The sequence below is a fragment of the Aricia agestis genome, chromosome 15, assembly GCF_905147365.1.
Source record: "Aricia agestis chromosome 15, ilAriAges1.1, whole genome shotgun sequence".
Taxonomy (NCBI): domain Eukaryota; kingdom Metazoa; phylum Arthropoda; class Insecta; order Lepidoptera; family Lycaenidae; genus Aricia; species Aricia agestis.
This window is the reverse complement of record NC_056420.1, coordinates 4956117-5099001: the sequence shown is the minus strand read 5'-3', so window position 1 is coordinate 5099001 and position 142885 is coordinate 4956117. Positions and strand designations below refer to the sequence as shown.

The window sequence follows — 142885 nt, the reverse complement described above, 5'->3', positions numbered from 1 at the left end:
TTTATAATTTTAGTATAGTATCATTATGTACATGAACTTCACAAAGAAAATCCATATTCTTATATTAAAAAGGCGAAAGGTTGAACCGATACGGATTAAAGGATATAAGTTTTTATCCCGCAATAAAAATCCCAAGCGTTGAACGAATTTAGAAGCAACGCACTACAGTACAAAAAGTTTCAAGCAACATTTGCAGGCACTTCTTCCAAAATTGGCTACCGTACAAAACACGTTTCTATCATAACTACATTCTATTTCCAAGCTGAGGACAGTCTGTGATTTACCGCGTAGCTTCCAAGTTTTAAACGTAACATATTTACGATACTCGCGCACCGAAATTGATATATCGCATGTCAGCTGACCTAGATTATTTATAGGAATCTAGGATTAAGGTACAAGTTGGAAGCCGGCTACATGAAGTTGCAGCAGACGACGTATCGTCGCGACACGTCATTTCTATGTATTTCTTACTCAAATGTGTCGCTAGCTTCGTGTCGCTAGCTGCACAGTGTATTTCATAGAAATACATACAAACCAGTAGTGTCGCGACGACACGTCATCTGCGGTTGCTTCATGTCGTCCACTGCCAACCGGCACTTTTATGCGAAGAAATATCTACAACTTTATGTGCAACCATCTTTCTTTTCAGTATAATTCACTAGATTTTGCCCGCAACTTCGATGCACCGGGATTCTTTTTGCGTCTATGTCCTTTATTGGGACTCTAAAGTATTTCCAAACCAAACATCATCAAAAACAGTTCAGCAGAGTAAGCGTGAAGAGATATTATTATAGCATGGATTGAAAAAGTAGTTCAGTAAATAAGAATGCACACTGGCGCATTTTGGTATCTACCGTAAAATACTTTATCAAGTAACCACCTTTTATTTCCCAAAAACAGATCCAGTAAATTACAAGACCAATCAATTTACCACTCAGATTTTTTTATATCGGTTAACTTAACATATTTCAATGAATTGTACAATATAACTTCTATATAATATCTCTTCCTTCCAACTTTTTCGAGATAAAAAATTTCCAGCATACTCTCATAATAAAAATGTTCACAAGTCTCGGCGATACTCGGAGAATATTCCACGCAATAACCACGTTCCGGCCTGATGATACTGTAATAAATCATAAAGCGAAAAGTTTCTTCATTTTGTTAGCGCAGAGAAATTGATGGGTACTTATCTGTGGATTTTTGTCCGTCAGTGTAACCCATTCGATCGATCACTGTCCGAAACAACGCCAAAGTGCAGTTTAATGTTATGTGACATGGGAATGTAGCATGACATGCCGGAATTCGTTGACGTAGAGCACTCGTCGGCATCCATAATAGTATTATAAATGCGAAAGTGTGTCTGTCTGTCTGTTACAACTTCACGCCCAAACTGCTGAACCGATTTTGCTGAAATTTGGCATAGAGGTACTTTGAGTCTCGGGAAAGGACATAGGATACTTTTTATTCCACAAAAATGTACAGTTGGTGTTTTGGCGCAACGGAGTTGCGAGGATCATCGGAGGAGGAGTATTTTATAAATGTCATCTTTAATTGAAGTAAAAGCTTGGCATCATCTGCATATTTTATATTGACTATGGTCATCTTAATTCTTAAATTTTTTGTTATTATGCTGGTTCAAGTATATACTTAATATACTTGAACCAGCATAATAACAAAAAATACCGTAATTTTACAAAAATACCCATTCGCGCGGAGGCATTTTAAACTAGCCTTAGGGTTTCCGTCTTAAACTTGCTGCTTACTTCTTGATCTGACAGGCCCTGCGAAAGTCATTTCGAGTTTAGCATAACAATTCGTGCAGATCATTTAAGCATGCGCTCATTAAGTCGGCATATTCGCGCAGAACGGGCTAATTTATGTGAGGTGTTGCCAAATTACTATCATCTAATTTTCTCAGCGCACTCTGCACATATTAATGAGCATGCTAATTTTGGATTGAGTAATAAACTTGGACGTGTTGTTTCTAGGGAATAATTAGGATTTTCAGATGTTTCTTAACTTGTGACGATATTATGGCAAATTAGTTCAACTAACTAACTAGGGCCGGGCGGTGCCACCGGTGCCCAGGCACAGGGCGTAGATTCTGAATGGCGCAAGAATGGCCATACCAAGCAACGCCCCAGAGATGTTTGCCAATGTAGTAAAAAAATCCACAGCCGAAAATATAACCTCCTCCTTTTTGGAAGTCGGTTAAAAAACAAAGGTGCAGTTATAATATAAGCTCGCACAAGGCGCAAGAAAGACTATTTACGGCACTGCATCATCATTCGTTGAAAGGTTAGCTAACAATTTAGCTACATATAGATTTTATAGATGATTCATCAAAAAGCTGCAACTTTTATTGACGCCCCTTGTTTATCCATTAAAAAGTTAATTTTTCAACCTGTCACGGCGTCCCAGGCCGGCCATCTCGCAATAAAACTTGACGTCAGTCTTCATAACTGTCGACGGGAGACGCTAAATTCTATTTTATTGTCCAATACTGCAGGCATAAGCTTCTTTATGCATATTGACGGTTCTGTTATGAGAGTTCGACGATTTACGGTTATCGGCTCTCTTATTTGTTTATTTCAATTTTTGTGGCGGATTCGCAAGATTGCGCTTACCAGATTGCTTTTCGAAACTTACTACCGTAGTTCCATGTTTCCATACTTCTATACTGATATTATTAATATGAAAATCTGTTCGTCGCTTACCATATGCCGGAAAGGTAGAAAATCATAGCAGAAGACCTCTATGATATGTATTTGGTATGGAAGTACTCTGAGTCCCAGGTAAAAGGCATGGGAAAGTTTTATATTCTGGAAAACTTTACAGTTAAAAAGTTTAACACAAAAAAACACCCTTTTTATTATACAGTGTGTAACAAAAATAAGTGATAATACTTTAGGGTGTGTACGTGTTCCTTGTAGAGAGTTCACCTTGAAAGTAGCAGCTCTGAAAGACGAATTTTTTTTTTCACTTTTGTATGGGCAAGGGCCCAAGCGTCACGAGTTTCACCATACAAAAGTGAATAAATTTTTTGGTCTTTAAGCGCTGCTACTTTCACAGTGAACTCTCTACAAGAAACACGTACATACCCTAAAGTATTATCACTTATTTTTGTTACACCCTGTATATTTTTTTTTTTATTTTAACAAATTATTGCATCGTCATTGGCTCTTAATAAGTATGCAAAGTTTCGAAGTAATTAGACTGCTGGAGATTATGCTTATACTTGGGAGAGCCATGCTTCGGCACGAATGGGCTGGCTCGACCGGAGAAATACCACGTTCTCACAGAAAACCGGCGTGAAACAGCGCTTGCGCTGTGTTTCGCCGAGTGAGTGAGTTTACCGGAGGCCCAATCCCCTACCCTATTCCCTTCCCTACCCTCCCCTATTCCCTTCCCTTCTCTACCCTCCCCTATTACCCTATTCCCTCTTAAAAGGGCCGGCAACGCACCTGCAGCTCTTCTGATGCTGCGAGTGTCCATGGGCGACGGAAGTTGCTTTCCATCAGGTGACCCATTTGCTCGTTTGCCCCCTTATTTCATAAAAAAAAGATAGTTAATAATCGTGCTCAGTTTCCGTTACGTATACAGCCCAAGATAATAATAAAAGCTAAAAAGAATAGATGCAGATGAAGCGAGAAGTGCCGTGTGGATAAAATCAATGGCCTAACTAATAGAGTCGGAAGTGCTGGTTCTATTTGAGATCGGATAAAAACGATGACGCCGCTCTCCGCAAGATATGCTGGTACTTCCAATTACCGATTATACAGTTCAAATGTTTGAGTTCCACAACTATTGTCGGCGGGATGGCGAGAAATCTAGAACTTTCAACTTTTTCCCGATTCTTGTGGCAAAAACGTTGAAATTTCTAGAATTAAAGAATCCTTTTTTAAAAGAAATAAATCTGTTTAAATAAACTAAACTAAGTTGGCTTGTTAATATACAGATCCAAATTGGTCGTAAAATTAATAAATCAGAAATAAAATTAATTGTTATTGTTAAGGACACACAGAGCCATCTAGCGGCAAACTAGCGAAACTGATCAGGGGACACACTACACATAAATCCCCTACTCGAAACTAGATGGCGCTAGGTGGTACATGCTCGAGCCTCCTAGAAATTTCCCATACTTGTTTACTTGTTTACGTGAATCGAGAACTTTCTGGAATTCGTCTCGCCATATAAAAAGCCGCAGGTGGACGGCCCGGCAGTTCAGTTCGAATCGAACTATCATCAAGCGATCTTCGGAGTGAAAACAAGTGATCAATAGTGAGTGAACCAGTGAAACCTGCGACTTGGCTACGACCTAGGACGGTGATAGTGCTTAGTGATTGGACCTAGTGATTAGTGTTTGGACTTAGTGCTAAGTGTTGTGACCTAGTGTGTGCTTGTGTGACCTAAACTTAGTGAATAAAGTCTTGAAGAGAGTCACCAGGTCTTTCTCTCCAAATCCTCGAACCCTAGCACGTAACATTATTATATTTTGTAGAGCTATTTATATGAATGCCACATCGCCTGAAAGTACCCTAACAGGCGACGTGGCATTCATGCATCGGTGTTAAATTTAAAAACATTTTAATTTTTAATGTACGAGTGTCTAATTATTATTATAAATAAACGAAATAATAATCTACCTTGCTATCTTCATACATCTTAGACTTGAAAATCTGTAAAGCAGTCACGTATGTCATGACCTACGACAATTGATTACATCAGCATTTCAATTAGTCTGCTCTTAATTACCAAGATATTAGTGTTTACGTGTAGACAAGTAAATTGAGATTTAGGTTATAGTCAAGCAAATCAACAGGGTGTAACAAAACTATGTGATAATACTTTACACTGTGTATGTAACCCTTATGTAGAGTTCACTGTAAAAGTAACAGCGCTAAAAGAGTATTTTTTTATATGGGAGAGCAAATTTGACGCATTTCTCACAGATAGTCAAAAGTAACTCCTTTAGCGCTGCCACTTTCACAGTGAACTCTATATAAAGAATCCACACCCTGAAATATTATCACTTTGTTTTGGTTCACTCTGTACAGTGGTCTGTACTCTGGTTACAGCCATGTCAAAAGAATAAATTATTACCAGCGTCAGAAGTATTCACTTCTGACTATCATTCTGTCTACTCTGCTTCTGACATGTCATTTTCAAGCTGCTTTTTAAATAAGTACCCAAATTCTGCAACTTCAAATCAACATCAATAAAGCTTCGAAGTAGTTCCCATTCTGTAACATTAAAAAAACGTTAAAGTGATAAGTCGGTCAAACGACTTATAATTTTCTCATATTATATGAGAATACTACTTTGATAGGTTTCTACAATGATATTCTATGTTACTAATGTAACTAGATTGGCAGTTTACGGCAGCAACGCGTTGCCACTTCGAAGATGCCTGCAGGCATATCTGACTTACATACTGACATAATGACTTGACTTCAATTTTTGTCATCTTCCTTCATTAAACTTTCATTTTGGCGCATTCAATAATTGAATGCGTCAACAAACGCAACGCCAACATTATCATGTGATAGTTTTAGATACGATCAGTCGCAGGCATGCCTCACGTGCGCTGTTGACTGCGCTATAACGCATGCCCTTGATGAACAAAAAAGGCACAGTGTGGACATAGCTAGTGAACTATAAAGTGGTTACGCATTTCTGAGAATCGTTTGTAAGACGTTAATACTCTAGTATTTTAGAAACTCATTGGGATTTTACCTAGATCGAAGCTAGATTAAATTACTGAATGGGAGTACTGGCCTATATTCAAAATTGAAAATTCACGTTCATTAATATAAACACTAAACATTTGACCGCCCAACATAATGCTATTACAGTTGAAAAATTGAAAATGGAATTATGACACATCATGTAGCCAGAATGCCAGCGAACGCCAACTTGAATTCACGTATAAAGTTATAATCATTTTATTCTATTATGGCGCTACAATAATGCTCTTTAGATATGATGCAGTGCGCAATTCCTCGGAGCTTTCTAGGTATCTTGCGCCATTTTGATTTTTCAGACGAACATTAATTTCACTCTGCAATTTGCTGGATGAAGTTGAAAATGTTTATTGTTTAAGATGTTGCCCGCAAATTTGCGGCTCCGAAATTTATTTATCGCAAAACGGTAATTTTTATTTCAGAAAAATATCATAAACAAGTAATAAAAGTAAGTCCCAATTATAACTTCTTTTTTCAAACAACTGTTTAGCGGCTCAAATATTTCAAGCAATCACACAGAAAAAGTCAATTAGTACGTCTTACATAATCCTAGCATATTTTTACCGTCATTCGTTCATAGATATGACATGCAGCATCTAAGTAGTACCTAATAACGTACATAAGGGCACAGTAATATTTTACTCTGAACAATGTCACGGCATTCGATACCGTAGGTACTCGATGTTTGTTCTCGGTAACTCGGATTTATGTTCAAATTTATCGCTTTTCTTCTCGATTTTCCACGCGGCTGGAGCTCCGATAGTGAGATATTATGTACCGTATCAACTCTTTTTTACGTTAAATTGATTTTTATCGCACACATTTAATCGACTAGGGCTCTTTGTGTGCAAAAATCGTAAAATAAAATCGATATTCATTTTGAGCTTGTTCATATTGGCCCATGATGCACAAATAAAGGCGATTATAAAACATGCGAATGGGCATACCGCATAATATTATGAATGAAGCGCGTTTAAATAACTCATAATATTTAACTAATTTCTTCAGAAAAATAAACGGTATATATTCGTAGGGTATATAATTATAATTATTATATGCGAAATTAATAACTTTCGCATAAAATATAATTTCTCTCTCTATTATAACTAGACTATAATTCTAAGACTCTAGTAATAACTAGACCTATAATTTAGCCTTTTCTAGAAGCCCTTGAATGCCTTTAATGCGTTCGTATGATAGAGTTACAAATAAATGACTAAAGTTTCGCAACGATCGTCCGCAGATGTTGGCTTTGTTTTTTATGTTGCTAACTTCACAACGTGCCGAGAACTTAGTAACACTAATACCGAATTATACAAAATGTTATTGAACCGTGGAATTTGTATTACAAAACTTGGAGGGAAAACTTCGTACTATTAATGATGAGGAAAATATTGTTTGTATCGAGAGTACGGTCGTCTAAAACTATGAAATCTGGCGCTGCTATGGCGTAAATCAGGGAGAGGGATAGGCATTTTCTCAACACTCCAAAAATGCAGAGCCGGTAATGTTTGTACGTGATTAAGATGCTCTTTTTAAAGTCTTCTAAACAGCTTCTCCGTCAATGAGCACCATATTATTTTATACGGATTATTATCGATGAGACAATATTAAGGACGATTATCTTATATATAAAATTCTCGTGTCACAATGTTAGGCCGCGTACTCCTCCGAAACGGCTTTACTGATTTTAACCAAATTTTATATGCATATTCAGTGGGTCTGAGAATCGGCTACTGGGTACTTATTATATTGATATGTGCATTTGTTGAATAAATAATAGTAAATTATTACAACTCGAGACTGACGGCGACCATTGTTTGTGCGACGGGATAGCGATGGATGTTGCCATGGTGACATACTATTATTTAGTCACTTCAATAAAATAATACGGGCGAAATACTTTATATGGCAAAGAAACGTTTGCCGGAATGCCGGAACAGCTAGTATGAGTATATATTAGACAACTACGGTATATAGAATAGTTGCAGATCCTGTCACTTCGTAAGTTTTGCTCACTTGATTTAGACACGTACCTCAACCAGTATAAAGACGACCTAAGATTTCCTTGAGTATTGAATTTACCAAACGCCAAATTAAAAACAGCCACCTTTATAATAATTCCACAAAGCGAATTCCCGTCCAAGCCCGACAATTGGCTTTACCCGAAAATGGCTTTTTTCCTCACGGGTGGAACTTCGCTACATTTTTGTCAAAGGGGTTTTAAATCACATGGTAGCGATGCCGTAATTAAATTTCATGCCGTAATGCATGTGCCGTCAAAGGGATGACCACGATAGGCTCTTTGCGGATAAGCGGTATTATGATATTAGGTGATAACTGACACGACGGGATATGGAGACTTCCGTTCCCCATATTCGGTGTATATTTTGTGGTAAATGCTATAAAATAGGCGTTAGGGGATTTAAAAGATACGCAGCTCGGAACGGTAGCGTGATTAGTAAACAACAAACTTTAGGAAAGGTTTTACAACCCTTGAAACCATATTATGCATGTAACTCTCTGGACAAGTGTTATTAATGTCTTTAAATGATTTGACTTCTCGTTATCTCTTTATTTCCGATTTAATACGTAAAATAGAAAGCATTGGTTACACATGAGATTTTGTTATAAGAAAAAGTAGTAGTGTAGCACTAAATTTAGTCATTTTTCCTGTCATCAAAGTTCACCGCGCAAATTCAGAACAAAAAACAAACCTCTTTAAATTAGTACCGAATTATTCGACAAATTCAGGGATCGAGAAATTCTGTAACGTACATAAACCTAACCCTCCACTCCGACCGGCACAGCGGTGCGGCGTTGCCATGCATAGTCTAACGTCGTTTCAGTTCTGCAAACTTCGTTCGGCACGGTGTTTGTGTGCGTGCGACTAGACGTAAGCAAATTATGAAACATAAGTTTATAAAAAATGCTATGCAATTTTTACCGCGGCAGTCCCCGAGTGCCACACGTTATTTTTCTTCCTTTCTAAACCGGTGGTCACATCAATTGTCCATCCGTCAGGGCTTTATTTTAAAAACAATAGATTTTACATTGTCAGCGTTGAAAAATCGATGGGTGCCGGTGCCCCCAGTTAGATCCGTCCCTGATCGATAATAAAGCTCGCGGTAATTTATTATGGACATCGGAATTGGGATGCTTCAATTTGTTTTTACGGCAATCAGTGATAGGCCAAGTGTTATTTATGTTTTTGGTCAACTTTTTCGTGACCAGAGTGCGCATTTTCTAGGTGCAAGCTTTGGTCAGAACTATGAGACTAATTATTTTCATACGTATATTAAACTAGATGACGCCCGCAACTCCGTTGCGCCAAAATTCGTTTATCGCGTGGAAACCGTACATTTTACCGGGACGAAAAGTATCCTATGTAAAGGACATAGGATACTTTTCGTCCCGGAACTCAAAGGATCTCCATGCCAAATTTCAGCAAAATCGGTTCAGATAGATATAAACAGATAGATACAGACAAACAGACACACTTTCGCATTTATAATATTAGTATGGATAGTATAAAATATAGTATATTAGGTGATATTAGTATGGATTTTAATACATTAATCATTCCAGATCAGGCGCAGCACTTTTTACATGCCCATCCGACGCCAAATTATCGAGGCGTCGCCTTGATTTGCCACGTTTGGCAACCAAATTAGATAACTGTGATTGTCACCACGATAGTAAAAGCCAGCATACGATACACGATGATCATTTTTTTTTTTTTTTATGAAACAAGGGGGCAAACGAGCAAACGGGTCACCTGATGGAAAGCAACTTCCGTCGCCCATGGACACTCGCAGCATCAGAAGAGTTGCAAGTGCGTTGCCGGCCTTTTAAGAGGGAATAGGGTAATAGGGGAGGGTAGGGAAGGGAAGGGAAGGGAATAGTTGAGGGTAGGGAAGGGAATAGGGTAGGGGTAAGGGGATTGGGCCTCCGGTAAACTCACTCACTCGGCGAAACACAGCGCAAGCGCTGTTTCACGCCGGTTTTCTGTGAGAACGTGGTATTTATCCGGTCGAGCCGGCCCATTCGTGCCGAAGCATGGCTCTCCCATAAAATAAATAAACGATACAAGAGCACTCTCTATTCCTTTCACGCTCATAACCCAGTGGGACGGAAGACCGACACAACTGGCGAGAGACCAGGCGCAGGACCCGCGACTTTTTACATGGCCACCCGACGCATGGATCATCTTACTTGTCAGACAATCAGGTGATCAGCCTGCATTGTCCTAACCAAAATTGGAAATAACATGTTTCCAATACGGGATTCGAACCCACGACCTCCGGAATCGAGAGCCACGCTCTAACCACTAGACCACGGAGGTATTAGTGTGTAGTATTAGTATGGAAAGCCATGTGGGGTCCTAAATTTTTCGGAAGAAAACCAAAAGTTTAAATAGTCTTCGGTATGCACTCTGTTATGTTCCTGTTAAAAAACTGTAACATACAATGTTGTGGAACAAAAACATTCACTTAAGTATTTTCTGCTAGTTTTAATAAAATCGGAACCACGTTTAGCGGTTTTCGAGCAGAGACCGCCAAGACTGAATGAACCCTGATTCTCTCACTTACGAATGCAACAATAATGCAGCTTCTTTTGCTGTATGATAGGAAGTTGCTGATTGATAGGAAAAGGACTACATAGCATCTAAGTTCAGACTGAAACTGATTTTCAGAGTCATTTAAACAACAACGCGACTAACTAACATACGCGCGCGATAGCATTTCTAAATTTGTATTGAATTGACAGACTTGCATCACGTCACACGCAATTGAAGTCTGTCAATTTAATACAAATTTAGAAATGGATCTACGCGTCGCATTGCGGTTTGAATCGACCCTTAGATTTATGAATGAGAACGCATTTGACGTTGGTTTGACATTTCAAAAGAATACGTCGCAGGATGATTACAGCTCGACAAAAAGAGTGCGCTTTTCTTTTATTAGAGGCGACCCTACGCTACGCTTGAACCATAAAGTTAATATACGTTAATATATTCCGCTATGTATATTAACTTTATGGCTTGAACGCACTTTTGACACAATATTATGTACTAGAGTTGACAAGTAATGTAATGTTGCCATAAATAAAAACTTTTAATTCCTGTACATATCTTGATATATTGTGTATCTAAACAGCAAATATTGTGCAATATTTTATTTACCTGTCGCATAATACTCATTCTGCCGTCTTGTTGTTTCATTACGAATTATACTGTATTCAAAATAGTAGATTCGAGGTACATGTTCGAGATCTCATGTGCTTAACATTGGCGTTGCTATTTAAAAAAAGAAAATACATTTTAGGGTTCCGTATCAAATTGTAATTTCCAAATCAACCAATTGAGCCTTCACGAAGGGAGCGTATTCCCTCTTGGCAGCAACGCACCATCGACTGTTACGATGATGCGAATTTTCATAGGCTACTACCTATAATAACTTTCTATCAGGTAATCAATGAGTTCATACTTCGAAAAAACATCCATACTTCCATACTAATATTATAAATGCGAAAGTGTGTCTGTCTGTCTGTCCGTCTGTCAGTCTGTCTGTCTGTTACCTCTTCACGCCCAAACCGCTGAACCGATTTTGCTGAAATTTGGCATGGAGATACTTTGAGTCCCGGGAAAGGACATAGGATACTTTTTGTCCTGGAAAAATGTACGGTTCCACGTGATAAACGAGTTTTAGCGCAATGGAGTTGCGGGCGTCATCTAGTCTTTAATAAGACCAGTCATGTGTCGTATTAAAGATGTTTTTAACTACTTAGTACACATAATTTTTACTAATTATTGAGTAAAATTTCCCTGTCTGTCCGTCTGCTTGTTGGCATTAATTGGTTTCACTGTGTTAAGACACAGTGAAACCACGAACTTAACTGTGTTAAGACACAGTTTTAAAACGAGGCTAAGTTTTCATTTCATAGTATAGACTAAGGTCTATACTATGAAATGAAAACTTAGCCTCGTTTTAAAATCAAAATTTTTACAGATGATGTATTTCTGTTTCTGCTATAAAACAAAAAGTATACTGAATATCTTCTGTTCCGAACATCTAATGTAGTAAGTTTATACAAAACCATCATAGTGCGAGTCCGACTCGCACTTGGCGGGTTTTTCTTGTCTGTAATGCGCCAGTAAATGCGAATTCAGAGAGTTCTAGAACAAAAGACTTGTAGTACATTAAAGAAACTTTTAACATTCCAATATCGTGATGTAATTTTCTTTAGTCTTCTATTGTTCCGTTTTGTTCGTTCATTTAAAAGAAGTGAAATATATTATTTTAAAATATATTTTATAGACTTGAAATTTAAAATTTCGAATTTGCAAATAAAATTGTGGCATACTAAAATAGTTATATATTTTGATTCAGTGTGGGATATCAAGCAAATAAAATTGGAATTGAACAAAAAAGTTATATTAAAAAAGAAATTATTTATTTTTAAAACGAGCTTTTTCCCGCGGCTTCGCTCGTGTTACCAAGTATTATTATATACAAACTTTCATTCCCTATTTTGACCCCTTGGGAGTAGAATTGATCAAAATCCTTTATTGGCGGATGCCTACGTCATACCATCTACCTACATGCCAAATTTCAGCCCGATCGGTCCAGTGGTTTGAGCTGTGCGTTGATAGATCACCATGTCAGTCAGTCACCTTTGACACTACTAGAGACTACACAAATAAAAACTCTTTTTGCCTTGTAAAATAACTCTCCAGTGAATGAAAGAAATAAAATTAATCATCTAAAATGTTCCTGAACGTTTGAGAAACAATTGGAGTGGCGTAATCTACAAAGTGTAGCGCTAATTTCAGAATAAGTTGGTGCATGATGCTCTACAATGTCCCTAGTTATCCGGTTAGGGTCGGTTCACACTGGGATGCAATGCGATTTGCGAAATTAATATTATGTATAATTATTCATTATTGCTATTGGTCGAATTAGCACTAATAGAGAGTTAATCCTAATTTACCACGTTCGGCAACCAAATTAGATAACTGTGATTGTCACCACGAAAGAAAGAAAAGTGTAAGTTAGAGCGTCCGTGGCCTAATGGTAGACCTTTGGTTCGCACTTTGGTGCAGGTTTGAACCCGGGTGGAGGCGTGTACCTATGAGACATTTTCTGATCTCAAGTACATAATACGGACGCTCGTACGGTGAAGGAAAACATCGTGAGGAAACCCGCACGTAGTTGGTCCCAGACGTATTGACTAGTTCTTTCCTCTGGACTAGGCCGACTATGATGCGAGAATGCCGTATGCGCTTGGGCAACCATACGGACATTTAAAAATCTCGTCCCTGGAGGCACTACAGTATTTAAGGAGTGGTTACTTCGCTCTGAAAAATACTGTATAAATCATCCACAACGAATGTAAAGTCCTAGTTTTTTTTTCACCACGATAGTAAAAGCTAGCATACGGTACACGATGATCATAAAATAATAAATAAATAAGGACACAAGAGCACTCTCTATTCCTTTCACTCTCATAACCCAGTGAGATGGAAGACCGACACGACTGGCGAGCGATGCCCATCCGACGCATGAACCATCTTAATTGTCAGACAATTAGGTGATCATCCTGGATAGTCCCAGCCAAACTTGGAAATAACAATATGTTTCCAACGCAGTAATCGAACCCATGACGTCGATTAATTATAGACAATAATTCAGCATAGTGATGTGGCAGTACTAAGTGCGTCGGTATACAACTACAACAACAAAATACTCGGTACTCGATTCTCATTATAATTATGTAGTAAAATTAGGTACTTTGACCAAATTTCCTTTTAGATAAATGAATCATGGAGTGTCCATAATTCAAGTAAATGACGCGGCTAGGCAAGTAGGCATACTATGCGGCCGGCGCGGCGGCGTGCGCCATCCAAGAAACACCGCGCCGCTACGATCCCGCGCGCGATGTCCATGCGTTGGGTAAAGAATTATTTAACTTTAAGCTTACTCAGTGATCAATTGATATTATTTTTATATCTTTTTTTTCATCTATTATATTAGCTAAATATCACGTCCTCGAGTATTGAACATGTATCACCAGTCATGCTGTCTATAGACTACAGCTGAAATAAATCTAGTCTTTGTTCTGACCAAGCATACCACCTCGCTCGATCGAAAGATTTTTCTTTGCGGCTACCAAGCATATTCCTATATGAATTGATCCTTAGTTAAAAACTATCCCAACATTATATTCCCAGTTTCATCCCGACTTAATCCCTATGGACGTCGCGGGCAACCGATCCGTTCAAAAACTTCGCCGCTAAAAACTTTCAAGACAGCTCCGGATTTTAAAGAAAAGTTCCATTTGTAAAGTAGCATTTTTAAGTGCTCAGCTTTGACCAGAGTTCGGTTAATCAGTATTACAAATTTTTTACTGGAAAAATAAATTTTTACACATGCTGAAATGCTTTCTTGTCTCGCGCATATAAGTTATCTACCTACGTCTTGTTTTTACCTAGATATCTGTTTTAAATAAAATATATATTGTCTATTCGGCTGTTATTAAGTCTAGCCCTAAGTAGGTTGAGATTAGACCGAGTCCCGAGTCGTCCCGAGAATTTCGGATAGAAATAATAAGTCTCAGAAAAAAAATCGTGGCAAAAGAAGAAACTTGATTAACCACTAAAAAGTCTTTATATTTTTCTGAAATGTTAGCTGTGAGTCTTTATTTTTAAATTCTAACCGATACAAACTCTTTTTTTACAATGGAATATCTTATTTTAATGAGTCTTTCTGGTCAATGAATATTTCCAGTAAGTAGTTCTATTGAAATATTTAAAACATCGGGGGTATTATAGGTTCACCAGTTTCACTAACAATTTTGGAACGTAGACGTCCAAAATAGTTTAATTAAATTTATTTGGAAACGTTTGGACGCCTGACTAGACGTCGTAATTGGCTATTAGTTGCTGATTTTATTTGAAAAAAGCAATTGATATAATTCTATTTCTAACTTTACTGACTCAGGGAACAATTTGTTGATAATTTGAAGCATTGTTGTCTGGGATCCTTAATTGAGAAACCCTTAAGATATTACCTTCAGCCAATCTATTTGACTCACGAATTCATTTAAGTAAAATTTTCGATAGAACGCTAACTCACAAAATTGTGTGTCAGAAACACGTTTTATTCATAGTTTACTCTGCTACAAATAAATAAATAAAAAAAACTCAGCCCTTAACATCCATAACTATCTAATTTTGTCTAAAAATTAACCTATATTTATACAAGAGCTACTAAACCGAGCAGATACGATACCATGCAAGATTTCAATAAAATACGTAAAATTATTATTTTCGTAAAAGAGTATTAGTAGACTTACTATTCACCATCATCATCACAATATTCTGTCGATGGATAAAGCAATGAATGATCCCAGTTTATTGTTTGGACTTTGGGACCATTCTAACATTTTAGGTATTGAATTTATGTACAGCTTTTCTTTATATTACAAAATTTTCGTAATACATTATTACAAAAAAATATATGCAAGGTTTATTTAGTAACTAACTTCTTAACGCCGTAGTAATAAAATCTTCTCATGTAACAAATCCTTAGCTAAGTTTCAACATCTCCATTTACAAAGAGACACTTCACAGTTATTTGTAGTGCTTAGAAATCTTAGGATACTTCACCACATTTGAACTCTATTACCTACGTCATAAAGGCGATGTGGTGAAATGTGACAATTCAGGTTCGCGCAGGCTATGCCGAGCCGCAGCGTGTCAAAGCGGAGCGCAAAAAATGTTTGAAATCGCTTGAATGCAATTTGTATTATGTATTATATTACGCACGGTGTCATTGGCTGATTTTGAGTATAGTTTACTACCATAATCCGTGTTACTACCATAATAGTGCTATGGCACATTATTGAAAGCGGGGAGGCCCCATTACCTTTACCCCAAAATAATGGAGATCGCCGCAGCCCGATACAGTGTACGGTGTGTAATTAAAATCCGTGTACATTTTGCGTCGATCCCTTTAACCTTAAATAACAAATAGTGAAAATCTTATTTATTATATTATAGTTTAATTTATCATGATTCGAACATATTGCATTCAAGCAATTTGGGCGGATTTTCGTGCGCCTGCGCACGCTGCGGCTCGGCATAACATGCGCATACATTACCTACTTGCTGTTGCCTTGCGCCAATTCATAGAAATTGCATTACTTGAGTGAATTTTTGCGCGTCCCTACTGCGACTCGATATAATATGCGCATACTGGTGTTGCCGATTTGTTGTGTTTTAGTTTCCCAGTTAAGCGTGAGATATGAGCTTGCCAACGCCGTAAGCTTATTAGCAACCAGATGTCTCCGTCTGGAGGCGGAGTTACAGGGGAATAACTTACGTTTATCGCACCTACAGTTGCCAAGTCTTATAGCTATAGCAATCATCTCATCTAGAAAGTTCTTTTGGAGTGTTATGGATATCTTCATTTGATCACTGTCTAAAAGAGTATGGGTCAGTAATAATAACTCCCACACCGGTTTCGGTGACGGTGGCCGGTTTCATTGAAACCAGGCCAGTTACGCAAGAGTAATTTTATAGTGCCCAAGTGTGTGCGCGGTACACAAGAACTCTCTCTATTCCTTTTACTCTCATAACCCAGTGGGACGGAAGACCGACACAACTGGCGAGGGACTAGGCGCAGGATCGACTTTGTACATGCCCATACGACGCATGGATCATCTTACAAGTTATCAACTTGTCAGACAATCAGGTGATCAGCCCGCATTGTGGGTCAGTACAACACTATTATATTATAGCTATTAAGAAAATCGCGTCCCGCTGTCTATCCCTATAATATGCTTATATTTGATAGTTATATACAGTAGATGACGGGAAAAGATGTAGGCTTATTTTTATAGTGCACAATTCTAGCTTTTTTTTTTATAATATAAAGAGGCAAACGAGCAAACGGGTCACCTGATGGAAAGCAACTTCCGTCGCCCATGACACTCGCAGCATCAGAAGAGCTGCAGGTGCGTTGCCGGCCTCTTAAGAGGAATAGGGTAATAGGGGAGGGTAGGGATGGGCAGGCAAGGGAATAGGGGAGGGTAGGGAAGGGAATAGGGTAGGGGATTGGGCCTCCGGTAAACTCACTCACTCGGCGAAGCACAGCGCAATCGCTGTTTCACGCCGGTTTTCTGTGAGAACGTGGTATTTCTCCGGTCGAGCCGGCCCATTCGTGCCGAAGCATGGCTCTCCCACGTATAAAAAAAGCGTGATAAATTTTAAATAGTTAATGGAATCAAGCGTTACTTTGCGGAAATCCATAGTTTAAATTTAGTTTGTTATTATTTTTAGCAATATTCCGCGAAAACAACTTCCACCTTTAAGTAAATGAGTGAGAACTTAACGGACGTTGTTCGTAGAGTCCACATCCTGAGGATGCTCCGGTGTTAGGGCGAAACGCGCGTCGAGGTTTTCAACCTGCATGGTGGTGAGGGGCCTTGCACGGATTTGCCAACATTATTGCTTGTGTGGTGGTGGTGTTTGCAAGTTCTTGCATGCGAGTGTACGCATAGGCAGTGTGGGAGGAGGGAGGTGCTGTACGCATGCCTATGCGTACACTCACTCATTTACTTAAAGGTGGAAGTTGTTTTCGCGGAATATTGCTAAAAATAATAACAAACTAATTTTTTTTTTTTTTGTGATAAATTTTAGCATTTTTTGGAAGCGGTGCCACATTTTATCATCATTTCATGTAAATAATTTGTGGATATTCGTTTATAGCACCTAGAAAACAAAACTTAAACAAAAAATGTAAATGATAACAGCACGGACGTAAAAAAAATATTTACGTCCGTGGATAACAGCTGTATAAGAAAACTAGACTCCATACTTGTAAAAACTTCATTTTTGTGCCAATAACATAATAGTCTTCCAAAAACAAACTGATTTGCGCCTACGGAAGAGTATTCGATTGAAATTGAAGCTATCGAATCCATAAAAACAATTTCCTTGTTGATATAAGGGCGAGGGTAGTCGGATATTTTTCGGCGCCATTCCGTTCCGAATTGTATGAAAGTACGTGACTGCGTATAGAGTGAGATCAAACGCAGAAACGTTTGCGACCTAAACTTAATTTGAATATAATTCGGTGCTATAAATAGCTGCTAAGGGTAAATAGGCATTGCTTACTAAATCCCGTAGATAATATTATATACTAGATGACGCCCGCAACTCCGTTACGCCAAAATTCGTTTATCGCGCGGAAACCGTAAATTTTTCCGGAACAAAAAGTATCCTATGTCCTTTCCCGGGACTCAAAGTATTTCCATACCAAATTTCAGCAAAATCGGTTCAGCGGTTTGGGCGTGAAGAGGTAACAGACAGACAGACAGACTTCGCATTTATAATATTAGTATGGAAGTATGGATTGGAAAATGTACATGTCTGACTGTTACCTTCACGCCCAAACACCTGAACCGATTTGCTGTTTGGCATGAAGATACTTTGAGTCCTGGAAAAGAATAGTGGTCATCCCGGAAAAATGTACGAATCCCGGATGATAAACTCGTTATGCGGAGGTCCATGGTCTTCGATACAATGCAAATAAAAGCGAATTTATGATTTGTATGTCGGGTAATAAAATGTATGGACATAAAGAACCTCTATCGCTGTGTACCGCACCACTGAATATGGTTACGAAGTTTAAAAGCACATTGATGAATTATTATTTTTTGAATATCTTTAAGAAGGAAAAAAAGGGACCCTATTCCTAAGAATTCGATGTCTTATTGTCTGTCTCGGCTGTATATCTCAATAACCGCTACTCTTCTGAAATTTTCACAGATTGTGTATGTCTGTTACGTATAAAATAACAGATACTAAAACAAATTAAATTTAATATTTAAGGGGGGCTCCCACACAACAAACGTGATTTTTTGAACTATTTTTTTCTCGATATCAATAATGGCAACAGGTTAGGGTAGGCACTTGAAAAGTACAAAATACTACATTGTATTTATACTTTAACAATTAACAGTAACATTAAAATAAACTAACTAATTATGGATTCGTACAAAAACATTATTTGCCTAATTTTGCTCTATTATGATAGGGAACCTTTCGTGCGCGAGACCAACTCGCACTTGGCCGATTTTTTTCATCCATTTCTCTTTGAATTTTGCGTCTTTGGGAAAACTGAAATAGGACTAAAAGCGATGAAGGTTAATCATTCTTCAAAGATGCACTAATTATTGTAAGTTATTATATGAGTAAGCATTAAGCACCACTTCTTTCGACTATAAAATAAAACTTCCGCATATTTACAATAAATTTAGACCTTCCGCGCGGCTTCACCCACGTAAATTAGGAATTCCAAAGACAAATGAGCCCACAAAAATAGCCTATGACATCATGTGGTCTACTTTTTATTTATGCCAAACAACATAGAAATTGATGGATGGTGCGTGAAATAAGTCCTTTCAAATAATTTTCCCCGTTTATTCCACACTAGCTGTTGCCCGCGACTTCATCCGCATGGACTTCAGTTTATAGCGCGCGGTGTCAACAAAATTGGTGTCAAAAGCTTTTTAAATCAAAATACCCAAAACAGCCGTGTAGAGTTCGACAAGGCTGTTTATGAACGTGGCGAGAAAAGGAAGTAACGCTTGTATCATACAAAAACGTCATTTTTGACAGTTCTCCTTTACCAGCAGCGCACATTGACTGACATTGACACATTCAATTAAAGCCTTGTCGAACTGTAGTGTGCACATAATATTATTATTTTTTAAATTAAACTTTTTTACTTTACACAACTTAGCTGCATTACACAACTTTAGCTTTACCCATAAACTATTTAGTATTTATTATTGGTATGTTGTTGTTTATCTATGTTGGTAGGTGAGTTATTTGATAACGTGCATAACAATCGAAAGACTTGAAAAACGTAGTCCAACATGGCACCACCTATTATATATATAGAAATATATATGAGCAAGCGATAGCGTGATCTAGGCGACTCTTTGCGCCATCTGTTATGAGTTTTGGAACTAACTCAATTTGAACAAATTTACGCATAAACACCCCCTTACAAACCCTTTACCAGTAAAAAAGTAGCCTATGTCCTTTCTCAGACTTTAGACTATCTGTGTACAAAATTTCATTACAATCGGTTCAGTAGTTTTGGCGTGAAAGCGAGACAGACAGACAGACAGAGATACTTTCGCATTTATAATATTAGTATAGATTTTCCTCTGTTTCTTGGCTATGAGCTATCTAACTCTAAAAGAATACTTCAAAATTTCAAATCGGACTAGTAGTTCCTGAGATTAGCGCGTTCAAACAAACAAACTCTTCAGCTTTATAATATTAATGTAGATAATAACGCAACCGCATAAAAAATGTCGATAAAAATATCGATACCAAAATCTGCATCACACCACATCACTAGTGCCTTAGTTTGATAGTTCACGAAACATTTTTCGTGAAGAATAATTGATTTTTAAATTAAAAAGTCTAAAAAAAGTCTAGTATAAATTACAGTTGGCTGTGATAGGTGATCCCGCTATTTTTGAAATTCACAGTATCGCTGCAATTTTTGTAAGTAATTATAGCACAAGTCAGCATTTTGTTCGCAATTTACGGGGTAGTGAAAACGTGTTTGCCGTGGAGTGATTGACATACGACTGACAATTTGTGCCCATATGGGCAGGATTTGGCGACATGTGACAAGCTCTATAACATATCTCTTACATCTAAAATCTGTGATTACGTTACTCCAAGCATAACTTCTACAAACTATGTCCATCAAAAGTAATAGCTGTTCTAAAAGTAAAGACTTTTTAGTTTACTAATAGAGTTCGAAGTTTAAAACCCGCTGACCACAGCTAAAACCTTCATCGTACACATGTTTTATTGTAACAGCCCATTCAAAGTTATTTTACTTCGGCCTACACGAAAATGATTCCTATTTCCTCGGCATAAAGTTCACGTCAGAGAAATCGAACGATCTGTACCGCTCGGTTGCAATCAATTTCGACTTCTCACTTCTTCATGAATATGGATTTGGTCTCAGGGCTTGGGATGAAGGACCTATCTGCAATCGATATTTTGACAGTTCATGTTCTTTGTGTTGAAGTACAGTACTTACTTTAAAACAAAAATGCCTGCTATAAGTAAAGTATTTAGCCTTGTTTTGAATATTTCCTACACAAGATTTTCTACGGATGTTCCTGTTTAGAAGATCCTTAATCGAAACCTTATCAACATAAAAATAGATAAGTGACACAAAACTTTTGTAGTGTAAAATATAAACAATAAACAAATCTTTATTTCGCTTAAAGAAACTTACACGCTAATCTTACACAAACTCTGATCTCCACACTAGGATTCCCTGTGTCGTGGAGACCAACGGGGCTAAAATGGTCGCTTTGAAGAATCATGATATGAATCATAATATGATTCATTTTTCTAAAATCGCAAAATGCAACTCTGCTTGCAATTAATTTCTGTATTTTTGTACTGATTTGACATTTGTCATTTTGACAGTTTTGACAATTCATTTGCCGAATTGATTAAAGAGGAATTGCTAAATGTGACCATTTTAGCCCCGCAGAGTATAATATTTTCTTAAACTTTTCTCCGCGTAAAATCTTTATTAACCAGATGTTATTCTAAATCCAGTGGATGTGAAATAAGAAAATAAAGTATGCATCGACCTTACGAATATTCTAGTAGTGGAATCTAAAACTAAATGCATTTTTCATGTAGTGAGAGAAGTTCGCTCGTAGTTTGTCCCCCGCTTCGATACACCAATGTATGGTTTCAATTGTAGTTTCCTTTTGTTTATTAGCCTTCTTTTTAGTGTACAACAGAAAAGTTTTGTACATATAACATACATAATATATAAAGACGTACGACGACGACGACGTAACGACGACTGGAAGAACCAGATAACTGACATTTTATAACTTAAGGACTATTACAAATTATTTTTTCTCTTTTAATTTGAGCTATTACCTACTTAATCATCTGGCTATACAATATACATTAAATCCATTTTTAGGGTTCCGTAGCCAAATGGCAAAAAACGGAACTACTTATAGATTCGTCATGTCTGTCTGTCTGTCTGTCTGTCCGTCCGTATGTCACAGCCACTTTTCTCCGAAACTATACTATTGAAACTTGGTAAGTAGATGTAGTCTGTGAACCGCACATTCGCATAAATCAACTGAGATATAAAAATAAATGAAAAATCTTTTAATTTCATAAAAATAAACCTTATTGCTGCTGCGGAACCCTTCATGAGCGAGTCCAACTCGCACTTGGCCGGTTATTTTTTTTTTTATATTTCAAATCATTATCCCGATTCTAAGGCCTCCATTTATGCAAAAAAATAAACTTTCAAATTGTTAGCTTCTTCATCCACAGCCTTCAATTGTGTAGACCAAGTCTTATATAATAAAAACAACGATGACAATACGACATTTCCAACCCCAACGATTTGCAGTTCACTTTTCAACCACGCCACTTTCCATACAGTTTTCACGTAGCGCACTTTTAATTGAGGGCCCGAACCGCGTGCCAAGTTCTGTTGGCAGACCACAATCTTAAGCCGGCGATACCGCACCGGAATATTACAATTTCATTAAGGGAATCTGATCAGGCGAGTAAGCGTTTCCAGATGATTCTGATGTAACGGGATTTGTTACGAACTTTTATTTGGAAGGAATTGCTGACGGTGAAAAGCTTGGAAAGGAAACCATATTAAGGTGTAAATAGAAATGATTTTTGAGCTTTTTGAGTTGAGTTGAATGCTGGAGTTATTTTGATGTTATAAGTTGGAACAGACATAAAGTTAACTACGTGGATCCTCCAAGGATAGAGGTTACTTTTAACCCGTCGATCGTGGAAAAACGAGACACAATAGAATTTCTATTGTGTCTCGGTCACCGGTGACCGTATGGGGCTTGATGATTGATGAATTAACTGAGAAAAGATAATATACAGTTCGTACGGGTTTATAACTACTTTGCGCTTGAGGCACTGGCAATATCTAGCAAAACATTACATCCAATTTCTTAACTTCTACGGCAAATAATAGAGTTTTAGCGAGACTAACAAAATTTAAATCTAACATTCAAAATCCTCGTGTCTCAGTGTTTGCGCGAACTCCCCCAAAACGGCTCAACCGATTTTAAGGAAATTTGTATGTACAGTCGTTACAAAATTTAAATCTAACATAAAAATTCTCGTGTCACAGTGTTTGCGCGAACTCCTCCAAAACGGCTCAACCGATTTTAATGAAATTTTGTATATACAGTCGTTAGGCCTGAGAATAGGTTTTTATCTACTTTTTATATTGATACTAGAAATAATTTATATGGCAAATTTATTGCCGGGTCAGCTAGTCCTATATATAAATGCTACAACAAAGCTACAATAACAAATCCCCCGTATGCATTTCATTTTAAACTCATCACTTTAGGCGCAATTTGAATGGAATCCGCGTAATAGGCTCGTAATGAACGTTTTAATATTTGGGCAGTATCCCCTGGGCGGGCGGCCTGGGCGGCACACGAGCTGAATTTAATTTTTATTGCGCCTATCATTCGACTCAGTCGAATGGATCTTTTGGGAAATATCATTTTTATTGTTAAAATTTTGTTCAGCGTACGTACCTACACTAAAAGACTTTGTCACTTGGTAATTAATTATAACATTCATTGTCGCACTCAAAAAGAGGTCTACTGGTACTCGTAGTTCTCTACCGTAATTGACATACGCCGGGGTAGCTTTTATGCTCTCATGCTAGGCGGTACCACCGTATAGCAATATGACATAATATTGCTATACTGTGGCGGTACGGTACGACAAAAGGAAGAGCGGTATATACTTGTCCCAATCCTTTTGTTTGTCATCTACCAATTTCGCCAAATGCCTCTCGAGGGTCTGGTTAAATCTCTCAACCATTCCATCAGACTGTGGATGGTACGCGGTGGTTCTCGTTTTATGCATTCCCAAAATTCTGCACACTTCCTGGAAGACCTGCGATTCGAAATTCCTGCCCTGATCGGAATGGATTTCTAGAGGCACAACAAAGCGAGATACGACTAACTTAGAAGCGACTGTTGTACCTCGAAACCAGAGAAAACCAGAGAGGGCGACCGCCCACACCGCCCACGCCTTACGCCGCCTCTGGTCTCGAGTTTTAGAGAGACTAACAAAATTGAAATCTAATACGTATACAATTCTCGTGTCACAGTGTTTGTGCGCGAACTCCTTTAAAACGGCTCGATTTCAATGAAATTTTGTGTGTAAGTACATATTTTGTTAGGCCTGAGAATAAGGTTTGATCTACTTTTTGTATTGATACTAGAAATAATTTACATGGCCAAACAAAGTTTGTCGTGTCAGCTAGTTCGTTTATATTTATATCGATTTAATTTTATGGATTCATAATTAAATTAAATGGATATTTTACTCGTCACTCGGGCCGGGTTTTAATAAAGTAGCCTTTATCAAGAGTCGTCAACTGGTTCGGCATTTCAATTAAATATTGTTACGAAGCTGTAAGGTATTTTATTAAAATTCGACACGACTTGATTTTATTTTACTGGTACATCATTTTTATACTTAACTGACTTCTAAAGTAGGGATGATGTTTTTGAGTCGTATAACAAAAGTGCTATGTATTTCTATGTCTTATTGGGAACATGTTGGCAATGAAAACCTTTTTAAGTTCCTTTTATCAACTGAAATAAGTGAAGTGTAATATAGTCAAAAATCAATATCAGAACCAGCTGCCTTACTCCCGACAGAATCAGAATCGAATCGAGAATCGAATCAGATCGATCTCAAGTCTCAACTTGTCATTATGTGTTCTCAACTTGTCCATATGTGCGTCACTGCTGTGCCATATTTAACGGTATGGAGCAGAGGTGATGCACAATGTAGTCAAAATATGTATTATTATTTATTTAAACATAAAAGATAATGTTACTAACATAATTTATAACTTATAAGCCTTTACTAACAAATGAGTCTATGTAACTTGATTTAATAAACTATTTCATTTCAACAGCGGTTGGCGCAAAATCGTGCTGAGCCGCAGCTAATTCGATCTCGAGATTTGGAACTAATTCAATCTTAACGGCTTTTCCCACTCCTGACAGCTGTACTAGCGCACGATAGTGCTGCGGCTCAATTTTGAACTAATCAGACTGGTGAATCAAAATCGCATCAGTTTCGGGGGTAAATCTGCTGAATATCTATGGCAAAACTATATGTATTTATTTACGTCTATACCTATTCATACTAATAGTCATATTATACATTCGAAAGTGTGTCTGTCTGTCTGTCTCTCTGTCTGTCTGTCTGTTACCTCTTCACGCCTAGACCGCTGAACCGATTTAGCTGAAATTTACTATTGAGATTCCTTGCGTCCCGGGAAAGGACATAGGATACTTTTAATCCCGGAAAAATGCACGGTTCCCGCGCGATAAACAAATTTTGGCGCAACGGAGTTGCGGGCGTCATCTAGTAAATAAACATACACGTTAAAAATAACCAAAACGTAATATAATTGACCGGTCACCTAAATTATCCTCGAAAATATCCATTTCTCGCATTTCTCCTATTGAATGGGTCTGATTAATCAAAACAAATATTGATTGGCAACCTTTTCGTCCTTTTCGCGTCTACGGACGCGATCGAATTAGGCTTATTTAAAATTATTTCATCAAACAGCTCTGATATGATTCGCTTTGATCGAATCAGGCCTTGTTAGCGTTTTATCTGTTGATTTCTGATGAAGCGAAAATTTAAAATTTTGTTTAAACCGGTGTTCATACGCGTTGGCGGTCTCACAGGCTCGCTATACTGTAAGCCCTTCTCTTAACAATTTTCTAGTATAGACATAATAATATGCCATTAAGTATGTACAGCCTTAGGGAGATCGCAGACTCGATCGCACAAAAAGTCTGTCGTCTGCGATCTCCCTAAGGCTCAGTTCACATTGTAATGTGGCGAGGCGTATCTCATGTCCTTACTCGGGACCTTTGGGTTTGGGTGTTAAGAGATAACAGACAGACAGACAGGCACACTTTTGCATTTATAATATAACTATAAATTATGATAGAAGACGAAAAGCCAATAAGTAAATCTATAAAGCACATTTTGTATAAAAGCAAGTCTATCATAAAAAGTGGGAAGCCTCAAGCAATATTCAAGCCCGGGTAAAGATGGTTATAAAAACCTTTGCTGCTACGCTTGAAAATTTAATTACATCCTGTCTTGTAGCCTAAGGCCGTTATATTACATCGTATAATAGATGTGTGCTTGTTTGGGAAGGTGTTGCTAGACAGGGGTAATTAATTTACCCATTACACTGCTTGCTTGCCTAAATATCGTGTAGGGTTGCCAGTTCAAGAGGTATGTGCTACACGTAATTAAAAGCTTAAGTGGTTGATAGGTCACTCCGAGGCATGATAATATCAGGCTCTATTATCTTGATTTTGCTATTTTAATACAACATTATCGTTCTTTAGACGTGGGAGAGCCATGCTTCGGCATGAATGGACCGGCTCGATCGGAGAAATACCACGTTCTCACAGAAAACAGGCGTGAAACAGCGCTTGCGCTGTGTTTCGCCGAGTGAGTGAGTTTACCGGAGGCCCAATCCCCTACCCTATTCTCTTCCCTACCCTCCCCTATTACCCTATTCCCTCTTAAAAGGCCGGCAACGCACCTGCAGCTCTTCTGATGCTGCGAGTGTCCATGGGCGACGGAAGTTGCTTTCCATCAGGTGACCCGTTTGCTCGTTTGCCCCTTATTTCATTTTAAAAAATATGGTAGCTTCGTTCCACTCCGTCTCTTTTACAAAACAGCAAAATAATGTTTTCAAATGAACTCCAATCGGGATTTAACAAAAAACTTGTTCAATCCAGTCTTTTGATTGTTACACTTTAGTTTGGGTAAACGTATACATTTCTCGATAGAAAAGGTTAAGATGCAAAAAAACAAACTTTTCCTCTATTAGATTATGAATAGTAAAATCATATTCATATTAGACGTAATATTGTTCAATTTTGTTTGTAATACCTAATGCATTTTCAAAAGTTTCATCTCACCTAGATTCTCGCTCGCTTATATTTAAATTGTAAAGCACAGTTTTGGCAATCGACTAGCCATTTATTATTCACTAGATGTTTCACGCAGCTTTACCGGCGTTTGCTTTACAAGTTTACCGAACGGGCCGAAATCCTCTCCGCTTGCTTTCATGTTACAGATTTTTTGAGCAAAATTGCGTTTTTAAATTTAATTTTTAACAAAAATTTGCCAACAGGCAACCAACAAATTTTTTGCACAATTTCGCAGTACGTCAAGTCTCATCCATACTAATAATGTAAAGTCCGTCTGTTACGTCTTCACTCTTAAGAGGAAACGCTAACACTGTTTTTCCATACAAACGTATTCCCCAATTTACTCCCTGGACAATGCGCCTAGACAAATGATTTTTATACAATATTGGGATCTGTTAAATCTATGCCTCTACGTTCGATTTCTTTTACTAATAAATAAAAAATATGACCCTTCAAAAATCACAAAAAATGAATGTCCCGTACCCCGCCAATCCACCGATCATAAAACAAATTTGAAAGATCTTTAAGATAAAATAAAAATATAGAGGCATAGACTCACTCTTCTTGAAGATATTTAAAAAAATTAAAATTAGATAGGCTTTACTTTGAAAGAGGAATCAGAGGACTACGTTACCTCGATTACTGTATCTGTCTCTATCACAATACACGTGCCGGCGCAGGGTGAAGTGTGATGGCAATAGTTTCTTCGTTTAAATTCTACTGCACCCGCGTTCCCTCTTAAGCTTTTCACTTTCAGACTTTCAACACCGAATAAAGACACAGGATATATATATTTTTTTCTAATGCACTGCGCTAAGTTGCTGCGATATCAAGCATTTTTTTTTTGTTATAATTTCTTCAAATACTTAATGAAAATAAATAATATAACATTTCGTTGTTTTAACATTTTATTTATGAGAATTCCGGTTTGTAGTTTTATAGGTTACAAACTATACGCGTAAGCAACAAAGCTGCATTAAAATAGTAGAAACATTTTACAGTTTTCATTCATTATAAAATGCATATTTTTTGTACCAGCAACAATTTTCATTTCAACAATGACGTCACAAGATGGCGGGTGGTTATAAACAGTCATCGCATTCACAAGGTAATCTGTTGTTTATGGTACAAGTGGTCGAATCGCCGCGAGCTCGTGATCCCCTCAGTACTCTGCTCACGTCTGTCCACCTGTGAGCTTGATTGGCGTGGTACACACGTAAGCAGAAGCGGAGTGAAGCGGAGTTAGGAAAATTGAGCTAGGATTTTTCGGAAACAAACATAAGCCGGGGCGCATTTAACAAAAATTAAGTTACGATTTATGTGTAGCAACTAGCAAGTATGAGACAGCATACGTCTGTCCATCTGTGAGCTAGATTTCTGTGTTACAAGAGTAAGCGGAGGCGTATTTAGAAAAATTAATTTGGGATTTGTCTGGCATAAGCCGAGGCGAAATTAGCAAAATTGAGCTAAGTTTTTGTGTGCAGCAAGTTTAATCGGCGAAGTACATTTATAACTGCAGCACGGTAAAAACTGTAAGCTAGATTAATGTGGTACAAGCGTAAGCGGAGGCGGAATAAGATAAAATAGTGCGAATCATAATATGTGTGGACTGTGAAACGAATGAAGAAAAAATTTTAAGAAATTCATTTACAATATCTGTCTTGCAAATAGCCGAATCGAGCAAGGAATTAAGTCGCAAGAATACATTAAAATAATAACAGAATCAGAGTAAAATAATAAATAAAATACTCGTAATAGAATAATGTAAATCTGAAATTAAGTATTACTAGCTAAAAGCCGAGCTTTGTGAGAGCTCGCGTCGTCACACCTTGACTGACTGGTGATAAGTGATAAGTTGATAACACATCTACATTAAAAAAAATACTGACTAATGAGAACACAATATCTACATATAAATAAAAATTACTAAGTTAAAGCACAAATCAATAGGCGTGATAGTTTTTCCGTAAAGTGTACCACAAAATGTAAAGGTTGTGGGATATACTAGAGCTGGCTTCGGTCGCCCTGATGAATTAAGTATGTAATATAATATTATTTTGTATTTACCGTTAATAACTAATATTATTAGTTATTAATAACTTAAATATAATAGTAGTATAGTATAATCTTGCACCACATTCCACACTCTGGTTACACAATAAATATTAATGTTTTCGGCTACATAGGCCACGTTCTTTTCTCGGCCCATTACTCTGAAACTAAGATTTCAAAACTGACTTAATTTCTGTTACAATGTCGACTTAAGAGCCCATAACATTTAACAGCCTTGTTGGCTTTTTATGAGTGAGTAATTAGGTAGGTAATGATTTTGTAGACGCGGCCATCTTGGAAAATAAAGAGCTTCGTTATTAAGTACTAACCCTGTCTTCTCTTATTAAAACAAGGTATTGAGCTGAACAGTTTAACCCTTAACTGTTACCTTAACCCTTAAAAGCTACAACGACGTTCGACAAATTGTTTCACACATCCAAAATGTATAGTTACATTAATACGTTTGTGTGTGTGTGTGTGTAATATTATTCCAGGATAGTTCTCTCTATTCCCGCCGAAAACGCAGTAAAAACTTTATTAAATCCCGCTCTACAAAGTTATACACAGGGTGTTCAATTTTGGCCACGACTAAGCATAACATCGTAACTCGATTTTTTAAAAATAGCGTTATAGTAGAGTAGGGGAGGGTGCTATTTTTGCAGTCACTCGAGCGTCATGGAGACTTAGGCCCACTTGCGCCAAAACTTTGAGTTAAATAAATCACCCGGGGCTTAATAACTCAGTGTTAACGTTTTTAATTTTTAACTCATACTACATATTGCACCAGAAGAATTTATCCCAGAGTCAACTAACCCGGGCTTATGTCATGTTCATTCATTCTTTTTACACCCAGCCAAATATGATAGAGCGAATGCTGATTAATTTAAGTGTACTGCTCTCACAGTACTTTAAATAAGGCTATCTCCTTATGTCAGATTTGAAATGACACGTGGTTCTATGTCGCATTGTGCGTGCGTGTTATGATATTTGTGCAAATAAATTAGGCGGAAAATGATAAAAATTGGGAAGAAACACTTGTGTCCAATGTTTATCTAGTCTACCTATTTATAAAGGAGTTCACTAAAGACGCACTTATCCAATAATATTATTGTTAAACTTTGTTAGGGACTTACTTTTTATGCTTGTTTGTTCATTGCAATTATTTTCAATTTTATTTAATGAATAAGAGAACAGTTTCTTTTTCTAGGCGAAATCTTCGATGGAAATCTTTGTCTCTTTGTGAGTAAATACGGGACCCTAAACAGATCGGTCCGTTCTACAATCCTTCTGTAATACGAGTCCGAGTATTCGATAATTTCTTCATCATCATCAGATAAACAACCACTGATCACTTATCATGGTTAAACACAAAATAAAACCGGTATCTATTACTGAACACAACAAAATAAGTCATAACCGAAAAATCTCAGTTTTGATATTACTAACCCAGAGTTAGTTGATTTAACCCTCCGACATCGGTGGGTTAAAAATTTAAAAAAATACCACGAGGTTAACTCCTAACTCTTGGTGGTGCAAAAGTGCATCATGTGATGTAATTGTAAGGCCTACTTGCGCCAGACTGGGTTAACACGCTTAACTCAGTGTTAAGCGTGTTAACCCAGTCTGGCGCAAGTAGGCCTTAGTAGGTTTTGTACATTAGATAAAACTGATTAATAAAAAATAATAAGAGGTTTTTTATTTTAGTGGTGGGTTCGGAAACTGCAGCCATTTTAAAGTTTTGAAAAAGAAAATATATCCAGAAAATTGCTTATTTAAGTCAGTTATAAATATATTTTAGACAGGAAGGACTTTAATCATTTAGTTTAGTGCAAAATAAAATATCTGCGAAGCTTAGTTAGAAAAATATGAAGCTTTACTTTTTTATATTTTAAAATGATTCAAAGGATTGGTAAGCCTGTAGGCTTACCAATCCTTTGAATCGTCAGTGCTTTATATGGAAGATTCTTTGGGGTATACTAAACATTCAGTATCTTAATCTGACAGATCCGATGACATTTCAATGTAAAAAATAATAATTAACCCACCACATGAGAAGTCTGACTTCTATACCATGATAACTAGACACATTTCGGAAGCCTATACAAGCTTAATCTGACACGCTGAAAATTTTTCTTAAACCATTAAGTTTTACACCATACAACGATATTTATTAAATTATTTTAATTGATCAAGCCCCACACGGTCACCGGTGACCGAGACACAATACAAATTCTATTGTCTCGTTTTTCCACGATCGACGGGTTAAATTATAATTCACGAAAGATAATAAGAAATAGCCGGTGTCTCTGTGTTTCAGTATTACTGCGAACACAGTGCTACAATATACATTACGAACAGCAAAAACTCACTCTCCAGCAAAATTTTTCGGAGTTACGACGCTATACGTAGCTGCTGTCAATATTACCTATAAATTGAGTGTCGGAAATCAAAAAGTGTCGGGGGAGTGACGCGACTAATGACATTCAGCGACGGGACTACCTGAGTCCGTCGCTAATAGGTAGGATAGGGCAGGTACGATGGGTCCGGCCCCCAGAAATTAAATTACAACACCCTATATTTCAATCTAAACGCTATACCTAATTTCGTCCCTTTCTCCCCTTAATTATAGTTTATGAACAGCTTTGTCGTGTAACCCAAGAGCCATCGACAACCAGACTTTTATCATTTTACAAAAGCTGAACATTTCCCTATAGAGGTAAGAAGGACACCCTTAAACTTTCTTATAGTATAAGACTTTTAGGTGGTCTGCCAGTAGGAAGAAACTGTCAAAAATGTCCGGCAGTGGAAGACGAAATTCCTACAGTTATCCTTAAGAAAATAAAATAAAAAAATCGGGCTTAACTCTTTATTGAAGGTTTGGAAAAATTTTAGAACTGGATACCTCCTAACGTAACCGCGACCAAAACTCCATAGTTGCTGGTCGTTCTTACCTCTATAGTGGTCACAAATAGGTAAACTTTCAGGTTTTATAAAATGACAAAAGTCTGGCTGTCGCTGGCTCTTGGGCTAGTAGAGGGGAGGTAAAGATTTAAGTGACAAATACAAATTCAAACTTTTGTTTTAGTGTTCATTAAAAGTGAATTTGGGTTTGTGACGTTGTTCCACAGTTATTACCGCTACGTTTCAACAAGCTCTAATTTGAGGGGTCGTGTTGTAAATTGCATATTGTTGCGAAGTTATAGCCCACTAAACGTTTCCCACAACTTTGCGCAGAAATTCATTTATCATATTTTTCGCGCAAACTGCCTCAATTTTTTTTTAATGCTAAATGTATGTTCACCAATGAAACATTCGTATTAATCAAGATGACCGTCCATCAATCCAACATCAATCCAAATAGCGTGTTCGCAGTCCTATGCCGTTTTGAAAATAAATAATTAAACAAACACCGTACTTTGTAATTATATCAAAATATTTTAAAGTGCATGGAGTGGGCCATTCTAAATGGACGGCTCGTGTGTTGCTAATTTTAGATTTTAATTAACCGACTTCCAAAAAGGAGAAGGTTACTCAATTCGACCGTATATATGTTCTTTTTTTATGTTTGTTCGCAGATATCTCCGCCGTTTGTGGACCGATTTTCAATTTTTTTTGTTGTTGCACAAGATACCACCCTGATTTGGTACCATGGTCACCAAAGTGGTGATCTGATGATGCAATCCATGAGGAATCGAGAGGACTCCTTGAAATTTATATGGAAACATCTAGTAATTTTAACTTTTTTGAAGGATTATGAGCATACGCTTCCAAAAAGTAGCATTTTGCACCAGTGTATACCCTGGTTCCAAAGGTGCTGTACAGAACCCTTGAATCCATATAGATACAAGTTCGGGGGGTTCGGCGTTGTTTTAAAAACGGGAAGCAGATACTGCAATGCAAATTACTTTCATCATCATCATCGTCATCATCATAGCTGGGGGGCATTAACTCGTTAATCCGTTAATCGTTAATTAACGAAGTTAACATTTTGATTAACGGATTAACTTTTAAGTTAAATTTAGAAAATGTTAAGGGACACGTTAACTTCCGTTAATTTGTAGAAGTCCATTCATCGTTAATCCAATGCCAACTATTTACCGCACAGCACCGCGGCGTGGCGCAAAAAACAGTTTCTAACACACAGTCTGTCAAGAAAGAGTAGATGCAGTACAAAATTTTCTAAACGTAATCACGCTCAAAAGTTGTTTTTTACCCGACTGCCAGGAGGGTTATTTCTGTTTGTTTTTCCACAGAGAACGCTTATACACTTTAAATATATCTTGCACATTTTATCTCAATTTAAAAATGCATATTATCTTTTTTTCCATGGGTAAAGACATTTTAACACCAAAACGAGCCTCGCTGTACAGACGAGAATTTCAACTTCATAAAGGGGAATATGCACCTTATGCCCGAATATTAAATAACACATTAGAATTATATGAATATTTTGTTTGTTTCTAACCTGTTAACTTCCAGAACCTAAACCAACAGGTTTATGAATAAGTTCACTAACGCAACGATATAAAAATGAAATTTTACATAAATTAACGGATTAACGTTAACTTGCGTTAATACTTTCGAAATGTAACGCTTTAACGTTTAACGAAGCTAACTTTTTTTGTAGCGGATTAACGATTAACGATGTTAACTATTTGATTAACGGTGCCCAGCTATGGTCATCATTATCATCGTCAACAGTACTTTACTAAGTTATTAATTAAAAGTGAATATTATAACGAAATTATTGTAACCTCAACTAAACATACAGATTTCGAGTATCATTTGATTAATATGCGGGGAGTTTTGCCCCCACCCCCTACCTGGGGGCCATGTCGTTCATTGACCTTGCCCCCGGCCTTTATTTAGTGTCGATTTTTAATTCTCCTTTTTAGGAACAAACTAAGTTATTAATTAAAAGTGAATATTTTATTCTAACATAAACTAAACATTCACTTTTTGAGTGTCATTAAATTACTTCGCTTCGCCCCAGGCTGAACCCCCCCACCTCCTGTAAATGCTGTCATGTCGTTAGTGTTGACCTTGCCCCCGGTCCTTATTTAGTGTCGACTTTTAATTCTCCTTTTTTAGGAACAAACTAAGTCATTAATTAAAAGTGAATATTTAATTCTAACATAAACTAAACATTCACTTTTTGAGTGTCATTTAATTACTTCGCTTCGCCCCAGGCTGAACTAGGGACCCCGGGACAGCTAGTAATATATAAAATACAATCCACCAGTGACTACGTAATAATATGCTTAATGGAGATAGCTAAAAAGAGAAAAATAATTATTTTTAAACAAAAAATTTAAACCGACTTCCATAGTAAACTGCCTCTAAAAAGTATGAAATAATAATTCTTACTCTATTTAAGTGCCCTTTATAGGACTGGCCTAAGCCTCAACTATATCTTTACTCAATCTTTATAATTTTGAAGTCGGTACCAGCTCCTAAAATTTCTGCGATTCTTGACATATCTATAACTTACGTCAGCTGGTACCGACTTCAAAGTGATAAAGATTGAGTAAAGATATAGTTGAGGCTTAGGCCAATCCTATAAAGGGCACTTAAATAGAGTAAGAATTATTATTTCATACTTTTAGAGGCAGTTTACTATGGAAGTCGGTTAAAATTTTTTGTTTTATTCCTAAATTTAATATCCCTACAAATTTTTGATTTTGTAAAATCGTCTTTTATATTACGCAGTAACGTATAAAAGACGATTTTACAAAATACGTCTGAATTATTATTTAATGACGTTGTAATGTTGTCGCATTGTAACGTATCCAAAAGGCATCATTAAAGCGAACATGGCATTTGCAAAGGAATAATAAATATTTATTCACATAATTGAAATAATTTTATGATAAATTACGATGTAAGCAGAAACATTTTTTCGATAAAATCAGACAAATGTCTGACGAAACTATTGTTATTTACAAAAAAAAGTAATATTTAATGATTATATACGAAGCTACCACGCACAATAGGGATGATGACAAGGTCAAAGATTAGCGAATTTCGTTAATAAAATAAAGAAATCACGGTAAAAAATAAGTGTTCCCTAAATTTCAGCTCGATAGCATTAGTATTTTTTTTGTTATACGCCTTCAAAGTTGGATAATCAAGTTGATATTTTTTTTCAATTATATTTCTTAATATTTGTATACCATTCGATAACTTATGCAATTAAAAGCAACTTTTGTTATAAACCACTTTCATAAACGCAATATTTAATATACCTATCGAACAAAATTCTCTCCCGATGCATACAAACTACGAAAGAGTGACGTCAGTCTTTCGTAGCACTTTGTATGGAGCGTTTCGGGCAGGTCTATTTTATGAGATGTTTGAATTGTCATATCTTGGTGAATTTTTAAGCTATCGGAGTCATTCTTTCAGCGATGTTTCTATTTTTTAAGGATCATTCAATTACCAATAAGAAAAAAAAATAGTCATCAAGCAAATTCATCATGGGCAATAAACATGGCATGGCATAATAAACGAATATGTCTCTCTAGACTCTGATGCCCGTTTCCACCAACTGCTTCCTAACTCTAAAGTTTTTTTTTAAACCAGCTGCGGTTTCCCTTCAGCCGTATACGAAGGATGTCCTGGATCTAACACAGGACTCCCTCCACGACCGGCCGGTCTACCTCAAGGACCGGACTTCCACCAAAGTTAGGGAACGCTTAGGCAAACTAAAGCGTTCCCCTCGGCGCCGGGACTAGCTAAGCCGGGCAGGTTCCCATCCTGACCCGGAACCCCGTGGGACGGAAGTTATTGGAGGTTCGCATAGCGACGCCTCCGCACTCCCGTCCTACGCCGGCGGAGCGGAACGGAGGAAGGGTCCTCTCTGAACCGCTCCGCGGCCTCTTTCTGCCAAAGGACGGTTCTGCCAAGCCTCATCACTCTCGAGCATGCAGCGCACCATACTCGAGAGTGAGAGGTCTCCACCTAGCACGGCCCAACGATCGCACACCTCGAGGATGTGCTGGGCCGTGTCCTCCGGAGCGCCACAGTCGTGGCAGTGGCTCTCTCCTGGCGACCTTACCGAAACAACCGTGTCCGGTGAGTACCTGTGTAAGGCGGAAGGTGGTGACCCGACTTGACTACTCCTATATTGTATATAGGCAGCCAATTTCATAAGAAGTTCAGAAATTGTTTTTGTAAGAACTTGCATATTCCATATTCAGGAAGAGTGTGTCAAGACTCGCCGATGCCGTGCTGCCCGCCCGCCTAGTTAAAGTCGTGTCTGAACTCCGCCTTAGTCTTGCTAGCTACGCGGGAACTACGTGGTAGAACTCAAAGCTGTATCGTGGAAACGTGCCACTTCTCTGGCTTTTTCCTTTGTAATAAATGTGTTTATAATCCTGATATTGCTATTTTGCGATATTTAAAAAAATAGCAAGTTTCATGGATTACTATTGTGGGGGGGGGGGGGGGGGGGTTGTAACATGGGGTCCGCAGTAAATTGTAAATTTGTTGTGATCATGATAAAATCAACAATATCGTTTCATACGAAAATTTATATACTTAAATCTATATATTACTTTTAGGTCGTCTGTGTCCAGAAAGTCTGGATACACTCACAATATTCAATAACTCTTGACTGTCACTTTGACTTTAATGGATTATGAAATAGCAAATGAAACAAAGTTGGGTACAAAATGGCAAATATATTTACAGTTTAATGTTTATAAATGTATTTTGGAATGTATACTATTTAAGTCTTTACTTAAAATACCCCACATTTTAGCACAATTTTGACATTTATTCACTTAAAATTGACGAAGACGACATAGCTTTTCCTTGTTAAATATTTTTTGTAGCAAATGTACGTTACGGTCCATCCTTATTTCAAAATCATCGATCCACCGTCTCCCCAGCTCCAGCTAATGGCGAGTAATCCAATTGCGCCTCACTACTCGGCAGTTCCTATAATGAACCCCGGAGTATCGCCAACAACGGATTTATAACTTTTTCTTTTGGCCGTTTATTTCATATAAGAGCATTTTTTGCGACGGAAGAATGTTTTTCTCGTTTTTTAAGAGAAAACGCGGGTGCAGTAATTTTTAAACGAATAAACTATTGGCATCACGCTTAGCCCTGCGCCGGCACGTGTATTGTGATAGAGACAGATGTACAATAAATCGAGGTAATGTAGTCCTCTGATTCCTCCTTTAAAATAGAGTCTGTCTAATTTTTTTTTAATATATTCAGGAAGAGTGAGTCTATATGCCTCTACGTTTTTGTTTTATCTTAAAGATCTTTCAAATTAATTTCAAAGTTTTATGGTCGGTGGATTGGCGGAGTATTTAGATTAGATTACGGAATCCTTCGTACGCGAGTCCGACTCGCACTTGGCCGATTTTTTAACTTCCGCCATACCTGTAACCAATGCTGCCCTACCTCAAATTTGACTCTAGCTACAGCCCTTATGGCTACCTGAAAACTTATATGAACATTGCCTATATTATACCAATTTCAATACGGCACACTTAAACAATAAAGCCTTTGTATAGATTCCTAAATTCCTTTGTATAGACCAGGGGTTCCCAAACTGTGCGCCTGGTGCGCCGCGACGTGGTAAGACAAGAGGGGCGCCGTGAGTCGATCCTCCATCATTATCCGAAACCACAAATATTATAAAATAAAATTATAATATGAATTATACAAAGCAGGCAGATGATTAAATATTTGTTTATTATTATTTACCTGCTTTTACATGCTTTTACCTAACTATAATAAGCATTAAAGGTGTTTACTGTTTATTTATGCAATCTTTTTGTAATAGCTAGGTAAAGCGTAGCGCCGTGATAAAATATTGAACCTGTAACTGCGCCTCAGGCTGAAAAAGATTGGGAACCCCTGGTATAGACTATAGATCACTCATAATTCGGTAAAACCGCATCCAGAGTATACATATAACATTTGCATAATACAATTTAGGCGTTATGTATTCTATGGGCGCGTGGCATTTGTCCGATGGTTTTTGTTATGAAAATCTCGTACAAATGTCTGGTCATAGCTTCACAGCATTTAACCCTCAGATCAATCCGCTTTTAAAACTACAGCAGCCGTACTGCGAAATGCCTATGTTCTTTATCGTACTCTAGATAATATGACTACGAGTATGTGGCTTGACTTCCAAAATCGGTATATTTTTTTTACAAGAAAGACACAAAGGGTCTGGTAACAACTAGTCGTAGTACAAGTAGCTCTCTGCGTGTTATGGTAATATATACTTCCTAATGTTGGTGACAATAGTAATTGCCTATTATATTATTATCTTACTAGCGTCGAGGCGTACCTCGTAAAATCCTAAGTAACTACATTATTTCAAAAAATATATATAATATATACTATGTTTCCGTTACACTATTAAATGAAAATGGTGATTGAATTTGGAAGTGTATAAAATTAGCTGGAGGCCATATTTTATGGTGATTTATTATAATGGCTGTACACGCATAAACAATATTGTTACACCCAATAATCGCATTATTGTCATGTCAACTCGTTTACGCTACAAAATATATAATGCTGAGTTTGTGAGTACCAGGAACAGGCCAAATTACATATAACATAGGTCGGTCATCTGCCTATAAATCAATGTCTCTGATAGAAGTTAGAATAATAATAGTCGGTTTTTCTAGTAATAAAAAATACTTTCCCCTCGGCTAAATACGAATAATTTGTTACCATACCACGCCAACGTCAAATTAAATAAGGCTTCAGATCCAGACCTAATAAATATTAAACAGAAAATCAATTTCTTAGGCGAATTTGTGTATCATTACAGCGAATTTTATTGCTCACAACAAGAAAGCCACTTAGGAAATTCCTTTCGAGAACGATCGTTTTAAAAGTGGGTTTTTCAAGTTTTAAGAACTTTTTTCATTACACTTAGCAACCGAGTATATTTTCTTTGTTGTGCAAACGACCGCGGAGCAAATTGTAATTAAAGAAGTACAGTAATAAGTGCTGCCCCACAAAATTCATTAAAAAATACATTGTATTAAACATTTATGGATTTTTTAAACAAAGTTGTGTTAGTGTAGTCAGTTTATGCGCAATTTGGATAATGATCGTAACAGAGCTTAATTTTACGGCGGCTACAAACAACAAAGACGTTTTTAGTTCTGTAGAAATGAATAGGTGACTGTAGTCTGTATACTAGTTGACATTTTATAGTGTACGTTCCACATCATAAAGTTAATATACCTAGCGGAATAGAGCAACAATCTCGAGCTGTCAAACGAAATCGCAATTGGTTTCATCTGTGTGTAAAAATATGTGTACGTATACACTTACTCAAGCATAATTGAACATGATTTCTATGAGATTAAATTGTCAACGTGCGGCACGTACCGACTGGACGTCAAAAACAGAGTGCTGCTGTTATGTATCACACGTCTCTTTTTACCACGCAGTGTTACTGATAGTGTCATTTCTCTTGCTCAGGCCTTTGTTTCTCTATTCCGCTAGGTATATTAACTTTATGTTCCACATTGACCCATGAGCGTATACAAACAGGAGAAAGAGCTTTTTTCGATGATTGACGTTGATTGATGTTATAAGCAACGCATTTAAAATCGAATATCTTCTACTCCTCCTACTTTTCTTCTGATTAATTTCGTTGCGGGTCAGATTTAACTTGTCTCTCACTACTGAGATCATATCAAAGGGTTTTCGTGGTTGGTTACTACTGTTGATCCTGGCGACACAGGAGTTACAGTGGTGGACCATTTGCCCATTTTAAAAACGCATTTAAAATGGCAATCATGGCTGTAATCCAATGGTCCAACTTGAAGAGGGATTTTAATACCAGCTAACTTATTAATTTATGAAAGCTGAATCTAATAATTTCATAGGTTTCACTCATCGCGATAGAAATGTTTAGAATATTAACACTTAAAGAGCTAGTTAAAAGTTAATTTCGCTCTGCAACTTAATATCGCAAAACGCCGTTTAAATTCTAAAAGCACTTATTACTTTTTATATGAATACTAATACTTTATCTCGTCACATTTTCTTTATTGCTTTCGGGCCATTACTCCAACCTTTATAAAGCTGTTTAAGCGTCTAATATTGTTATTTTATTACTTCGGCCGGCACTGAGCATAGAATCAATTCTGAAGGCGATGTTTTATGAAGGAAAGCTGAAAGGGGCGTGTGCACTGACGACGTGACTACGTTTGAAATGCTGTTGATATTATACCGGACTAGGGAATGCAACACCGGGATACCGGGATCCCGTAGTACCGGGATCCCGCATGCATTTTGCGGGACTAATCCCGGTCGAAAATTTAGCGGGATCCCGCGGGACTGGCGGGATTACAAAATAGCGTAATTCCTATGTGTAACGCTGCGCTCGGGAGTGCGTGAACTGGCTACAGGCAGCCCACTAAGCAATTTACCATCAATTCACCTATAATTCACTTTAAATGACAATTGTACCAACCAGCGTGGAAGCTGAGCAAACTTTTTCAGCTGCTGACTACCTTGCGTTGAATATCAGGAGCCGTTTGGCAGACGACACAATTAATACCTTAACATTTTTAACATACTTTTATATTTATATAAGTTTGTTAAATGTGTTTTTTAGTTTTTGTGTTTTTTATCTTTTTTTTTTTACGTAGCCATATTCAAAAAAAGTTTAGTTATTTACTATTAAATATTTTTATATCTAAAGTCTAAAGTATTAATAAACCCTTGTAAAAAAGTGTCCGACAATGTTTGTTTTATTTATGTTTCTAAGAATAAAAGGAGTTCTATCAAGTAAAGTCATTATAACGATTTATTTTAAAAGTTTAAGTCCACCCTGCGGGATCCCGCAAATACCGGGATCCCGCGGGATTGTGATGGTTCAGTCCCGCAAATACCGGGATTGAAATTATCCTGCGGGATTACATTCCCTACACCGGACCAAACAGAGCACAACGGGGCTAATGGTCGCTTTGAAGAATCATTATATGAATCATAACATGATTCATTTTTCTAAAATCGCAAAATGCAACTCTGCTTGCAATTCAATTCTGTATTTTTGTACTGATTTGACATTTGTTGGTTTGACAGTTTTGACAATTTATTTGCTGAATTGATTGAGAGGAATTGCTAAATGTGACCATTTTAGCTCCACAGATCTGAATCGCGCTATCGGTGTTTCAGAGAACTGCTCGACATACCTAATATTAATAACTCCCACACCGGTTTCATTGAAACCAGGCCAGATACGCAGGCGTAATTTTATAGTGCCTAAGTGTGCGCGCAGTACACAAGAGCACTCTCTATTCCTTTTTCTCTCATAACCCAGTGGGACGGAAGACCGACACGACTGGCGAGAGATCAGGCGCAGGACCAACTTTTTACATGCCCATCCGACACATGGATCATCTGACTTGTCAGACAATCAGGTGATCAGCCTGCATTGTCCTAATCAAACTTGGAAATAACATGTTTTCAACGCGGGAATCGAACCCACGACCTCCGAGTCAAGAGCCACGCTCTTAACCACTGGGCCACGGAGGCGTTAAAACATACAACACTCGACATAATAATATACAACATCTGAAATGACAACACCGACTGAACACTGAGCATCGGTCTGATCTACTGCGCTTTGTTGGAAGGTCTTCATTTGTTGGATGTGGCCACACAGATTCATACAACAATAATTTTAATCATTTAAAAGCTTACACGTTTTTCTAATAAGCTAATTCACTATCTGCTTTTGCCTTACCCCCGAATCAGATACTATTTTGATTTACGAGTCTGATTAGTTTCAAATTAAGCCGCTGCAAGATTAGCTGTCAGAAGTGGGAAAAGCCGTTAAGGTCGAATTGGTTCCAAACTGAGCCACAGCACGATTTTGCGCTACAATCTTTGAGATCGATTCGATATCATTCGATCTGATTCGATTCTGTTTTAGGCATTAGGGAGTAAGGCAGCTTTTGACTCATAAGTTGTATAGTCGATAGTGTAAACGAGGCTTATTCCTAGTAAGCCTACGATATTGCTTATGCTAATAAAGTGACCCCCTGTAATTGAATTCACTGACCTTTACAACTACTTTTATGATCACGGCTTCTTTCATAACTTGTTTGGGTTGCCACTTGCCATGAATTTTATAAAAGTGACCGAATTAGAAGCTACGAAGCCAAATAACATTTTAACGAAAAGTCACCAACTTTGTGATCGCTTATGAAAATTAGGTTTATCGAAATTTGTTGATTCAGGCTTCAATAATTTTTGACTGCAGGATTATTTTTTTTTGAAACAAAACTACTATTTTTAAATGCAATGTTTCTCAAACTCATAGACTTAAATTCTCTCCTTCATATTGTGATATCATGAAGAGTTTAACAGTAATATATAGAGTTTATATATCAAAATCTTCACTGATCAAAACAAAGTAATCGATAACGGAATTAATAATAATTTAAAGAATGTAGATAGAATTCGGGTATAGATAAATTTAGGATCGTCGTCGAATAGTCGTTTTACTCTAAATCCACTGACCAAACCACGACCAAACTCAAACACAGGCACAAAAAAGCAATCCTAATTCAGTAGTTATTACGTTTCTGAGCAAACCGCCGAAGTTTCCCCAACAAAGTGCACTTTGATTTACACTCGCTTGCATGTGAAGTGTTTGTGCTACCACGCCACAGACTTAGGTATGAATAGATGCGGCAAGTTTGATTGTTTAAAAAAATTCGCTATTTTAGTTAAAAAAATATTAACAAACGACTATTTTTAACCGACTTCCAAAAAGGAGGAGGTTATATTATGTTCGGCTGCGGATTTTTTTTCAGTATTCTAATAAAGAACCTTCATTTCTTATCAACATACTATTATTTGTTATAATTCTTTCGAATGACTTTTTACTTAGATAAATACGCTGTGTGTTACACTAGTAATTGGAATCTAAAAGTATTGGAACGAAGTTCCTTATGGCGCGTTCGGCGTTGCGAAAGTAGTCTAGACGGAACGACACTTGACCTCGATACTTTTTTGGTACCTGTGAAGTATGTAAGGGCAGACCGCAGATGGCGTTGATAAGTATTCGTTCCATACGGGTGTCCCTTAACACTTCTCAGTTCTCAAGTATTATTAATTATAAGTGTCTCAATTTTTTTGAAGCTTTCAACAATAATTAGCGTTTTGTTTACTGATATAATATAGGGTACGCTATTAAATTGTTATAATTTGAGTTGACATAAGCAGACCAAATGACGTACCTACTAGGTTCGTCGAATTATATTATTATATGCGAATATTGAGCCCATGATGTACCAATACAAGTGATTACAAATATATATAGTGAATATTCTCCTATGATGATTGATGACCCGATATCGAAGTCGATTGTACTATTAGAGAAATGGATAGACCTATGCAATTTAGCCAAGTTATGTCAGGACTCAAGACTCAAGTCCAGCCGTCACATTATGACTAACATTGACTTGACTCGACAAAATAATCCGCCATCTGTTCAATGTCAATTTCTCTGTTGGTACATGCTATTGACAGTAATCGCATCGAGGCAATCATGGTTATCTATCATGGCAAAGAAGGTAGGTAGGTATTAAGTACGATCGAGGAAATTGATTCCTTTAAGCAGTTGACAAACCTAGTACGTCATTTGGTCGGCTTATGTCAACTCAATGTTGGCTGCGATCGGTCGGATGGATTTGACTTAACACGACCAAATTACTTAGATCCGCCATCTGCCTAGAAATCAACTTCTCTGATACGAGTAGTACATACAGAAACCTCAACGCCATGTCTATTATTTCTTAGTCCTAACCCAGCTGCATATTGGTGGTGACGCGAAGTTTCATTTCCGCGGCATTTTCCACGTTTTACTGTCGACTGTGTGCTGGTTAGTCGGAAACAGACACAAGTATCGATACTTAATGAGACTTCTCCTGCAGAGACAAGTTGGGAAGACTCTTTAATACTGAAAGGGTTTCGATAAAAGACATGTCATGCGGTTTGATGGTGCCCTGATTCTGCCGTGGTAAACCAACATTAATAATGCAGCATCGGACCAGTCCAGATTCTGTAAGGTGACGCCGCGTTAAAGTAAAAAATCGTTTTGGATATGTTTTAGATCGCTTGTGTTCTATGAGACGTCGGGCCGGCCTTTCATAGAAAACAAGAAATTGAACAGCAAGAAATGGAAAGGGCGTAAGCGACAAAATGGTTTTTGTCGCGTAATTTAAAAACCATAAATATATTTCATATAAGCTATAGGCAAATTATAGTGTATACTGTATGCTTGAACTAATCTATGTACAAATTTTGGAAGCTTAAATCACTCTCCTCTGTTGGCAAAATTAGAATCCCTGTTTTTATAGAGGTATTTTTGATTAATTATTTTGTGTTATAAAAGTCGACCAATCGTGTTATGCTATATAGGTAATTCAAAGATAAAGACATGATGAATACTGACAATGAACTTTAATTTCTTAGCTTTAGTTATTGTTGAGAAAAATCGATATCGCTGTAGCCAAATTATCAAGGCGTCACCTTAAGAGAGTAAAGAATTATAATAAGGCTGCAAAATAGTATTCTTATAATTTACCATATTAATTTATTTCTGATTTATAATTTTCGTGTCTTGTGTGTTTGCCAAACTCCTCCTAACGCCTGAACCTATTGAGCTGAAATTTTATATTGTCTTTTAATATTGTGTTGTGTGATTCTCAAAATAAACATATTCTTATCTTATCTTATCTTAAATTTTGTGCTTTTCGGGTAAGCCTGACAAAAGACCACTGGCCAACATCAATTTTTCATATCTCAAATATTATAGCAGAACAAGAACAACGTTTGCCGAATCAGCTATGTACTTAGCTAAAATTTGTAAAATGAACGTCCAACAATGAAAAAGGTACTATAAAATTTAAAAAAAATTGCCGCGCTTAATGAACAATTACGTTTTGCTGCGCTGCCCGCAGGGGCTACTTACAACTTCTGTTTAATAGCGGCTTTATGCGCTTAAATAAAACTGTCATATCTGCCGACCGTAAAAAGGCTGCTGGTTTATGAGCTATACGCTGGGAAATAAGGGAAAATTCATACGAGAGAAGCTAAGCCCTGAAACACACTATGCTTAGTTTATAACATTTTGACAGGAGATTATCAGCTTTCCAATGAGGTTGTTGTTGGGTTAACAATTTGACGTAAGCCAATCACGAAGGAATCAGCGATGATTGTGTTTATTCTAAAATTTTAAAAAAATCATACGTGTAAATTAGCTGCTTCACTTGCACAGGCGAATTATTGTATCTTGTTGCAAAGCAGTCATGCTTTGCAACCACTGACCTCTATAATACACTGGACAGGCGATCGCTATCAATAAAATGTTCCTATTTGAAAGTCGCCATATTGGCGCTGATTGCTATGTGAAAGCAGTAGTGAGTGTACTTGGAACTACTATTTTGCAAATGGCGGTTGTCATTTTCTATGTAATTAGTTCACAGTACGCTCACCGCGGCGCTTCAAATCGGCACAAAAAATAGCTGTCATTTTGTACGGCATAGCCTGTATAGAGGTCAGTGTTTGCAAACACACGTTTGACAGCAGATATTGCACATTATCGTAAAATTCTTACCTGACACAAGATAATATGGAGTTGGTTGTCATTGTCATCGTAACGCATAGATTGGTCTAATTTTAATGAGGTATCTATTAATAGGATAGTTGTTTTCCTAATTTCAAAAGAAATATGTACGATACAGTTGTGAAAGGCATTACAATTTGCGCTCTAACTCTCAGGTGCGGATTGACCCTAACATAAAGATAGTTCATTCATTTACTTATAACCACTTATAACCGAGTTATCCTTCATTGCCATGCCGTCGAATCGCGGAGTTGCCAAACTACGGAACTTCTCATCTTAAAACTAATAATAACTTTCCTTACGTAACAATGAACAGGTAATCCTGCACTTCAGTCTTAATCTTTATTGTACGTGTAAGAAATAGTTATTATTATCTTTATATGTACACATTTGAGACATTTCCTGTTTATTTGAGTTTTAATGTAAGAAACAGCTTTATACAAAAACCACACACATCTGGTTAATGAAACGGGAAACCTCAAATTGCGCTGACCAGTCCTAGTAGACAAGTGGCAAGCGATTATCGTAAACGCCAACAAAATGTATGCGATTTGACATTTAGGTCATCGCTTCGCTAGCGAATACTAATGTCAAATCCCATACATTTTGTTGGCGTTTACGATAATCACTTGACACTTGTCTCTAGGCCCTGAGTTATTAAGTAAAGGAACGCCTCTACTTCTTTACGTCGCCGTATCTATTGCTTCTTATATCTACAGAACAACTGTTATTCGTCCCGAAATAGGTGCGCTAAAAAGATTCCCGCATAATTCATATTAAAACTAAATCGAGTTCCAAATTCAAAACTTATTTAACTTGAATCGGGAGTTCGTGAAACTTGTGAATTAATTCGGTACGAAATGAAATTCGAGATCAGTTTGAGGACAGATCGGGATCCATTAATGTGTCCCATTCCGTAAAATGAAATAAATTATTCATTTTTCCTTGGAGTGAGTACACCATATTTTACATAGTAGGCCTCTGCGAGTTGCGACGTAAAATACAGTCGGGGTAATCCTATCTATCCTTGATTTATGCCAGAGGAGGGTCACTAGAAAATTATATAAGCGATATATCATCGTTCTATGCACAATTATGAATTATTACGACTTCATATCAAAAAGTACATTTAGTTTTTATTATTTACCTAACTGTGTCTTCTAGCAGCTTTCTGTAACCATAAATGTATATATTGTTACGTGCTAGGGTTCGAAGGATTTGGAGAGAAAGACCTGCTGACTCTCTTAAAGACTTTATTCACTAAATCCAAGTCACACAAGCACACACTAGGTCACAAAACTTAGCACTAAGTCCAAACACTAATCACTAGGTCCAATCACTAAGCACTATCAGTGTCCTAGGTCGTAGCCAAGTCGTAGGTTTCACTGGTTCACTCACTATTGATCACTTGTGTTCACTCAGAAATCGCCTTGATGATCGCTCGAACCGAACTGAATTGCCGGGCCGTCTACCTGCGGCTTTTTATATGGCGAGACGAATTCCAGAAAGTTCCCGATTCACGTAAACAAGTAAACAAGTGGAACTTTCTAGAAGGCTCGAGCATGTACCACAAGAAACATAAACAACTAAACACGTAACGTAACGTTAACAAAATAAACCGGTAAACACGTAATAAATGTTGGACTTTTCTAGAAGGTTCGAGTATGTACTTGCGCACCTCATGCCATCTAGTATTGAGTAGGGGATTATGTTGTCGGTGTTCCCTCGATAGGTTTCGCTGGTTTGACGCTAGATGGCACTACATGTCCGTATACCGTGTACCGTAACAATATTAATGGAGTTTTTTTTACTTAGCTATAAAATATTACCTGTGCATTTTTATTTATTTTATTTATAGCTGTGGCTCAGTGGTGAGTGCGTTGGTAGCTCAAGCCGGGGGTCGCGGGTTCGAATCCCGCCGACGGAACAAAAAGTTTTCAATGTTCCCGGGTCTGGATGTGTATTAAATATGTGTATGATATAATAAAAATCTTAAATATATTATGTATAGTATAAAAGTATTAAATATATTTCCGTTGTCTGGTACCTGTAACACAAGTCCTTTAGGTACTTAGCACGGGGCCAGACTGACGTGGTGTGAAGCGTCCATAGATATTATTATTATTATTTTAACAAGGATCATAAATCATACTAATTACTTAATTAGTAAATTGTTTGTTGCTGCATTTTTTTTGTCATTAAATAGATAGCTTTTAGTTAAACCATAATAATAATTATTATGGCAGTATAATAGTGTCAGATAGATAATAATATGTACTTATACTAGATCCATCGGCTATAGTCTTCTAATACTGTAGACTAAAGTGACACATTTTGTGTAGAACATAATCCTCGATCGAGTGGGGTGGAGGTCAGCCGCATACGGATTGGGCTCCGCTGGGAATTCGGCGGTTTACGAGGTTAACGCTCGATTACGAGTTCGATTCAAGTTCGACATTCAAAAAAGTTAAATCATAGACATTTTTTTTTAATTCGTCCCGGTCGGGACAGGCAAAGGGAGCGTTGCCCATACAGCCATCAATCATAGACAAATGTTTTTACTTTTTTCCATATTTGAAATTAAAAAGTAAAATATTATTGTCGCTGATAGAATGTTGCACGCGCTTTAGCTAACGCGGGACCTGTGGCTCAGACTCGGAATTATCTTCAGATTCAATTTCGTTTCACAAAAAAACTAGGCCTTTACATCCGTTGTGGATGATTTATACAGTACCTATGGAAGATTTTTAAATGTCCGTATGGTTGCCCAAGCACATACGACATTCTCGCAACATAACTAGTTGGCCTAGTCCAGAGGAAAGAACTAGTCAATACGTCTGGGACCAACTATGTGCGGGTTTCCTCACGATGTTTTCCTTCACCGTACTTTACCACTTCACAAACTGTACGATTAAATGATGTAACTACTTCCAGCATTTCTTTCCTGGCAACCTTATCTAAGACTAGTAATGAGGTAGTTTTAGGCGTTTTGCTGGCGACGGGGCGGGGCGGGCCGGTCAATTTCGCTGCGTCTGCGGCTGCCCGCGCCGCGTACGCAAAGCACACGCCGCCGTCTGCGTTACTGCATCTAAACTGGTTTGTAGTGTGATCCACGGTGGGCAACTGCGGACATGCGCCGCCAGTGCCCGCCGGCGGCGCGGTCTTTTTGGCCACCGTGTGCGTTGGTAATATAGAATTCTCCCTTATGCTATCGCTCGCGGCGAAATTGACCGGCCCGCTTCGCCCCGTCGTCTGCAAAGCGCCTAATCAGCTGTAGTTGGTGCGCATAAGTTTTAAGAAATCAACATAAAACTTTTTATTAAATAAACAGATTCTACTTAAATCCTACGAAAACACACGCTATCTAACGCAACCTCAAACGCGAAACATTGTTCAAAATCCAATGTTTTGCCAACAACAGAAACGTATTTGCGGTGTTCACAATACGTTTTTCACTCGGCCCCGTGCAATATCTAGTTTTTGTTGAAACATCGACGAGATTTTGTCTGCGAAGTTTTGTTGCGATCAATACTGATACGATAGCACACCGCTTATTGCTGATACTTTAAGAGGGAACGCTAACACTGTTTTTCCATACAAACGTATTCCAAAATTTACTCCCTGGACAATGCGCCTAAACAAATTATTTTTGTATACAATATTGGGATCTGTTAAAGCTATGCTACTACGTTCGATTTTTTCTAAATTTGCTAATAAATAAAAAAATATGACCCTTCAAAAATCTCAAAAAATGAATGCCCCGTACCCTGCCAATCCATTGAAAGATCAGCGGGGCTAAAATGGTCGCTTTGAAGAATCATGATATGAATCATAATATGATTCATTTTTCTAAAATAGCAAAATGCAACTCTGTTTGCAATTCATTTCTGTATTTTTGTACTGATTTGACATTTGTCAGTTTGACAGTTTTGACAATTCATTTCCTGAATTGATTGAGACCATAGTGAGACGAATTGCTAAATGTGACCATTTTAGACATCTGTACCATATTTATGCAAATAAAAAATTATTATTGTTATATTATTATTAGCCCCGCTGATAAAATAAAAAACATACCACCGTACTCAGAGACATTTAATTACTATTAACCTTCAATTTAATGAAGAGTTTGACAGATAATGTATGGGGCTTATGTCAAAATTTTAAATTAATTACAATTAAGTAATTAATGTTCCACTCTGAGTACGGCAGATAGAGGCATAGACTCAGTCTTCCTGAAGATATTTATAAAAATAATAATTGGAGAGGCTCTATTTTGAAGGAGGAATCAGAGGATTACGTTACCTCGATTTACTGCATCTGTCTCTATCACAATACACGTGCCGGCGCAGGGTGAAGCGTGATGGCAATAGTTTCTTAGTTTAAAATTTAAATTCAACTGCACCCGCGTTCCCTCCTAAGAGACTGTATTGTTGGATATCTGTATCAGGAATTTATTTAATGCACTATTATTATATAGTTATATCTTAATGATAATGATGTTTTTCTTCACCGTAGACTATGATGTTTAGAAAATTTCCCTCTCGATTAGATTTACGCCTATATGGTAGTGATATAATATAATTATTAATTATTGCTAGGACACCGCTGATGCTCTCCTTAGAGGCTCTACCTCACCTAATATTATTTAAACTTAAATGACAGGTAATTTTAAGTCCAGTAATTCACTCTGTTACCTCATGCGTTGAATCTCCAGTGTGACAGGGCCCTTAAATTATATATATTCTAATTATTTTAAATCAAAATCAAAAACCAACTTCCTGCACTTAAACTCCAAGTTTCGAGTTCGACATTTAAAACATTCAATTTGGAATGCAGCTCGAACGTTGGCAAATGGCAGGTAAGTTTAAATTAACCTAAACTAATTCCAACCCTGATTACGCGAGTGTTGAAGTCGCCCGTAATTGAAACACGTAGCTAAGACGAGACTTGTATTTTCTTTTTTAACACTGTCTCGTATTTTGTGCGCTTATTTTCCATTTAAGTTTTTGCGCAGTTCTTTTTCCTCGACATAAAATGCTAATTTTAAATGTACGTCGCATCATTTTTTGTTTAGCTCGAGAACATGAGAACTTAATTATTGACGTGTTGCAGACTGCAGTTGCTATAAAGGTTATGGATTTGGTGCCTTATCTATTTTTATGACTACAATATTCTCTACTACAATATACATAGGGCCGCAGAATATTAATCAATTACTTATCTGATAGTACAGACGTTTTACGTCATTTCTATGGAACGTGAAGTGTCGCTTGGTGCGACATCACCTTTATAATGCTAAACACCTTTATGCTAAGTACTCACGGTTTAGCTCGATCGAGCAATAACGTCGAGCAAAACCCGCGGCTCGGACTTTCGTCCACACATTCAGCATTGCTCGATAGTTTTATTATAAATCGATATAATATTTAATTCCATCGAGCATTCGAGCGGCTCGATGCCAGCCTTCGAGCTGTCAGTTTTGCGGTCCACAGTAATATTATTACTAGATTTGGAGTAACTATCGAGCAAAACCGCATGTGAGTACTTACTGAGTATTATACTGTTTATTTTTGGATAACACAAAAATACAATAAAAAAAAGTTTCTGCATGGAACATTTTTATTAATTTCTTTTATACTTAAATATAATTAATAGATAACATTAATTTACATTTGTGCATTAATTTATTAGAGGCTATCTAAACGATCGTCGAAACAACATGGCACTAACGAGACCTCATACTCAAATACTGATTAAATACATAACATTTTTTTTTGTAAAATACCCTCTTAGGGTCCACAAATTACGTGAGGTGTTTTTTCTGACTATTTGATCTTAAAAAACATTCCTCGCAACACATACCTGGTGGAAACGCAGCTTAATGCTCGATTTACACGGGTGACTAACGGGTCGATTTTAGTCACGCGGCAAGTCACCAGTCGAATCGCCTGTCCAAGCCGAATCACCACCCCATTTACACATTCTACAAAAATCGCCTGTGCCGCCCGAGATCTCCGCTATGTATTTGCAGCAAGCGATCGCTTCCGACTGAGCGTTTTCACGGTCAATTTTAGTCACCAGCCGAATGCGGCCACTGGAATTCCTTATTCATTGGGCTAAAGCCGCAAGCCCCAAAGCCGCACGACTTTGGGGCTTGCGGCTTTAGCCCAATGAATAAGGAAACAGATGGAGGCGACATAACTACAAAAAAGTGTGGCCGGCGCCATATTGCCAAGAACTAAACATGGCGGTCTATAGTGATGGGACACTCGGTTGATATTTGTCGAGGACATCGATAAACTAACATGTTATAAGTGAGCGTCCTGTTATATTATATATTATATTGATATCAAAAATGATTTTTTTTATATTATATAAAAAAATATCATTTTTGCCTATTTTGTCTCTATGTATTATAGTACATAGAAACAAAAAAGGCAAATATGGTTTTTTTTTCAATATAGGAGCCTCCTTAATTTTAATAAAACTATTTAATTTATTTTAAGTTTATTAATTATTATTTAAGTTGCCATTATTGATATCGGGCAAAAATTACCAAAAAATCGGACAAATACTAGTTGTACTCGCGCACGAAGTGTTTACAGTTAAGTATGTATACAACTGAGTATTTTGTGAACATTTCAAGTGCCTATTTTTTTCGCGATATATCGAGACCGATATTGATATTTTTTCAAATATCGATGTATCGATATATCGATATTTTCTTTCAATTTCGACATCCCTATAATACGACACTTTGACAGTTTATATACCTCGGAGAACCGGAACATAAAATGGCGGACCGGCCACAGTATTTTGATTTGCTTTAGCCGCATGCGGCGTAGTCGAATTGCCATTTAGACGGTCGATTTTCGCCGTGTAAATCCAGCATTACCGTGTAACCACTTGCACCTGTGCGGATTAAAGATAATCATGAAATAGTGTTATCTCACTCTTTCTTCATACTACAGAAAGAAAAGGCATGATTTTTGGCAAGTCATTAGCAAAAGGAGTTGTCTTATTTGATTTTAAGGCTTGCAATATTTGTAGATAATTTATATGTTGATTATAATTAGTATTTGAGAATCGGTTACAATACAATAAATCGTTGTATCTAGTTAAATGCCTAACAAATAAATAGCACCTGACTTCACAAAAACATTCGTAAGTACCGACGGTTAGAGGATTATTCTAAAACTTAAAGCGGATCAAAGATTGTATCTCTTCTCTCTCTTTTGTATGTATCTCTTTCTTTGTTTATTCTTAAAAAATAAATTTGATACATTATGGTATGATGTATCTCTTTCCCTTTCTCTCTCGTATATATTAGAATCTATTTTCCTTTTTTATTTGAAAGAAATAAGTTACATCAAATTTTAATTCACTTTTCCTTTTTCTCTTACACCATCTTCTTTTCTTGTTCATTCGACAGCCATATATTGGATCCAAGATTGTATATCTTTTCTTTTTCTCTCGTATGTAATTTCTTCCCTATAATACGATGGTGCATTCTTGAATTTTTTATGTTTTTGTTTCTAATTTCGTTAAAGGGTAAAAATATTAAAAATGTTGATATTTTTTACGAAATAAAGAATCTCAAAAAGTTACTCGACTAGGAAATATATCAAAAATTACACCTTCATTTAACAACACTTGTTGGCATAGTGCTCACATAGTACATACTACATACACATACATTTAGACAAGCTTGTTCTAAAATTGACTTTGTTTAGTATAACGCATATTTCCATACAAGAAAACTTTTTCTATTATATTTATCTTTAGCATTATCACTTGATAAAAAATGTTTGTTCCCCTGGCCCGGAAAAAAATATTATTATGCAAGATTGTGCGTGTATAAAAAATAATCCATACAAAATTTTATTTCCTTGGGTCAAAAATATAAGGAGAAAAATATTTATCACTAATAAGTAATGATACTATAGAATAACCCTCTTTCTAATAAAGATAATATATTTTACGCAGCGAAATGTTATTGAATAGTTGTATCAAGGTCTCCTTTATTTATCTACCAAGTGACTTCTCGACTGTGGCAGACCAAAACAAGAAGACCCTATAAAATTATTAGATGTACAAATATTTTTATTAGGATAGAGAAGGCCGAAGTAACAAAATGCGTCCCTCCTCAACTAACTTTTTGTAGAAAAAATATTATTCATAACTGGCAACATTTTCTTGTATGGAAACATAGAATAACCCTCTACCCTAAGTATAAAATTCAAACTATGACTCCAAAGCCCACTGCAAATGCAACGATTTCAAATGTTCGTGCGCACGTCTTGTTATATTCAGCGTGGGTACAATTTCTAGTAAATCCTTCTCACCTATCAAACTCAGTCCTGCTAGGCCTAAATAGGTGTGCATAGGATCTGTGCAGGTATCGGGCCATTTTGAGAACCCACCAACCACTATATCTTGGGTCTCATATACGTAGCTTCTGTTGCTTTTATAGTTTGACAGGTGTAGTGCATCCAGAATTTTCAGGGACGCTCCAACCCAGAAACTGTAGCATGTATCCACAGGTTTGTTAGGTCTGCCTTGGTACCCGTCGATTTGCCGGAAGAGCAGCCATCGTTTTAGGTACTCTATTTGCTCCTCCGAAAGTTTGTCGAGCTGGTTGGTGAGGCTCAGGGTTGCCAATGCACAGAAAGTGGTGCCGCCGTGAGATTCTAGTTCTGGACACTGAGCGATGCCGTAGTCGTAGCCCTGAAGTTAAAAAAATATATTTTTTTTATTGGACTAGGTAAAATCCTCGTAGCCTAAGCCTTAAAATATTATATGAAACAACTAAGGAAAGCTAGTCACTTTTTTGCCAGCTTGCTTGCCTTCTTCAACTTCGATTATAGTTTGTGCGTTTTATCATAGAATTAGAACGTTAGAAAAGGCATTCCATACAATCGTCAGCGCGAAAATTTGTCACCCTCGAAATGAGTGAGCTCACTCATCTGAGAGCAGTGTGCCTTAGGACGCGGTAACAGCCGGACGTGTTTAATTCATGAATTACCGCGTTTTTTTTCGCTACATTTCGCTCCAGAATGCCGTCATGTGCCTTCCGACAGTGCAGTAACAAAACGAATAATACAAATAAAGCCAAAGGTGTAATATTTCACACGTAATTACTAAGATTTTATTAATATTTAAATTATTGTCTTTTATTTCAAGAGAAAAATCAAAGCGAAGCGTAAAATGAGCGAAAGAGAAAGTAGTATATGATATTACTGTAAGACAAAAAAGGACGACAATATTTTCTCGATTCGATTAAAGCGTAAAATGAGCGAAAGAGAAAGTCAAAGTAGTATATGCTATTACTGTAAGACAAAAAAGGACGGCATACGTCGTATCGAAGTATTTTGATATCGTTGCGTTTTATGATGATATGCGTGACACATTAGTGTAGTAGGAAAGTTACCTAACAAAAATTAATCGATAATTTAAAAATATCGAATCACTTCGTAAAGGAATTGCAATCGAAATTATCGATTTCGTACTGACACTTCAGTGGTGGCGGCGATTTAAGATGGCCGCCCTTTTTTATCGATTTGATTTCGATTCAACAGAGTCAATCTCTATTGACATAAGTTCCGTTTCATGCATCTGACATTTTTCAAATGTTTTCGTAACAATAATTGTATACTCCTATTTCACAGTTAATCTTTATAATTTTATATTAATAAGTTAGCATTTAGCAACCTTCATTTTTATTCATTTATAATAATTATAGGAAACATTTGTTTTTGTAGATGGAATATAATTTATTACATTCTGATTTTTTTTGTTTTCTTGTAAAAAAACCCGTAGCAAGGAATATGAAAACTGTCACCCATATCATCTTAAAAATGCTTAAAACGCACAAACTATAGATGACAATATTTTGACGTTTTTAATTATTTTTTTAATTGTGTTTAAAGGTTGACTACATTTGACGTTTAAAATTCAAACGTGAAATTGCAGTTCCCTTAACTGACTCTAACGCGTTGGGTAATAATTATATTATGTAGAAGTATACGCTTTCAGCTTTCATTCTAAACACCTACTCCCCTTTGGAGTAAACAACACCTAGTACCGCCTTTGGTACTAGGTGTTTAGTAATAGTAATAATATTTTATAGATCATTTACTCACTATAGACTTTAGGATGTAGTCCGTAGCCCGCTGCACATCAAAGCCGGACCAATCATTTAGAATGTAGCTGATGCAGGCAGCACAATACACGAACCGCATGTCCGACTCGCAGCCGGATAGAGTCGCTGAGAAGTTACCCTCCTCCCGCTGAAGTGCTTTGACACCTGAAAAACATTAGTGGATAATGAATTAAAAAAACAAAATGAGTTTTTTTTTAATTGCGCTAGAAATGGTGATGTAATCGTCGAACATACAAATAATCTAGTATGTAACCACCTCTTGTTTCTAAGGGCCTGTTTCACCACTTCCTGATAAGGCTATCCACCAATTAACTTGACAGATCAAGTATGGAGAATCTATCAAAAAAGTTGTTAATAGCCTATTAGGCACTTTATCAGAAAATGGTGAAACAGGCCCTTAGTCTACAAATCGAATGGATTGCTGTATATATTGTATAATATACTATACCAGAAAATTGGTGTCAAACATTGTAACAGTATTGTAATTTTTAGGGCTAAGAGTTTGATTCACAAGTACCTTTATGGCGGATCTATCATTTAGTCAGTTTTAAATGTCGAATGAAATCTTCAGACCAAACTTGACGAATTGCGGCAAAATTACCTACGTCCTAAATCTGCTTTAAGAATCAATTTTAACACCTACCTAGGTAGTACCCTACCAACTCTAGTATAGCGACTTAGCAAGTATCGATGGGCGGTAGTCATTTCTTACAGTGTCAATCAAATCTAAGCTTTATATAATTCATCATAACAGTGATTACCTGCAACCAGCGCCTTCCTATTGATCCTCGTGAGATCATCACCCAGTGTCAGCAGTATGCACAACCCGGTGTACGTCATGGCAAGATGGCCGCACCGGTAATGGGAGTTGGGAGGACCAATATCTATGTTCACTGTAGAGGAGCCTTGAAAACCGCACGCTGACATGTCGCCAGCTGAAAATTGAGAAATAACAAGTTGTTAATAAAGAAAAGTTTTTCTATGTAAGAAGGTTTGTTTGACGGCGTATCAAGGTGAGGTACCTTATGTACAGAGTGTAGTTTAAATACCTAATACATAAGTATTAGGTATTTAAACTACACTCTGGGTGTAATAACAAAGTGATAATGCTTTAGGAGTTTAGGGTGTGCCTTAATATATCGAGTTCACTGTGAAAGTAGCAGTGCTGAAAGAGAACCTTTTTTGCGCTGAAAGAGCAATATTTTTTTAACAAAAAAAATTTGCTATTTCAGCGCTGCTACTTTCACAGTGGACTCAATATAAGGGACACAACACACCCTAAAGTATTATCATTTTGTTTTGTTACACCTGTACCTATTGTTTTAAACTCCAAACAACGTGACTATAGTCCAAATAATGATAGGCTACCAAAATCTACACTTATAAAATAAATAATAATACTTATATAAAATAATATCTTATTTAAATATATTTTAACGTTATGTTTAGTATAATGTTTTTAAATAGCCTCAGAGTTAGGACCAAAGGGGTATGAAGATTTTTATATGGAGCCAATTTAAGATATTATTGCAACTTTGGCAGCTCAAATTTTCGAAATGTGACACTTTACGTGGTTTTGTCCAAGGTTATTTCTTGTTTGTATTGATGTTAGCTATCCATTTTTGAAAAAAATATTCGTGAACGCAGAAAAACACAATAGCGGACAGTAGGTCGGCCAAAATCTTCATACCCCTTTACAAAATCTTATCGACTTAATATAGTGTACAGAAACGCAACAACCAATAATAATCGCTAATCATATGGTTTTAAATAATTGGTTGTTCACAATCAGTGCGGAATTTCACGCCTATATTTAAAATACTGTAACCGATTCGATAAGGTGTAATACACGCTGAAACTAACTTGACACTTGCTTTCATAGTTTCCTAGGTGCCTACGTAACTTCTGCGTGTTATAATAGAGCTATTGCTTAATCAACTTGGCAATTAAGGTAGGCAAAACAAAATTGAGGTCAATTAAACATCATCAAGTTGTATTTCTTGCCTAGCAAATGACATAATATTTTGATTGATGATGGACGTTTTCTATATGTACATTGTACGTATAGGGTGCACGATACTTTTTGATCGCTTGGCAAAACTCGAGAACTAATTACTGTAAAAAAAATCTCCCATTAATGTACCATCGAGGAAATTGATTTTTAAGCAGTTGACACACCAGACATTTGGTTGGCTTATGTCAATTCGACCGGTCACAGCTAACAAGCTGTGACCGGTCGGATGGGTTTGACTTAACGCGACGAAATTACGTAGGTCCGCCATCTCTATCTATAACTAACTTCTCTGATAGTACAATATTAGCAAAATAGCAAGGCAATTATAGAAGCAAGCAAGCGCACGTTGTGCGATCTGCTATTTGCCAATGTATTCCAGCACTAAAATAGTGATACTTATGCCAGTACAATATCGGGAGTTTTTCCCGTAACAGAAACTACTTTACATAGGTGCAGTTCTCTGAGCATTATTGACTTATGTAAACATAATATTATATAAACATTATGACGTATACAAAGTCCAAAGATATTAAAATGTGGACCAGTGCAGTAAAATGCTTTCAAAATTCTGTTATGTAAAGTTTTCGTTGATTAAGCGGTATGCACGAATTCGAATACCTAATAGGAATTCTAATTAAACAACAATCATCAAGTTTTTCTTATAAAGTCAAAACATTAATGTTTTGTTAAGATAAACATATTCTGTTATTCATTAATATGAATTGAATATCGATATTGAAGGAAACATAAATAAATTAAATATGTGTGAGACCAATGTAGGTACATATTTCGAAAGTCAAAACCAGTCTTGCGACCTCATTTGCTTATAAAGGCGAAGGAAAGATACAAACTTTAACCACGCGGTTAATTTTTAAACCCAAAAGTATATCTGTCAGTTCAGCCCCGAGAAAATTAGATAGTACTCATCCCGCAAAAATGTACTGTTCCCGCGCTAACCGCGCGCCGAAGTTAAGAGCAACATCCATACTAATATACAAAAGTATATAAATACAAAATATATAAATACAAAAGTCTGGCTGTTACCTCTTCGCAGCAAACAGGATCAGGAGATACTTTGGAGTCCCGGAAAAGGACATAGGATATAGTCTGTCAAGAAAGTGAAGAAATCAAAAAGGGGCAACATCGTAGAGTCATCCCTTTCAAATCAATCTAAGAAAAAAGGGATGACACTACGATGTTGCCACTTTTTAATTTCTTCACATTCTTGACTATACTTTATATCCCGTTTATATCCCGGAAAATGAACGGTTCCCGCGCGACGAACGAATCCATCATAAATTATAGTCATATTATCTTAACTCAACTTCAATGCTAAGCCCTTGATATTTAAGTAATTTAATCATAAAATACTTCGTCAACTTATAAGCTATAAAATATGTAAATACGGCATTATCTGTTTAAAAACGTGTATTTATATTTATTATCATTCCAGTTACAGTAGTTAGTCACGTAGTCGGTAGTAGTGTTATTAAATTTAATTCTGTTTAAACATACTTATCTTAGTCTCCCATAATAAGGAAAAGCTTGACTACTACTAGGTTAAACACCTATTTGAATAATATGTAGTTTGAACCTTTACCTTATTATGATTTGCAGTCAAAAACAGATCTAGTGTATCACTTTTGAACTTAAGTACCTACCAACATGGGCGTACCGGGGGGGGGGGGGGGGGGGGGCAGCAGCCCCCTGGATCATGTTGACGTCCCTACTAAGTATATTATTTAGTACTTTCATCTATAAAAATTAAAAATAATAAAACGTTTTTTTGCCATTTGCAATACAATATTTTTACAACTAAAAATTATTAATTTTTTGTTCTTTATAAACACCTAACTTACAAAAATCTAATTTGCCCCCCCTGGCCCAAAATCTGCGTAATTTGCCCCCCCTTGGCCCAGAATCTGGGTAATTTGCCCCCCCTGGCCCAGAACCTGGGTACGCCCATGCCTACCAAGTAATAAAGATTGCAGCATTCTGTATTCTTGAACCCAATTACATCAGAAGGCACTTTTTGTTTAAAGTAAGCAAGTATGATAATGTTTGAAGTCCAGGAAAATAACAGAGGCCAGTTTTTAACCACCGACCAAAAATAGGGGTGTTATAAGTTTGACGTGTCTATCTGTGTGTGTGTCTGTCTGTGACATTTTGTTCTAGTTTTTAGGTTTCCGAGCCCAAAGGGTAAAAACGGGGCCCTAGTACTAAGACTTTATTGTCAGTCCGTCTGTCTGTCGCCAGGGTGTATCTCAAAAACCGCTATAGCTAGACTTCTGAAATTTTCACAGATTGTGTATATCTGTTGCCACTATATCAACAAATACTAAAAACAAAATAATATCAATATTTAAAGGGGGCTCCCATACAATAAACGTGATTTTTTTGGCCTATTTTAAGCAGGCACTTGAAATTTTTACAAAAGCCTTAAATATATGTGTACTTTAATAATTAATAATAATATTTTAATAAAATAAATAATTAAGGGGGGCTCCCATACAAGAAACACAATTTTTGGCTTATTTTTTTTTATAACTGTACGGAACCCTTCGTGCATGAGTCCGACTCGCACTTGGCCGATTATTTTTGTTTGAAAACTGACATGATCGAGTATTCTTAGCTATAGTTCATCATCATAAGCCTGCTCATTGCTGAAAAATCACGGTTTATCTGGTTCGTGATAGGCCGATTAGCAACTTGCAGTCGTTTGACGGGTTTTATATTTTGCATTCTGGTTCGTGACACTTATGAATATATACACATTAATGGAAAGTTGAGCTGGTGCTGCAGCATCACCTGGTAATCAATAGAATACCCAACTCCTCACCAACTTAGAGCAAAGGTTTTTTAACTTTTTTTCCCATGGTTTAGAGATTTAACGTCATACAATAAAATGTATAGCTTTTCAAGCCCTTTCATTTGATATAATATGTGTGGATGTGCTACAGCTTGGGTTCGGGCTCCATACAAAAATGCCCCTTGTTCTTTGTATGGATTTGACAGATTTCAATTGAGACGTCTTGCAAATCTGTCAAATATCTACATGTCGTGTTGTGTTCTGAATCAACCCTTATGTAACTTTTTAAACTTATCAGTCTAATATATTAGGAAAAAACACTGCATATAAGTAATAATAGCTGTAATTATGAAAAGGGCTTATGAATTAACAATTAATAAACAATGTTGAGTTAAAACAATGTTAGCCAAAATTTCATACTCACCATTACTCACAAATGAGTAATAACTATTGAAGTCAATGCTTTTTATAATATTATATTTATATTGTAAACGGGTTCCTGAGAAACGTAATATTTTAAATCAAGCTTATACCATAAAGTTAATATACCTAGGGGAATAGAGCAACAATCTCAAGCTGTCAAACAAAACCAAAATTGATTTACTTGTGTGTATGTAAATGTGTGAAAATTTGTTTACGTGTACACCTACACAACCACCAAAAAATTGGTTCTGCTGTCATGTATCACACATCTCATTTTACTATGCACTGTTACTGATAGTGACATCTCACTTGCTCAGGTTTTTGTTTCTCTATTCTGCTAGGTATTTTAACTTTATGGCTTATACTCACTTTCTTTATTAGGGTGTACTTGCAGACGATATATCCATTCGATGATTCTTGATCGGAGCTCCAGTGTGATATTTGTTATTGATCCTAGCACATCTAATCCTGCCACTGAAAAATATGCTATGGTGACTCTGAAAAAATAATAATATAAATTATGATTCAAATATTATCACAGTGTCATGCTCATGCATATATTATAAAGAAAACGTAGGTATAGATCTTCAGGAATCATGAATTTTTCTGGAAGTAACAGCCAAATCCATGAAACAATAATAGTTCTTACTTATTACACTTGAAATGAATGATATTCAAAATATAACTATTTACCTGGTAGTATCGTGTGAAGATAGAGAGGATGGTAAAACATTCAAAAATCTCATAAAATATTTAACATGCTGCCTATGAGCCAAAATTTTGCAATCATCACCATTCATTTTTATACTCAGAGGTTTTCCTTTTATAATTAATTGATCAAAGTTATAAAGTCATTTATACACCATAAGTTATTCCGGAAATGTGTATACACATTTAATTTAAATAAATTTAGTCAATTTATTTAATGAGAAATATTTTAAAATCTAAACAAGTTATCGAGCCAACGGTGTACCTATTTAAACTCAGGTCAGAATAATAACTAATAAGTGAGGACACTATCACTGAGGACTTCAAAATAAACTTAAAATTGTGATAAGTACGAAAATTTGATAAAATGATAAAAATATCGTTCACTGAGCGGACTGCAAATATTTCAGAAAAAATTAGAAATGTCAGATGAGAATTCCAGTGTTGCCAGAGCTGCATGTTCGAAAGTTACATATTGTCATGCGAAAAGTAACATATTGAGGGGAAAAGTAACATTTCGTATTACTTATATAATATAATAAAATGCCTGGGGGGGGGGGGGGGGGTGATCCAGAATGCACGAAAACATACTATAAATAATATAGAGATGAACTGAAACAAGATCATTAAACAAAACTTAAAACTAAGGTGCGACAAGGCTTTAATTAAATAAACATGGGCGGGGGCACTGTTGATAAAGGAGAACTGTCAAAAATGGCGTTTTTGTATGATGGCAGCCTTAGTTCCTTTTTTGCCACGTTCATTTAAAGCCTTGTCAGCTGTAACAACAAAACTCAATAAAACTTAGTGCGTTCCGTTTTCGCATTTTTGGTTTCAAACATCTTTTTTTTTTTCAATTAAGTACCAAAAGGAACGTAAAAGTAACATCTTTAGTCATGTCACATGAATGTAACATGCAAGGGTGAAAAGTAACGTAAAATGTTACAAAAGTAACATTCTGGCAACGCTGGAGAATTCAGAATTGTGAAATGATTGTGAATTTGTGACATCTGTCAGATATGACAATGACATCAAAATTATTATTTTTTAAATTGTCTGATTCTTTGGCTAATGTATTAAAATAGTGTCCGTAGGTAGCACTGTACTGTATTATGTCTGTATAATACATTTGATACTACATTCATACATTGTTTATTGTAAATCACTAGTATTTATTATTTTTGACAGAGAATATGGACTGCTAATAATCAAAATTAGGTAACATTCTTCATTATCAAACAAAATAAAATATAATTAACGGGGGCTCCCAAACAAAAAAACACAATATTTACCTACTAGATGACCCGCGCGGCTTCGCCCGCGTAAATTAGGAATTTTACGGAAACCGTACATTATCCGATAAAAAATAGCTCTTATGTCCCTACTCCCTTCACTTGGTCTCCTCTATATCTGTGCCAAATATTGCCATAAAAATTGCTCCAGTAGTTCGTAATTTTTAATATTATTTCCCCCGTTTTTCCCACATTTTCCTGAGTTTCTTCATTTCGTATTATTCGTATTAGTCTTAGCCTATAGTCTTACTCAATAAATAAGCTATCTAACACTGAAATAAGTTTTAAATCGGACCTGTAATTCTTGAGATTAACGCGTTCAAGCAAACATATTCTTCTGGTTTATAATATTTGGAAGGTATAGATTTTTTTAATTATCGCTTGACAAACGAGTCTTGATCTAAAAGACATAAGGTCGTATAGACCACCTGACAACCCGAAAATGCGTGTCGATTTTCGATCTGTCAATGTGTGCGTGTGATAGTAATGTATTTATTTATTTATAAATTCTTTATTTGCATTATAAACAATATAAAATAACAAAAACAACATTAGGCAAGGAACATAGCAAATAGGCGGCCTTACCGCTTTCAGCGGTTTCTTCCAGGCAACCAAAATATGGTGGCAGAAAATAATGTTAAAGTGCTAAAATGTATCTTTTACTATCGATAGTATAGTCCGTTCGAGTTATTTTACCTGAGTTTCTATGACAAATAAATAATATGCAACGTTGACAGATTTTGTATTTCAAATTAGTTATCTTATATTTTATTTGGCAGAACAAAGGTGACGATTGAAAAGTAGATATACATTTTGATTTGGGGTGATTATTCAATAGTTGGATATGTTATAACATGAGATTCTTATAAGGGTAAATAATATAACATTTTATAGCTTATTTATTACTCAGGTAAAAGCTATCTGAGAAATCAGCCCTTACATTAACCCTTAACCACTGATGTGCAATTAAGTTACATTACCACTGACGTACGTATGGGATACGTACGTAATTTTGAACACCTCCTGATGTGTCGATAAAGTTTAATTCTGGTGTCAATTGCAGTCTTTTTATTTGGATACTTTCAAATTACATAAAGATATTAAAAAATATATTATATTTATTATAAATAATTTTTTATGTAACAAAAACCTTAGTGACTTTCAAAATAGGATATACTTTTTATAATTAACAAAAAATATTTTCTAAACATAAGAACTTTTATTTGGTTTATATTAATTATCAAGGATTATATTAATAAGGAAAAAATCACAATCACCACAAATCAAATTATAAGGCACTTTTTAAGGACAGTTGTTGTAGGTCGACTTAGAGCACTGCAAGCAAACCGATTTATGCAAGCAATTGACATCCGTTTCGGGTTCTGTGGCGTTTTTCTTTGAAATATACATGGAAAATTTTCATTGTGAAAAAAATTATGACTTTTGTTGCTTTTTTGACCAACTTCATCACACTTATCCTTTGCCAACCAGTAAGGCTAGAGAGCTCTTGTGAAAGCTACGGTATCAATTCAATTTGTTCGTCGTTTTTGGAAATATTCTGTTCAACTAGCCTTTTTTAGACGTTTAGAGTTCCCAAGATGAATAAGACAGCCAACAATTAATTTTTATATATTATGGACAAAAAAAAGTAATTATTTGAAAAAAGTCACACTAACACTGACGCTACATACCTCATACGTCACGTCGTCGAAATCACCTGCTTGCAGATATGCGCTGCATCCGCTCTCCCCTGTCTTCGACGCGTCACTGGCAACTAGGAAACTACCAAAAATGACACGCAGAAATTCCCGCGAAATTCTGAGTTTTGAATGAAAAACCGCGTGGGTGACGACTGATGTACCACATACGTACGTCAGTGGTTAAGGGTTAATAAAAATGCAAATACATATAATGTTGAAAATAAACAACACACATAGTATATTATTTATTCTCAAATTAAACGATTAAATTGACGACCTCTGTGGCTCAGTGGTGAGCGCGTTGGTAGCTCAAGCCGGGGGTCACAGGTTCGAATCCCGCCGACGGAACAAAAAGTTTTCAAAGTTCCTGGGTCATGGATGTGTATTAAATATGTGTATTATATAATAAAAATCTTAAATATATGTATAGTATAAAAGTATTAAAATATATATTTCCGTTGTCGTGTGCGTGTGTATTGTTGTTGTATATGTTGATGTTGTGTTTTTATATTATTTTCCTAAAATTGTGTTATCTGGGTTTTTAATGTGTAATATTGGTAGGATATTAACCATTAAATATTCGTTATCGTGCACAAGTGTGGGAAAGTGATTTAATAACCAGAATCGTGCTCTTTTGTGTTCTGTCCAAAACTCCATCAAAAGTTTCAGTAAAGCGTCCTACCACTTTACTGAATCGACCGACTTGACTTCTTGACTGTATTAATTGTTATTTTATTTAAGATCAATTAACATAATATTATTGTCTATATATGATAGGCGGTCTCGACGGTATCACCTCTCAGCATCTGAAGGACCTCACCAGCGGTTGCTGTGGGGATGCCGGAGAGAAACTCCTGCAGGAGGTCACGAATTTGTGCAACCTCATGCTTCGTGGTGAGGTTGCTTCAGATATCGTAGACATCCTGTATGGAGCAAACCTCTGCGCGCTGAGGAAGAGAGATGGTGGCATTCGACCGATCGCTGTCGGCTCAACATACCGGCGCCTCACTGCCAAGATAGCCTGCAGGTCCATAAAATCTCTGTCATCATATTTCCAACCCAAGCAACTTGGTTTCGCCTGCAAAGGTGGCTGTGAGGCAGCCGTTCACTCTTTTCGCACTCATGTTCAAAATTCAAAAAATAGTATATATTTAAAGGTGGATGTTTCAAACGCTTTCAATTCTGTAGACAGGGTCGCCATGTTAACACAGATAAAAACCAAAGCCCCCACCATTTTACCCTTCATGTTACAGTGCTACCGAGATCCCACTAAACTCATTTACCAGAACCACTTAATCCAGTCTGAAGTTGGCTGTCAACAGGGCGACCCTCTAGGTCCAGCAATTTTCAGTCTAGCTATTCACCCGGTCATCGAACTCCTAAATTCCAAATTCAACGTGTGGTATCTAGATGACGGGACCCTTGCCAGCGACGCATCTACAGTTCTTTCGGATTTTCAGACTCTGATTCGCGAATTCAAAATTATAGGCCTAGATTTGAACCTGGGGAAGTGTGAACTTTTTGTCCCTGATGATTGTGGGGATAGAGATGAGATAATATCCAGTTTCAAGGCCGTCGCCCCAGAATTATCAGTGATTGAGAAGAGTTCACTTTTTCTCTTGGGTTCACCTGTTCTAGCCGATTCTTTTCCTGACTATATAAATGAAAAAACACGGAATTTTAGTGAATGTTTAGATCGTCTTCTCCAAATTAACAGTCACATGGCATTTACTCTGATTCGATATTGTTTATTCGTTCCAAAATTTACGTATGCTTTGCGGTGTTGTCAGCTCTGGAAGTTCCCAGAACTTCTCCATAGCTTAGATGACACCCTAAAGCATACGCTTTCCACAATTTTAAACATAAAATTTGATGAAAGTTCCTGGACCCAAGCTACACTACCAGTAAGGTTCGGTGGCCTGGGAATACGAAAAACATCGGACACAGCTTTACCGGCGTTCTTGTCCTCGGTCCACGCAAATCGCGCAGTAATAGCCCAAATCTTAGAGCCCTCATCTTGCCCATTCGTCATTCCCTTTGCGGACGAGGCCAAGGATGCCTGGGACATTGCTAGTGCCGGCAGCGAGGTTCCCAAGAACACATCTTCCCAAAGGCTCTGGGACGAGCCCATCTGCGAACTGGTGCGTAATAAACTGTTTAACACGTCTACCAGCGCCGTAGAACGGGCTCGACTTTTGGCCGTGGAGAGGTGGGAGTCGGGAGCTTGGCTGCAGGCACTGCCATCTAAAAACACAGGAACATTGCTGGACCGTAATACATTCCGTCTTGCCACTGCCCTGCGTCTTGGTGTCCCCCATGTCGTCCCCCATCAGTGTGTTTGCGGCGCGCGCGTTGACAGCTATGGTCACCACGGGTTGTGCTGCTCGCGAAGTGCCGGACGCTTTTCACGGCATCACAACCTGAATGACCTCATTCGTCGGGCTCTTGTCACTGCCGGCGTGCCAGCGATACTGGAGCCCTCCGGTTTGGCGCGCGACGATGGCAAGAGACCCGATGGAATGACCCTGGTGCCCTGGAATGTGGGTCGGGCCCTTGTGTGGGACGCTACTTGTGTCGACACACTCGCCTCGTCCCATATTCAGAGCACCTCGAGCTGTGCGGGCGCAGCCGCAAACCTAGCAGAGAACCTCAAGCGGCGCAAATATGAGAACCTCAGCGGAGATCTTATATTTGAACCGTTTGGGGTGGAAACTCTAGGCGCATGGGGTCCGGGGGCACATAAGCTTTTTAGAGGAATATCTAAGAAGCTTGTTGAAGCCACCCGAGACCCCAGAGCTGGGAGCTACCTGGCACAGCGGATAGCAATTGCCATCCAACGTGGCAATGCTGTCAGCTTGCTGGGCACTCTGCCAGATGGGGACGACTTGGGCAAGTTTTTCTTTTTATAGTTTTATATTTAAAGTTTGTATATATAATATATCTGTATATTTTAGATAGTATTTTAGTGTTGACTGTATTGACTTTATACTTAGACTTTGACTAGACTTTAGACCTGACTGACCTGACGATAATATAGAAAAAATTGTTTAAAGAATATTGTTTTCCCGCCATAATATTATACTCGACACTGGCCATGGTTATAGCCGAAGTGCCATTATCTGAAAAAAAAAAAAGACAACACTGGTTTTAGCTGTCAATTGTCAATTGTCATCAGCTGTCATTGCTCTTTTTCATGGCTGACGTTCTAGGGAGCTAACTGCAGTCATGAAGGTTAATAAATAGTGCTTTTATTTTAACATTTTATTCTATATATATTTAAAATAATAATGGCGTGAAGGACGTGGTATATTTTACGATCCAGTTTTAGTAATACATCGCTCGTTGTGCCCGTGATTATGTGGAAAAACATTGATAAATAACCACTTACCGTGGTTCGCCTGTAAATCTCACGCTACGATTTCTGTTTGAAACATTACTACCAGCTATTCGCGTTGTCGTGTTTTCAAGAATAGCCGAAACTATTTGTAGTGTGAAGCAATAACTTGGTGTTTTTCAGTTTACCAACTGAACTGACTGTCGGTTGTTATAACCTCAATACTTTTTTTTAGTTGAACGTCTCGTACCCGGCAACGGGATGCCAGAAGCTATTCGAAGTTGTGGACGAGCATAAGCTCCGTATCTTCTATGAGAAGCGCATGGGCGCTGAGGTGGAGGCCGACCAGCTAGGTGACGAATGGAAAGGTTACATCCTCCGTGTTGCCGGCGGTAACGACAAGCAGGGCTTCCCCATGAAACAGGGTGTCCTGACTAACAGTAAGTGCTTAAAGATTATTAGAAAGTCTCAAATATTGTAATAATAGTGCTGAACATTGGGCTTGTTTGTATTATGGAGATCGCAGACGGCCAACTTTTTGTGTGATCGAGTCTGCGGCGCACATATAATTGGCATGGCGCAGTCATCTCCCTTACCTCTTTATGAAATGCTAATACAATCGAAATTCCTTTATAAGATTAAGCACCTGGTTTATCCAATAAATTATTGAAGGATACAATCAAAAGTAAGCTATAAATTGTACCAACATTATGCTGATTAAAGCTTTTCATCTCTAGGTCGTGTTCGTTTATTAATGTCCAAGGGACACTCGTGCTACAGACCACGTCGTGATGGTGAGAGGAAACGCAAGTCTGTTCGTGGCTGCATTGTAGATGCTAACCTTTCAGTGCTCGCCCTGGTCATTGTACGCAAGGGAGCTCAGGTAATAATTCATCTTATTTGCTTTGGATTTGTTTTTTTTTACTGTCTTGATGGAGCTTTGAATGTATTATGTCATTTCTTAAATCATGGAGATACCTAAAGAACGTATAGTAAAAACAGTTTTTTTTAAATATAATCTGATTACTTGGAAAATATTCAACATATCCCTGTTCTTACTGTTTCCCAGATCCTCAAATCTGTGTAATTATATGCGGCAGGGTATATCACCATGGTGTTAGTTTATAGCACTGTATTCTATAATACTTTGCATTTATACTTTCACCAAACAATTTTACTAATATTACATGTATTACTGTGGAATATAAGGCTCAGAATATTAAGCATTAGATAAGCCTGAAATCTGAATGAAGCAAAGCTTTCTGATCATACTTATTAAATTTATATTATATAATATATTGTAGCTTGTTAGTCAATTGGTTTTCAAATGTATCAGAGAGCACTGAGCAGTAAGCAGGAACTAGGAAGCTAATATTTACGTAACTAAAGGGGTGGAGGGGTGAGAGCATGTTCAAATTAATGTTTTGAGCTGAGCATTAACTAAGTTTCTTTACTTTTTAGTCATAATGTCACTTTAATTTTTAACAGTAATATCTATCATTTTCAGGAAATTCCCGGACTCACCGACGGCAATGTGCCCCGCCGTCTAGGACCCAAGCGTGCGTCCAAGATCCGCAAATTGTTCAACCTGAGCAAACAGGACGACGTGCGCCGTTACGTTGTCAAACGTGTCCTCCCAGCTAAGGAGGGCAAGGAGAACTCTAAACCCAGACATAAGGTAAGCTCTTTTACCCTTCAACTAGATTAAAACTAATTTGACTGATATGTACTACATATTCACCTATTCAAAGTATTTTGTTTACTGTAGTGTGGAGCTTAAGAATTTTGTGGTTGGTTCATTGCTCACATTTGAATATAAACACATACAAACACACAAACAGGTATGCAATTAGCTATAGCAATGTTTGTGTGCAAGTGTTAGATAATGGCGATAAATCAATGTATTATCAGAGAAGTTGATTCCTATGCAAATCGGGGACCTAAGTAGTTTGGTTGCGTTACGTCAAACCCAGCTGACAGATCACAATTAACATTGACATATTCGACCAAATAGCGTTTGTCTGTCAATTGCATAGCAATCAATTTCCTCAATGGCACGGTCTACAAAATATGAAGCTCCAAGTAAAGAAACTTACTTTTATGAGTATGCTTCCCTGATCAACTTTTAAATTGTGTGGTTTTTTGGCCACTCAAATATTTATCAGGGTATATTAACTAGCTCCGAGCAGAAGACTCAGATTCTTATATCTGTCTACTTTTACAGTGAGCTATACAAACTTATCAGATTCGACCGAAGAAAACCATAATATATTATGACAGTGTACATGTATGTGTATTACACATCAAGCATTTTCTAGACAGTGGTGCTTGTGGTTGCCAACATCATATATTACTCTATTCTATAAAGTTTTACTTATCCTTGGCATTTTAATCTGATACAACTATTTCACATCATCATACAAACTAAAAGTTACAAAATTCTTCAAAAATAATTATTAAAGTCTAATGTAAAACTATTCCTTTTTAGGCACCTAAAATCCAAAGGCTAGTAACACCTGTGGTGCTGCAACGCAGACGCCACCGACTGGCCCTCAAGAAGAAGCGCTTGGCTAAACGCAAGGCGTCTGAGGCCGACTACGCCAAGCTGCTCGCACAGAGGAAGAAGGAATCTAAGGTACTTTTTTTTTTTTTTTTTTTGTATGAAATAAGGGGGCAAACGAGCAAACGGGTCACCTGATGGAAAGCAACTTCCGTCGCCCATGGACACTCGCAGCATCAGAAGAGCTGCAGGTGAGTTGCCGGCCCTTTTAGGAGGGAATAGGGTAATAGGGGAAGGTAGGGATGGAAAGGGAACGGAATAAGGGAGGATAGGGAAGGAAATAGGGTAGGGGATTGGGCCTCCGGTAAACTCACTCACTCGGCGAAACACAGCGCAAGCGCTGTTTCACGCCGGTTTTCTGTGAGGACGTGATATTTCTCCGGTCGAGCCGGCCCATTCGTGCCGAAGCATGGCTCTCCCACGTCAAAACGTGGGAGAGCCGTAATACGAGTAGTAATACCTTAAAAAAATAATCAGTGTGTCGTGCTCGGTTTTGAAGCCGCGCGCGCTACCAAAAATGCCGCGCGGAGGCCTATTACGGCCGTTAAATTACGGCGTACGGGCCGGTACAAAAAAACACGATACGATGCCGTGCCGTATATCGTGGCACGTCACGATGTCGCGTCGTAGTTTTTCACGATGCTCGTCGTGGATTCCCACGACACGACGTCGTATTGTGAAACGTCGTGTTTTTGTGTCCCGGCCGTCATCTCTGTACGTCAAATCTAACATTTATTTTGAAATTAAAAATTAAAAAAAAATAATTCTAAAATTAAAAAAAAATAGGTGAAAATAATTGCGAAAACCTATCAACTCCCAAGTGACCCAAGCGGGCTGCGATAAGTGATAATAATATATTTCCAAGAATCAGCGATCGAAGGATTAACCGGTTAATTTGGGTTTTCAGAATCGTTTGTGTGTTAGTAACCGGTAACCTTTACCATTTGGGTTACGTAAAAACCGTTCGCTTGTTTAACCGGTAAATAAAAGAACGATATATTTACCGGTTTTTAACCGAAATAAACCGGTATTTTCAAACCGGTTCCGAGCCCTGGATTGAGCAAGCCAAATAATGGATGTTGTGAGAGTTACTAGGTATTTTTATAGCTATTTCAGGGGAAATTAATAACACATAAAAGTTATTGAGCTTTAACTTATGCATGTACAGCTTGTATCATATGACTATAAACTGTTTTGTAGAGATCATACAATGCTGTAAGAGTAATAGGCTGTGTCTTACCCCTCGGTATGTTGTTGATACTTACTGAGGTATTAAATCAGCAACAAAACACCGAATAAATCATCGGCCAAACCTACGCAACCTGCGCGACTACGCGACTGCGAAGCGGGATCGTCTGCTACGCGGGACGTTCGCGTCGGCAGAGCGGGAATAATCTACACTTCACATCGTAGTCGCGCAGGATTTGCATTGAAGACGCTCCCGTCGCGACATTACTGACGCGTAGGTTTAGCCCAAAGCCTAATTCTTTAATGGACCTTTGTGTTGAATGTTATCAATTAAAATACTATTTAAAAAAACAACTTTGTATGGCTGTAAAATGATACCGAAATAAATGAAAAACGATTCAGTGCGGATGACACGGCAGCCGTGTCATAATTATATTAATAAAATATGTTTTTGAATTTGAAAAAAAACTATTTGTATCTTTCTACTCCGAACAAAACCGTCTTAATTTTCGACGTAAAACAGGCCTATAGGCTTCGTTTCTGAATATTTTGTGAATTAAAAAAAATAAGGGGCTGTCCCCTTTTTTAGCCCGGCCGTACATTATCCGAAATTTCTGATCAGAAAAATTCGGACGCCCGCCGGAACGCACTCTGTTCATACATTTTGTTGTGGACCCCGCATACTATCAGAATTTTGACGTGTCAAAATATATGAGTGTCCGAATTTTTCTGATCATTAATTCGGATAATGTGCGGCCGGGCTTTTTAGTAGTAAACTTTTAAGAAAATAAAGGAGTAATATTGGGAGTTCATATTATTCTATATTATTTTAGATTTTCAAGTTCTTGCGATTTTTTTAAACGATAATGTAGAAAAATACTTGCGTTGACGTCAAAGTAAACTAAACAACGAACTTCTTTAAATTTATCTACGAACTTAAAATTAACATCGGAAACCCATATCTATTATACTCATTTTTCTAACTATAAAAACCTACAAAAGTTTTGCAACATCTGAATAAAAAAATCGCTTACTTGCCATTTTCAGGTTAACACTTAGTAAAATTACACGAAACCAACTCAAAATAACGTAATCTTCCATTAACATCAATGGTTTGGGTTCAGCTAAATAAATCAAGTTAATACACGTGTAAAAATCAAGAAAAACAATAAACCTTTTTGAACATGGCGGGTGACACGTTAGCCGTGTCATCTACTTCTATGGCGTATGACACGGCTAACGTGTCACGAGAAAATTGTATGCCGCCACTACTGAGTTTAAAAAAATATGCGCCGCATTGAATCGGTTAACAAAACTTTTTTTTTGCAGGCGAAACGCGCAGAAGAGATCAAACGCAGGCGTTCAGCTTCCATGCGGGATTCCAAGAGCTCAAACACGAGTGCACCCCAGAAGTGAAAGACTTTAACCAATAAAAAAAGTTAAAAACCGTAACTTGTTCCTTTTATTTCATGCCTGAGTTCTGTAATTTCACAATGTGTAATAATAAAATCCCAGGAAATGTTTATTTGTATTAAGAGTAGTTACATGGAACATAAAATAGGCAGTGAGCAGCAACTATCAGTTCTTGGACCACAGTTATAGTCTGTCAAGAAAGTGAAGAAATTAAAAAGTAGCAACATAGTGTCATCCCTTTCAAATATAATCTTTAAAAAAAGGGATTACACTACGATGTTATCACATTTTAATTTCTTCACTTTCTTGACTGACTATACGAACGTGGCGAGAAAAGGAACTAACGCTTCTATAAACGTAGTGATTATATTCTCTTTGGCTTCTATCATACAAAAACGTCATTTTTGAGTTTTGACAGTTCTCCTTTACCAGCAGCGCCCACTGACATATTCATTTAAAGCCTTGGAATCACTGATCTCCATCATACAAGTACTTGTATAATGAAGGTCAGTGCTTGGAATACTGTACAAGATTCAAGAAGAATATTTAAAAATTCAGAGTGCCTTCATATTACGTCGCAAGCAGTGCGGCAGCCGCGCGACTTCTATACAAAAGAGAGTCGCCCGGCTGTAGCGCTGCTGCCGCAGTGCTTGCGACGCGACGTTGCGAGTTGCGACGTAATGTGAAGGCAGCTCGATGAATAAGGAAACAGATGGAAGCGACATAACTAAAAAAAAATGTGGCCGGCGCCATATTGCCAAGAACTAATCTATAGTGATGGGACACTCGGTTGATATTTGTCGAGGATATCGATAAGTAATATATTGTTATAAGTGAGCTATTAAGGTTAAAATCTTTTAAATAAATGATCAGATTCTTCACCTTATATTTTTTAAATTCGATAAAAAAGTACTGATGTACTTTTTTATCGAATTTAAAAAATAGTGATCTAAACGTCAAATCTACTAATTTCTATGTTGATTAAATATCGAAAATTAAGCCATGTTATATTCTATTCTATCACAAATCTTATTTATTGTTTAATTATTAACTAAATTAGCACATACGAAGTCAAGCCATCGGTAAAATAACAAAAATTTTAGTAAAAATATAAACGTACCGATCCAAGGACAAACTTTTTTAAATTTTTTCACTTTTTTGACGGACTATAAATTAATTTTAAAAAAAGCAAATTGGTCGAAAAATTTGACCGATATATCGATATTTTTTTCGCGATATATCGAGACCGATATTGATATTTTTTCAAATATCGATGTATCGATATATCGATATTTTCTTTCACTTTCGACATCCCTATAATACGACACTTTGACAGTTTATGTAGGTACCTCGGAGAACCGGAACATAAAATGGCGGACCGGCCACAGTATTTTGATTTGGTAGAGACCATTATGCCGCGTCCACTTATAAAAGTCAATGAGGCAGCCTCACAAAGGAGCCATAAAAAAAGAAGAATATAAATGAAAAATATTTACCACTAATAAATTACCACTGGATAAGAAGGATAAGAAGGATTTGGGATGATTGGAAGAAAATTTGTGGTTAGTAATCTGTGGTGGCAAGTTGATAGTAAAAAAAAAAAACAGCTGATAGTGACATTTGACGTTCTGTTTGAAATAAATCTTTGCTTACTAGCAAAATTTTCATAATTTTACTTTTTTAAAGGAATTTCTAATAATTAATTGATAGATAATTTGTTTAACTAACTTAGACATGTCGACCGCCCAGGAAACTAAAGGAATAATTCAATATGTACCTTTCAAATCTTTCGTTCATCCAGCCTTTTGGCATACGCTTAGTGAGTTGAAATTGAATGTAGATAAACTAAACGAGACGACGAAACAAATACACGGCATTTATTCCTTTAGGGACGATATTGACGGCATATTCGAAGTGGATGGAACATCCTTTAACCAGTGAGTTGTCATTACCAGATTTCAGAATTATCAGATTCTTTAAAACACCTCTTCTCCGTTTTAGTTTATTTTTATATAAATGTAAACAAAGCTACCTTACTTAGCCAATACCCACGGGTGCAGGTGGTTAGATTACTACAAATTTAAATGCCACATTAACCATATGTGTAATGACTAATGAGAGATTTTGCTAAACAGTCTAAATCAAACTCAGTAATGTGAAGTATGGGCCAAGACTGTTATTTCGGTAAAGGTTCGGAAACCTACCCCAAGATGGGGGGAGCGGGGGTGAGGGGAGAGTGGGGAGGAAGGATAAACACCCCTACGTAGGTACCAAATCCACACTGAGTAACCCCCCAGTTTTGGAGCTGCTCACCTTTAAAATTTTCGGAATTCTGAGGCGTGTTTTGTGACGGTCGCCGGCTGCTGCCACAACACAGTCACAGTTCTAACTTAACCTACTTTTGGATTTTCTGGATTGTGTTTGTTTTTGTTTTGTCTGTTACTCATTTATAATTTATTATTTTCTAGGTCAACAACAGAGGATTTGTTCTCCATAGATGTCATTGGTACATTGATAAATAAGAACACAATTGAAGATTTTAAGGGCATTGACAAAGCAGCGCTTCTCAATAGTATAGGAGAAGTAATATGGACTAACATAAAAACTCGGTCCTGGATAGATAAACCTAACTCCCTTGTAACTTTTATTATACTGTCGTTTGCTGTAAGTATTTTTCTTATGAATTGTAATGTATTTTCTCATAAAAACAGTTCTTTTTTTAGGGTTCCGTACCCAAAGGTTTAAAAACGGGACCCTATTACTAAGACTTTGATGTCTGTCCGCCCGTCCGTCCGTCTCTCCGCTATAGCTAGACTTCTGAAATTTTCACAGATTGTGTATTTCGGTTGCCGCTATAACAAACAATACTGAAAACAAAATAAAATTATACGTGGGAGAGCCATGCTTCGGCACGAATGGGCCGGCTCGACCGGAGAAATACCACGTTCTCACAGAAATCCGGCGTGAAACAGCGCTTGCGCTGTGTTTCGCCGAGTGGGTGAGTTTACCGGAGGCCCAATCCCCTACCCTATTCCCTTCCCTACCCTATTCCCTTCCCTACCCTCCCCTATTCCCTTCCCTTCCTATCCCTACCCTCCCCTATTCCCTTCCCTTCCTATCCCTACCCTCCCCTATTACCCTATTCCCTCTTAAAAGGCCGGCAACGCACCTGCAGCTCTTCTGAAGCTGCGAGTGTCCATGGGCGACGGAAGTTGCTTTCCATCAGGTGACCCGTTTGCTCGTTTGCCCCCTTATTTCATAAAAAAAAAAAATAATACTAAAGGGTCCCATACAACAAACGTGATTTTTTCGGCTTTTTTTTCTCTATATTAGTAATGGTTACAGGTAGGCACATGATATTTTCACAAAAGCCTTTATTTTATGTCTACTTTAATAATTTTTAATAATATTAAAATAAAATAAAAATTTAAGGGGGGCTCTCATACAAAAAAAAACAATTTTTGGCCTATTTTTGCTCTATAACGGTACTGAACCCTTCATGCACGAGTCCAACTCGCACTTGGCCTATTATTTAAACTTTAAGATGTCTGTTTTGTGATGAAGAGAACATTACTGCTTTATTGTAACTTGTACACAATACTGTAACACTTAGGAAGAATGGTCACTAACTACTTTAATTAATCCTTTAAGCTCTGGTGATCGCGACAACAATAGAATACAATAGCATTTCCAAGAATCCGTGATCAAAGGATTAAAACTAAAGCTTTGTATTTGCCTGCTTTAGCATGAGACAAATATAATTGTGTCTCTTTGTCTTGTTTCAGGATCTCAAGAAATTCCACTACTATTACTGGTTTGCATTTCCAACACCAAATCAACCTACTGTTTATTTGAAACAAAACAGTACTTCAATAACTGATTACTTTAGTCAAGATGAGTTGAAAAGTCTGACTATTAGCTTTAAAAATCTAGACATGACACAGAAATGTTTCTTCTGTATCACCAAAGATGATAAAGTTTCTGTGGACTTGCTGTCAACAGTTTTAAAAAGAAAAAATGGTGATGAATTAGACATTGATTTCTCGAAGACTTTCTTTGCTTTTGCTGATCCAAGTAGCGGTGAGAACCCCGGATGGCCTCTCAGATTGTTTATAGCAGCTCTTTTAGAATATTCACCATCATTAAGAGAAAGGGAGTTTAATGTCATTGGTATCAGATGCAAAAGATTAGAAGGTATTGAAGTCAGTAGAGTGTTCACAATAAAAACTTGTGAGGTAAGAAAAAATTAAAAAAATTTCAAACCTTTATGCTGGATTTACACGGGTGACTAAAGCCGCACGATTTACGCCGCACGGCGAAAATCGACCGTCTAAATGGCAATTCGACTACGCCGCATGCGGCTTAAGCCACAAGTCCCAAAGTCGTGCGGCCAATGGCCGCATGCGGCTGGTGACTAAAATCGACCGTGCAACAAGTCTCAGTCACAAGCGATCACTTGCTGCAAATACATAGCGGAGATCTCGGGCGGCACAGGCGATTTTTGTAGAATGTGTAAAAGGGGTGGCGATTCGGCTTGGACAGGCGATGCAACCCATGTAAATCCAGCATTTATAACGAAAATATTGCTTTGAAAGTACCTCTGCAAGGTAACTTACTATTTATCAATACTTAAATGTAAAAGATTTTTTTTTACTTGAAGTACAGTAGTATTTTAATGGAAATTAATGGTGAATCTAGTTGGTATCACTAACTAGCATTCTCTTGCCATAATTCAAGCAAAAAATATATTACAAGATGGTTTAATGGTTTATTTACTTAAACAAAACAAAACATTACAAAATAACATGGATTACAAATATTAGATACGAGCTTTTGCCCGCGGCTTCGCTCGCGTTAAGAAGTATTATTTTATACAAACTTTCATCCCCTATTTGAACCCCTTGGAGTTGGAATTTATCAAAATCCTTTCTTAGCGGATGCCTACGTCATAACATCTACCTGCATGCCAAATTTCAGCCCGATCCGTCCAGTGGTTTGGGCTGTGCATTGATAGATCACTATGTCAATCAGTCAGTCACCTTTGAGTTTTATATATATAGATTGTTGTCAGAGTCAAATTTCAATTTTCATTGTATGTTTTTAACCAGTGTTTTCAAGTTTCAGAATGTTCAATCAGATGGAAAGATTGGCTGGGTTGGCTGGGAGAGGAATGACAAAGGAAACTTTGGACCTAAACTTGCCAACATGTCTGCTTCTATGGATCCTAAGAAGTGAGTCTTAACGATAAAGTTAATATAATTACCTATGTTGATAAAAATATTTATTAAATGCTTATTTATGTTGCTCCTTGCAATCTTGGTCCTATACATTGGAAAAGCCACTAAATAGTTAGTGACAGTATAAGGACGCGTGAACTAAATATTTTTAATACTTCGATGGTGGCAATAGGGATGATGACAAGGTCAAAGATTAGCGAATTTTGTTAATAAAATAAAGAAATCACGATGAAAAATAAGTGTTCCCAAAATTTCAGCTCGATAGCATTTTTTTTTTGTTATGCGCCTTCAAAGTTGGATAATCAAGTCGATTTTTTTTTCAATTAAATTTCTTAATATTTGTATACCATTCGATAACTTATGCAATTAAAAGCAACTTTTGTTATGAAACCACTTTCATAAACGCAATATTTAATATACCTATCCAACAAAGTTTCTCTCCCGATGCGTACAAACTACGAAAGAGTGACGTCAGTCTTTCGTAGCACTTTGTATGGAGCGTTTCGGGCAGGTCTATTTTATGAGATGTTTGAATTGTCATATCTTGGTGAATTTTTAAGCTATCAGAGTCATTCTTTCAGCGATGTTCCTATTTTTAAGGGTCTTTCAATTACCAATAAGAACAAAAAATAGTCATCAAGCCTATTGCAGACACTATAGATTTTCAATTATGCGACAGCCGGGTGCCGCTTGGGGATGGATGGGTTAATAATAAGGTTTTATAATAATAACATTTTCTGTTGCCCAAGAAAAAATGTTATCGCAAAACATATTGCATAAGCAAGCGTTGAAGCAAGATAGCAATATTATCTGTGTGAAAAAGAAAAGTGCCTGACGAGTGAAGCGTACCTCACGTATGGGTGAAAACGAGATAACCATATATTTGTATGAAAGGGACAAATAGCTATACTTGGGAGAGCCATGCTTATACGTGGGAGAGCCATGCTTCGGCACGAATAGGCCGGCTCGACCGGAGAAATACGAACGTTCTCACAGAAAACCGACGTGAAACAGCGCTTGCGCTGTGTTTCGCCGAGTGAGTGAGTTTACCGGAGGCATTCCCTTCCCTATTCCCTTCCCTTCCCTCCCCTATTGCTTCTTAAAAGGCCGGCAACGCACCTGCAAATCTTCTGATGCTGCGAGTGTCCATGGGCGACGGAATTTGCTTTCCATCAGGTGACCCGTTTGCTCGTTTGCCCCCTTATTTCATAAAAAAAAGCGATATATGTACGATTTCTTTAACTTTCACAGATTGGCAGATGCATCATCCAACTTGAACATCCAGCTGATGAAATGGCGTCTGGTGCCAGATTTGGACGTGGATATCATGAAAGAAACAAAATGCCTTCTGTTGGGCGCTGGTACGTTAGGCTGCCATGTCGCTAGAAATTTGTTGGTACGTTAACTGCTTTATTAAATAGTAAACGACGCCAGCAACTCCGTTGCGCCAAAATTCGTTCATCGCGCGGTAACCGTACATTTTCCGGGATAAAAAGTATCCCATGTCCTTTCCCGGGACTCAAAGTATCTCGATTCTTCATACCAAATTTCAGCAAAATCAGTTCAGCAGGTTGGGTTGGGCGTGAAGAGGTTACAGACAGATGGATAGACAGACAGATACACTTTCGCATTTATAATATTAGTATGGATATTATGAGTATTTCAAACACTAATGTAGCTACTAGCTAATGAGAAATAGCTAAGAATATTTACGATCCTGTCAGCTCTAAAACACGAAAACCAACATCGATTCATAGTCACACTCACGATAGATCTTATTTTATGCCTTTCGACACAAAAAAATCTATTCATGCTTTTTTTAGATGATGGAAAGGCACACAGACACGCCAAACATAATTTTAGTCTGTATTGATTTATGAAACACGCCAGATGATTTATACATAACAGATTTACTATATTGCACGCGCTAAAACGTTTTAAACGCGTGTATAAATCTGGTATCCAAATCCCTCTTTTGTGTGTCATACATGAGCGTGGTAGAGCCATGCTTCGGCACGAATGGGCCGGCTCGACCGGAGAAATACCACAGGCTCACAGAAAACCGGCGTGAAACAGCGCTTGCGCTGTGTTTCGCCGAGTGAGTGAGTTTACCGGAGGCCCAATCCCCTACCCTATTCCCTCTTAAAAGGCCGGCAACGCACCTGCAGCTCTTCTGATGTTGCGAGTGTCCATGGGCGACGGAAGTTACTTTCCATCAGGTGACCCGTTTGCTCGTTTGCCTCCTTATTTCATAAAAAAATACTTGTTTTTCAGGCGTGGGGCTTTCGTCACATAACGTTCATAGACAACGGCAAAGTATCTTATTCGAATCCAACACGTCAAGTTCTGTATACGTTTGAAGACTGCTTGAATGGAGGCAAGAAAAAAGCTGAAACTGCTGCCGTGAATCTCAAGCGTATTTTACCTACTGTGGTAAGTTTTTTTAAATCTGTTACTGGATATTTATATTTTGCTTTATGATAAACTATTTGATAATAGTGTGTAAACTTTATAATATAGCTTAGGGCCGCGCAACACCGAAATGGCAGCGGCGAGGCGAGCACTTTTAGTGTCATGTGATTTTAAACTTTATCTTCATTATTGTAATTTGAAATACATATTATCGCTTGAGAAATCGCGGCTGCCGGCGGCCGGCAGCGGCCACGAGTGGCCAAGAGCAGCCACGGGCGGCCGGAAACTTCTCAAGCGATACTATGTATTACAATAATGAAGATAAAGTTTAAAATCATATGACACTGAAAGTGCTCGCCTCGCCGCTGCCATTCCAGTGTAGCCCGGCCCTTAGTGAAGTAATAAATTATTTATTGCTTAACGAAGTATGTGTAATAACTAATAAATAAATAATAAATATTGTTTTATATACTGTGTAATTAAAAAGTATACTACTAACTACTAAGTACTAACTAGTTTTTTTTTATTTCAGCACAGTGAAGGCCTATGCTTACACATTCCAATGCCCGGCCATCCAATCGGCGAATCTCTCAAGGACGAGACAATAAACAATATAAACATCATCACAAAAGCCATAGCGGATCATGACGTCATTTTCTTATTGTTGGACACAAGAGAGGCGAGATGGCTGCCTACCCTGATTGCTGCTCAGATGGGAAAGGTAAAAACAATCCAAACTTATCAAAAATATAAATAAGAAAATATGCCTGTCTGTTAGCTCTTCACACTTAAACCGCTGGACAGATTTAGATGACACTTTGTGTGGATATTGTCCCAGTCCCAGGGAGGGGTGGGATAGTTTTTATCCCAGATAAACGTGCGATTCCTGTGCAATAAATGAATTTTGGCACAGCAAAACCAATTATATACTAGTAGTGGGTCTGAGAATCGGCTACTGGGTACTTTTTATATTGATGAGTGCATTTGTTGAATTTGTTGACGACCTCCGTGGCTTGAGTGGTCGCGGGTTCGAATCCCGCCGACGGAACAAAAAGTTTTTCAATGTTCCTGGGTCATGGATGTGTATTAAATATGTGTATGATATAATAAAAATCTTAAATATATGTATAGTATAAAAGTATTAAATATATTTCCGTTGTCTGGTACCTGTAACACAAGTCCTTCAGGTACTTAGCACGGGGCCAGACTGACGTGGTGTGAAGCGTCCATAGATATTATTATTATTATTTGTGAATAAATAATAGTAAATTATTACAACTCGAGACTGACGGCGACCATTGTTTGTGCGACGGGATAGCGATGGACGTTGCCATGGTGACATACTTATTTAGTCACTTCAATAAAATAATATGAGCGAAATTCTTTATATGGCAAAGAAACGTTTGCGGGAACAGCTAGTAACAATATACATTTTTCAGATAGTAATCAACGCGGCGCTAGGATTTGACAGCTACCTTGTGATGCGTCATGGCACAAGCGCGCACGCAAGCATGCAAGCAAACGCGCAAGCAAATACGCACTCAGACGCACACGCAAGTACGCACTCAGACGCACACGCAAGTACGCAAGTTTCGAGCGTGCGTGGATCAATGTTGGGATGTTACTTCTGTAATGACGTCACTGCGCCTGGCAACGTAAGTATATTATTAATTTATACTTCACTCCCTTTAGATGAATTTATGACTAAACATTTTTAAATTAAAAATTACACACAAAAATGATGCAGCACATGATGTGCCTAAATATATGTAAGTAATTTTACCAAAACTGACCTTAAACCCCTTGCTATATATTAATACGTGAGCCAAAAACTTTGTATCCCTTTTGACGAAAAATGGGGAAACGTAGGTGAATGAAATTTTGCACAGTTATAGTTTATATAGTGAAGGAGTGCATTGAGCTAATATTATTTTGAAATTATGCTTTTATCATACATTTTTTAACAAATAAAACATTACACACACTACAACACACACACTAGGAAAAACGACAGATTTTTGAGTGACAAGCCTATACATACGAATTATACTCTTTTATTTAAGGTTGAAGTATGTTGACAACAAGGTGACAAATTGAAAATGGATTAAAGTTTTTTTATTGAATCTGAGATACTATTAAACAATGCTTACACGGCCAGTCTGAGATCAGCTAAGTCCCAGAGACAAGAGTTGAATTGAAAAAAATATGATAAAGTCAATATTTTTTTACAAAATATAGGTAGTAGTCCTAATGTCGTTGAAACTAAGGTGGAATTTCAACCATTGGGCGATCTCTAGTTATTGTAATTCCTATTGTCTTCAATAGTTGTATGCTGCCTAGTTATTTTATAAGTAAGAGGTATAGTGAATAACAAAAATTATTATAATATTGTCAGTCTGTGTCGGACCGCACGCTGGACCAGCAGTGCACGGTGTCGCGGCCGGGCGCGGCGGCGACGGCGGGCGCGCTCGCTGTCGAGTTGCTGGTGGGAATGCTGCAGCATCCTGATAAGTATGTGCTATCAGAGAAGTTGATTCCTGGGCAGATGGCGGACCTGTGTAGTTTGGTCGCGTTACCACGGAATATATATTGGTAGTACCAACAGAAGTCCAACTCGTGAAACCCGTTTAAAAAAATAACAACTCTTGCTGCGATACTATAAAGTTCAAATTCCGACCGCGCAGTGCTAGGTGCCTACAATTATATTTGCCTACATGTGCGCTTTCTATTGCGTAAGAGGTACCCTTTCTGACGAAATCAAGATTGTCACCTTTTAGAAAATAAAATATTCTTCTTTTAATTACTATATCTACTAATAGCAAACTTTTTTACAGTAATAATCAAATTGTAGTAACCCAACGTATATTTTATAAAAGTTTTATATTCGATTATAGTGTAGGAGCTGGTCAGGAATTTTTTACAACTTAAACATAGTAACTTGTGTTTATTTATCTGTAGTATGCGGTTTGTTTGTAACAAATTGGTTTATTTGCTACGTTTGTGTATTTTTTTTTTTTGTATTTTAAAGTCTTAAATTACTTTATTGAAATATTTTTTTTACTTTTTTCAATTGTTCATATTTATCAGATTAATAATGATTCTGACACAGCGGTTAAATCAGTACGTAGCTCGCTTGTGAGTCCCTTGTGATCTGCCCCTTTAAAGGGGTACTTACAGTTCGATACCTAAAGGCGCGAGTGGGACAGGCCTGGCGTTACGTCAAACCCAGCCGACAGAGCACGAATTACATTGAATTGACAATCCGACCAAATGACGTAGGTCCGGCAACTGTCTAGGAATCAATTTCCTCGATGGTACTAATTAAGAGCTATTCATAGAAAGATGGCAGACAGGTACATTATTTGGGTGGGTTATGTCATGCCCAGTCGATAAATGACGATAAACAAACAAGGATGAAACATCGAAATAACCCATGAGAGCGAAAGAGAAAGATATGTACTATCAGAGAAGTTGATTCCTAGGCAGATGGGGGATTTACGTAGTTTGGTTGCGTTACGCCAAACCCAGCCGACTGATCAGAATTACCATTGAATTGCCATAAGCCGACCAAATGACATAGGTCCGTAAACTGCTTAGGAATCAATTTCCTCGATGGTATTTTCTTCTTCGATTTTTTCTAAAGTTGTTACGGATTGCACCAAATGACATCGCCCGACCAAATAACGTAGGTCCACCTATCAGTTAATTTCTCTGCAAATTTAATTTACAATAGTCCATAGGTTTCCGCGCAGCCCGTAACAGTCACTAGAGTTTTCCGTGACTTCGATCAAAGATAATAATATGTTTATACACGTTAACGTAAAATACACGTTTTAACTGACTTCCAAAAAGGGAGAGGTTCTAAAGCTGGGTGTAACCAAACTACGGCCGGTATAAATAGTCAGTACTCAAGATCGGTCTCAATACGCGGTTCGCCTCTTAGATTGGTCCAAAATTTGACATCCAACCAATCACAGAGCCTGAACCGTGATAGTACTTAAGGGTATGTATGTGTTTCTTATATAGAGTTCACTGTGAAAGTGCAGCGCCGAAAGAGCAAACTTTTTTTGTGATTTAGTTTTAAAAAAAATACTCTTTCAGCGTTGCTACTTTCACGGTGAGCTCAATAGTCAATACAAGGGACTCATACACATTCTTACACATAACACATTCTAAAGTATTATCACCTAGTTTTGTTACACTTTTAGTCTAAGTCTGTCTAAGCGATAAGTTGAGAATGGCGAAATATAGAGATAAGGGATTCGGGAAGACGTCTAGAAAAATGTATCGGAAGCGTGTATTAGCTCACAAAAAATTGCAAAAGTTATAAGCAAATTAGGTTGCAAAAAAAAAGGTATTATGTTTTTTGTTAAAAACTCCGAAACTATTAACATTAAAGAAATTTTAAAAAAAGATTCTTAAAGAAGAGGAAATTTCCATAAAAAAATCTCAACTCCCGGAATTCTATCTCTATTATTTATAACTTTAATTTAACGCTGAAAGTAAGCCTCCGCGCGGCATTTTTAGGTAGCGCGCGCAGCTTCAAAACCGAGCACGTGACACTGATTATTTTTTTAAAGGTAATTAATGTTAATTTAAAATTTTCAAAAACTTATGGTGTATTCCGAACACTTCAAAGAATTTGCTCCCGTTGGAAATTTAACGTAAAGTAAATTTTTCAACAAATTACACAAGTGTTAACTAACGAAATTTTTTCAAACTTCCGTCCTCATTGTACTTTAAAGAAAACGTTTAAATAATTTTCGTAAAATTTTTCACTTCGTGGAGCCCTTGATATAAACATACTTAACAAGATCACGCCATAAAAGTTTAACAAAATTTAATACTTTGTTTATACTTAATCATTTTTTAACTTGAACAAAAAACTAGAAATCCACGTAATATTGTCAAAAAAAAGTTGTTTCATTTATTATCACGTAATTGATTTCATATCAATGAAGGACATGTATTAACTAAATAAAAAAATTTTTTCCGCCATTTGCTAATAAAAAATTTATAAACTAATAAAAATAAACATTTTTTTGATCAAAAATTTCATTGTTTATTAACTTAAAAATTTGTTATAAAAATTTCTGAACTTTTTTATATTCTTTTTCTGAAACTCTTAAAAAATACAAAAACAACGATGTACAACAAAGTGCAAAAAAATTTTTTTTAAAAGGTGCAATAAAAAATCGAAAAAAAAATAATGTGTGTGCTAATACACGCTTCCGATGCATTTTTCTAGACGTCTTCCCGAATCTAATGAGCTATCGCACGTATTTTTATGACCCTTATCTTTATATTTCGCTATTCTCAACTTATCGCTTTAAAGACTACTTGTTTATAATTTGTGGCTGATCATATTATTTTTTCCATTCAGGATAGACGCACCCGCGCCATTCAAAATGGACGATGAAACAACAAGCCAAGGCATATTGGGTGCCGTACCGCATTCCATACGCGGCTTCCTACACAACTATCAGACAGTGTTGCCGACTTGTGTCAAATTCCGGCAGTGTATAGCCTGCTCCGACACTGTTATAGATATGTATAGAACGGCAGGAACGCAGTTCCTACTGGATGTGTTTAACAGTGGGAAGTATTTGGAGAAGTTGACCGGCTTGACTGAGTTGCAGACGCTTGCTGAAATGACTGAGGTATTTTTTTTTAACTTTCTCACCTATTAACGCGATAGAATGTTCTTGTCACTTTTCGCGACAATTTGTAGAGCCCGACAAGGCTTTAAATGAAGTGAGCGGGAGCGCTGCTAGTAAAGGAGAACTGTCAAAAATGACGTTTTTGTATGATGGCAGCGTTAGTTCCTTTTTTGCCACGTTCATTTAAAGCCTTGTCGAGCTGTACAACATTGAACCAATCAAACTTATGCATATTTACATAATATATTATGACACAATTTCTGTTGTTTGCCACTAGGGGCGCTGGTTCAATCTTATATTAAAGTTTAAAGTTAAAGTAAACTTCCTAAAGTTACACTCAGCCCACAAATTTAAATTAATTTTGGATTTTGGTAGAGTATAGTATTTATTGATTCATATGAACATAGTGTATCACCAAAGATACTGATTCATGTGCAGATGACGGACCTTCGTCATTTGGTCGAGATACGTCAATTCAATATTAGTCGTGAATCGTGATTTGTCTTCTGAGTACGTAATGCAATCAAATTACGTAGGTCTGTCATCTGCCAATGAATACACTTCCTATAGTACCTAAGTAGGCAGATGGCGGACCTATGGGCGTTCGCTGCGTTGAGCGTGTGCCCGGCGCGGCTGCCGGTCGCGGGCGGCCGCGCCGTGCGTTCGCCATAGTAATCGTGCAACGGCTGACCCGCTCAACGCAGCGCTGTTCTATGGGATGACATGAAACAAGCACGCCTCGCGTGGCCGCGCCGCGCAGCGAACGCCCTAAGTAATTTGGTCGCGTTAAGTCAAACTCGTCCAGCCAAGCCGCTCGGCGCTCACAGCTAAAATTAAATTGACATAAGCCGACCAAATGACGTGGGTCTGTCAATTGCCTAGGAATAAATTTCCTCGATGAATAAATTATTATTGTCTCGCGGCTAAGTTTCCCTTTTCTTTAATTATGTGATGATTATTGCTTTACTCTTATTTACAGATTGTCGCGTTGTCCGATGATGATGAAGATTGAGATTCGTCGCCAAACCCGGGTTTTTTTTATCAAAAACTAGATAGATTTATACTGCGAAATATCTTGACACTTAATTTGATGAACATCACCACGTGTTAGGCCAGCTAACTCTTAAGATATTTTGACTGGGCTACTCTTAAGATATTAACAATATGCTTGAAACCACGAAGCTAGTTATTTTAGTATGACTTTTCTCGTGGTTTAATATATTAAGTGCAATATGCGTTTAGTAGTTATTTAATATACAAGTGATGCTATATTACGATTCATTCCATTACTATGCTGTACCTGTAAAGCCTGTCAATTTACGCCATATACCATGCACCAGTGTGGGTTTTTAATCCTGGACAAAATATTGTTGCTCTCTTACCTCGTAGCAGTCGCATAGACTTAAACAGTGTTTAGGGCTGAAAATGAATATAAGTGTCAAAACACACTATGCCGAATTTCCGCGGCGGAAGTTCGGCTTAATTCCGCCTGCACTGTCTTCTTCTTCTTCTTTTGGCGTAAGCCTCCCCATTTAGGAGTTGCCAGCGTCAGAGACGGTTGCCCATGAAGGGTTCCGCCTGCACTGTATTTTAAATTACCGATGACAAACCATGCCGAAATTCCGTCGCGTTATAGATATTGTATGCGTTTGACATTGCTGACGTAATCATGCGGAATTTCCGCCGCAGGACTTCGGCATAGTGTGTTCAGATACTAACTTTATTTATTACGATATATAATAAAATATGTGATTAAATAATAGTAGCTTCAAGCTTGATGTGTCATAGTGCTGTATTCAGATGTAAAATGTCTCTATTTTAATTTTTGTATTATTTAATAAACTACTGTATTTAAAATATATTCGCCTTTTTTGCTGTTGCCTATTTAAATGCCGTTTACAGACGTAATTGTATTAATAGGTACACCAATCCATGAGGACCTGTGATGAAGACTAAAATAAAAGTAATGTTTTTAAAGATCATTGCCACATCCATACTAATATTATTAATGCGAAGGTGTGTCTGTCTATCTGTAACCTTTTCACGCACAAACTGCTGAATCGATTTTGCTGAAATTTGGTATGAAAATAGTTTATGTCCCGAGAAAGGACATAGGACAATTTAGTTCCGGAAAAACAGGTTCAAAACGAATTTTGGTGGAACGGAGTGGCGGGCGTACTAGTAATAGGATAAAATGTTTTAATATAAACAACATAACTATACAACTATTTATTTATAAAACTCAATGGTGCATTGTCATTTGAATAGGAGGTGACCTTTGGTCGGCCTTAGCATGTATTTCCTTTACGGGCTTTGGTGGCTTTATCTTTCTTCCGTGTCTGCCATCTTTCCTCTTCCACAATCCTGATCTTGGTCTGTTTCCTAGCCATCTGTTCCTCTGAGCTGACCCTATAGGTGTCGATCCGTGCTCTATGTTGGATAGACGACCTGAAAAAATATAAATAAATAAAGATACGCAATAAAAGACTACTTTTGGAGTATATATTTTAATTCGGAGTTTCCTGCAAATTGTGCTGTTGGTAATCATATGGAATAAAAACTGTCCTATGTCCTTTTTCAGGTTATAAAGTAGGTATACTCAATGCCGAATTTCATCAAAACTATAAATAACCAGATTTATAAAATTTGTATGGATCATCAATCATCAAGTGAGCCTCTGCTGGACATAGGCCTCTCTCAATGAATGTCAAGATGGCTGATCTCCTGCTACTTGCATCCCACATGGGCCCGCAACGAAACAGAGATTGTCGTCCCACCTTGACCCTAGTTGGAGGTCGACCTACACGCCGTTTAGTTTAGTATGAATAATGTAACAAAATCGGCCGAGTGGGAGTCGGACTCGCGCACGAAGGGTTCCGTACCATTATAGAGCAAAATTAGGCCAACATTTGTACTTTCTGTATGGGAGCCCCCCTAAATTTTTATTTTATTTTCAAATTATTATTAAATATTACAGTACACATATAATTAAGGACTATGAGAAAAGTTCAAGTACCTGTTGTCATTATTGATAAAGAGCAAAAAAATGCCAAAAAAATAATGTTTCCTTAAATTTAAATTTTATTTTGATTTTAGTATTTGTCGTTATAGCGGCAACAGATATACATAATCTAGCTATTACCGTTTTTGAGTTACAGCCTGGAGACAGACAGACAATGAAGTCTTAGTAATAGGGTCCCGTTTTTACCCTTTGGGCACGGAACCCTAAAAATGTATAAAAATAGTTTACATACCAACCACAGCCATACAACGCTCATCAAAGCTGAATAGCATCTTTGATGGCATTTGAACTATAATTCTATCATCCTGCCTCCGGAGAATTGTCCCGTATGTCCCTGCTGCGTTTACATAAACTCCTCCTTTTCCTAAAAGAAAATTAATAATGGGTCATTATTAAAGTTATAAATATTTATTAGCTGTAGTTACAGTTTTTACACTGTTTGTATATTCACAATTACAAACAGAGTAAAAAAACTATGTATTTTCCTTACCACAGAAATTGAACCGTATGCAGAGGGCTAATCCAGAAAAAAAATAGACTGAACACCCATGTAATTAACATCAGATAGCCAAGCCTAATAAATTAATCGTTAACGTGGGAGAGCCATGCTTCGGCACGAATGGGCCGGAGAAATACCACGGGCTTACAGAAAACCGGCGTGAAACAGCGCTTGCGTAGTGTTTCGCCGGGTGAGTGAGTTTACTAGAGGCCCAATCCTCTACCCTTTTCCCTTTCCTACCCTCCCCTATCACCCTATTTCCTCTTAAAAGGCCGGCAGATGCAGCTCTTCTGATGCTGCGAATGTCCATGGGCGACGGAAGTTGCTTTCCATCTACAGGTGATCCGCTTGCCCGTTTGCCCCCTTATTACATTTAAAAAAAAATTAATATTATGGTAATTTGATATAGTTGCCTAACCTGGTACTTTTTCTATAGAGTGCACAAGTGTCCCAGTAGGTAAGGCACCCAAAACATAAGCATCACCCTCATTTGCTCTCACTGTAAAAAAAAAGATAAGCACAAAAAGTTATTGAAAATTCACAAACACTTAAAATATTGCCTACACTTACAGTTTGACCCCTACTGTTAAATTAATATGTATTCTGTGCCCCTACTATTTAAAAAGGCCACAAATCAATTTAAAAAATCGGCCAAGAGCGAATTGGACTCACGCACGAAGGGTTCCGTACTATTATAGAGCGAAAGTAGGGAAAAAATTGTGTTTTTTCTATGGGAGCCCCCCTTAATTATTTATTTTATTTAAATTTTATCATTAAATATTAAAGCGCATATTATATGTATAACTAAGGATTTTGTGAAAATGTGCCTACATGTTGCCATTATGGATCACGAAAAAAAAAGGCCAAAAAAATCATGTTTGTTGTATGGGAGCACCCCTTAAATATTAATAAGATTTTAGTATTTGTTGTTATAGCTGCAACTGATATACATAATCTGTGAAAATTTCAACTCTCTAGCTATTCTTCAACAGTAATATTCAAGTTCTGAAACAAAATACATACAACACTCGCAGCACCAACTTATCAAAATTAGAAGTCCCTCAGTTTACAAATTCATACGGTAAAAATTGTCTCGAGTATTTAATACCTAAGCTAATCAATAACCTAAATACATAAATAAAAAATAGTTTAACCCCAAAGAATATTAAATCAAAATTAAAAACTTATATATTAAACAACTTAACATCTCAATGTGAGTAATTAATGTTTTCCCTTATCACCTGTATAATCAGTGTCTAACTACTAACTGCTAACCGGTTGTGAATGTATTGAACGGCGCGGGCGCAGCCGTGGGCTGTGCAGTGCACGTCAGTCGCTGCGCGGCCCGGGTGCGCGCGCACGTTTAGTATGATCATGACGCCTTACACACTACATTTACACTTATACACACATCAACAGATGATCAATGTACTTATAATAATTTGCACTTATTTTGATATATTGTGAAACAACGACTGGACGGCGCATGGTAAAACTTGTATAAGCTTATATTGCGCCGTATAACATTGTTTTTGTAATTTTATTGATAAATAAAGGTTTAAAAAAAAAATAATGTTCTTGAGTTACAGCCTGGAGACAGACAGACAGAGGGACAGACATCAAAGTCTCAGTAATAGGGTCCCGTTTTTACCCTTTGGGTATGGAACCCTATAGTTTGTGCGTTTTAAGATGATATGGGTGACAGTTTTCATATTCCTTGCTACGGGTTTTTTTTTACAAGAAAGCAAAAAAAAAAATCAAAATGTTAAAATTATATTCCATCTACAAAAACAAATGTTTTCTATAATTGTAAATGAATAAAAATGAAAAGTTGCTAAATGTTAACTTATTAATATAAAATTATATTATTAACTGTGAAATAGGAATATATTATTGTTACGAAAACATTTGAAAAATGTCAGATGCATGAAACGGAACCTATGTCAATAGAGATTGACACTGTTGAATTGAAATCAAATCGATAAAAAGGGCGGCATCTTAAATCGCCGGCACCACTGAAATGTCAGTACGAAATCGATAATTTCGATTGCAATTCCTTTACGAAGTGATTCGATATTTTTAAATTATCGATTAATTTTTGATAGGTAACTTCCCTACTATTGTCAATTATAATGTGTCACGCATATCATCATAAAACGCACAAAGTATAAAAATTTGTAAATGGGCAATAAAATCCTTTCATGGTCTATTCAAGCAAATACAATTCACCTGGAATTCTGGGTAAATGCCTGGAGGTTTTAATGATGTCACCGGCTTTCATGTTCTCCGTGGCCAGAATGTACTTCATCTCCTTCCCCACTGCCACTAGAGCCACATGGGCAGTTCTGCATCCACATTCCAATACCTGGAAACAATTGACAATCTTATATCTTTAAACTTAAACTCTCAGTGGAAGAAATGTAAGTAAATAAGTGCTTAAATTATTATGTATAAAATTGCGGCTTTGTTGTGCCAAAAATTTTATACCACACATCTGTCCTTTCCCAATGTCCGTAATATATGTTATACCAAATTTCATCAAAATTGGATTAGTGGTTTAAGTGTAACTTGTAAACAAACATACAGACTAATAGCAATACAGGTACACTTTGGCATTTACAATTGGCAATTAATATTGTTTTAAAAGCAATCTTTTCAAATCTCTGCTAGCAAAGACGAAAGAAGCATAAGTGTAAATGATATCCACCTCAATAACTTTTTCTTCCTGTGGTGGGCCTTCCGTGGGTCCATCTCTAAACCACTTGATCCAGTGGAACTTGTGTTTAATACCACCACCAATACCTTTAGCTACAATTCGACCTGAAAAGAAAGAATAAGAATAGTTCAGTCCAAAATGCATAGCAAATAATATTAGTTGACTGGCGAAAGAACGCCGTATTTGTAAATACTGAAAAAAAAAAGTAAAAAGCTAGTACAAACCTGACACTGGATCTCTACCAGCGAGATTGGTGACTTCCAATGGTTTCACTGTGTATTCCTCAGGGTAATGGACAATTCTCCTGTAACTTATACCCAAACCAGGTTTTGGTTTGACGAGATTTGGTTTACTTATTAACAAACTGGGAGATACATGAATAGACCTTGTAACTATACTAGGCGAGGTATTTATAGTTAGTCTTGAAAACAATTTATGAAAAGCCATATTTTTCTAAATTTTATATTTAAAATTCTCCGTTGTATTAAAATTTTAACTTTGTATTAAAATTATAACCTCAAAATCAAGAATCAAGTGACAACTGACAAGTAACCTGTAAGCTGTCAATTGTCAAACATTTTTTTTTGTAGAACCATACAAAATCGTAACAAAGTACAAAGTGAACAAACAAAGAAATAATAAAATATATATTGCTTTATATTTTGGTCACGGTCTACCAAATAAATAAGAATAATAAAATTTATTTTATTGTAAATAAAAATAAACATATTTGTTTACTTTTGCTCGCATGCCTCAAGTAATAAAAAAAAAACTAAACGCCCCCTAGCGGCAATTTTCTGATAAAAATACATCGTGAATGTGGCGTGTGTTGTTTGGAATATCATGAGTCGTAAATAAAAATGCATTTACTGGACAACTATTTCTTGATATAAGTGAAAATTGTATGTGTTAAAATAGTTATCGATCAAAAAACCACAAGCGAAAAGCAAGAACTAAACGTGGGAAGTGGATTTCCTATCGTATTTCGTCATATGTTGCACGCCTGCCTTGGGGTCTTTTTATGAGGACAAAAAATAATCAGTTATTCCAATGCTAAATTGATAATGCAGTAAGTTTTATTGTATTTTTTGTAATAAAATTCATTGTTGATATATAAAAGTACAACTTTTGTAGCAAAACAACTCTTTTACGAGTGAAGTGTATGCAGCATAATATTGCAATACATTTGCCGTTCTATTTACGATTCGTATATTATTGGATCTCGTGGTGATTATTTAACACTAGTATTAATAAAACGCGAACGTTACCGTAATACGATACGTGCACGGCGAGTATTTGCTACTATTCCAAGTAAATGTACTTTTTTGTTACAGAAATAGACACAAGCAGTCTTCCGGCACGTTATTGCGCTTTCTCGTGACAATGCGGTGCCTTAGTCGTCAATATATCTTCTAAAATAATTCTCGTAGTCTAATACGATGGTCGTCGAAGCTGTATGAGAAAAATATAAAGATGAGTCACAATCTGGCGGGTATGCCGACGTACAGGCTGCCTGGCCCCGGGCTGGGGCCGCCGGACTTCAAGCCGCCCATGGAGACCCCCACGCCGCCGGCGCCGGCGCCGAGCAACCCCAAGAAGAGGAGAAAAACATCCAACGCAAACAATGCTCTGAGTAACCCGCAGCCTCCTCCCACTGCACAAGACTTACTGCCCCCACCGTTAACCGGGTATGGGGATACTATTGTGGCTTCCAACCCTTTTGATGATTCACCGTCGACGGTCTCTCACAATGGACCCATGATGAACCAAAACGGGCCCATGATGAGCCAAAATGGACCCATGGGAATGATGGGGCCGATGCATGGCATGGGAGGGCCACCTATGAGACACATGAGCCCCTTGCCGCACAACATGAGCCCCATGAATCAACCGATGCCCCCGAGAGGAGGAATAAGTCCCATGGGTAATATGAGCCCAATGGGTCATATGGGAGGAATGTCGCCCATGGGCGGTCCGAATATGGGCATGAACAATCACAGTATGGGTCCAGGTATGGGCCCCAATTCCAGGTCTATGGGTAGTCCAATGAGCCCGATGAATGCGATGCCGATGGGCTCGCCGATGTCTTCAGGGCCCATGGGAAGTCCTATGAACATGGGATCGATGGCAGGAAACCATATGAGCAACAGTCCCATGGGTCCACCCATGCACAGTCCATTAGGTGGAAGCTCGATGAATGGCCCTATGAATGGACCCATGGGAGGAGGTGGTCCAGGAATGAATGTGCCCCGAATGAATGGCCCAATGGGCCCCAGTTGTTCGAATGGGTCAATGGGCCCTAACAGCTCAATAATGTCACCCAGTCCTATGCAAAGTGGGGGCATGGGTCCGGGACACTGTGGACCCATGAGGCACGGCAGTCCCATGGGTTCGGGTATGGGCAGCGGGCCAATGGGAGGAAATGGGCCTATGACGTCGATGGGCCCCGGGCCCCCGTACTCAGGAAATCATATGGGTCACGGAGGACCAATGGGGCCTATGAGTGGTAGTGGCAACATGGGAATGGGTCCCGGCCCAGGAAATATGGGCAACTGTGGGCCATTGGCAGGAATGAGTGGTATGGCAATGGGAGGCCCTGGGGGCCAAGGTGTTGGCCCTATGGGGCAAGGAATGGGTATGTTTGGACCCAAACCCATGCCAGTTACAGCTGGGAAGGTGTATCCGCCTGATCAACCGATGGTGTTCAATCCACAAAACCCAAATGCACCTCCCATATACCCCTGTGGGGTTTGCCACAAAGAGGTGCATGACAATGATCAAGCGATCTTGTGTGAGTCTGGATGCAACTTCTGGTTCCATAGGTAATTATTATCAAAACCTTATCAAAAAGTACTATTAGTATAGAAAATTAAACTAAAATTCTTGTATATTGTAAACAGTACATAAACAATAAAATTGTTCAGTCCTCAAAAATCCTCTTGGCTCCACCTAAATACATTAGATATGCATAACACAGACTTAGTTTTAAGATTTTGTTTATCAATAGCTATATTAAAAAAGGGAGATTTTTGTGTAAGACCAGACATTTAATATCAAACAATATTCTAAATGAATGTTGGCAAGCATAGTTATGATTTTGTGTAACTTTCCAGGGGCTGCACGGGACTCACGGAGCCGGCTTTCCAGCTGCTGACGGCGGAGGTGTACGCCGAATGGGTTTGTGATAAGTGCCTACATTCAAAGAACATACCCCTCGTGAAGTTCAAACCATAGCGATGCGCCAACTCGGAGCTCCTGTCACCCATATGAACTGGGCTCAACTATGTATCACATAATCATTTGTTTTAGTGTCATGAGTTTGATATTTGACTGCTTAATTTTACGAAGATGGATCTCATTGAAAACATTTAAAGGAAACGGTATTTTTAATTTGATTAGGAAACTCGAGATCAAACCATGTTCTAAAATCTTTGACTAGTCCTTATTTATTTGTGAGTGAAGGCGTGTGCCTCTATCGAAACAATGCTTCTTATTGTAAGATTTTCTCAATTTTGGACTATACCGCCGTACGATCGTATAGGAAATTGTGTAGGCGTATTTTTAAAGTGCTTTCGCATAATATCTGCTAAAGCTATTATGTGGGATATCATCACATAGGAATTTTTGTGCATTTTAACTTTGAAATCAAGCAATATAGGCCCCTAAAGTCTGGGCGAGAAGTATGCTGTGTATATTGTAAATATACCTAGAGTAATTTATAGTCTTAAATTTCCGCCTTAAAGTAAATGTGGGCTAAGAAGCAGATTTTAGATGTTGCATCTTGTTCTTATATTAAAAATGGCAGGCACATACTTTTTTTGTGGGAATCGAAACTTCATTTTAGAAGTCAACATTTTAATTACTAATTCATTAGTAAAGAACCAGTGATCGCTATACACAGTTATTCTATATAATTACTTAGGGATACATACACAGATCTGTTTTATAATATATAAAAATTAACTAAACAATAAAATGATAGATTTTTTTGTAAATAACAATACAGACATAAGGTAAAACGATAATGATTATGTAAAATAACTGTGATAGTTCTAAAGGAAAAATATAAAGTTTATTTTTCACAAAAAGTGTAAAATGAATAATTACTATAAGTCATATTGTATTTTTTATATGACCTACAGAGCTAGATTAAGGTAAGACCGCACTACGCGGCAGCGGTGCGACATGACGCGACATGTCATACGCCACTGCAGTGCTGCGGCGCGTGGTTCCGCTGCCGCGTAGTGCGAAAAACTCGTACAATTACATACAAAGAATGTTTGGCCGCGACGCGTCGCGTCGCATCGCTGTGTAGTTACGCCTAGTGCGGTCTAGCCTTAAGCAAGCTTGCCTTTACCTCTAATATTGCAGCACATAATTAACATAAGAGATTTACTTTAACGGTAGCTTAAGTGGTGGTTGTGATGTGTTTGAAGGCAATCGAGAGCCGCGTGGCTCTAAAAATGTACTTATTATTTGGTGCCCTAGAGTTTGCATGTAACATAGTATGCGTTATATTTAATACGTGTAAATACGATGAATCCATACGCTTTGTTAAAAAATAAGAGTTAAGATGTGTTTTTAAATTTTTTAACTTTCGAAAGAATTAAGTGTACATAGAGTAGACTATAATGCACTGAGATTAAAATCTGCCACAAAGAAAAAAAACTATTTAAGTTTAATTCTCGAGAGGCGAAGAGCAAGAGATATAGAAAGGCTCAATTCTTCCCGAGCGGTGACGCGAACATCGAATTCATTGTGTTACGAAGCGCTGCATATTATTGGCGCGACTTCGTCAATCGTCGCAGCAATCGCCTCTCAGTGTTAACTGACTGAACTTTGCCTGTTTATTATTGAAGGTTTAACATATTGCTATGGCAATACAGCCTAGTACTAGTATGTTATTCAAAGGATTTACGTTTCAGTTTCTTACAATGTGTTAACAGAATAGACAATGTATAGAAAGAAACATTTAATTGAAAACTCAAATTGGCACAACCTAATTCCACAATCAAAACTTTTATGTTCTTCACACACAGTGCCATCAGCTTAAAGATGTACTTTTATTTGTAATAATTTAATAACATTACTCTAATACTTATATGTAATTTTATCGTATGCTACTTTTCGGTTGTGAAATAAAAATTTAAATGTAAAATTTTGTATGCTAACATTTTTAAATTAAATAGAATGTAGGATTCCAAGATCAATTGAAATGAGTAATGACCTGTCTCACATTGAAAATTTTTGACGGAGCCGACTTTTGTTATGAATTTACATTTTGTTGATCAATTACAATTTACAGTAAGAGTTTTGCACATGACGTTATGACTGTTGCCCCTCTATTAATTAAAAAAAACTCCATGCTGATACAAATGCATGTGGCTATCACTGTTTATCAAGTTGCTTTTTTAACGTAACCCTCAAATATAGCAATATATGTATTATAGTCTGGAGTAAATATTTTTATTAATAAGGGGTGGTGTTTTGGTAATATCACAGTGAAACAACTCTGCTTAGAGCATCGACATTATACTTTGTGCTCAATCTTCTTATAAAAATCAAAGTTTGAATCTAGCTCTATCGCTCTGTCTCTTTTAATCATCGCGTACGAAGATTATTGTTCTCTCTTTCTATCGCGCAATTGCGAAAACGAGACGGAAAAATACTCCTGCACGAAAGAAAGAGGCGAGCAATGGGATGTGCTTATAATGTGTTGTGTAGTTGACTTACAAGAGGATATACATTATAATGTTATAATAATATTATGTATTAAATATTATATTTTTACAGTATGAAGATGTTAATTTAGTTTACCTGAGCCCACTTTCGCCAATTAGTTTGATTGTGTATAAATTATCATGTTTTCTGTTTCGCTCTATGTATGAAAGAGAGGTCATGTTTTTAAACAAATGATTAGACAATACCCAGACTGGCAAGTGGGTAATGCAGCATTGAGAGTAGGTATAAAACACCATGACATTTTATCGTAATGTTTAGTGTATTAACACATAGTTATGAACTATATTCATATGTTTGTATTACCTAATTTTATGTAAGTACATATTAATATTGTCATATTGTCGAATTGTTACATGCTGAGGCCTATGTGCGCTAGTCTGGGTTTTGCCGTGTAATAAGGGCTATCTCAATTATTATGAAAGGTATGGCATTTTTACAAACGAATATTAGCTACTAATCAGCGCAATACTGATTTCATTTTTATTAGTAAAAACTCTGCCTGGCGCGCGAGGTCCTCTCACTATTTTACAGAAATGTTTTTAATGATTTGGCTCGTACATTTTTATTTAATTCCAATTTAAAATAATACTAAAATATTTATTAATACAATAATTAAGTCGACATTTTAACTTACAATTTATTTTTAATCTCATATTTATTAATTTTCAGTCTGAATTCAATATAATATTTTATAACAATGATTATTATTGTAATATACAATTTAAGTTCCTTTTTTAACCACCAGAGTGCAGGCCTAATTTGTTCGACAGACTATGTATTTACTTTTCGTATCTGATTGCATGTGAAATTATTTTACCCTTTTTATTCTCGGTTGAGGCCATACCTAAAGGTTTTCGTTTATTTCGTGGGAATGTTTAGACGTAGGTAGTCTTAATGATTTAGGAATACGGGAGAAAGATTTTCTAATACATTTTGTAAATATATTTAATTACAATGACTAGGTACTGCTTGTACATACTAATTAGAGATTTTACAGTTTAGGAGTCGCGGCCATGTGTTACAGTAAGAACATCACAAATTAATTCTCAGGAGACTGTTTCTTTGTATATTGGATCGCCTGTTGTTGACATTACCCGCGCAAAACTTGTATTTCTAAATATAAAGTCAAATAGAATTACAACAGTGGTCTTATACTTGTGCATAGTTTATTTTGTATTATGTGAATAATAAGAAGCAATAAAGTTGTTATCGAGTATATTTGTATTTTATTTCCTAAGGCCAAATAAAAAGTATAATATACTTTAATGAACAACAAAATGAGCTTGGTTTCTATTTGTCTGTGAGCTGTTTTTCGAAGGCTAGTTGACTTATCACATATGAAAAATATAGAATTAGTAGTATAAAAACTATTAGGCATGTGTGTGAGCGTAACATACATAACAACGATACTGTCTTTCCAATGTATTTGTTTAGGTGTTTTTAATAAAAAATATTTGTAGTTTACAGTAAAACTTTAATGTAGAAGGTATAATTTTCTTCACTTACAAATAAAAATTACATGAAAAACTAAAATAGATACATCTTCTAATTAATTTTGACTTCATTGACTTCCAATCAATGTAAGTTTAACTTTTAAGCTCTATTATTAAATCATTAAAACAAACGTTTTTTATGTCTATATTAATGTTCTGCAAGCTTAAAACAGAATAATATATTTACTTAAAAATGAATAAACTTGTTCATAAAAAAGATATGAAGAAACATTACACATAGTAAAAGCTACTAGTACATTTCACATAAATCAAATAACTACTAATTATTATTACAAAAAAGAGATTACTATTGCACAATAAACTAAAATAAATAATTTTTAGGAATAAACAAAAAATGGTTGTAACAAAAGTTCGGCTATTTCATTATCCAGCGCCATCTCTTATTATGGATGGAATAACTACAGTTTTCATACAGTTCAAATTAGTTTTGTACCTGATTGACGCACCTACATAAAAATAGTCTACATAGCGAAATAAAAATAGTTGCAAGAGGGTATTATATATTTTGAAACCAAATGAATGTAAATTCGATTTTCGATGAGATAATAATATCTACCCTCTGCTAGTATAAAATCACTCGCGGCCTTAGGGGGTGGCGAATGGGCAATCGCCCGGAGCCTCGCTCTTGCAGTGGCCTCGCGTAAAAAAATTGATTATTGTGTTAAATAAGAGATGATAATCTTAGTAAAAGCGCGAATATCAATTTTAAAGTTTATCATCCCTACTTTCGCATCTCTTAGGTATTTTTTTCGTAAGACAAAGGGCCTGCGAGGCCCTTTGTCTTAGGAAAAAATCCTGCCGCCCGGGGCCTCGCAATGAGCAAGGCCGCCACTGTATAAAATTATGATCTGAGTTATAATGAAAAGAAAACTTGAGCATTTTAAATAACATTACAAAAATTACAATAGAATTTCTTCATAGTTCTTTAAATATCTGTTTCCTGGCACAAACATAAAGGCAGTACCTGCTGTCTAATATCAAGTTTATTTTAAAATTAATTAAATTAGCAAATAAACCTGATAATAATAAAAAAAACTTACACAATGGAATGACATTAATTCTGTATCCATATCAATCAATTATTATAGTCCTATCACTAATTAAGAATGTGATGCTCAATAGCTGAGTTTTTAAACACCAATAAAAGTTAGGAGACCTCCTATTTACATTCTGTCACTTTCACAACCAAGCAAAATGATAAGGATGGATAAGAAGGGTCACTTTACTATTGTTTCAAGTACTCAGCTATAATTTTTAAAATATTTACAATATATTATTATGGCAGTATATTAATATAATATCTTAGTAATATGTGAGTATACATAACAAATTGTGTATTTAAAACCTTAAAACATACATGTTAAGTAAGGATTTGTATTCATAACGGTACTCAATAAGAGTAATGAACACTGTGAAAATTGTTTTTCAGTGTACACAAAATACACTATGCTTATTAAGAATTGAAGTGACCTCATTAATATTACTTATGAGAAAACACTAGGTAATGGAAATAATATCAATTTACCCAAAACACCCAAAGTTTTGGATTAGGTCTCTTTAATTCTGAATGAGCGACTAGGACTTAGTTTTATAGTTATTCGAAGGCTATTTTTGTCTTACATTTAGCAATTCTATCCATAATCAGTGCCGTACGAAGTCAGTCCCTTGTACTGAATAGCAAATGATACAGCAGTATCTAGGAAGTCATAATGACTATTATCATTATCACTATAGTTATTGTTGATGGTATCAAAATCTTCGCCTATTTCATTTTTATTGCTATCACATGGTGAGTATGCATAATCATCTTGTGATGTGTTTTTTGATATGTCATCTACATAAACTTTGTCATTTCTAAAACTGGTGCTCGAATCCAAAATTTCTGGTTGTGGACTGCTAGGAGGTGATAAAAACGGTTTTGAATCATTATTACTAGTATTAGTACTGTCGGTACTATATTCACTTGAAGCAGATGCATTTTGTAGGCCGTGTGCGGAAATAGCCATGAGAATTCCTTCATTTTCTATGCTATCATCATTGTTGTCTTCTAAAGGTTCCGGATCACCAAAAACTGTGAATCTATCATCATCAATATCAGTGAGAAGTGGTCCTCTCATCCAGCCATCAATAAGACTATTTATTGTATTGTCTAAAAAGCATTTTGTCATCTGAAAAACAAATGGATATTAATTTTCTTGTAAGTCTTTGAAGAGGGTTGACCAAATAATTAATTTAACCAATAAGAGACAAAACTTATTAAGTACAATATTCATTAAAATGTTTAAGACATATTATTGCCTATCTAATAAGACACAAAATAATGTATACTTGACAATATTATGTAAATAAACACTACTACACTACAAGAATTACCTGTCTGGCCTGCCAGCTGGCTATGCATTGGTCTTCTAATTCATTTCTTATATTCATATTAGATTCATATTCAATAATATCTACATTTTCTGTGCTGAGTGGTTTAGGATATGGTAATTTTTCTTCAGAGATTCTATTAGGTAATATTTGTTGGTCAGACTTAGTCACTGAGTCTAAAGTACACAAGTCTTGTTCAAACAGATTGCCCAGTATTTCAAGGTTTGGTTCTACAGTAGAGCATATTTTCTTACATTCACTTTCATTTTCTGAAAATGTACCGGCGACACTACCTTCAGGCGTTGATTTCGACGATTTATCAAGAGATATTTCGTTCTTTAGATGATATTTTCCTTTTACTTGCCAAGCAAAGCGTGCCTTCTTCAAGGGGCGATCTGTTTCCGTCGTCGAGTCGCCATTTTCTTGCCTTTTACACGAACTACAACTTGATTCATCTGCACTTTCAGAAATATTCATATTTATAAAGTATAAACAATAAAATGTTCAACAAACTTTTAAATCTGTCATTAGTAAACAAACAATGACACCGTTAATTAAAAAACATATGATTGACTGACAACTGGGCTAATCACTTTCTTACTACGTAAACGTCTTTTTTAATGTGGCAATGTTTTTTCAGTTGTGTTTTTAATCATTAGTATATTATAGTAAATTATTAACAGTAACATCTAAAATGATTGATCTATCCGTCAAAGATCTTCTGTATTTCTCACCAAGATTTTATAGGCTCATTTCATAAAACATGAAAGAGGAATGTGTTTTATTTGAAATGGTAACATTACATTTGACGCCTACTCAACGCTGCCCTCTTTCGTAATTCCCCACTTTCGTTGTAATTTACGAAAGAGCTAGCGCACATTTTAGCTATAGCTGCTGTTTTTAAAAGCTTTTATTTAACTTGCTCTGTATGTATGTAAGTATGTATGTTCGGGTGAAATTTTGGAACTCAATTTTGAAGTAGATATATTTAACCGATCGAGCTGAAATTATGCATGCACGTTTAGTTTGGATGACAATGCATGATATTGTATGTGACATCACTCTAAATCCAATATGGCCGACTATCCAAGATGGCGAAATAGTTATTTTCTATGCAGTTCTACAATATGGATATTAAATGAAAAGGCCTTTTGAGAGTAATTCGAAAACGAATGTAATGTCATTCTACACCCAATATGGCGTCTCATTCAAGATAGGGGAATATAGTTATTTTTAATGCACTTCTGCAATATGGGCAATGGGTATCAAATGAAAGAGCTCATTGAGAGTAACTGAGAAACGAATGTAATGTCATTCTTCATCCAATATGGCGGCTCGTCCAAGATAGGGAATCTAATTTAAAAAATTTTTAAAGCACTTCTGCAATATGGGTATCAAACAAAAAGGCTCATTGAGAGTAAATTGAAAAGTCATGTCGTGTCCTGTCGTGACGTGTCGTTTCATGTCGTGTCGTGTCGTGTCGTGTCGTGTCTTGTGTCAAGTCAAAACCAGCGACCTAAGTTAATCAGATTTTAACAAATTCTTGAAACAAAACAAACTACAATCAAGCAGACATAAGAAATCTAGTCAGAGATTTAACTAAAAAACAAAAAATAAATTATAAGCAAAAATTTTATTGAAAAACAGCTTTTATTTAAATACTCTAAAAATAAGAAAATAAACCCCTTAAAATTCTAACTATTAAGTTATAACCTCAATATATTATACAATTTGCATTACCTACTTATAATAAAAGCTTGTCGCGAGACTTAACAATCTGTCAATATTTAATTAATTTATAAAATAAAAAATATAATATCAGTTTACTCAGTTAAATTGGCACTTACTTACTAGTTTATTATTTACAAATCACGCGACAAGCTTTTATTATCATGCAAATTGTATAATATATTGAGGTTATAATTTAATAGTTAGAATTATTTTTAAGGGGTTTATTTTCTTATTTTTAGAGTATTTAAATAAAAGCTTTTTTTAATTTGCTTATAATTTATTTAAAATGATAATATTTAAAATCATAATCATTATTATTGATATATGCCAACTGTGGACCTTATACAACTACTGCGTTTCTCAATAATTTTTTACTAGTTTTGAATAGGTACCTACACAAAATATGGGCACTACGCTATGGGCTGGGTTTGTTAAAGGGGTGACAGACGTGCGAGTAAGTATGCGGACTTATGGGCTATGGCTCGACGATCTTAAAGGGGTGACAGACGTGAGAGTAAGTACCTACGCGGACTTATGGCTCGACGATCTTAACCGCCTGTGTGGCTGGGGGCATGGTAACCTCGTGTGTCACCGACGGGAGCCGAGTAATTTCGCGAACTTAAAACCCGAGTACAGTTCGTATGTCTATAGGCAGGCACCGTATAGTCACTACAAGGCCTTTCGCGCCTAAATCGGCGGCCGCGCAACACGTATTTTTGTTGTCTCCCGTTATAAAAATAATTCTAAATACCTACAGTAGTTAATTGACTTTCGTTTTGTGTTAAATTACAAATTTATATAATCTCTTAATAAATTACAGTGTTAGCAATAGTGTATATAACTTTTTAAGTGAAAGTGAAAAAGGACGCCTACCGAAAACAACGCGCAACGCGCCATTTTGTGTGTGAAAATATTTTTGCTAAATTTTTTGCACTTACTTCTTGTTTATTAACAAAACCGCAATAATTACAACATTATGAGTGCGTAAATACCTAATACCACCGACCTCAGTTTCCTAACAGTTTTTTCACAATTTATAACCTCTAAAATACTCACTCAAATCCTACTTATTTCACTTCAAAATGGAAAGTCTGCAAAAGACTATAGATGATCTGGCCAAAGTCTTCAAATCTAGTATGGAGGGTTTCCAACAAGAACTTGCCCGGGCTACCACTTCAACAACCGATACAATCTCCACTCCGCACATAGCCTCAGAATTTGAGTGCTTTAGGACTTTTATTCTGTCCGCTCTGCAGAATCTTCAGTCCCAGGTAGCATTGCTAAGTAGATTTCATGACCAGGAGCAAATGCGTAGCCGAAGAAAGATGCTCCTTTTTCATGGAATCCCAGAGGACAGCAGAGAGGACACTTCAGCAGTTGCTATGGCAACTATCTCTATGAAATTAAACTTAAAGTCTCTTGACTCCTCTTGTATCAAACGAAGCCAACGGATTGGAAGGGCCAAGGAAGGTGTGCCCAGACCTATTCTGGTTAAGCTCCAAGAAATCCAAGTTAGAGACTCCATCTGGTTCGCTAAAACAAACTTAAAGGGCTCAGGCATAACAATGTCAGAATTCCTCAACAAAAACAGACACGAAACTTTTATTGCTGCAAGAGAAATTTTTGGAATTTCAAACTGTTGGACTAGAAACGGTATTATTATAATATCAACTCCGGATGGCTCACGTCATAAAATAACATCTCTCCAAGAACTACAAGCAATTCCTCATGCCAATTCGGAAAAAACAAGTGTCCAGCAACAATCTAATGTTAGCATATCCAATAACACTCCCCCAGCTGTAGCCGATGTCAGCAAAAGACCCAAAAGAATCCTAAAAACTAAGCAGCTTGGTTAGTAGTACATTATATATTTTATATTCTATAGCCCTTAATTTACAGCAAATACTGTTATTCTCTTGTTTAATTATATTATATTTTCACTGTGTGGCCTAGTCTACATTTCTATTAATTATTCTCGTACTTATGTCTAAAGTCTAAAGTGATTTATAGTATAATATGGAATAAAAGGAACAAACACATTCTAATACTGTATTGTGACTTAATAGCTAGTATGTACTTTACTTAGTGTTTTATATTATGTAAATTTTAACCCACAAAATATATTACTGTGGTTTGTGATGTCACAGGTTACAATAATAATGTATATATATTAGTGGATTTTTGTTTTAGTCTAATTTAGGTCATAAGTTTTTAATGTGCTAACTTTAATATGTTATAAACATAAACATGCTGTAAAATAATTGTTATTCACAAGGTTAAAATTTTAATGCATAATATTTAGGTCATAATTTTTAATGTGCTAGCTTTGTTGTGTACAAGCTGCAAAATAATTGCTACTCACAAGTCTAAAACATTGTTATTGTTATTTATTTTGTTACATTATTATTTAAGAATTACAGTGAAGTGTAAACTGTGAACATGTATCCTGTCAAATGTCAGCTGTCAATAATCAATAGTTTTGTCAAATTTGCTTATCTCTGTGGTTCTTCTTCTACTTTGTTTCTTGTTCTTTTTTTTTTATGTTTAAAGAAAAAGTGATAAAGCCTTGTTTTTCTTATGACAAATAATAGCAGGCAGCGGCAGCTACTATATTGAATTATATACAGATGTATTCTGTTAATTTTGAAAATATTCTTTAAATTTATTAAATTGTGAAGTCGGTTGGTGTGTTACAAGTAATTATATAAGAAGAAATACATATACATATTTATATCTTATTATTATATAGATAACGTTATTGTATATATTATATTTATATATAATATTATATTGTTATTTTTTATTTTTTTATCAATGTTTGAATCTCTAGATGATAGTTTTATATCTATTTCGGGCTCCTCGAGTTGCAGTGACGATAGCTTTCACAGTACTTGTTCTGATCATTTACTTTCTACACTTAGTTCTCACTTCTCTAACAACTTAAAGAATTTTAATATTATACACTTGAACGCTCAAAGTATTCCGGCGCACTTTTCCGATCTTCTTAACTCATTTGACTCTCAATCATTCATTGACGCTATCCTTATTTCCGAATCTTGGTTCAAACCCTGTCTACCTTCCACTTCTTACTCTTTACCCGGTTACCATCTCATTAGAAATGACCGTATAGGTAGACCAGGTGGTGGGGTTGCAATCTACCTTAAATCTAATATTAAATATAAAATTTTGAGATCATCAGCACAACCTCCTTCAGCCGATGATACTGAACACCTTATTTTAGAAATAGCAAATGGCGTGACTAAAATATTGCTTGGGGTATTCTACAGTCCTAATCTCTCCGTCAATTATTTTACTGCCTTCGAAAAATTGCTCGATGAACTAATTCCTTCTTATGAGCACATTATTTTGATGGGAGATTTTAACACTTGTCTCCTGAAAGACGATTATCGTTCTAAAAAACTTATCTCTATCATTAACTCATTTAATCTAAATACTCTTCCTCTGCAAGCCACGCATCACTATCCTCATTCCACACCATCACTTCTTGATCTTATGTTTGTTTCTTCACTTCACCTTGTAGACTCTTACGGTCAGTGTCCAGCGCAAGGATTTTCTTACCATGACTGCATATTCCTCTCATACAAATTTCGTCTAGCTAAAACCAAGCCCAAAGTTGTCTTGCATCGGTCCTTTAAAAATATCGACATAGACAGTCTCCGCGAGGATGCTGAAAATGTGGACTGGGAAGAGATAACCAACGCTGATTCGATTGACGAAAAAACTTTTATATTTGAGAGTAGAATCATCGAACTCTTTGATAAACATGCACCGGTACGCCCTGTTAAAATAAAGCACCTTCCAGCGCCATGGCTAACAGACGATATTAAATCCTTAATAAATAAAAAAAATCGTGCAAAAGCTAAATTACGCCAAACACATTCTGATGTCGACAAATTAGCCTATAATAAACTCCGCAATCGCTGCAACACAATGTGCAGAGATGCGCAAAAACGTCACATTCAATCGTGTGTCGAAAATGGTGACCAAGCTAAAGTATGGAGGTTTTTAAAGTCACTTGGAGTTGGCAAAGATCCTAAAGCCTCTATTTCGTCCGGCATTGATTTAGATCTCTTAAATAGTCATTTTGCTAACCCCGCACATGTCTACGATACTCACAAAAAAGCTTACACAAGTCATACTATATCTAACTTACCTATACCAGATTACCCCCCATTTTCATTTAAGGATTTATCTATCAGTGATGTTAAAAAGGCTGTTCTGTCAATTTCATCTAAGGCTGTGGGTAGTGACAACATTGGGCGTAACATGATAGTTCCATTGCTTGACACATTATCACCAGTCCTCGTCCATATCCTTAATTTTTCCCTCAAAACCTCTGCTTTTCCTAGCTCTCGGAAAGATTCTTATATAATTCCTCTGCCCAAGAAATCTAGTCCCCTATCTTTCTCTGATTACCGCCCAATTTCAATACTTCCTTTCCTCTCGAAAATTCTTGAACGTTTAGTACAGCAACAGCTATGCTCTTTCCTTAATTTAAATAATATATTAAATCCTCTGCAATCAGGTTTTCGCCCCGGCCATAGTACTTCTACAGCCTTAGTTAAAATTACTGATGACATTCGTCATGGCATGGATAACCAAAATCTAACTATTCTCATCCTTTTGGACTTTAGCAATGCTTTCAATACAGTAGACCATGACATTTTATTACTCCTTCTTAGATCGCTCAATCTATCTCCTGAGGCCGTTAACTGGTTCCGCAGCTTCCTACAAGGACGCCGGCAGCGTGTTAAAATCGACAATAAAATTTCCTCATGGTGTGATGTATTTGCAGGCGTGCCCCAAGGTAGCGTGTTATCTCCTCTTCTATTTTCCATTTTCATAAACTCTGTTTCACAAATAATTTCTTCTTTCTACCATATGTATGCAGACGACTTACAAATCTATAGACAGGCTTTACTTTCCTCACTTTCTAACGTGATTGCTCAACTTAATACTGACTTGTCAGAAATACTTAAGTGGAGCAATTATTACGGTCTTAATCTCAACCCGAAAAAAACCCAGTGCATCATCATTGGTAGCAGGCAGCTGATTGCTAAAGTCGACTGGGCTAACTTACCAGAAATAATTCTTGACGGGGCTATCATCCCCTATAGCTCCTCCGTTCGCAACCTCGGTATATATTTTGACCGCACTCTTTCATGGAACACCCAAACTCAAGAACTCCGCAAGAAGCTCCTCGCTGCCACTGCTTCTCTCAGACGCCTCAGTTACTTCCTTCCTGTATCAACCAAAATCTCATTAGTTCACGCTCTACTCTTTCCCATCCTAGATTACGCAGATGTCTGCTACAGTGATCTAAATGATCAACTTCTTTCTTCCCTTGAACGCCTGCAAAATCTTTGCATCCGATTCATCTTTGGTCTGAGAAAATACGATCACATATCTAACTACCGGATAGAGCTAAAGTGGCTACCTGTTAAGTTGCGTCGGAATACACATATTCTTCATCTTCTTTTTAATATTCTATTCAATCCCAAAACTCCTGCTTACCTCAAACAAAACTTTACCTTTCTTGGACACAAGCATCCTACACTTCGCTCAGCCAATAAATTAACTCTTGCCTTCCCTTCCCACAACACTAACTTCTATGACTCTTCCTTCACCGTCTCTGCTATTCGTCTGTGGAATTCTTTACCCGAAAGCATACATAAGTCCAAATCTATTGATACCTTTAAAAAAAGACTCAAACAATATTACTTAGATTTAGCTGCAAACTCTTAAACCCTTACGATTTATCCTCTTCTTCGATTCATATTATTATATTACTTATATGGTATTAAGTATCTATTATATTTATTTGTGTATTATATTTATTTATTTATATACTAATAGTATCTTATCTTATTTTTGTTTTAAATATTTTTAGTTATATTTTATGGTTGCCTGGTAGAGACTGCTTCCAGCAGTAAGGCCGCCAATTCAAACTATTTCTGTTTTTGTAACATGTGTAAATTGATCTTTTTGTTTGTTTGAATAAAGAGTTTTTTATTTATTTATTTAAGGCCTGATAGACGTACGAACTTAAAGCACGCGGGTTTTAAGTTCGCGATCATACTCGGCTCGCGTCGGTGACACACGAGAATCGCTCACACTGGATTATCATGCCCCAGGCTCGCCGCTCACGGCTCGCGGCTCACGGCTCGGGTTTGCTGAGTTGACAGTTGACACACAGGCGATTATTAGATTGTCGAGCCATAAGTCCGCGTACTTACTCGCACGTCTGTCACCCACTGTACAAACAGAGAAATCCTCATTTGAGAAATGAGAAGTGTAGTGAGAATATAAAAAGATAACAGTCGTCAGAGATACCTTTGAGTTTTTCATCATTGGTAGTTACTAATATCACTGCCAGTCGTTGAGAAAATATAACTAGGTACCATAGGAATTAATAGTTAGTACTTAACAAGGTTGTCTGGCAGAAACTGCTGCTAGCAGTAAGACCGCCTATTTGTACATATTTTTCCTTTATTGTAGTTTAAAATTGTAAGTTTAAGTTTAGTTTTAAGTTGTGCAAATAAAGTATTTTCTATTCTATATTTAAATGTACATTAGTAACTATGCCATTCGAACTATATCTTATTAAGTATCAGGTATTAGGTATTTAATACTAATAACTAATAAGTTATAAACTTATAACAGTAATAGGTTATAGGCATGTAATAAAAATGTAGCCTTTGATATTATTTATCTTCTAAAAGCCCACACTATTGTGTATTAGGTATTATAAATAATATTATTAATTATTAATTAATAAGTATAGGTATAAACCATAAGTATCTATTAGATTGTGGGAAATATACGTGGCCAAAGGAAGATCTTCCGACTGGGCGAGGTGTTATGCTCGGTCAGGCCGGAGCCCACGTAATACATTTCAGCTGTCGTATATAAGTATACCGACGCGCTCAGAAAACTTCGACAGCGCGATGCAGGAATGTTAGGCGAATAGGGATGATGACAAGGTCAAAGATTAGCGAATTTTGTTAATAAAATAAAGAAATCACGGTAAAAAATAATTGTTCCCAAAATTTCAGCTTGATAGCATTTGTATTTTTTTTGTTATGCGCCTTTAAAGTTGGATATTCAAGTCGAATTTTTTTTCAATGAAATTTCTTAATATTTGTATACAATTCGATAACTTATGCAATTAAAAGCAACTTTTGTTATGAAACCACTTTCATAAACGCAATATTTAATATACCTGTCGAACAAAGTTGTCTCCCGATGCGTACAAACTACGAAAGACTGACGTCAGCCTTTCGTAGCACTTTGTATGGAGCGTTTCGGGCAGGTCTTTTTATGAGATATTTGAATTGTCATATCTTGGTGAATTTTTAAGCTATCAGAGTCATTCTTTCAACGATGTTTCTATTTTTTAAGTGTCCTTCAATTACCGATAAGAAAAAAAAATAGTCATCATGCCTATTGTGGGTACCGCCACAAGATAAAAGTTATAACTTGCCTAGTGTTTTATTTCCATTTTGTTAATTATTACATAAATTACCTTCATATTTTTTAAAATAATAACAACATTTGTAGCAGTAAAAAAAGCCTACCGCTAGAGAAAACATACTGCGGCTTCCGACTTCCGAGTCAGTGACCTTGCTTAACCATGAAGACAAGGGTTTTCCCAGCTCCTAGCTCGGTATTTTCTATAGACCCAGTGCCGGTATTAGCACCAGCGCCCTGGGCGAAATGTCTTCGGCGCTCACGGTGATGGACGATGGTAGTGCTAAAAAATGCGACGTCTCTGTTTGTTTGCCTTCGGGCGGCGGCCCTTTTCCTCTGGCGCGTCGCCCTGAGATATATCTCTCGTATTGTCGGTAGCAAGACTGGATTCGTCACCATAGTCGTGAAATATACTTAGGTCTGAAATAAAACTTTAGTAGGTAATGTATTTAGGTACTTATAATACCTACGCAAGTCGCGGTATACCTACTTAACCTCTCAACCCCCATAAGGACACCGCGACCGGCGACTGCGATAACAATAGAAATCTATTGTGTCTCGTTTTTCCACGTTCGAGGGACAACCACAAACGACCTTCGAAGCTTAGGCGTCCAGGTCTAAATGCATCCCAAACTTTCACATTCTTATTTCAAAATAATGGGACGACATTCCCTACCCATAAGCTTTGTCCACACTGTGCCTTTTTCTGTTCGTCAAGGGCATGCGTTATATCACTGATAGCGCAGTCAACTGCGAACGTGAGGCATGCCCGCGACGCATGCTCTCTGACCGTATCCAAAACTTCGAAAATGACAATATTGGCGTTGCGTTCCTTGACGCATTCAATTATTGAATGCGCCAATATTAAAGTTGATGACGAAAATTGAAGATGAGAGTGCACAGTGTGGACGTAGCTATAAAACGTTATCACTCGTCTCATAAACGACAAAGACCACCCGAATTTCTAAGTAACAAGATATTTATTGCGGTAATCAGCTCACAATGCGAGGGACGGTTCCCAGAATTAGTTTAATGCGATGATTGTAACTCAGTCGTCACTCGTCTGCCGGGGGCTGCGTAGGCCGTGTGTCTGGACTCGGGACTCAGCTTGGGATAGTTTTGGTCAAGAATGCAGGTATGTGGTGTATTTTATGAAGTGTAACAGCTATAGATCTGCCAGGATCTGATGGCAAATTTCGATGGTAGATTTTCAAAAAATATCCTTGATCATTGGATAATTTTTTATATTTGCATGTTTAACACACAGAATCAGCGGCTATAAGAAAAGAAGGATTAAAAATGTTTTATTCCAATTACCCCGGTATTGATAGAGTCAATTTATTTTCTCATTTCTTGCCATCAGATTCTGGTGGACCTAAAATAGTGATTAGGTAGTTTTTTTATGAAATAAGGGGGCAAACGAGCAAACGGATCACCTGATGGAAAGCAACCTCCGTCGCCCATGGACACTCGCAGCATCAGAAGAGCTGCAGGTGCGTTGTCGGCCTTTTAAGAGGGAATAGGGTAATAGGGAAGGGTAGGGAAGGGAAAGAAATAGGGGAGGACAGGAAGGGAATTGGGCCTCCGGTAAACTCACTCACTCGGCGTGAAACAGCGCAAGCGCTGTTTCACGCCGGTTTTCTGTGATAACGTGGCATTTCTCCGGTCGGGCCAGCCCATTCGTGCCGAAGCATGGCTCTCCCACGTTAAAGTGACGGTAGTAGTGAGTACCTACGAATCTTCGTTAGTTGTGTAGATATTAGCATAGTGTGTTTTTGTGGTTATGAAGTTAGAACTTAGAAAAAAAAACTTGAAAAGTTATATCTGAATCTAAAATATAGATACTACCTCACAGTAATTTTTTATTGACTTCATTTTTAACTTGCTCTATGTACCTGACATATTGCTTGCAAGAACCTCTGATAATGATGAACATTGAACACTTAATTGCGATTGCCCACGAACTTATGGACTAAGTGGCAACAGAGCAATTTCATTGGAATTGACGACCTCTGTGGCGCAGTGGTTAAGCACTCATGCCGGGGGTCGCGGGTTCGAATCCCGCCGAGTTTTCAATTTTCCTGGGTCATGGATGTGTATTAAATATGTGTATCATATTATTCATATAATAAAAATCTTAAATACAGGGTGTAACAAATCAAGTGATAATACTTTAGGGTGTGTACGTGTTCCTTGTAGAGAGTTCACTGTGAAAGTAGCAGCGCTGAAAGACCAAAATTTTTTTTCACTTTTGTATGGGGAAACTCGTGACGCTCGGGCCCTTGCCCATACAAAAGTGAAAAAATTTTTTCGTCTTTCAGAGCTGCTACTTTCACAGTAAACTCTCTACAAGGAACACGTACACACCCTAAAGTATTATCACTTATTTTTGGTACACACTGTATATTATGTATAGTATAAAAGTATCAAATATATTTCCGTTGTCTGGTACCTGTAACAGGTACTTAGCGCGCGGCCAGACTGACATGGTGTGAAGCGTCCATAGTATTGTTATTATTAGATCACTCGGACCAGCCCCGGATTTATAAATAGGTCGTTATAGACCATCTCTATGGAGGCTGCCGCCCCTAGGTTGTGCACAACCTAGGGGCGGCAGCGTCCATAGAGACTTAGTACATTGGGGCGGCGGAAGCAAAGTCGCCTACTCTCATAATAAAAAAATATAAATTATAGTTTGTGCGTTTTAAGATGATATGGGTGACACTTCTCATATTCCTTGCTACGGGTTTTTTTTACAAGAAAACAAAAAAAAATCAAAATGTAATAAATTATATATCATCTACAAAAACAAATGTTTCCTATAATAATTGTAAATGAATAAAAATGAAAAGTTGCTAAATGCTAACTTATTAATATAAAATTATGAATTTTAACTGTGAAAATTATTGTTACGAAAATATTTGAAAAATGTCAGATGCATGAAATGGAACTTATGCCAATAGAGATTGACTCTGTTGAATCGAAATCAAATCGATAAAAGGGCGGCCATTTTAAATCGCCGGCGCCACTCTGAAACGTCAGTACGAAATCGATAATTTCGATTGCAATTCCTTTAGGAAGTGATTCGATATTTTTAAATTATCGATTAATTTTCTTAGGTAACTTCCCTACTATTGTCAATTATAATGTGTCACGCATATCATCTTAAAACGCACAAACTATAGTCACTGACTCAGACCGTTTATGAAATAAAAACTATCCTGGAACCTAAAGTACCTCCATATACAATTCCATCCACATCAGTTTAGCGGTTTAAGCGTGAATAGGTTACTGTGAGGCAGATAGACTGTTAGCCGTGCTGACAAACTTTTTAATTTATACGTATCGTAAATCGTAATTCGTAAGATGGGTTTATTTACTTACGATTACTTATTGATCTTCAAGAAAAGAGCGTAATACATATTCCCTCTTAAAAGGCCGGCAACGCACCTGCAGCTCATCTAATGTTGCGAGTGGATAGTGTGCAACGGTAGTTGCTTTCCATCAGGTGACCCGTTTGCTCGTTTGCCCCCTTATTTTATAAGAAAAAACCTTGTGTCTTACGATTACTGATACTACCAAACTTTTCCAGTTATCCACCATAATCCTGCTAGCGCTAGTGGGCCTGGCGCAGAGTGCGCCGGCGCAGATGTCAGACGCGCAGTTGGAGCGGGCCCTGACCGACCGGGCGACGATGCAGCGCCACTTGCGGTGCGCCCTCAACGAGGGGCCCTGCGACCCTGTGGGGATAAGACTCAGAAGTAAGTTACTGACAATCTTTGATTCAGTGGCGTAGTAAGCTACAGTCAGTTTCCAGGACGACCCCGTGGGGATAACACTCGGAAGTAAGTACGGTACGCATTTTTATCAGAGCCTGCCACTTGCTGCCATAGAATCGTAGGCTAGCTGACCAAGTAAAGACAGACAAAAAAGAAATTATAGAGCCCTTATAGAGCCCCACCCAGTTATTGAATTTTAACCAGTATAATATTATCCCCCCGTGAGTTTGGGAACTTGGAAATATTTTTTTTCAGTAACAAAGAGAGAGTGAGAGATTGACGAGGTAAATGTGTCAGTTTGTGCCTAAAGCCTGGTGTTTCTGTTCTTTCTAATTTCTATTGTGGCTATGCTGAAATCTGCTGGTTCTGTTAATTTGATTACTGCACAAAGCCTTATTCTATTACCTGAGTTATAACTACTATTGTCGACACTAAAGATAAATACACACAACGTATGAATTTATTATAATAACTATGCCTTGTGATTTGGATCATGGTATTTACTGGACAACTTGGTAAACTGCGACGTATTAGTTATTACACTATTATTACATACCAAATCCTGACAACGATGGAACAAGGAAGGTATAAAATTCTAGGCCAACCTAGTCGTTCTAATTTGTGACAGTGATAAGACAGCTCGTCGTACATAGCGACGGTTTATCACTGCAAAGACCTACATTATTATATGTATAAATAGAATCCTTAATCCTTGTAAATATTGGCCCACTTCAACAGCTCTGGGTTAAGCTTAACCATGGGTTAAATATCATACTTATTGTCATTTCTCTCAATCTTCGTGCTGATGAAAGATAATAATTACGGTATTATAACACTGGGTTAAATTAAACTCTTTGTACAAGTAGGTAGTTGATATGAGTAGGTAGGTATAGCTACAACAGACTTTTCTTTTAAAGTCAGTTTAGCATGATCGAATAACTAAAGAACGAAAAAAAATATTTACAATTTTTGAAGTTTTTACTTGCCTCGTGTTCTTGTACAAAATATACAATACTAGATGTTGCCCGCAACTCCGTTGCGCCGAAACTCGTTTATCGCGCGGGAACTGTACATTCTCCGAGACAAAAAGTATTTTACATATGTCCTTTCCCGGGACTCGAAATATCTCCATGCCAATTTTCAACAAAATCGATTCAGTGGTTAGAGCGTGAAGAGGTAACAGACAGACACAATTTCGCATTTATAATATTAGTATGGATTCTAATCCTACAATGCCTTGCTTACTCTATTCTGACAATGTAAATCCAATTGTAAAACATTCCACTCATCTCGACAACACGTGTCTATTCCAGCTCTCGCACCGCTGGTCCTCCGAGGTTCCTGTCCACAATGCTCGCCGCAGGAGACTCGTCAGATCCGCCGCACCATGGCCCATGTGCAGCGGTACTACCCTTGGGAGTGGGCCAGGATCATACGCCAATATGGATAACGATTAAGATGGATAAAGGGAAGATCCATGTAATATCGACAAAGCCGCTTGAACGATGAAAAACACATCAGCTTAGTTTATTATTCACTGCACGTAATTTATCTATATCTATATAGACGTTGCGGTCAGTTCTTTTGCTCCTAAGTGCACGATAAACAAGAACGAGCTGAAACTTTGTCGATATTACGCTGAATTCAGTCAGCTGTTAAAACTGCCAGATCACTGCCTAGTTCGATAGTTACTTACATACTTACTCATATTTTAAACAAAGTATTTTTTGGGAATGCGAACGCATATGATGGGCCACCATACTTTGCACCCAGATCGCAATTCTTGATACTTCGAATATTCTTCGAAGCTAGAAGTTATGAAAATTGGACCCCGATGTTTGCAGCATTTTCGCTCCATTTCATTGCATAACCGGATGGTCGCAAGTGCGTTCCAAGTGCCATGCAATTGGATACCATTATATTCTATTTATTGACCTAGAATTAATACTGTAACAATTAAGTAATACCGGGTAATACTCATTTAAAACGCATTAAATAGTTAAACAATTTTAAAAATTACTAAGAAATGATTCAAGCATTTAATTAATTAAGGAACTATTGCAAACTATTTTATGACTTTGGTTAAGGCCATTAAGAAACTATTTAAATTATTAAATTATCATAGCTTTGTTTATAATTATTTATTTACTTACCTTTAAGTTAAGTGATTCATGCGTATATAACAGTTTTTGTTTTCATCTGTGTAAATAAAATTTGATAACGTAATAATGCATAATAATAATTATTATTACTTACTAGATGTTCCGCGCGGCTTCGCCCGCGTAATTAGGGAATTTCTCGGAAACCGTACATTTGTCCGCAAAAATAGCCTATGTCCCTTCACGTGGTCTATAATTCTTCATGTCTGCCAAATAACATAAAAATTGCTCCAGTATTCCTTAGATAATTCAAATAATTTCCCCCGTTTTTTTCCGCATTTTCCTCTATTTCTTCGCTTCTATTAGTCTTAGCATGATAAAATATAGCCTATAACCTTCCTCGATAAATGGGCTATCTAACACTGAAATATTTTTTTAAATCGGACCGGTAGTTCCTGAGATTAGCGCGTTCAAACAAACAAACTCTTCCGCTTTATAATATTAAATACTAGCTGTTCCGCGCGGCTTCGCCCGCGTAATTTAGGAATTTCACGCAACCGTACATTTTTCCGCAAAAAAAATGCCTATGTCCCTTCACGTGGTCTATTCAGTATTCTTCATGTTTGCCAAATAACATAAAAATTGATCCAGTAGTTCTTAAGGCGGGGATTAATCTCAATCCAAAACGATAACCTTGCACACAACCAAAGACCAAGCGTATACGCATCGCAATAAGATTCATTTTAGCTTAGCATAAAACTGTAGTTACTCGGGCGGATCTTCTCTATTTTTAATGTTTTTTTTAAATATCTTTGGAAATAAACATTAAGAAACAAAATTGTTCGGTTAAGGACATTTTAATATAGATTTACTAACAATTTATTCAAATAAAATGTATAATTATCTTAGTTAATGCTTATATTTCGATGAAATAGTTTTTTATCGGAGGTGACTTTGTAAATTAATTACAGCCAAAGTATTACGTTTTATTAAAATGTTTATGGTTTAAGGTATTTTAAATATTGTGCTTTATATCTCATATTTTTTTAACACTTCGTTATTATATTGGAACTAGGTAAACCGGGAGTCACGGAATAACAAATTGGGGTTTATCCTCGCCTTAAGATAATAAGCAATTATATATAATTTACCCCGTTTTTTCCACATTTTCCTCTATTTCTTCGCTCCTATTAGTCTTAGCGTGATAAAATATAGCCTACAGCCTTTCTCAATAAATGAGCTATCTAAAACTGAAAGAATTTTTCAAATCGGACCAGTAGTTCTTGAGATTAGCGCTTTCAAATAAGCCCTTTCATATAATTTCTCCCGTTTTTTCTACATTTTCGTCTATTTCTTCGCTCCTATTAGTTGTAGCGTGATAAAATATAGCCTATAGCCTTCCTCCATAAATAGGTTATCTATCATTGAAATAATTTTTCAAATCGAACCAGTAGTTCCTGAGATTAGCGCGTTCAAATAAGCCCTTTCAAATAATTTTCCCCCGCTTTTTCCACATTTTCCTCTATTTTTTCGCTCTTATTAGTCATAGCGTGATAAATATAGCTTATAGCCTTCCTCAATAAATGGACTATCTAACACTGAAAGAATTTTTCAAATCGGACCAGTGGTTCCTGAGATTAGCGCGTTCAAACAAACAAACAAACTAACAAACTCTTCCGCTTTATAATATTTGTATAGATTGGGAAACATATACTAAGATAGTATTCTGACGACCGCTGTGGCTCAGTTGGTGGGCTGTTGGTAGCTCAAGCCGGGGGTCGCGGGTTCGAATCCCGCCGACGGAACAAAAAGTTTTCAAAGTTCCTGGGTCATGGATGTGTATTATATATGTGTATCATATAATAAAAATCTTAAATATATGTATAGTATAAAAGTATTAAATATATTTCCGTTGTCTGGTACCCGTAACACAAGTCCTTCAGGTACTTACCACGGGGCCAGACTGACGTGGTGTGAAGCGTCCATAGATATTATATTATTATTATTTATTATTCCCTAGTACTAGGAAGTTTTATAGTAGGTGTGACTTAGGTCATCGGACTAAGATAAAAAAAAACTGCTTAAAAAATGTTTCAAGAAGATGATCGGTCTGGTAGGTATATTGAAACAAAAAATCATGAAAATTGAATGTTATTGATCTGATTGTTCCAACACTGTTTCCAACACTACATTTTGCACAGAGTAGGTAACACGTTTTTAATTCTCACTTGCCAGGAAAATTGACTTTATTTTATCTTCCAGGGGGCGGCAGCTGCCCCCCTGCCCCTACCTGGGTACGCCCATCGTAACTGCCTCTCAAGTAGCAGTTTGACATCACAGTTGAGTGGCGAGTTTCGTTCAATTTTATTTATTTATTTATTTATATTTATAGGCTACATAGGCCCATACAATATATACCTTAATGACTAACATACATATAAATAACTACACTTTATCACGAGTTATCGGCTACGTGACGCGCGCTTCATTCCGGAGTCTCCTTCGGAACCTTCGGTAGACCACATCAGTCGGCCAGAATTCCTCCGCTTCAAAGGTCGACGTTTTATACGTTCGAAGTTCGCACTCACCTTAAACGCAACATAATAACTCACAAGTACGATATTTTAATTAAAACAGCAGTCAGCATCCCAATAATGAGCGTTATCTCAGCGGTGAGAGAGGTTTATTAATACGGGCCTTAGAAAATAAGCGTTTAGGTCTCGTTCAAAATTCCTTTATATCGGATGACCAGAAAGTAGCACTGTAAACATAATGTAACAGCCCCCTAGACAAGTGGCAAAACGCTAACGCTAGCGCTAACGCTAACGCTACAAAATGTATGGATTTGACATTAGTATTCGCTAGCGAAGCGATGACTTATGCCAAATCGCATACATTTTGTAGCGTTAGCGTTAGCGTTTTGCCACTTGTCTAGGGGGGCAGTAGATGTACATAAAAAAAATGTGTTAAGCTTCAACCTTCGCGGCTGTCGATTGTATTCATTATTCTTATGAACATGCGTGATGCGACAAAGAACAATAAACACATAATTATACGTTGCGTTTTTGTAAGAAAAAATTTGGGACAAACTTTTTGGCGCATTAAGAAATACTTGAATGCTTGCGGATGAAAGGAGATTAGCCTAAACAAAAGAAGGCAGTGAAATCTATTATGTCACATGCAGGCCACAAAGACACAATGAAAGAAGATAATGTTAGGTTTCATGGTAAGTCGTAACTCGTAACCACTAAGTTATGGTTACCAGCCCATTCTAATATAGGTAATGCGAATAGTTCTACATAGGTGTATGGAAATCCTTTTATTGGTTAAATGGGGTTCTGTGGTTTTTGTTTATAAACGTATATTCCGTCATAGTTTTTACCAGCTATAATAACGCCCACAGTGAAAGTGCGAAAGAATAGAGAAAGATTTTAGACATAAAATGACAGATAGTCTTTCTATTCTTCCGTAGAAATAAATATATGTCAGTTCTTTCTGAATCTCTTGTCATCATCCATTATCGGGCACCTGTGATCTAATTCTTCGCCCTTCATCCGTGGTAGAGCCATGCTTCGGCACGAATGGGCTGGCTCGACCGGAGAAATACCACGGGCTCACAGAAAACCGGCGTCGCTTGCGCTGTGTTTCACCGAGTGAGTGAGTTTACCGGAGGCCCAATCCCCTACCGAGTACCACCCACCTTATTCCCTTCCCTACCCTTCCCTATTCCCTTCCTTACCCTCCCCTATTCCCTCTTAAAAGGCCGGCAACGCACCCGCAGCTCTTCTGATGTTGCGAGTGTTCATGGGCGACGGAAGTTGCTTTCCATCAGGCGGCCCGTTTGCTCGTTTGCCCCCTTATTTCATAAAAAAAAATCTATGATGGTGACTCTAAATGCTTTCCATTCGGCGATTTTTTTGCTCGTTTGCTCCTGTTTAAAAAATATAGATGTCTCCCCGATCTCCGAAGTAGTTCTTGCGTAAAACGTACCTACGTGTTCAGTGTTCTTGTAAGTTGTAACTCAAGTCGCGTTAGTAAGACCAGAGTAAGACGGATCTGTTGAAAAACTTTGGGTTTTACTAAAATCCGTTCCAGTTGCCTTAATAATAAAATAAAAAAAACCGGCCAAGTGCAAGTTGGACTCGCCCATGAAGGGTTCCGCAGCAGCAATAAGGTTTACTTTTATGAAATTAAGAGGTTTTTAATTTATTTTCATAGTTCAGTTGATTTAATGATAGTTAAATTAAGGTTTAACATTTATGACGTATAAAAAAAACTACTGGCTAGATCTCGTTCGAACCAATTTTCGTTGGTAGTTTTTATAGTAATGTACATCATATATATTTTTCAGGCTTATCATGCCTTTACTTTAGAAGTTAGAGGGGGGACACACATTTTACCACTTTGGAAGAGTCTCTCTCACAAACTATTCAGGTTATAAAAAAATGATATTAGAAACCTTAATATAATTTTTAAAGACCTATCCATAGATTCATTTGGCTACGGAACCCTCAAAGTGGAAAGTTATTATGTAACACTGAATAAATTGAGCATAAATATTGTAATAATAATTTTACATCATGTAATAACAATGGGAAAATGAAACATAATTTGTTTGGCCTTATTTCGTCATAAAACATGTAAAGTACAGTTGAAAATGCAATGGAAATTTGAAAGTTACCGAAAAGTACTGTGTCTCAAAAAGAAAAAAAATCGACCAAGTACGAGTCGGACTCGCGCACAAGGGGTTCCGTACCGTTATAGAGCGAAAAAATATAGTGTTTATACACTATATTTTTTCGCTCTATGACGTGATTAAGGGAAGCTCTGATGAGCCCCCCTTAATTATTTATTTAAATTTTTTTACGAAATATTAAACTACGAATATAATTAAGGATTTTGTGAATATTTCAAGTGCCCACCTGTTATCATTATGGATTACGAGCAAAAAATTCCAAAATATCACTTTTGATGTATAGGAGCCCCCCTTAATATTAACTTTTTAATTTTAGTATTTGTTATTATAGCCGCAACAGATATACACAATCTGTAAAAATCTCAACTCTCTAGCTATTACCCTTCTTGAGTTACAGCCTGGAGACAGACAGACAGACAGACATTGAAGTCTCAGTAATAGGGATAATTTGGGTACGGAACCCTAGAATTATGGATTTTTAAATTAACCTAGTAATTATTTACAGTCTACACTCTACAGCATAATAATTATTATAAAACGAAACCACAGTTTGAAAGCTACAAAGAGACATTGTGGTAACTTGAAGGTATAATTAACGAAGACTTTGCCAGAAATTATACCATCAAATTTATGTCAAAACCCTTCAAATAATAAGTGTAGGCGCTACCGCGTAGCGCTACACGGTATAAATTGAACTTAAATTATTGTCCATAGTTACATGATAATATAGGGTTTATCTATATATTCAATCTCTGTGTTATGATGTTACTACTATTTTCAGTTTCACGACTATCGATTACCAAATTACCCTGTATGTAGCCCCAAAAGAATTCTCTACATTTACCTGTGAGAATTTTCTTTATTTGACATGAAAAACTTTATTATGGTCTGTCAACTGTCAAGAAAGTGAAGAAATTAAAAAGTGGCAATCGCGTCATTTCTTTCAAATTAATCTAAAAAAAAAGGGATTACACTACGATGTTTCCACTTTTTAATTTATTCACTTTCTTGATAGACATACTTAATACCTATAACGAGTTTCTTACGCCGGTTCTTCTCGGTGGGGTAGGTCCCGAACCGGTGGTAGGCAACGTAGTTTCTTCGTTCGACTTTCAAAAAGTGTATCATGATACCCATTTTGAATAAAAAGATATTTTATTTATTTATTATTTATCTACACGTCACTGAACCATTGCCCCGAAAACTCCAAAAAACAACCACATCCGTGCATTAGAACCCCGATTATCACGTAACCAGTAGAGGGGGGGTTGGGTAAGCGGTTACGCGACCAGCAACCAGCTAGCCGACATTCACTCTCAGCGTGCGAAGTGGTTGACGCGAATCCGGTTCCCAGTGTTATCATGCAGGTGAGTACAAAGTCTCGTAGACTAGGATCTAGGTTATTTTTAAAATCTAGATAGTTAATTAATACTTATAAATATAAATGATATTGCGGTGTTAAGTAAGATTTTAGTTCATTCAAAACTCAATATTCGTAATTAACAATATCTAATAATACCAGTCTAATAAGACTGTTTAACCAAACAAAAATGTTTACCTAAAACAATCTTTAACTTTTTACAAATTGTTTTTTTTTCCATAGATTAAATTTTCTATGGATCCTTCTTACTATATTATAAAATTCGTTTATAATTAGTTTGTATTATGACATCGTTAAGGAAGGACATTCGACATTTGCATTCAAAATGAGTTTAAACGTGTGAAACGTTTTGAACTTTGCTTCATTACTTCTGTTAGTTAATCCTAGTTAGAACATCTAAGGTAATAGACATAGTAATTGTTATAATAAAGATTAGATTGTGTTTGTGGGCGTTGAATTAGCTCCGAAAACGAACTGATTTTGAGAAAATTTTGCACAGATAATATGTAGTCTTTAGTCTGCAGACCATAGTAAAAGTAGTTACTTTTATCTTAGATAAAGTGTTTTTGAACCAGGCGCGGTCGCAGCCTAAAGATTTGGAGGGGGTCACTCACTAGTCACTACACTAAAAAATTATATCGCTGTTATAGGATAACTAGAAATTTCTTTTTATTGTTTGGCAAGATTTTGAGACTTTTCAATTTGACCTTAGATTTTGGGGGGGTCCTTCGGACCGTGTCTGCTTTGAACATCTTTTCTTTTCTAAATCATAGGTAATATAAAGTAAATATTTTTAGTATCAAGTTATTATCATCAAATTGGTCCACTTAAATTTTATTCAAATGCAAATAAGCGTATATATTTCAAAATGTATCTTGTAAGGTGTTTAAAACGTATTATTTAAATAACTATAAAATACTAGGTATGCCGTTGCGCCAAAATTCGTTTATAGCGCAGGAACCGGTATCTCCATACCAGGCGCGGTATGAAGGGGGGGGGGGGGGGGGGAGCGGTCACAGGGGACATGACACCCCCCCAAATCTAAGGCCGAATTGAAATATATCAAAATCTTGCCAAATAATAAAAGAAAATTTCTAGCTATCCCCTAACCACAACTGCGTCCGACCTTACACAGCTGCCAACCCAGAACCATAGGCGCAGATAAAAAATATACTTATATTGGTGTAGTGACTAGTGAGTGACCCCCCCTAAATTTCGGGCCTGCTCCATACCAAATTTCAGCAAGATCGGTTTAGCGGTTTGGGCCGATTGGGCGTGAAGAGGTACCAGACGGACAGACACACTTTTGTATTTATAATATTAGTGTGGATACACATTACACAGTTACTAAAAAAGGTTTCGTTATCGGTTTGGCCCGAAGTCATAACTTTTCGCAATCCTTCACGCTATAAGCGGTTGGAAAATCCCGATTTCTAAGATCTAGCGCAATCGTTTAAAGGAAAGTTATTGTTCTGTTTTAAAACTATTCAATTCAATCCATTCATATCAGATTTGCATTCATAGTGTTAGTTTCAACAATAGGTTCTTATTCTAGTTTAAGTAAGTACCTAAGTCTTAGTAAAATATGAAATAAATTGGAATAACATTATCAATAATATGTTATTCCAATTTATTTCATATTTAAACTATAAGTGTTTATATTTTACTTTTGAAAAAAAAGCAAAGTTCTGTTACATAATATACTTATTTGTTTTTTTTAAAACCTATTTTCTTAAAAAGAGATTACGCAATTCTGTAAAGGTACATACATTAAGGTTGTTACAATGTGTATATATAATTATTATAAAATTAGTAAAAAAATACAATATTTACATGATATTAAATAATAATTACCCTTTAAATAATCTTACGCAATAATATTATGCAATTTTAATGATAAAATCTAATAAAATTAAGCGATTATTAGGTTCTATACAAAAGACATAAACGCGCGCAAATGCCACTTTCATTAGAATTTAATTGTTTTGTTTGGAGTTTGAAGCACAGCTCGCTTCTCCGTCCAGGTTTAGTAGAACTTTTGAGAATATTCTTATTTGATTTGGTAGGAATTTTTGTGTACATTACAACGATGTAGGTATATTATGTATAAATACATATGTGTCATTCTATGACTTAGTTTTGTTACACCCTGTATGGATACATCATGCATCTTGGCTAAAAGCCCAGAACAATATCGACACAAAAAGTAAATAAAAATATAGCAAACACGAGTTTAAGAGTTCACATCGATGCCAAGGGCGTTGAATCCTGTTCGTCCTGAGTATTGTTTACTGCTGACTACTTCTGAGTAATATACGTCAGAGTATCATCATCATCATCGTCGTCAACATCATCATCATTATCATCATTATCATCAACATCACTATCATAATGGTCGTCTGTTTAAACTTTAAAAACTAGGCTATCCGTAACGGATGTCCGTTATGGATGATTTATACAGTATTTTTCAGAGCGAAGTAACCACTCCTCAAATACCTGCCTGGGACAAGATTTTTAAATGTCCGTATGGTTGCCCAAGCGCATACGGCATTCTCGCATCATAGTCGGCCTAGTCCAGAGGAAAGAACTAGTCAATACGTCTGAGACCAACTATGTGCGGGTTTCCTCATGATGTTTTCCTTCACCGTACGAGCGTCCGTATTATGTACTTGAGATCAAAATGTTTCATAGGTACACGCCTCCGCCTGGGCTCAAACCTGCACCCTCTAAGAGTGCAAACCAAAGGTCTACCCATTAGGCCACGGACGACCCTTAACTTAAACTTTAAAGCCTGATAAAATCAAAGGGGCGTATCTTTGGCATATCTCCTAAACGAATAGACCGATTTTGACTCAGAATTTTGCTACTAATTGAGAGTATTCTTTGCTTTAATTCATCATTATTTGGTCGTTCTTTGCTAAATCTTCTTATTTTTAGTTTCTCTTTTTATAATAGTAAGAAATGTAAAACATAAGCGTATAGAATAATAAAAGAAATGTCACAATATTGCGATTTGTAGGACTAAGTATCTAATTACATACTTTTCCTCAACAGTTTTAAAAATTAATAATATACAAATGTCGTCGCTTTTCTTGGAATACCAGAGATACAATATATTTAAACCACAGAAGGTCAAAGTAGATAATAAATCTCACACCATACATTTATTTTCATAAAAAACGAAGCTGGTTCCAATTCATACTTTTTTGTGAGAATCAAAGGAATTATTACAATAGTAAATTTTGCCATATAAACTTGAAAAGCACCTGTGAGTTAACAGAAGTTACTTCATCGGTTCAATATTAGTTCAAGTTTCAACTGAAGAACTAAATTTTTCTTGGTAAATTAAATTCATAATACCCTGTACATTAAAGGGCGTGTGTCGGCTGTGGCCTAGTGGGTAGACCCATGGGCGCACCGAGGGGGATCTGGATCATGTTGATGTCCCTACTAAGTATATTATCTAGTACTTTTATCTATAAAAATTAAAAATTAAGAAAACGAATTTCTGCCATTTGTTTGCAATACAATATTTTTACAACTAAAATTATTTATTTTTATTCTTTATAAACACCTAGCTTATGAAAAACCTGATTTGGCACCCCCCCCCCCCCCCTGGCCCAAAACCTAGGGAAATTTGCCCCCCTCCCCCCTGGTACCAGAACCTGGGTAAATTGCACCCCCCCGCCTGGCCCAGAACCTGGGTACGCCCATGGGTAGGTTCGCACTCGAGAGGGTGCAAGTTCAATCCCGGAATCTTGTACCAATGAGACATTTTCCGATCTCAATTACCACCGAGGAAATTGATTCCTAGGTAGTTGACGAACCTACGTCGTTTGGTCTGCATAAGTCAATTCAAATTTCAATGTTAGTAATTGTGATCGTTTGGATGAGTTTGAGTTAACGCGACCAAATTACTTAGGTCCGCCATCTGCCTAGGAATTAATTTCTCTGATAGTACATAATAGGGTCGTACGGTGAAGGAAAACATCGCGAGGAAACCCGCACATGGATGGTCCCAGACGTATTGACCGGCTCATTCCTCTGGACTAAGCTGACTATGTTGCGAAAATGCCGTATGTGCTTGGGCAACTATACGGACATTTAAGAGATCGTGTCCTAAGCACTACACTATTTGAAAATTAGTTTTACTTCGCTCGAAAAAAACTCTATAAACCATCCACAACGGATTCAAAGGCCTGAGGCCATTTATGATGAATCGAAAAGAGTAAAGTATCACCAATGATTGGTCTCCCTTAGTATGGTCAATACGTTGTCTGACTTTTAAGTTAAAGGCAACTCGTCTTCGAAGATAATCTCAGACCCGCAGGTTTTCCTCAACAAATTGCAAGTTCGTATCTTAATTAGGAATCATCACCTCGCAATAGGTCATTGACTCTATATAAGTAATTATATAATATAGTATGTACTAACAGATGTTAGTACATAGTAGTTTATTCATAGGCAGTCGGCGGACTAGGTTATTTAGTTGAGTTATGTCAATTATTGTCGACCTCTGTGGCTCAGTTGGTGGGCTCTTGGTAGCTCAAACCGGGGGTCGTGGGTTCGAATCCCGCCGATGGAACAAAAAGTTTTCAAAGTTCCTGGGTCATGGATGTGTATTAAATATGTGTATCATATACTTAATAAAAAACCTAAATATATGTATAATAAAAAAGTAGTAAATATATTTCCGTTGTCTGGTACCCCGTACCCGTAACACAAGTCATTCAGGTACTTACCACGGGGTCAGACTGACGTGGTGTGAAGCGTCCATAGATATTATAAAAAATAAATATATGATAACTATAGATCTACCAGAATCCGGCAAAAAGTAAGAAAATAAATTGACTCTAGCAATACCGGGTAACTGGAATAAAAACATTTTGATCCTTTTTTATCCTTATAGCGGCTCATTCTGTGTCTTACACATGCAAATATAAAAAAAAAATTCCAATGATCAAGGATATTTTTTGAAAATCTGCTGTCAAAAATTGAAATGAGATTCTGGTAGACCTACAGCTAAAAGCCGAGCTTTGTGAGGGCTCGCGTCACTTTTCTGCGTGGTAATAATCTTTAAGGCAGTTTTTTTTTATATTTCAATAGTAAATTAGTAACCAAACCTTGACTGACTGATGATAACACATGTACATATAAATAAAAATTACTAAGTTAAAGCACAAATCAATAGGCGTTATAGTTTTTCCGTAAAGTGTACCACAAAAATATTCGGCTTGTGTTGTGGGATATACTACGAGTAGGGCTCGCTTCGCTCGCGTCGTCCTGATAATATTATCGTGATATGTCCGCCTGAGGTTGACATAATGCGAACAAATTACGTAGTTCCGCTATCTGCAATTTCTCTGAGAGTACATTAATAATATTACATTGTGTCTAACAATATAAGGTTCTGTGTCAGACACAATCTATCCTTTCCTTTCCTGCACCCATAGCATGGCTACTACGGAAATAAACTGAAGGTGCCTTTCCGATCTTTACCGCGGCTAGCCGTGATCGACAAAAAATCAAATATAATGTCACCTTATGACTTAGACTACAGTCCTAAAAATTTATAACGGAGACAAGTGGCATGTTAATTGAATTTTCGTCGATCGTGGCTAGCCGCGGTAAAGATCGGAACGGTACCTTCAGTTTATCTCCGCAGTTTGTCTATACTTTCGCATCTCTACTGTAGCCATGCTACGGGTGCTGTAGCTAAAGACAGGCTTCTTTTATCTCGTCAAAATATAGGGTTTCCGCGTTGTGTTTTTTATAGAAGTCGAAAGCAATGTTTATAGCTTGACGCAAAAGTACTGTACGTTTTAGCTATATGATATAAGTATAATATAGCAATCACACAAGCGCCCATAATTGAGAATGTGGTTTGGTTTTATTACTTCGTTGATGATATACTATACTATAGGTACCAGTCATCGACCACAGATGACTCAGGTGTACGAGTATGATCGATTTGCTGTAATACGCTGCGATTCGATCATTGAAAGGTGATGAAAAATGTGCTGATCCGGCTCCACAATACTTATAAGCCTGGATTTATATGCGTGATAAGGTGTGGTGACTTATAATGTGTCCCCCTCAAGAAGAGAGCGTATTTCCTCTTAAAAGGCCGGCAACGCAGCTGCAGCTCTTTTAATGTTGCGAGCGACATGTCGGTTAGGTGACCCGTTTGCTCGTTTGCCCCCTTATTTTATAAAAAAAAGAAACGTCCGCTATCTAGCATAAGTCTGGATATATCCAGACTTATGCTAGGCCGGTGCAATTAGTTATTAGATGGTGTGATTTGTATTAATATAATACAATACCCCAACTATTTGATATTTCAATTTGTATTGCCTTAAATCTTGATGCATTGTCTAGTCGATTTTGTTTTTTTATGAAATGATTCTATAGTCCATTTGAAATACTTAAATATTCTTATAGGTAAAACGCTGCTTAAATAACGCAGTAGGTATATTGTAATATGCAAAATTTAAACAGGCACCTCGTTTCAAGGAATCTCTATAATAATAATAATAATAGCTCCCACACCGGTTTCGGTGATGGTGGCCGGTTTCATTGAAACCAGGCCAGCTACGCAGGAGTTATTTTATAGTGCCCAAGTGTGTGCGCAGTACACAAGAGTACTCTCTATTCCTTTACTCTCATAACCCAGTGGGACGGACGACCGACACGACTGGCGAGAGATCAGGCGCAGGACCGACTTTTTACATGCCAATCCGACGCATGGATCATCTTACTTGTCAGACAATCAGGTGATCAGCCTGCATTGTCCTAACCAAACTTGGAAATAACATGTTTCCAACGCGGGAATCGAACCCACGACCTCCGAGTCTAGAGCCGCGCACTATACCACTAGACCACGGAGTTATAAATTATTGTGGTTTTTAAAGTTAAGCTATCTAGCTTACTTGTGTAAAGCAGCTGTAGCCGGTTTTTAATGGTCGAATGACTTAAATGTTGTGGTTTAAAGTAGGTGAAGGTCGGAGTACTTTTCGCAAGTTTTCGTTGACGGGTTGGTCCTATCTCAATAATTTTCTAGAGATCTACGTTTAACTTCTGATATAAAATTGTATAAGTATAATGTTTTACGTAGTAGGTACGATTAAAATGACAAGATTGTAAATATAAGGAATTAGAATATAACGCTGGAAAAAAGATGGTTTTCCATTTCTCTCTTTCTTCAACCGCATTGAAATAAAGATAGAGATAAGAGAGTTGTATTAAATTTCACTCCACATTATCGAAAATTTTTATTATTACTATGTTGTAATGTGTATTTGCGTGATTACTTTTAAAACAATAATTTAGCTATAAAAATAATAATAATATACCTACTTAATATTACAATTATAAATGACCTATGTAGAGCCTGGGTACAGTATTTAAACATACATATTATCATGATTTCATTTGAAAATCTTCAAAAAATAATAATAAATATTACGTATGTTACTATAATAGCTCAAGATACTACGCTCCAATTTTTCCACCATTGAAAAGTCTAGAAGAACTTGTTGTTAATTCTTTGTAAAACATCGTTAAGAACGTAACAAGATATTAACAATCTGCATTGTGTTCGAATTACCCAACAATTACGAGTCCAAACACGTATCAGTCGTTGGCTTCGACTTTTCAATGCTATGATCAGCTGACCTTGGTAGTTTCCAATTTTGGAAGATTTCCTGATTTTCGCCCGGGCTTTTGAGGTTATGTTATAGGTTAAAAGGTTATAACCTTTATAAGGGTGAATTATTATTAAAGGACACGTTATGTATATGAATGAAATACTGTTTTGTTTATACAATGTGTAACAAAACAAAGTGAGTACCTTCTATAAGGGAGGAAGGGAGGGAGGGGATACAGTTCACTCAGCACTCTGAAAAAAGCAGCGCTAAAAAAGAGCAATTTTTTGGTAAGGATTTTTATGTGAAAGCGCCCCAGAATCGTGAATTTACCATTAAAAAAGTTTAAAAAAGATATACAGGTTATACTGGCATATACACCCGAAAGTGTTATCACTTAGTTAGTTACACCAGCTGTAGTAACGCAGTTTCAGTTTTTGGTATATATATATATAAAACTCAAAGGTGACTGACTGACATGGTGATCTATCAACGCACAGCCCAAACCACTGGACGGATCGAGCTGAAATTTGGCATGCAGGTAGATGATATGACGTAGGCATCCGCTAAGAAAGGATTTTGATCGATTCTACCTCCAAGGGGTTAAAATAGGAGATGAAAATTTGTATATAATAATACTTCTTAACGCGAGCGAAGCCGCGGGCAAAAGCTCGTCAGCAATAAACCTTTCGCTTTTTCTTAAAGCGTTGGTTTTCACCTTTCGTTCCTTTTTATAAACAACGAGCTTTTGCCCGCGGCTTCGCTCGCGTTAAGAAGTATTATTATACAAACTTTCATCCCCTATTTGAACCCCTTGGGGTTGGAATTTATCAAAATCCTTTCTTAGCGGATGCCTACGTCATAACATCTATCTGCATGCCAAATTTCAGCCCGATCCGTCCAGTGGTTTGGGCTGTGCGTTGATAGATCACTATGTCAATCAGTCAGTCACCTTTGAGTTTTATATATATAGATTAAATATCTTTAAAAATAGTTTAATAGTTGCGCCATTTTTAAAGCCTATGACGTAGGTAATTTTCGAAGAAGAAATTTTGTTTACCTTTTTGACTTGCGTGTTGACATTGAACAAAAAATTATGAATGGTTGAGGAAAATCGTTTCAACAAACGACATACGCAAAAAAGTGCGAAACTCTGTCTTTCGTAAAGCGTGCAATATTTAATGCAATTAACAGATTTAGAACTATTTAACACTTTAATCGAATCGATAAATAATAATCGAAACTTAGGGCCTGTTCCACCACTTCCTGATGAAGTGGTGAAACAGGCCCTTAATGTTTTATAACTATATAACTAGCTGACGTGCGCAACTACGTCGCACCAAAATTAGTTTATCGCGTAGGAACCGCACATTTTTCCGGGGTGAAATACTTTTCACCCCCGTCCTGGGAAAGGACGAGTATAGAGTTTTTAAGTGACACGAAGTTCACCGGGACAGCTAGTTTAAAATAAAGATTTTGAAATTGAATTCTGACAGTTTTCCTTGCATGTGCCAAAATATAAACAACAACTAAATTTGTAGGTAACGACCCTAGCGACGACTTTTGTCATTATACGTCAAACTTAAAAATTTCAACCTCAGTTCTAAGTCGGTATACTCTATAATTCTGTCTACTCTGGTAATGGTCTATATGTCTCGCGTGAGTATTTAAAATTTTCAGATGTAATGTGTGCGTTAACGCTTTGGAGATAAGGTTGGATTTGCTATGTTCGGTTTTGATAATTCCGTCGCGTTTAGTGTGTTGCTATACAAAACATTACCGCCGAACTTTACGCTCGAGTCGGCTCGACGGATATTCGGCTCACGATAGAATTTCGGCGTAGTGTGTTGTCTGTCGCGTTCCGCCCATATTTTGTATGGATTTGAAACGCGGCGTAAATACGGCGGAATTTACGTCGGTGTAATTCAGCCTAGTGTGTTTAGACCCTATGACATGACATCATTTAACTTAACTTTTTTTTATTTCCAGTTCACATACATCCTACTTCTGTGCGCGTTGGCGGCGGTCTACGCTGAGGAGGACAAAAGGCCTGAGGTGTCCGATGGAGCCCTGGACGAAGCCCTAAACGACAAGAGGTTCATCTTGAGACAGCTCAAGTGCGCCCTGGGCGAAGGACCCTGCGACCCTATAGGGAAACGGTTGAAAAGTGAGTATTTATTTACAATCTGGATGACGCCCGCAGCTCCGTTTGATCGCGCGGGAACCATACATTTTTCCGGGATAAAAATATTCTATATCCTATCCCGGGACTCAAAGTATCTCCAGAGTCCAGACTCCATACCATCCTAAATCCTAATTTGAGCAAAATGGGTTCAGCGGCTTGGGCGTGAAAAGGTAATCAGACAAATAAACAGACAGACAGTTCAGACGTGGGAGAGCCATGCTTCGGCACGAATGGGCCGAACGAGATTGCATTCCCTGCTTGTGGCCCGCAGAGCCGAGCACTTTTTTTTTAAGTAAAAAAAGTTAGTACTAAAATTATATATAATTGATTGTACTGCCGGTTCTTGGTAGAAATTCATTTTAAACACAAATAAAACACAATATTACGTGCATTTTTAATAATACTCAAAATTACTTTATCATACCTACTATAAAAAGCAAACTAAACACTGCTTTTCTTTTCCTTTTAAAATCAACACATGCTTCATCTACATAATGTGGGGCTGATTTTAAAATAACGTACTGAGCTCAGCAAAGAAAACGCCGCAGTCACGCGACTAGGGTGTTTTCTTTGCTTATTACAGTACATTTTTGTTCTATGCTCTAAGTTCTAATAGGAAAAATTTGTATCAGATTTTGACTGTGCGCAGACTTATCTGGCGCGCACCACGAGTATACATAGGTAGTGCGGCCCGGGGTAAAATTCTACTTACGAATTTTGGCCCAAGTGCCGAAAAGGTTGGCCACCCTTGATCTACATGCTTCTGTGTATAATACTCTACGTCCTTTAGTCTAAGGGGGTCTGTGTATAATACTCTACGTCCTTTAGTATAAGGGGGTCTGTGTATAATACTCTACGTCCTCTAGTATAAGGGGGTCTGTGTATAATACTCTTCGTCCTTTAGTATAAGGGGGTCTGTGTATAATACTCTACGTCCTTTAGTATAAGGGGGTCTGTGTATAATACTCTACGTCCTTTAGTATAAGGGGGTCTGTGTATAATACTCTTCGTCCTTTAGTATAAGGGGGTCTGTGTATAATACTCTTCGTCCTTTAGTATAAGGGGGTCTGTGTATAATACTCTACGTCCTTTAGTATAAGGGGGTCTGTGTATAATACTCTACGTCCTTTAGTATAAGGGGGTCTGTGTATAATACTCTACGTCCTTTAGTATAAGGGGGTCTGTGTATAATACTCTACGTCCTTTAGTATAAGGGGTCTGTGTATAATACTCTACGTCCTTTAGTATAAGGGGGTCTGTGTATAATACTCTACGTCCTTTAGTATAAGGAGGGCTGAAAAACTGAAAACATCATACGGTTCAGAGTTCGTAAAGAGGAACAAATCGCTAAATACCTTTTCGCATTTATTATTCATTTGGATTCCTCGTATTCAAAACTCAAAAGGACCTGTGTATTGTGATCTTGTGAGTCATGTATTGTATTTACTTACCTTCCTGTTATTTACTAACAAAAGACAACCAGGGTATTAGGTACAATGACATCTTTTATGTATAGAACATTGTCTTAAGTTCCTTTACGGAAAACATTAATATTCTTTCAATAGAAATAGTATATACCAAGTACCAATCATACCATAGACATAAATATATTAACTCTACCTTCTCAGATTAACACTGTGTATCAAGTTATTAAGTAACTATAAAAGTATCAGATAAGGGCAAAACAGTTAAATATGCATTAAATATGTAGATAACTGTAATGTCTTTATAGGTAGGCGTGTAAGTTTTTATACCAAAACAGTGTAATTCTTTTAAAGAAAAAAAATCATCTACAGCCGAACATATATAACCTCCTCCTTTTTGGAAGTCGGTTAAAAAGTGGTCAAGTTCCCTAAAAATATTACGGTAATACTTACATAGAATTCTAAAATATTACGTATATTAGTCAGGTCGAGCCATCCATACTTCCATACTTAATATTATAAATGCGAAAGTCTGTCTGTCTGTCTGTTATAGACAGACACACTCTTCACGCCCAAACCGCTGAACCGATTTTGCTGAAATTTAGAAGGGGGATACTTTACGGGAAAGGACATAGGATACCTTTATCCAGAAAAAATCTACGGTTCCCGCGCGATAAACGAATTTTGGCGCAACGGAGTTACGGGTTACTAGTTATTATATCAGTCAATTCGAACAATACGTAACTAAGCGTCACAGACCTACATAATTCGATTTCTCGTTGTGCAATTAGACAGCGCTGCCTTGCTTTGTACTTAGTAGTAGTTTAGTAGAGTTGCATAAAATGTTTCAACAACCCTTGTTTTTATGCTTATGAACAATTTTGATACAGACAACACGACATTTTGACACAGAGAGACATTATTTATCAATTAAACACAGTAATTAAAACATATTCAACAAGCCTTCCTTTGTTTTATCTATTGCTCTTAACGTCTCTACATAAGAGACTTAGGGCCTGTTTCACCACTTTTTGATAAAGTGCCGAATAGGCAATTCACAACTTTTTGACAGATTCTCTATCCTTGATCTGTTAAGTTAATCAGGTGAAACAGGCCCTTACACTACATACTCTACATAGGAGATTATGTAAGTACTTAATGTCCAATATTTGATTTTATTTTACTTACCCAGTTAAACTGTATATTGTGCACATTAAATTAATATTTAATTGATTTCTACTATTTTTTCAGCTCTCGCACCCCTCGTGCTACGCGGTGCCTGCCCCCAGTGCACACCACAAGAAACGAAACAAATACAAAGGACATTGTCATACGTACAGAGAAACTACCCACAGCAATGGGCAAAGATCGTCCGGCAGTATTCTGGTTAAATTTTAGTCTATAAGTTATTTAAATATTATTAAAATGTTAAAAAACTGATATAACGCCTTTTTAATAGATTCCAAGATAAGGCGGCTAGCGCTCATTCAAAAATCCTAAAGCGCGCTTTTGGGCTTTTTGAATTTGGAACTTCGAAGTAAACCTGAGTAGATTTTTTCAATTTTTGAACGGGAAATTTTTTAAATGAAATAAAAAATAAAAGAACTTTATCAATTCGAGATAAAAATGTGCAAGGTGACAATATTTAAAAAAATGTAATAAGACGTGTTCTCTGTGAAAATACAAAGAAAAAAATACACCTTACGTGGTTACGTTTAGAAAATTTTCCCGCCTGTCACAGTCATGACTTTCTTGACGCACTTTTTTATAAATGCAAATGAAATGTTATAAGTAGGTACCTATTTAATAGCTATCTCAATAGTGTACTTAAATTAATTTTTTGCTGTTTTTAAACATACCTAATAGTAGGTATCTAATATCATAATACCAATCTACCTATAATAATATAAAATACCTCTAAATTATATTGCGTGGATGATAGAGCGTTTCCAATAATATATATACTAGTTTATGATAGAGCGTATTCACTGTTCAATGTTTAAACTTTGTCCAGCCTTAAACAAAACTTTAGGTAGCATATGAACTAGATATTCGTAAGTATATTAAATATTCGTAATTCGAACTTTTATAAATAATATAGTACGTCGTTGTAATGTACCTATGCTGTTTTGTAAGTATAAAACAATAAATAATATTATGAGCCAAAATTGTTAAGTGTGATAAATAAATATCTAATAATTATAATAAGGTAAAAGCACTAATAGTAGACTCGGAACTAATAGATGACACTTACGACAAAAATACCATAAAAATAAGAATTACTTACTCAAATTTTTTCTCAACACTATAAATTTTATAAGCTTCTCAAGCTATCTGTTGACGTGAAAAACGGACGTTAGGGACGCCTTCGGGAACAAAATTTTAAAATGGGATCAGTTTTCGTAAATAATGTGACCGCGTCAACACGCGCTCGGCAATTTCTTAGCAAATAGGTTATGGAAGGCGAAATTTTGCACGTAAGTTTTGAATAGGTAGATTTATTAGATTTTTGTAATTTCTATTGATATCATTGGATTAATGGTCATGTTGTTTACACTAATTAGTGTTTATTTATGATTTTTTATCCATTTTCCCTAACAATATAAAGGGTGTCTACTGTTAGTTCTTGAAAATGTAAAAAACCTAATAGATGACATAAAAATCATATCATCATTTTGCAATACATACTAAAATTATTTTGTAGTCTATTCTACTGCAAATATCATCACTATTCTTTGAAAATATTAAAACCTAAAAATTTACATATTAGACCTTGTACTGATCTAAAAATCGATTGCTTAAGAGGATACCACAGCGGCTAGAGAAATGAAAAAAAAGTACGTGTAATATCTATAGCTGTCTCCCTTACCTCAAGCCTATACCGCAGAACGCGATAGAGACAACTGCAGAAAATCCAGAAAATCAACGATTCGTTGTCCGCTGATTCCTTCTCCAAAACTTAACCGATTTAAGTACTTTTTTCATTAAAGATTAAAAAAAGGCTTGAGCTGTGTTCCTATGTTTTGCTTTTTTTGTATAATCTATCCAAATCTGTTTTCTGGACGTTTGAACATAGTGGAAAATCTGGCCATTTTTTTGGGTTTTTGAACGTTCATATTTTATTTAATAATTAAATTATGAAAAAAAAGAAAACATAGGGACATTGTATTAGTGGCCGTAGATATTCAGGAAAAAAATTATAACTCTACTAGCATTATCCAGGGAGGAAACAGGGGACAACGTTTGTATGGAAAAAATGGCGGTGTGGAATCCTCTTAAGTTTTTTAGCAGTAAAAAGAAGAAAAAGGAGAACTGAGAAAAGAAAGAAGAAAAAAGAAGAGGCAAGAGAAGCATGAAGACTAAAGACTGAAAATAAATTTGCTGGGAAAAAAATATATGAAAAATAAAAGGAAAGATAGTTTTAGCATGGAAGAAGAATGGATAGAATCTGGAGACAACGTGGATAATATTTCATATGCATGTAGTTAGTATGATAAAGTAAATGAAATCTTTTGAAAAACGGCAAATAAAGACTTAATAATAGGAAAAATGTTAAATGTAATGTAATGTTCTATGTCAACTATTAGTTCATATTGGTGTCTACTATTAGTGATGTTCGTTTTCTGTGATGTCATCTATTAGTTGTTATGAGTTATGACTAAGTTTACAAAAAGACTAATACTTAATAGGTATATTTTTTAATTAATTTGTCAGTGAATAATTATAATAGTTTTATTTTGTAAGAGTTACTGAAGACATAGAAGAAGTTATCAATCCTTTATTTTCATAAATATATATTTTATAACATTAAAATGTTCCATGTTTCCTTAAAGCGTCTGCCATTAGTGCTTTTACCTTATTATGATACAATTATTTTGTTATAATAAATATTCTATAAGTACTAATACCTATCTAAGTATTTTGTCGCAAATCAAAATTTATGTAGACAGTAGAATAATAAATCAACACACAGTTTTGGACACGGTTTAGACCATAAACTTATAATATACTGTCGTATAGACCACAACCCGAAAATGCGTGACCATTTTTGATCTGTCAATGTGTGCGGGTGCTATAGTGATGTATATTTTACTATCGATAGTATAGTATTTTGCTATCGATAGTTTAGTCCGTTTGAGTTATTTTACCTGAGTTTCTATAAAAAATAAATAATATGCAACCAGGTGGGTGAAACTTTCGAACAAAAAAAAAATTGGGTTCCAAATTTAAACGTAGCAACTAAATTAAGTTGGATAATCTGTGCAATTTTTAAGCAAGATCGACTGTGATTGGTTGATAAAAAAGACGAAGAAGAAGTTAAAACTCAAAGTTCAATTTTCAGTTAGTGAAAATTATTTTGTAGCAACTCTTTCAAAAATTGTAAATTAGTGGATTAATTATTGAAAAACAAAAGGTAAGCCATTGTAAAATGTAAATATAACCGTAAATTGATAAATTGAGGCAAAAATAACTATGTCATACCGTGTTCTAATACAAAGTATGTCATAGTGATTATTTGCATATTTGTATAATAATTTACAGCTAAAACTATAATAATATGAAAGAGATAGATTATTATTTCATGAAAAATATTATAATGTATCAATATGTATGCAGTTAATTTCGAAAATGTTGAAATGTGTCTATTGATTTATTGTAGTAATTAATTGCACGTTAAGGTCATTAACTATAATAATTTATGTATGGAAATGTAGTAAATGAAAAACTTAATTTCATTAATTTCAGATTTTTAGGTCCCTGTACTAGTTTGCAACATTTTAGTCTGCAGGCAATGGTTGTGGAGATTTAAGGAGGAGGAGAAGGAAGGTATGGGATTATGAGAGGTGCGGCCACTAAGGGAAAATCCTCTGATCAAGTGAGGTGCTATACAGCTGGCCTGAGCCCACGCGATAGATTTCAGCTGTCGTATGTACAGGATGTAACAAAACAAAGTAATAATTCTTATGTGTGTATGTATAAAGATGCGCGTCCACTGGATTGGAATCGGAGCGTAAGCAGCGGACGGATTTGTTACCTAAACCTTGTGGATTAAATCTGTTTTATTGTTTTGTGTTTATTTAGCTATGTACAATAATTTTTATTGAAATAAAACATTTATTTGAGCTCATTTCTTTTTTTTTTATTTAATTTTTGGTATGTTTAGAGTGGAAGGTTTTGCACTTAAAAATTTTAACTTTAGTTTCAATTTAAAAACATAATAAATGTTAATTTTTTTTCTTCTAAGTCCGACCTCTTCGACTCGACTTACGTAATATAAGACATTCTCTTTGTATGCAACTTTGACAGATTTTGTATTTCAAATTAGGTATCATAAATTATAATGGGGAAGGCCGGTCGAAACTTTTAGTAGATGCCGCCACCATAACTTTTACCTGTCAATGATCGTGTCAAGCAACAACAACAATTTAATTTAGTAGTTTTGCATAATTTCTGTATTAAATAAATTAAAATCATTATGTATTCGTCTTGGCGTGTAAGTGAACTAAAAGCTGAGCTAACGAAAAGAGGCGCATCGCTTAGAGGAAGAAAGGCAGAATTAGTCGAAAGGTATAACCTCAAAATATTTGATTTGCATTTTTTTTCAATAAAATTAGGTACTTATAGCCAAAAAATGAAAAAAATGTGTAGCTTTTTACAAATATTTTTAAGTTACGTAACAATATTAAGTAAATATTTAATTTGGAGCTTAAATTGTAACTTCTGTTGTTGTTATTTATTCTTATCTATTTCACCTTGTAGATTGGAACTTTACGACCGGAACTTTAATTTTGGAAGTGCAGAGAATCAGTCCGATGACGATGCAATGGAAGTTCCTGATGTTAGGACATATCGGGACATAAATGCGACTTCATTGTTACCTCATTTAACCCAAACTCACATACGACAGTATTTTTGCTTGTAAGTACGCATAACCCATGTACATAAGTACTTACAAATGTTTTTTATTACAATTCAATCAAATATTATACTTAATATACTTACTTTATACAATTTTTTAGTGATGACAAGAAAATTAAAGAAGCTAAGGCATTGTATGAGTCCCGATACCTTGTTTTGGCAAGAGTGTCAAATGTGGGGGAAAATACCTTCATCAAAGGATATTGCAAGAAAACTATGAAGCAGCTGCAGTATGAAGTGAATTTAAAGCTTCACAAAAGTGGAATACCACAGGAATCGAACTGTGAGTGCCCGGCGGGAAGTGGGACAGAAGCAAAATGCAAGCATGTTGCTGTACTGCTTCATGGAGTGGAACATATGGTGCATAATAAAATATTACTTTTACACCAAGTCTGCACCCAAAAACTTCAAGACTTTCACATGCCCAAAACACGTTTTACTTCTTCTCCCATAGCAGCTCACCAATTACCTAGAAATAAGGCAAAAAAAAGATTTTGTCCTTTCCCCATACAAAAAGTAGATAAAAATAGTTACAATAACAAAATAAGAAATCTGGTTTTAAATTTTCAAAATTCAAAAATGCCTATTAAACAGTTATATGAACCAGCGAACCCTTATGCAGTTATATCTGACCATAGATATACTGAATTTGATCCTGAAGAAGAACTATTAAAAAAACTTAATTTAAATGATATTAATGATGAAACCATAGTTGAAATTGAAGAAACAACAAGGGGACAAAAAAATTGTCCTAAATGGCTTACTGAAAGAAAGTATCGAATTACAGCAAGTAATTTTCACACAGTGTGTCATTTAAAAGATACTTCAAAAAAAAGTTACTGCCACCAAATATTAAATCAACAATTATTTACGTCTAGGGCCACGACACATGGCATTTTAAATGAAGCCATTGCACTTAATCAATATATGGCTGTTTATGATTTAAATGTAATTCCTTGTGGACTTTTCATTAGTAAAGACAAGCCATATTTAGGTGCTAGCCCCGACGGACTGTTAGGAGAAGAGACAATTATAGAGGTAAAATGCCCATTTTCCTCAAGGAATGAATTCATTACACCTGTTACTGTACCATATCTTGTAAAGGACCCTCAAAGTCAAATGCTCACATTAAAGCAGTCTAGCCCATATTACTACCAAATACAAGGCCAGCTTTATTGTACAGGTAGATTGTATTGTAATTTAATTGTTTATACTTATAAATCTTTAGAAGTAATTCATATTTCAAGAAATGACGAGTTCATTAACTCTATGTTAACAAAAGTCGATGATTTTTATAATAACTATTTTAAGGCTGCGATTTTTAATCAATTTTTATATAATGATTATGATTTAATAAAAAACGTATTTAATTATCTTGATTATTCGAATCATAATATTCGTGACGTGGGTGGATTTTTTTTATTATTTAAAATCATTTTCCAGGTTAAAGCCATAATTTATGCAAAAAACAAACATTTCTTAATTTGTTTACCCACTACATCTTCAGTCAGTGAACCATCTACCTCATTGTGTTCGAACTGAAAACAAGTTTTGTTTCTACTAACTATACACATTTATTAGTTTAGTTATTAGTTTAGTCACAAATTGCCAAGTTTAGTTATTAGAAACAAAAACTTATTATTTAGCTATATCTATAATATATTATGTTAATTATAAAGCATCAATGTGATGAAAATGGACTAAAGCATTCTGTTATAACATAATAATAATAATATATAGCCTTTATTTCAGAATTACAGCAATGTTTATAAATACTTTGTTAGTTTTGGTAGTAGTTATCTGTTATAACATAAGATCACATAAATAAAAAAATACACTGATTTTTTACTTTTTATTATCAACAATACATTCCCTAAAATTACATAACATAAAACAAATAAAAAATATTTCTGATGCTAAAGGCACATAAAAAGAGTTTAATGATGTTTGTAAAATTTTGTATGTTTTTGTTAATCCTATCAATCTCTCAATGTGCACACGTTGCCTTGCAAGCTTCTGGTCACGTTTTAGCAAAACCCCTGGTATTTGTGATTTGCCTTTTAAAAAAGTAGGTATGTTAATAGAAATGTTTTTTATTGCAAATAGGTCTTGAACATTAAAACCCCTGTCTGCCATAATACAGTCTCCTTCTTGACACTTATCTATTAAAGGACTTCTCTCTATCATTT

General features: G+C 36.6%; 9 protein-coding genes and 1 long non-coding RNA gene across 10 annotated transcripts; 6 read left to right on the top strand and 4 right to left on the bottom strand.

The window, feature by feature from the left end:
* Nucleotides 1-29678: 29678 nt before the first annotated feature.
* LOC121734226 lies at nt 29679-51463 on the bottom strand. Its single transcript, XR_006036679.1, has 3 exons — nt 51212-51463; nt 39948-39958; nt 29679-29696 (listed from the first exon to the last, which is right to left on the bottom strand). It is a non-coding gene; the product is annotated as an uncharacterized LOC121734226 (long non-coding RNA).
* A 1642-nt stretch (nt 51464-53105) lies between these two features.
* Nucleotides 53106-61975, bottom strand: LOC121734293 (geranylgeranyl transferase type-1 subunit beta). The gene is made up of 6 exons (XM_042124819.1): nt 61955-61975; nt 61675-61801; nt 61351-61478; nt 56497-56670; nt 55716-55879; nt 53106-54300 (listed from the first exon to the last, which is right to left on the bottom strand). Exons 2-6 carry the CDS (start codon nt 61779-61781, stop codon nt 53818-53820), a joined length of 1056 nt encoding a protein of 351 aa, XP_041980753.1. The 5' UTR covers nt 61782-61801; nt 61955-61975; the 3' UTR covers nt 53106-53817.
* Nucleotides 61976-67836: 5861 nt separating this feature from the next.
* On the top strand, nt 67837-73213 carry LOC121734326 (40S ribosomal protein S6). Its single transcript, XM_042124859.1, has 6 exons — nt 67837-67912; nt 68251-68455; nt 68753-68898; nt 69523-69693; nt 70504-70650; nt 73093-73213. The coding sequence occupies exons 1-6, from the start codon at nt 67907-67909 to the stop codon at nt 73177-73179; spliced, it is 762 nt and encodes a 253-aa protein (XP_041980793.1). The 5' UTR covers nt 67837-67906; the 3' UTR covers nt 73180-73213.
* Nucleotides 73214-74860: 1647 nt separating this feature from the next.
* On the top strand, nt 74861-87973 carry LOC121734322 (ubiquitin-like modifier-activating enzyme ATG7). The gene is made up of 11 exons (XM_042124853.1): nt 74861-75113; nt 75645-75840; nt 76962-77411; nt 78295-78407; nt 79665-79809; nt 80688-80846; nt 81358-81546; nt 82265-82480; nt 83221-83336; nt 86209-86485; nt 87465-87973. The coding sequence occupies exons 1-11, from the start codon at nt 74911-74913 to the stop codon at nt 87495-87497; spliced, it is 2097 nt and encodes a 698-aa protein (XP_041980787.1). The 5' UTR covers nt 74861-74910; the 3' UTR covers nt 87498-87973.
* A 726-nt stretch (nt 87974-88699) lies between these two features.
* LOC121734325 (39S ribosomal protein L2, mitochondrial) lies at nt 88700-93220 on the bottom strand. Its single transcript, XM_042124857.1, has 6 exons — nt 92947-93220; nt 92714-92826; nt 92236-92371; nt 90425-90505; nt 89740-89871; nt 88700-88933 (listed from the first exon to the last, which is right to left on the bottom strand). The coding sequence occupies exons 1-6, from the start codon at nt 93167-93169 to the stop codon at nt 88728-88730; spliced, it is 891 nt and encodes a 296-aa protein (XP_041980791.1). The 5' UTR covers nt 93170-93220; the 3' UTR covers nt 88700-88727.
* A 321-nt stretch (nt 93221-93541) lies between these two features.
* On the top strand, nt 93542-99081 carry LOC121734323 (protein pygopus-like). The gene is made up of 3 exons (XM_042124855.1): nt 93542-93791; nt 94057-95544; nt 95836-99081. The coding sequence occupies exons 2-3, from the start codon at nt 94196-94198 to the stop codon at nt 95954-95956; spliced, it is 1470 nt and encodes a 489-aa protein (XP_041980789.1). The 5' UTR covers nt 93542-93791; nt 94057-94195; the 3' UTR covers nt 95957-99081.
* Nucleotides 99082-101261: 2180 nt separating this feature from the next.
* On the bottom strand, nt 101262-102903 carry LOC121734324. Its single transcript, XM_042124856.1, has 2 exons — nt 102352-102903; nt 101262-102146 (listed from the first exon to the last, which is right to left on the bottom strand). Exons 1-2 carry the CDS (start codon nt 102823-102825, stop codon nt 101610-101612), a joined length of 1011 nt encoding a protein of 336 aa, XP_041980790.1. The 5' UTR covers nt 102826-102903; the 3' UTR covers nt 101262-101609.
* A 9633-nt stretch (nt 102904-112536) lies between these two features.
* Nucleotides 112537-117393, top strand: LOC121734328. The gene is made up of 3 exons (XM_042124861.1): nt 112537-112705; nt 115163-115331; nt 116663-117393. Exons 1-3 carry the CDS (start codon nt 112700-112702, stop codon nt 116797-116799), a joined length of 312 nt encoding a protein of 103 aa, XP_041980795.1. The 5' UTR covers nt 112537-112699; the 3' UTR covers nt 116800-117393.
* A 6065-nt stretch (nt 117394-123458) lies between these two features.
* Nucleotides 123459-136217, top strand: LOC121734327 (ejaculatory bulb-specific protein 3-like). Its single transcript, XM_042124860.1, has 3 exons — nt 123459-123511; nt 133158-133335; nt 136029-136217. Exons 1-3 carry the CDS (start codon nt 123506-123508, stop codon nt 136166-136168), a joined length of 324 nt encoding a protein of 107 aa, XP_041980794.1. The 5' UTR covers nt 123459-123505; the 3' UTR covers nt 136169-136217.
* A 3972-nt stretch (nt 136218-140189) lies between these two features.
* On the top strand, nt 140190-141328 carry LOC121734451. Its single transcript, XM_042125064.1, has 4 exons — nt 140190-140345; nt 140538-140696; nt 140798-141217; nt 141319-141328. The coding sequence occupies exons 1-4, from the start codon at nt 140254-140256 to the stop codon at nt 141326-141328; spliced, it is 681 nt and encodes a 226-aa protein (XP_041980998.1). The 5' UTR covers nt 140190-140253.
* Nucleotides 141329-142885: the final 1557 nt, after the last annotated feature.

Bases quoted from the DNA above. Each gene is read 5' to 3' on its own strand.
- LOC121734322 (XM_042124853.1), top strand. From the start codon at position 74,911: ATGTCGACCGCCCAGGAAACTAAAGGAATAATTCAATATGTACCTTTC. The intron at 75,841-76,961 runs GTAAGTATTTTT...GTCTTGTTTCAG, and splicing joins TTATTATACTGTCGTTTGCT to GATCTCAAGAAATTCCACTA. The intron at 81,547-82,264 runs GTAAAAACAATC...TACATTTTTCAG, and splicing joins TTGCTGCTCAGATGGGAAAG to ATAGTAATCAACGCGGCGCT.
- LOC121734324 (XM_042124856.1), bottom strand. From the start codon at position 102,825: ATGAATATTTCTGAAAGTGCAGATGAATCAAGTTGTAGTTCGTGTAAA. The intron at 102,147-102,351 runs GTAATTCTTGTA...TTTGTTTTTCAG, and splicing joins CCAGCTGGCAGGCCAGACAG to ATGACAAAATGCTTTTTAGA.
- LOC121734451 (XM_042125064.1), top strand. From the start codon at position 140,254: ATGTATTCGTCTTGGCGTGTAAGTGAACTAAAAGCTGAGCTAACGAAA. The intron at 140,346-140,537 runs GTATAACCTCAA...TTCACCTTGTAG, and splicing joins AAGGCAGAATTAGTCGAAAG to ATTGGAACTTTACGACCGGA. The intron at 140,697-140,797 runs GTAAGTACGCAT...ACAATTTTTTAG, and splicing joins ATACGACAGTATTTTTGCTT to TGATGACAAGAAAATTAAAG.
- LOC121734326 (XM_042124859.1), top strand. The intron at 68,456-68,752 runs GTAAGTGCTTAA...TTTCATCTCTAG, and splicing joins ACAGGGTGTCCTGACTAACA to GTCGTGTTCGTTTATTAATG. The intron at 69,694-70,503 runs GTAAGCTCTTTT...ATTCCTTTTTAG, and splicing joins ACTCTAAACCCAGACATAAG to GCACCTAAAATCCAAAGGCT.
- LOC121734325 (XM_042124857.1), bottom strand. From the start codon at position 93,169: ATGGCTTTTCATAAATTGTTTTCAAGACTAACTATAAATACCTCGCCT. The intron at 90,506-92,235 runs GTGAATTGTATT...TTTTTTTTACAG, and splicing joins GCATTTACCCAGAATTCCAG to TGAGAGCAAATGAGGGTGAT. The intron at 89,872-90,424 runs GTTAGGCAACTA...ATTTTCTTTTAG, and splicing joins CTCTATAGAAAAAGTACCAG to GAAAAGGAGGAGTTTATGTA.
- LOC121734327 (XM_042124860.1), top strand. The intron at 133,336-136,028 runs GTGAGTATTTAT...CTATTTTTTCAG, and splicing joins TATAGGGAAACGGTTGAAAA to CTCTCGCACCCCTCGTGCTA.
- LOC121734323 (XM_042124855.1), top strand. From the start codon at position 94,196: ATGAGTCACAATCTGGCGGGTATGCCGACGTACAGGCTGCCTGGCCCC. The intron at 95,545-95,835 runs GTAATTATTATC...GTAACTTTCCAG, and splicing joins TGCAACTTCTGGTTCCATAG to GGGCTGCACGGGACTCACGG.
- LOC121734293 (XM_042124819.1), bottom strand. From the start codon at position 61,781: ATGAATGGTGATGATTGCAAAATTTTGGCTCATAGGCAGCATGTTAAA. The intron at 55,880-56,496 runs GTAATCACTGTT...AATGTTTTTCAG, and splicing joins TAGGAAGGCGCTGGTTGCAG to GTGTCAAAGCACTTCAGCGG. The intron at 54,301-55,715 runs GTGAGTAAATGA...TTTTAACTTCAG, and splicing joins ACTACATCCTAAAGTCTATA to GGCTACGACTACGGCATCGC.
- LOC121734328 (XM_042124861.1), top strand. The intron at 115,332-116,662 runs GTAAGTTACTGA...TGTCTATTCCAG, and splicing joins TGTGGGGATAAGACTCAGAA to CTCTCGCACCGCTGGTCCTC.